Source organism: Solanum stenotomum, chromosome 2 (genome assembly GCF_019186545.1).
Source record: "Solanum stenotomum isolate F172 chromosome 2, ASM1918654v1, whole genome shotgun sequence".
In the NCBI taxonomy this organism is placed as follows: domain Eukaryota; kingdom Viridiplantae; phylum Streptophyta; class Magnoliopsida; order Solanales; family Solanaceae; genus Solanum; species Solanum stenotomum.
The window spans coordinates 25,952,248-26,072,936 of NC_064283.1; the positions used below are offsets into that span (position 1 = coordinate 25,952,248).

General features: G+C 33.0%; 3 protein-coding genes, 1 non-coding gene and 1 pseudogene across 8 annotated transcripts; 3 read left to right on the plus strand and 2 right to left on the minus strand.

The window, feature by feature from the left end:
• Window positions 1–8,440: 8,440 nt before the first annotated feature.
• On the plus strand, window positions 8,441–12,269 carry LOC125855848 (probable serine/threonine-protein kinase PBL7; annotated as a pseudogene).
• A 30,698-nt stretch (window positions 12,270–42,967) lies between these two features.
• On the plus strand, window positions 42,968–70,682 carry LOC125855020 (uncharacterized). 2 transcript variants are annotated; one of them, XM_049534653.1, is made up of 18 exons: window positions 42,968–43,307; window positions 50,098–50,285; window positions 51,008–51,112; window positions 51,196–51,267; window positions 51,501–51,648; window positions 52,096–52,178; window positions 62,295–62,350; window positions 63,889–64,025; window positions 64,233–64,323; window positions 64,656–64,721; window positions 64,822–65,044; window positions 65,156–65,257; window positions 65,553–65,638; window positions 65,727–65,849; window positions 66,363–66,432; window positions 66,533–66,624; window positions 69,832–69,936; window positions 70,021–70,682. In XM_049534653.1, the coding sequence occupies exons 1-18, from the start codon at window positions 43,000–43,002 to the stop codon at window positions 70,132–70,134; spliced, it is 2,169 nt and encodes a 722-aa protein (XP_049390610.1). In that variant the 5' UTR covers window positions 42,968–42,999; the 3' UTR covers window positions 70,135–70,682. The 2 variants fall into 2 exon arrangements, with proteins under 2 accessions (XP_049390610.1, XP_049390611.1); XM_049534654.1 differs by lacking the exons at window positions 69,832–69,936; window positions 70,021–70,682 and adding an exon at window positions 67,149–67,241.
• Window positions 70,683–79,682: 9,000 nt separating this feature from the next.
• Window positions 79,683–79,755, minus strand: TRNAF-GAA (transfer RNA phenylalanine (anticodon GAA)). Its single transcript has one exon. It is a non-coding gene; the product is annotated as a tRNA-Phe (tRNA).
• Window positions 79,756–82,149: 2,394 nt separating this feature from the next.
• LOC125855022 (uncharacterized) lies at window positions 82,150–110,590 on the minus strand. 4 transcript variants are annotated; one of them, XM_049534658.1, is made up of 15 exons: window positions 110,411–110,589; window positions 110,198–110,275; window positions 109,077–109,126; window positions 108,903–108,956; window positions 108,664–108,716; window positions 106,257–106,329; window positions 105,736–105,797; window positions 101,527–101,595; window positions 100,295–100,400; window positions 97,239–97,300; window positions 96,260–96,360; window positions 86,514–86,609; window positions 84,538–84,605; window positions 82,869–82,914; window positions 82,150–82,503 (listed from the first exon to the last, which is right to left on the minus strand). In XM_049534658.1, the coding sequence occupies exons 1-15, from the start codon at window positions 110,546–110,548 to the stop codon at window positions 82,423–82,425; spliced, it is 1,137 nt and encodes a 378-aa protein (XP_049390615.1). In that variant the 5' UTR covers window positions 110,549–110,589; the 3' UTR covers window positions 82,150–82,422. The 4 variants fall into 4 exon arrangements, with proteins under 4 accessions (XP_049390615.1, XP_049390614.1, XP_049390616.1 ...); XM_049534657.1 differs by having other exon boundaries at window positions 97,239–97,303; XM_049534659.1 differs by lacking the exons at window positions 97,239–97,300; window positions 100,295–100,400 and having other exon boundaries at window positions 110,411–110,590.
• A 2,518-nt stretch (window positions 110,591–113,108) lies between these two features.
• Window positions 113,109–113,816, plus strand: LOC125855849 (uncharacterized). The gene has a single exon (XM_049535526.1). The coding sequence runs from the start codon at window positions 113,109–113,111 to the stop codon at window positions 113,814–113,816; it is 708 nt and encodes a 235-aa protein (XP_049391483.1).
• The last annotated feature ends 6,873 nt before the right edge of the window (window positions 113,817–120,689 follow it).

Sequence of the window (120,689 nt, forward strand, 5' to 3'; positions counted from 1 at the left end):
CTTCTCCACTATTTTGCTGTCACAAGGCATTCCCTCTCCAGACTCCAGACCCCATTTGTGAGATTACTTTGTTATATTGTTGTAGTTGTCCAGTTAACTTTCTCAGCATGGCATTTGCAACCCTTGAGTGATGTTGCTCAAGGTTTCTTTTAAGTTTTCTATGCAAGGTGAAATTGGTTGGACCTATCTTATGAAATTGGATAACACTTTGTTGAAATTGGATAACACTTTGTTGAAATGTGTAACCATCTTATCTAAAAAGTTAAGTTATTAGAAATTGTTTGGAGCTATTGTCTCATATGAAATTGGATAACACGTTGTTGAAGTGTGTAATCATCTCTTTAAAAGATTAAAGTTGTTATAGAGAGTACACTTTTATTAGGCAATTGTATTCTCAACACTCTCCCACATGTGCGGGCTTGACTCCTTTTGATGGGCCAAGCATGTGTATTTTTTTTTTCCAATTTGGATGGTGGTGAGATTCGATCTCAGAACATCTGCCTACTCTGACACTATATTGAAGTATTAACAATCTCATTTAAAAGTTTAAATTGGTATAGAGAGAATACTTTTATTAGTTAATTGTATTCTCAATACATATCAAGACTAGGGCCAGTTCTACTAGAATGAAGTGAATCATGTTTCTTAAATACTGTTAACATTGGGATTTTTCAGTTTTGCTTTGCTACATTTGTCAAAATAGTGAGAACTCTAGTACCATTGCATCTGCTATATTTACTTCTTCAAAAGTTCTTATTACTGTCTGCACATGTTGATGGACAACATTCTATTGCTGCTAACACACATTTCACTTTTATGCATGAATGCAAAAGCACCCCACCTCTATTTGGTTTTTTTTTTTTTTTTTTTAAGCTAAACGGGCATTGCCCTTTTATTAAGAATATAAAATTGGACAAAAAGCAAAAGACATGGGCCCAAAAGAAACCCACATCCAATTCTACACACTAAATAAGAAACAAAACTAAATCAACACTAAATAGACAGTAACAGGGGACAATGAATTAAAGGTGATAGAAAAGTTTCAAAATGAAATATAGGTGACTCAAGTCTTAATTAATGAGTAGGGGTGACAACTTTTAAATTAAGGATTAAAGGAATGAATTTTTCACCTCAAGTTTTTTTTTTTACACTTTGGCCCATCTTATATAAAATATTAATAATAAAAAATGGAGGGAAAAAATGACACCAACGACTCACAACTCCTTTTTTCCTTTTACTCTCTCTTACCTACTCTTCCATTGTTGTTGCTCTTCTTCTTCTTCTTCTTCTTTTTTATCATCATTCTTCGTCTTCTTCTTTATGTTCATTATCATCTTTTTCTTCTTCTTCTTGCTCATCTTCTCCTTCTTCTTTCTTGTTCACCATCTTCTTCTTATTTTATTGTTTGTCGTAACATTCACATTGTTGATAATGCAGCTATCAGATTAAATTTCATTCCTATTTCACTAGGCATGACTTCATAAGTGATTTTGATAAGTAAATTAATAATTTTTAATCTAATTTTTCATTTGGGTATTTTGAGTGTTTCTTCAATAATTTACAATCGCGTATCCAATAGATAAGACATCTGTTGCAACAGATGGCTTACCTGTTGGATACATATTAAAGTATCAGGCCAAGCTGAGACAAAATCAAAAGTGTATCCCAACAAATAAGTCATTTATTGCAACAGATGACTCATATGTTGCATTAGATGACTTATCCGTTGGATACATATTACAGTACCAGATCAAGTTGGGATAGAACCAGAAGTTTGTCCCAACAGATTAGTCATTTATTGCAACAGATAAGTCATTTAATGCACCAAATGACTCATCTGTTACAACAAATGGCTTACTTGTTGGATACATGTTATAGTACCAGGCCAAATTAGGACAAAACCAAAAGTTTGACCAAACATGTAAGTTATATATTGCCACATAGGAGTTACTTGTTGCAATAAATGACTCATCTGTCATAACAATTGACTTACATATTGGATAGACTTCTGGTTTTGGACATATATCCAACAAGTGAGTCACCAATTGCAATAAGTGAGTCATCTATTGCAATGGATGACCTACTTGTTGCAACAGATCATTGACTTGTTGGGATAATAATTGTGCATATGATTTTTTAACGGTATATAGTCACTCAACTTTACTATACAATCATTATTAAATAGTTTTAATAAATTCTTTTAGGTACCATTAATGGAAGAATCAATAATAATAGTTGTTGACTGTTATGGTGAATGAATCGAGAAGAACAATCTTGTATCTCATTTTTATAATGCAGTGAAACCGTACAAAGAGTTGAGTTCTATGACCATTTCAATCAAATAAGCGATATGGTACCCAAGACAGCCGACCATCTTGTCTCTTCCTTATGATGACCTAAGCAAACCGGGAAGAAGGTGAACGAAAAGGAGGCGTGGAGTTGGGGAATCATTTCCAACAAGAAAAAATAAGTGTTCAATATGTAAAAATATTGGCCACAAGAGAACTACGTCCCCAGTTCAAAATGATCCATAATTATTGTAACATGAAATAGCTTTATTATTTACTTAGTTATGAATCTGATAATTTTAATTCATTTTTATTGATTATGTATGTTCATATTTATTATATAAAATATATTAATTATGCTCATCCGATCTGTTGCAATAGATAACTAATTTATTGAAAATAATCAAATAAATATGATCATCTGTTGTAATAAATATAGAAATATGTTACAATAAATGTCTAACATGTATTATTTGTTGCAATAGATGATCCATCCGTTGAAAATAATCAAGTATATATTCCTATCTGTTGCAACGGATGATTCATTTGTTGCAGCGGATGATTCATCTGCTGCAGTAGATGAACATTAGTTGCAACATATGAGCATATATGCTTGATCATTTTCAATCGATTTTATATATATTTGATATGAAATACTTCATTAGTCCATGATTAGAGATAAATAAAGCTAATTAATAGATAATTCATTTGTTGAAAATAATCAAATAAATATGATCATATATTGCAACAAATATAGAAATACTTTACAATAAATGTCCAACATGTATTATTTGTTGCAATAGATGATCCATCCGTTGAAAATAATCAAGTATATATGCTTATCTGTTGCAGCGGATGATTCATCTGCTGCAACGGATGATTCATCTGCTGCAACAAATGGTTTATCTGTTGCAGCATATGAGCATATATGTTTGATCATTTTCAATCGATTATATATATATATTTGATATGAAATGCTTCATTAGTCCATGATTAGTGATAAATAAATTTAATTAATTATAATTACATTTGAATTAATAAGTTCAATTACATTTTTAATGCATTATAGAGTAATTATATGATCAACTAATTGTATTTGTCTTAAATAAAGTGATTAATTGATAAATTTGATATGAAATACTTTATTAACCCATAGTTAGTGATAAATAAAGTTATTTAATTATAATTGTCTTTCAATTTATAAGTTCAATTACAATCTCAATGCATTATAGAGTAATTACATGATCAATTAACTGTATTTTTCTTAAATGAAGTGATCAATTGATTAATTTGATATGAAATGCTTCATTAATTCATAATTAGTGATAAATAAAGTTATTTAATTATAATAACTTTCTATTAATAAGTTCAATTACATTTTTAATGCATTATAAAGTAATTACATGATCAACTAACTGTATTTGTCTTAAATAAAGTGATAAATTGATTAATTTGATATAAAATGCTTCATTAATTCATAATTGGTGATAAATAAAGTTTTTTTTAACTATAATTACCTTCCAATTAATAAGTTCAATTACAATCTCAATGCATTATAGAGTAATTACATGATCAACTAATTGTATTTGTCTTAAATAAAGAGATCAATTGATTAATTTGATATGAAATGCTTCATTAATCCATAATTAGTGATAAATAAAGTTATTTAATTATAATTACCTTTCAATTAATAAGTTCAATTACAATCTCAATGCATTATAGAGTAATTACATGATCAACTAATTGTATTTGTCTTAAATAAAGTGATCAATTGATTAATTTGATATGAAATGCTTCATTAATCCATAGTTAGTGATAAATAAAGTTATTTAATTATAATTGTCTTTCAATTAATAAGTTCAATTACAATCTTAATGCATTATAGAGTCATTACATGATCAACTAACTGTATTTGTCTTAAATAAAGAGATCAATTGATTAATTTGATATGAAATACTTCATTAATCCATAATTAGTGATAAATAAAGTTATTTAATTATAATTACCTTTCAATTAATAAGCTCAATTACAATCCTATTGCAATATAAAATAATTACATGATCAACTAACTGTATTAGTCTTAAATAAAGTGATCAATTGATTAATTTGATATGAAAGTGATATTTAAAGTTGTTTAATTATAATTACCTTTCAATTAATAAGTTCAATTACAATCTCAATGCATTATAGAGTAATTAAATGATCAACTAACTGTATTTGTCTTAAATAAAAGTGATCAATTGATTAATTTGATATGAAATGCTTTATTAATCCATAATTAGTGATATATACAGTTATTTAATTATAATTACCTTTTAATTAATAAAATCAATTAAAATCTCAATGCATTATAGAGTAACCACATGATCAACTAACTATAACATATTGCAACAGATTATAACCTGCTGCAACATATGTGTATATTTTCTTGATTATTTCCAACATATGAGTCATTTGTTGCAACATGTTATAATCTATTGTAATAAAATTGATTGTTTTCATATGTCATCTACTGCAACAAGTAACTCATAAACTATTGCAATAGATCATAACTTGTTGCAACAGATGAGCATATACACAATATTGTCATCAACAATTAAATATGATTAACAAAATATGATATGTGTTCATGAATTACAATTCATATCAGATTCTTCAACTTACACAATAAAATTCATGATAAAATAGTTGAACATCTATTAAATATAAAATATTCTCAAAAAAACATATAAAATATGATTAACAAAAAATGATAAATGTTCATGAATTACAATTCATTTCAGATTCTTCAACTTACAAAATAGAATTTATGATAAAATAACTAAAAATCTATCAAATATAAAATAATCTTTTTTTCAATTTTTCTCCTCTTAATCTTCAATGGAGTGAATGGCTCTGGAAGGGGTGAATCCACCATATATACCACCAACATCATCAACATGTTCACCACCACTTTTAGCACCAGCATCACCAATATCTACAACAATATTAACATCAACATCAACACCAACATTTGTTGCAACATCATCAGTACCACCAGTAGGTGCCTCTCTTTTGATGGCTATTGCTCCATGCAATTCTCTTTTTATCAAATCCATCGTAGGGTCTGATTTGTGTCCATGATTCCTAGAGTTAAAAAGAATGGCATTTGCAACTCTTGCTCTACGAGGACAAGTTAGGCATGCACAATTTATATACAAAAGTAATTTATATTTAAACTAATTCATAAATTATAATAGATATAATACTTATTGTAATATTTACATATATATTGTATTACCAACAAATGACCCATCTGTTGCAATAGATGAATCATCTGTTGGAAGAAAGCAAAATAGTAGCAAACGATTAAATTTTTTTTTCAACAAATGACCCATTTATTGCAATAGATAGACCAACAAGAGCAAAACAATACCAAACATTGAATTTTCTTCCAACATATTATCCACTTATTGCAGCAAATGGTCATTTGTTGGAAGTAAGTAAAACAGAAGCAAACAATTATGTTTTGTTCTAACAAATAACAAATGACCTATCTGTTGCAATAGATGGGTCATCTGTTTGAAGAAATCAAAACAATACCAAACATCTAAGTTTTATTCAAATGGATCATCCATCTCTATTGCAATTGATGGGTCAACTGTTGGTCCAAAGCAAAACAATAGCAAACTCTTATGTTCTCTTTTAACAAATGACCCATCTATTGCAACAGATGAGTCATCTATTGCAATAGATGAGTCATCTATTGCAATATATGGGTCATATATTGAAAGAAAATTAAACGAAAATAAAACAGATGATCAGTCAATTTAAGTAAAGATTATTCTATAAAAGATTTACTATATCATAATGAGGATTGAAGAAATCAACAAAATCCATTTTTGTGTTATTCTTAGCAGACAACTACCTAAAAATCCTTGGTTGAGATAAGATATTGCTATAAATGCCCAAGCCTAATGGTGTATACCCAACACATCATCTGTTTATGGAATGACTTGTTCAGCGAGCTCCTCTAATAGTGTTTGTACTTTAGCTATTCTACTTGATTTATCAAAGATGATTCACTTGTTTTTTCTTTTGAAAGTCATTTTATCTACAAATAGAAAAAATGAAAAATGTTAACAATCAATTTGTGCATCATTAGAAAGTTAAATTAGAGGGGAGGAATTGAAAGTGTTTTTTGGTATATTTCGGCAAGCATGCACCTAAAGGCAATCACCACACAATCATTTAGTACGAACAAGTTAACACACGGATTTAGGCATATAGTTATTTATTTATTTAATAAGATCGTGTAAGGATTATGAGCTCTCTTCTTTCACTATCTCAAATACAATGACAATTGGCAAAGGTATTCACCAAAATCATTGCGAGTGTCAATACCTAAAGTCAATAAAAGAACGAACCAACAAGGTTACCTTACTTGTCTATGATTAACTTTAAAAATAAAATCAAGTGAATCTCAATTATTTAAATTTGTATTCCACATGAATCAAAATCAGAGTAAAATATGCACTAAAATAACCACAAAAAATTGGATCAAAACTCCAACAGAAAATTGACCAAAACATACCAAAACAGTTGTAAAAACTGCACCAAAACACCTTTGAATGGACAAGACAATGGAAACTATATTAGAACTGTATTAAAACAGCAAGAACTGAACAAAACTGATATCAAAACAACCACAAAAATTTAACCAAAACTGCATCAAGACAGCAGCAAAAAAATGCACAAATTAGCAGCAAAAACTGCACTAAATCAGCTATCAAAACTAGAAAAAAAATTACAGCAATAGCTATTCTAAACCAACAACCAAAACTTACCAAAACTGCAGCAATATCTAGACTAAACCAACAACCTAATCTGACCAAAATTGCACTAAAGCATCTGCTAAAACTACAACAAGCAGCAAATACTATACAAAAGTGATAATAAAAAGGCCCAAGATAACATTTTGATAAACTAAAAAAAATGAAATCAATAAATAAAACTTAAACTGAAAATCTCTAATTTTTTAACGGAAAACATCTACAACGATTTGTTCATTCCAGTATTTCTTTTTAAAAAATGAACTAAAAACTCCTAATTTTTTTTCAAAAAAATAAAGCTTTACCCGCAAATTGATGTTCCCTTGGCTGGTTAGAATAGATAAATCGGAAGCTGAAAAGTTAGGCGTCGGAAGTTGAAAGTTGTCGGAGAAACTGATTGGAAGAATGGAGCAATTTCAATTTTTTGAGAAGATCTGCCCAGCAGAGAGAGAGGAGAATGTGTTTGAGAGAGAGGGAGTGAAAAATTTATTTATTTAGTGTGTGGATTGTTTTGTATTTATAAAAAAGATTATAAATTTTTGAAAATATTAATTGAGTCCCCAATTAACTTAATCAACTATTTAAGTGTCTTTGACCTCTTTCCTTCAATTTTCTCCAGTAACAGAGGAACCGATGGTCGGAACACCATTAGCGTCGGCAACCCCAAACTCCGGTGGCCTCCCGATAACAATAATTTTTCAACAGCAGAGCTCCTGAGCTTGAGTGACATCCACAAAAGGCGTTTACAAGTCTCACAAACGCCATGAATTCAATCTCTTTGAAGACTTCTTCAGCTCACAACTCGCGTCTTCGATTTTGTCATCAAGGTAAGGCCTCAGATTAATACTAAGCATAGGAAAGAACTAAAGGCCAGAGAATTAACCAACCGTCACTTCGTCTTCTGCAGATTGAGCTCCTAAGAGCTAATACCACTACATGAACACTAAGATCTAGCAGGTATGATTCTCTTTGACCTTTAGGACCCTCTTAATCAACCATATGAATTCGAAGCTAAAGAATCTAAGCATGAATTTAGAATCTGATATTTCAAGCTTCGATGAATTTAGAATCTGATATTTCAAGCTTCCATGAATTTAGAATCTGATATTTCAAGCTTCGATGAATTTGATATTTCACCGTTAACTGTATATTGACTTATGCCTCATAGCTAGCCTCCATTCATGTTGTGAACTCTGTGATTTTGATATTTTTGTATTCTGAGATTAGGAACTTTGCTCTTCTCTAGCCGAATAATAGCCATTGCCTGTTGTGGTAATTCTTGCAAACTATTAAAAATTCTATTTGTACCTCTATTTGTTTTATTTTCGTCTCCTAAAGCTTATGAATGAAGGCATTTCTGTCACCCATGGGATGTTGCTTGGAGTTTACATTGGCCTACCATTAGTGGCGGAGCCAGGATTTAGATTGAGGGGTGTCAAAATATAAAGTAGTATGCACACAAGTTGTCTAAAATGTTAAAAAAAAACGCTGAAAGCCTTTTAAAAAAATAGGCTAGAACTTTGTAGCCCCTGAACCGCTGAACCAACACTTCAACTTGGTTCAGGAGTGTCAATTCTAATATATATAGGTATAAAATCAGAATTTGACTTGCCTATACAACGTAATTTTCCGATGAAGGGGTGTCGCTTGACACCCCTCGGGCAAGGGTAGCTCCACCCCTGCCTACCATACATTCCCAGTTCAGAAAAACTAACAATTTTTTCTTTCATGTTTCAGAAAAATTTAAGGTAAATACTTCACTGGATGAAAAGGACAGCTCCAGAAATGGTGGATCTGGACACATAGCGGCACATACGTTTACAGTTCGTGAATTAGCTGATGCAACCAAATATTTTAGGGCAGATTGTCTCTTGGGAGAGGGAGGCTTTGGTAGAGTATATAAAGGGTGATTAGAGAGAACTAATCAGGTTGGTCTAGCTCATAAATTTAACTCTTAAATTGGAAATAAAATGGTGATTTGCCTTTTATGATCAATGTGTTCAAACACTTTTTGTTCTTATTAGTTAATTTTGAGTTGGCATTCTCTCCATTTCATGCTATACTGTTTCTTGGTTTCTTCCTATCAAAGAGGAAAGTGCAAAGTCTTTTGAAATGGTGAAAGAATTCAGAAGACAGTTATTCATTGATTACTCATTTGAAGCATGTATCTCACTGTATGTACAGTCGGTTTTGATCTTCTGTTTTTAATTTGGGGTGATGATGCAAGGTTTTATCTTTAAAATCTGATTTCAACCGCAGTTTAGCTCAACTATTGTGGAATCAGTCACTCCGACAATCTAAAGATAGCTAATCTCTTTTCAGGTTATTGATTTAGAGCTAGAGCCTTCTAATTTTTCTCATTTATAGGTAGACTACAAAGAAATTTTAGTAAAACAGAAACCAAGACACCCTCATCAAAGCTCTGCAAAAATAGAAGATTTTAATGATCATAATGCAATTCCACCTCAAGGTTTTGCCCGGTCTCTTGTTATCATTTGATTGTCCTTGAGCTTAAGGAGAAGTCATTTCAGTGTAGACCCTTTTGTTCATTAAATAGAAGCAATTTTAAAGAAGAAATAAGAATCAGCTTGGTCACAGCGACAATGAAGAAGACCATAGTATGGACTTGACTCAAAGCAGTGTCCTACTGGCTTTATGCTAACAAACACCATGCTGCTGTGTCTGCTAAAGCCCCTTAACTGCTCCCAGGATTAAGTCTAAAGAGATGATACAGGCCAATATGCTTCCTTTTTTGTCTGCCTTCTGTGCTAACTCCACCAGCCCTCGCCCTTTAAAATCTTGACCAAGTTCAACAATTGACAAATTTCTTATTATTGATTCCACTTTTCAATTGAGCATAGCTATTTTGTGGAGGTGGAAATGAGTATTATTGCTGAAGAGCTTCCTGTTTGCACCAAAAGTCCTTGCAACACCTGATACTGCAAACATCACTGAAATGTAATGGTGAAAGGTGCACTATCCCATTTCCGATGAATTTGAGGACGAGAAACCTTAATGGTTTGCATCTTAATATTTAGCCTCCTGAGGTTTATATCTTTATAGTGTTGTGCCGTAACGCCCCATCTCCATGTTCCTCGGCCGATGGTGCTATGATTGAACAGCTTCATCACCTGCATTGTCGTCTTCTCAATTTATATTCTGCAACATTTTGGCTCTTATGATGCTGTTAGCGAGAATTCTTGTATCCACCGGAGAAGTTGTAGACGCGCAACTTGGGTCTGACATATTAGTTTTGCCACCTTTGAATTTTTCCTCCGTTCATAACTAACTTTTATCTATACTTCTGTACTGTTAGCAGGGATAGATACTAGAGCTACCAGCCTCGAGAGAAAAACAAGGCTCATCCACCTAATGTGTTCCAGGTGCCACGGTGTCATTTACTGTTACTGTGCTCAACAGTAGATTAATTCTGTTTTGTCATTTGAATATTGCTCGTACTCTTCAGATTGCTTATGAGGCATGAAAATGATTTCTTATATAGGTCGTGGCCATCAAGCAACTCGACCAAAATGGATTGCAAGAAAATAGGGAATTTCTTGTTGAGGTCCTGATGTTAAGCTTACTTCACCATCCACACCTTGTCAACTTGATTGGATATTGTGCTGATGGAGATCAGAGATTTCTAGTTTACGAGTTCATGCCGTTAGGATCACTGGAAGACCATCTACATGGTATGTATAAGAGGACTAATTAATGAATGCTATCATATTCTGGATCTTGCTGTTATTAACAAAAAAAGTGTGTTCTTAAGATTAAAATACCATACTGGAGTTCATCCGGAATTTATTTGAAGGAATTTTGGTTAGTTTGTGAAGTACTAAGTAATCCAAGGGATTAATATCAAATCTTGCTGCACCATAAAAAAATATTGCATAGCTTCCTTTCTATACAAATTGGTATCTGATGGGACTTTTTTTTTCAATAAATAGTGGAATTTTATTAAATAAAGGGCAAAGCACAGCTGTTGCCATCTGACAGGAGTTGAAAGCTAATCTTTTGTATTGCTGAGTAATTTGCAGATGCTTGTTGAGCGAATGAAAATTATTACTTGTGATTTCAATTGTGACATAAAATTCCAAATTGGTTGTTTGTTTTTCATCAAATTTTTCATAAAATCTTTCCTTTTCTGTTGCTCCTTACTGGTGTCATTATATCCAAAGTATCTTTGATGTTGCATCTAATTTATCATGTATTTGGTTAAATAATCCAGAGCTTTCACCCGACAAAACACGACTAGACTGGAATACAAGAATGAAAATAGCTGCCGGTGCTACCAAGGGCCTTGAGTACTTGCATGATAAAGCGAATCCCCCTGTTATATACAGAGATTTAGAATGTTCTAATATTTTGCTTGATGAAGACTATAATCCCAAGCTATCTGATTTTGGGTTGACCAAGTTGGGACTTGTAGGCGACAAGACCCATGTTTCCACCAGAGTCATGGGAACCCATGGTTATTGTGCACCAGAATATGCAATGATGGGGCAGCTTACACTTAAATCTGATGTTTATAGTTTTGGAGTAGTTCTTCTAGAAATTATTACTGGTAGAAGTGCAATTGACACATCAAGAGCTGCTGGAGAGCAGAATCTGGTTGCATGGGTAAGAGAAATTGATTTTTCTGTTAATGTGTTAGTTTTATGGTGTCACTTGTTCTAACAGTGTTGTGGAACAACTTAAGCTGTGTAGTTTATGTGTCTTTTCTTTAATCTTCAACTAGTTGGTGCATGCTTATTATGTTGCACGACCAATCTGTTGTGGTTTTTATTAGGTGCAAGGTTTCTCAATTATTTTTCGTGCCTGCTTTCTGAATCAACCACTCAAATGCTCATTGGGACTTGAATATATTTTGTTGTCCTTTGGGTTCTGTGCATTTAATGCTGCTCTCTGCTAGACCTCTAGTTGGTCTTCAATAATTGCAGGCTGGACCATTGTTCAAAGACCGTAGAAAGTTCTCACAAATGGCTGATCCAGAGCTTCAATTCAAGGTCAGTATCCAGTTAGAGGCTTGTATCAAGCTCTTGCAGTTGCTGCAATGTGTGTCCAGGAGCAGCCCAACATGCGCCCTCTCATGGCAGACGGAAGTACGACTCTGGAACTCAGCCAGTCCAAAGGTGTGTCAACTCCGAGAACAAGAAGGGACTTATGATTGTTACAGTGGATGAGAATTTAGCAGACATTGGAATTTGACAACTGCATGGTTGTTCTCAGCAAAATATGCCACTTTGCTTTTAGTTTTCTCTTGGGAATTCTTTTAGATAGGGGTGTACATGGCTGGGTTGGTTCGGGTTTTTCAAATATCAAACCAAATCATTTGTGTCGGATTTTTAAATTTATAAACCAAACCAATAAAACTCGGGTTTTTTCGGGTTGTTTCGGATTTTTCCGGTAAAGTATTCATACAAACATATAATTTACTTGTACTTCAAATATTTCTTTAGTCCTATCAAAATATAACTATCTAAGATGTTTTTTAAAAATAGAACACAATATGATATGAGTAATGACACTAAAATATCCAACAAAAATAATAATAATGAAATCACGTAAAACAAATATTCCAAATTAACAAGTCATAATGAAAATGATCATAATTTAAAAGTACGAAATCATGCTAAAATTAAGTTTAACAAGTATTAGTTACATGACTAAATATTAAAGGAAATTAAAATTAGATTTTATGTATTTTAATTGTCTCAACCAATGTAAAACTAAAGAATAAATATTCAATATTATTGTCATTCTTAGTGTTGAATTGATTTTCTTTTTGCATTAGTATTAATTTGATTTTGATTTAAGCTTTATTATAATTATCAGTGTGGACTATAATCTTTATTGGCTCATTCATAATTCTAAGTTTCAAACTTGAAATAATATATTAAAAGATAAAAACTATGAAAAAGTATAAGAAATATTTAAAAATTATATCAAAGTAAATATTTTTATGTATAAAATAAAATTTTAAAATTATATATATAACGTCGGGTTGGTTTGGTCTCGGGTTGGTTTTTTTTAGTTAAAACCAAACCAACCCAAATATAGCCGGGTTCTTTTTTTCAAAACCAAACCAAGTCAAACCAAACCACTAGTCGAGTTTTTTTTTCGGGTTGACTCAATTTGTGGTTTGATTCGATATTCAGTTCGATTTTATACACCCCTACTTTTAGGTACTTCCTTTTCTCATTTTGCTTTGTTGATTATGTAAATTAGAGAGCCAATGGCAGTTGGACAGTAGTGATGAAAACTTGTTTGTAGTATCCTCTCATATGATAATATTCTTCTTGTATAAAAAAGGAGAAAAAACACTGATATTACTTATTTTAGTGTATTTTGCTAATTTGTACAAGAGGAATATTAAGGATTTGCCAACTCACTACACAACCAAATCGTATGTCACACCATCTTATAATCAATTTCTTACCTTGAGGCATCAACTTACCTTGGCCAACTACAATTGATAAAAGCATTCTACTATTCTAGTCTTTGGCTCAAAATAGAAAAAAAAATTCTTCTACTACGCACATAGGGGATAGGGATGGTAACAAGGCGGGGGTTCTAAGGCCACGTTGGTGAAGTGTGTTTTTTAAAAACTAATGCGGGGGGCGGGTCTGTGTTGTTTAATGCGGATTCAAACTTAATTTTATAGAACATTATTTATCAAGATAATTTCTAAAATCTTCAAGATAGTAATGAAAATGATTAAATCAAACTAATACGATTTCTTACATGCTTCCCAATTAAACTCTAAAAGATAATCTGGTTCCTTTTTCTGAGACCCTATTCCTTCTCAATCATGAGATAGAAAGATTGAGCAAGTATTCTTTTTCACGTCATTTGGTTTGAAGAATACAAAGTAGTAATCATGGTATATAATTTTTGTCAGCTTCTAGCTTTAAGCTTCTATGTGCAATGAAGTGGCATCTTCCTTGACATTACACGGTTCAAGTTAGCTATTTTTCATTCATCTTATTTTATTTTAATTTTTTCAATTTTTTTTACTTTTCTTCTTTGTTTTCTTTTCTTTTCGTTTTTATTTTTATTTTTCTTTTTCTTTAATTGAATGTGTAATATAAATAAAATGAACAATTATCGATGGAGGTACCATGCTAATCCTTTTACACCCTCTGTTTCTTTTTTTCTTATAAGTATATTATATCAAGCAGTATATTGTAGTAGATATTTTTAATACATCACACTTGGTGAAGACACTGAACAATTTTTGTCTATTTATGAATTGGTTAAATACTCTAATTAAGTTATATTGCTACTTCATTTGTTTTTCTTTCTGATTTTTTTTTCCATTGGTCAAACTCAAATACTATTGAAAGCAAATAGTGTAGTATATTTTTTTTTTTGTTATAGTAAATTGTTAAAGGTGCTTCTCATTTTAGTATCATGATGATGAGTCTTTGGCTCAAATTATATTTAAAACTAATAAATAAAATTGGTTCAGATTAGAATGCTTATATTGAAAGGGATAATGGATAAAACAAAATATTACTCTCTTTTCACTTTTTGAGTTCTGATAAACAGGTCTCCAACTTCTCCTGAAATGAAAAGCCTAAAAGGGCTATAAATTCATTTTCCGACTATTATGTTTTTAAGTTTACTAGATGAATATTGTGGACAAATACCCGAATCTATAACATCCTGTTTCGGAGGGCGGGATGGATAGCTTAACCTTAATTGATTAGTCACAGCGATCCTTGGAAAAGAGAGGCAGTGTTGAGTCCATGCAAACTCTAAATTCGCTAGCGCTTCAAACCATATTGGATTTCTAGATATGGAGCGAGTGATCACCCAGGAAGAGAGGACTCTTTTTTTTACTCCTCCCTTTTGTCCAATTTGAACCCGTCCCAACAATTAGCTAAGGCCCCTAAATGACCGTTCAGTGATAAAGGAGCATACATATAAATATTAATGGTAGGCTCGACTCAAAAGGCAAATAATTGTATTTTACTATCGTATTTATATTTGTATTGTGATTTTTTAGTTTAAAAATTTTGAAAAATATTATGCTTTGTTTTCATAAAGCAAGTCTTCGTGCTACTTTAGGAAAAAATATATTTTATTATAGTTAGGATGATAATGTCATTTCTTTATGTATGGATTTTAGAATAAGAATACAAGACTGTTCACCAACTGAAATATGGCATAACATACTGGAATTTGACACAAATCTCATAATGTTAAAGAGTTTATCACATTTTATTTTTACTCTTTTTCAAATTACAAAAATTTCTTAAATTTGGTAAAATTTGGATACATCCCAAAACGTTTTGATTCATCGCATTCTGATTTTGGATACATCCCTCAACGTCTCGATACATTGCATCTCGATTCTCGAATACATCACTCAATGTCTCAATACATCGCATATGTCCCAATACATCACATTACGTGATGTATCAGACCGATACATCGCGTAAAGTGATGTATTCGATCGATACATCGCGTAAAGTAATGTATCCGAGAATAGGAGAGAGTAGAAGTTTTTGTAATTTTTTTAAATGGTAGGGAATTTTAGAAAATATGATAAAATAAGTTAAATATTTAGGTAATCTATCTATATATAAAAGGAGAAGAAAAAATGCCACATGTCAGCGCTTAAAAAAAAGAGAATTTTTAATTATCTTTCCACAACCTCCTTATTTATTGCAAAATAAATAATAATAATAATAATAATAATAATAATAATAATAATAATAATAATAATAATGACAATAATAATAATAATTATCAAATTTTAAAATCCGAAAATAAAAACAAAATATTACAAATATAAAAGGAAAGATAATTGGAGAAAACGTAATACTATTTTTTAAAACATAAAAGTAACCATCCCAACTTTTTTTTTTTTGGAAAAATACTTCTAACTATCTTTCCACAACCTCCTTATTTATAGCAAAACAAATAATAACAACAACAACAACAACAACAACAACAACAACAATAATAATAATAATAATAATAATAATAATAATAATAATAATAATATTATTATTAAATTTATTAAATTAAGTTTAAAATCCGATAAAAAAAATAGAAAAATAACAAAATTTAAAATGAAAAAAAAAACTGAAAAACATGTAGTACTATTTTTAAAAGAAACATGGCAGAGTAGTTAAGTGGTGTTTGTTTTGTCCGTTATCTAGATTTTTATAATAATAATAATGATCTATCTATATATAAAAGGAGAAGAAAAAAGGTCTACGTGTCAGCGATTAAAAAAAAGAAAATTTAATAATTGTTAAATTAATTTAAAATCTAAAAATAAAAAAGAAAAATTACAAACACTACAAAAATAAAGAAAAAATCAACAAGCAGTTTTTACAGCTTTTTTTAAAATTCAAAAATTTAAATTTACCTTAACTTTTTACTGTTTTTTAAAATGATTTAAAAGTAGTTTTTACAACTAAATGATAAACAATTTTAAAACAGTTCGAAAAAATAAGATGCATAATTCTTTTTTTGTGGAATTAATTATATGTACTTTTTTTAGATATATAATCTTTAGAAATAAAATAAAACTACAAAGGGGTTTTAAAATTAATGTGGTATAGTTAGATAAATGTCATCCAATTCAAAAAAAAAAAAATTATCACCCACGTTTGCCAAGTGCAGGAAGACCAAACGTCAAATTAACACATTCTAAAACTTACTTAAATTAACAGTATAAAAGGAGAAAAAAAACATTGTTACTTTGATTATATCTCTAAATTTTTCCAATTAATTTTATTTTTTAAAAAACCGTTGTGCATCAATCATTTTAAATAAATAAATAGTAAAACTGCCCACTAACTAAAAGAAACGGTTATAAAGATATATTTTATTTTTAAAAAATATAACTGATTCTTTAAATTAAGTAACCAACTTACATATTATTAAATTATTATTATTTTAAATGAAAAATTAGTATTTTTTTTGTATTTGAATTTAAAGTGGTTATCTAAAACCGTTCTATCCATTACCTCTTTTTTCTCTATATATACACAATTAAGAAATTTCAAAAAGTCAAATCCATCAATGTTTTCAGAAATATATGCAGATTGATAATTCGGCACAATTGGATGAAGGTACATTTATGGATATTGCTTTTATCCATTTGCTGATTTTATATTTAGTTTGATTTTTGTTTAAGATTTCTTGAGACTTAACATTATTTTTTAGATTTCGAGAATTTATTCGGCGTATGATTCTACAGTGTGATAAATTTCTTTTTCCTTGCACTTTCTCAACATATATTATGTAATCATTGTAATTTTTCATATTAATTTTATTGATTAGTTTGCAAGTTTAAGACATTCATTCATATGATCTGTACCACTAATATATTTTGATGAAATGTTATCACTAATTTAAAATGAGAGTTCACTAGAAGAAGAAACTCATGAGAAGTTTGAAAGTATTATATCCACAAAATATGTTTGAATAGAGTACGAGAAGTTTAAAAATAATTTTAATTATCTATTGTATTTTTATTTTTTACAAAAAATAATTTTTTAAGTTTGCTGATTTCCTTATTCAAATACAAATATATATAATATATTGTTTTGTGGTCTTGCATGATTATTATATACCAGTGATTCAATTTTTTTTTGACAAAATAAGAAGTTAAATATGGGATTGGATATTATCACTAATTAAAAACAAATCCAGAAGAAGAAGATACATAAAAGGATGTTGAACACTATACTTATATGTTGGTAAATCAATTTAAGTAAAGCTTAATCAATGGAATTTTTTGTTTTTTAAAAAATCGTTATATCAATTAAATCATGCATATAAATTTAAAGAAAAAAATAACAAATAACTTGACAATTTCGTGTCGTGTCATATGTGTAGTAAAAGAACTATATTGATTGTGGTTTGTTAGATCGTCATGTAATTTTTGTTCACCATCTTATTTGGAGATTCAAGTTTGAAAAAATCCTAATCTATTTGGAACATATTGGTGTTATGAGACGTATTTTAAACATAGTGTAATGACTTCTTTTGTTTCTTTCTATACTAACATTAAAATTTAAATGTGTGTGATATTTTTTTTGGGAAAATATTTTTAACTATCTTTCCACAACCTCCTTATTTATAGCAAAACAATGATAATATTAATATTAATAATAATAATAATATTTATAATATAATAAAAATAATTATCTTAATTATTAAATTAACTAAATTAATTTAAAACCCGAAAATAAAAAATAAAAATTACAAATATAAAAGGAAAAAAAAAATTGAAAACACGTAAGATTATTTTTTAAACCATAAAAGTAACCAACTCAACTTTTTTTTGAAAAAATATTTTTAATTATCTTTCCACAACCTCCTTATTTATAGCAAAATAAATAATAATAATAATAATAATAATAATAATAATAATAATAATAATAATAATAACAATAATAATTATTATTATCAAATTTTAAAATCCGAAAATAGAAACAAAAATTACAAATATAACAGGAAAAATAATTGGAGAAAACGTAATACTATTTTTTAAAACATAAAAGTAACCAACCCAACTTTTTTTTTTTGGAAAAATACTTCTAAATATCTTTCCACAACCTCCTTATTTATAGCAAAACAAATAATAATAATAATAATAATAATAATAATAATAATAATAATAATAATATTAAATTTATTAAATATAGTTTAAAATCTGATAATAAAAAAAAAGAAAAATAACAAAAATTAAAATGAAAAAAAAATTGAAAAAACATGTAGTACTATTTTTAAAAGAAACATGGCAGAGTAGTTAAGTGGTATCTGTTTTGCCCGTTATCTAGATTTTTATAATAATAATAATGATAATAATATAAACAAATATAAAATGAAAAAAAAAACTGAAAAAAAGTAACAAACCGATCCACGTAATATTATTTTTTTAAAATTACGACAGGATAGTTACTTTTTAAATTTGAATTTAAATTTAAAGTGGTTATCTAAAACTGCTCTATCCATTATCTAGATTTTCAATATATACATAAATAAATTCAACTGAAAAAATTAATGGATCTATTCTTTAAATGTGTAATGTTATTTGTGTTTTAATTCTTCTTTTCTTCATCTTTTACTTTGGGGGCGAATATGTATATTATTTAATGCCAGAAGAAAAATCGAATATATTTGCAAAGGAATAAGTGAAAGTACAAGAAAGAAGAACAACAATATTTATATAAATCTTATAACACTTAATTTGTATAATTTTTTTATAAAGTGATTTATTCATTTAAATCAAGATATAAATATTTTTTTTAAAAAATATTTGATATATATATATATATATATATATATATATATCTATATATAATCACACTTAGCGGTCATCTTTAATTTATATTTTTATTTTTAACTGAATATATATGTGGTAAAATTAAATGATAAATTTTTTAAAATATTTTCAGTTTTGAAAGAAAAAACGGGAATACAATATTATGGGCCAAAATTAAACTAAAAAGATAAAAAATGAAATTACGAGGATAATGATGATGATGATGAAATTAATAAAAACGTGCATATTACCAAAATGATTATACACTACTTAGATTAAATCACGTGATAACGTATTATTTATTATTAGACTCCCTTCAAAAGCAAGGTAATTAATAATATTGATTTTCTATTGTTCCTTTATTTTTAAAGTACGTCTATAATAATAATAAAAAAAATTGAGTCATATCTTTTTATTTAGTTCTTCTATTCTAATATATATATATATATATAACACTACTAAAATATACATTTTGAGACAATCTATCTAATTATTGTATTTTAGCATTTCGTATCCATTACTCATTTAATTCTGTATTAAATAATTTATATAACATTTGATGCTCTTAACAAATTTGTTCATAATTTTCGGGCTACATAGCATTATGGTTGTCAATGAAAAAATTATTTTGTTGTTGTATGGACATGAAAATTACAAATATACCATTCAAGTATTCAATGTGTTAAGAAGTTATGAGAAACTTCCTATGTTAATCGCCATAACAATTATGCAAGAGTAACTCATGAATGAAAATGTGTCACTTATTAAAGAGCGTAGAGATTCGAGTCCTCTTCAAGGCATAATATTGAGAAATACTAATTTAAAATAATTTTTTCATATAGACAAATGTATAATATATGTTCGAGAATAATATACAACATAATTATTTTCTTTTATATTATCTGCGCATCGCACGGGTACGTATACTAGTTTTCTATAACGCATAAAGTGTAGACCCATGCTTATGTTGTGTGGGCTAATGCCATCTAGTAATATATCTATGTGGGCGCACAAACTTTCTTGAACTCATGTTTAAGCCTCTATATATGACTGTTACTTATAAGAAAAAATGTCATAAATAGCCCATTAACTATAAGAGTAATACTATACAATATACATATACTCTATAGTTGTAAAATTAAGATTTAATATTTTCAATATACATTTATGTAAGAAAATTCAGGCACAAAAGTATATACTACTCAAGAAATGAATTTATAAAAAGTAACAACATAGACATTAAAGGAATACATACATCACCAAATAACGATTTTTCTAGCATAATTCAGCGTATAAAACCAAGTCTTTGATGCAACAGAAGACGCTTCAAAATCAAAGGATGAATCAAGAACATCATTATCTTTTGAATTCATAGTAACGCAAAAATATACAAAAAAATACACATTTTATGTCTACAAAATAGACAACACAAAAAAATAATCAAACATACATTTTTGTGATCATATCTTTGCCAATGAATTGGAAGAAAGAGGATTCAATCAAAGGGTCAACAAGCAAGTAATGTAATGTAATACTCAACCTTAATGGTGACCCGCCTTTCACACATTTCACAAAAACAGAGCCTAACTTACTAATTCTAGATCCACCAACAAATGGTGACATTTATGCTGGACCAGGACGCCTATTTCTGAATAATCACGGCCCAACTGGCGTCTTTGCATAATCAAAGATCTCCCACTACTTTAGTGTCTTCGGGTATAAAACACTTAGCAACAACAGAGTCAGACTCAATAAAAATAGTAGCTCGAGAATCAATTTCAGCATCTGTGTTGCCGTGATCAGACACAAATTCTATCATGATCAATGCAGTTCGAGATCCACCAGCTTCATTTTCAGAACAATATATCTATCTACCGCAACATCACCTTTCAAAATCCTACCATGATCAGACACAGGGTCTATCATAATCTCTACAGTTGGAGATGTACTATCAGAACAACAATATCTCCTTTCAAAGTCCCATCAACTTCACACTAGAGTTGTCAATATGGGCTAGCCCACCCCATCCGAGTTAATCCATACAGGCTTTGACATTTTACGGGCCAGGCCAGGCTAGCCCATTTTTTGTGTGGGCCAGAAAACGGTCGGCCCAACCCACAAGTACGTGGGCTACAGGCTTGCCGGGTCAGCCCACTTTTTAAAAAGTTATATATTTCTTTATAATTATTAAATTAAATTATAAATTATAATTTAAAAATATTATCATAAATATCGACAAAACAATATTACATGGTGTTAATGTTACTACTTGTTAATCAAATCCACAAATAAAATTATCTTTATAATATTTATTAAGTTTTTTTTCAAGTAAAAGTATAAATATCTAAATAGAAATATTAACCTAATTGTTTTACAATGATCACAATAAAACACAAAAAATATGACAATATTCCAACCATAAAAAAGTAAAAAATAAACTCCTTAAAAAATCATGAAACTTATGGTGTATCTAACACTTCATGAAACCTATGGCGTATCTAACACTTCATGATCATCTTCATCAAGCATATCTGAATCAACTTGTGGGAAGATTGTCTTAACATCTTCATTTTCATCTGCAATTTATATGTGGTTTCAATTAGTTAAATATTAAAAAATAACTAAATTGAGAATTATAATATTTAAATGTACACAAAAATATATTACCAGTTTGAGAAAAAACATGTAACCAGTTTCGAGTAGCAACAAGTGTTTGAACATTTTCATGGTGGATGCAACTTCTATACATCCTAAAAAACTTTAAATAGATTTTGAGTTTGGATCTCTTTAATTTTAAATTTTAATATTATATTATATTTTTTAATTAATTTTTATTGGCCCACGGGCCGGCCCTACCTATATTTCTCAAGCCTCACAAATCAGCAGACTTATTCAAGCCGGGCTAAAAAGCCCTTTTCTTAAATGGGCTCCAAAATTTTTAGCCCAGCCCTATTAAATCCCGAATTAGGCCAGGCCGGCCCAACAGACCTAGCCCATATTGACGGCTCTACTTCACACTTACCTATGACATGTCCTATCAAAGAAATATCAAATTCATGATCAATATCTTTAACACCAGGCCAGCAGGAACATTCAAATATGCATTAGATTTACTTGTCAGCACGTCAACAACAATTTGTGTAATAGCTGCTAATTGAGTGTCACTAATGGCAAATGACCCGTAAAGTCATTTTTAGAAATTTATACTAAATTACTATTTTACCCCTATCGATAGCTGTTTCCAGTCATTTATGATTAGTCGGTGAAGTTGGTTTGAAAATTTGAACTATTTGATAATTATAGTTACTTAATTGGCTGGTATTTATTAAATAATCTCTTTTAATTTAATTGGTGATTAATGGATCAAATTATAATTTGTTTTTACCCATATATTAAAATATGTTATTAGGGTTTGTTACTTTTAGAACCTGATTTATTCAGAAAATAAAATAAAGTGGAGTAGAAAACTAACATGCGTGCGTGTGGCGTGAACACGGACCAAAGATGGAGGAACTGCTTCACGTAAGGAAAATTCAACCAAAATTTTCAATTTCTCATATGCATATGCTTTCATTAATTGCTCTGCATATATATTTATATAACAATATTATATTAGATTTGAATTGGAAAGTTAAGGTTATTTATTGAAAGCTAATAAGAATGAGATTTGGCTGATTGTTGGCTACATATTTTTGAAATTGGGGTTTGATTCATAGGGAGGTTACATGCGAGGAGTTGGCTCCTTGGCTTATGCGGTTCCACCACTGGTTTCGTAACCAGTGGTTCTCGTATTTATTAATTCTTATTTTACTATCATATTATAATTCAAGTTTTGATATATTAAGGCATATAATTAAAATAAGTAGGTGTATTGCATCATAAGAATATCATTATATACATGATATTTGGAGATATTGGAACTTGACCCGAGCCTTGAAATTTAGGAAATATGAGATTTGACCTATGGTTGGCATCACGATTTAGAAACTTGTTATAGAGTTAGGTGAGTTTTTAGGTCAAGGCTAAACACATAGGAATGCGGGTGTTGTTACTATCAAAATCTTATTGTGGTCATTTATTTGAATAGATTGCATTGATTTGGAAGCCCAGCGGAAGGGGAAGACTCAAGTCACGAGGTGAATTGTTGATTGATTGAGGAAAGTGGATTTCTAAACCCTTGTTAAGTGTATGGAATTCGTGTATATCCTTGTAATATGTGTTTGGGGGTAATGAGATTTGGTGATGGGTTAAATTGTCCACATTGATTAATTCTAATGATGAAAAAGAGGTAATAAAAGGCAATGTGATTAACTAACTTGATTTATTATGTGTGATTGTGTTCTTTATTGAACCAGTATACTTGTGATAGTTGAGGTGATTACATATCATATTGATATTTGATTGAGAGACATATCCCTTTTATTGATATCATATCGTGCACATGCGATTGACTGTGAGTAAAGGTCTAACACGTGGAGATTGTCCGTGTTGAGATCAAGTATGATTATAATTTGGGCACGTGGAGATCGTCCGTGCGAGTGATTAATTTGATTATAAGTTAGGCACGTGGAGATCGTCCGTGCTGGGGATTGTTTGATTTATGATAGTGCGTTGAGATCGTCCGCACAGACACGTGGAGATCGTCCGTATCGGTATATGGACCTCGCGAGTCCCCAATGGGTCATGAACTCTCAATGTATTTTTCGAGGAGTATCATGTATATACGGTTGAGAGAGCACTTGGTATTTTGAGGCATATCATTTCATGGTGTCATATTGCATTGCATCTCATGACATCCTTCATTCTTGATTATGTGTTTTATTTGTGGTTGAAAAGTATTTTGATATTTGATTACCTCTATTTGATGAACTTGATCTTCTGTGTTGCTGATATTTGTGAGTGCCTTTTTTTGTGGAAGTTGTGATTGATGAATATTGAGTTTGTTGTTGAGGATATGTAATTTGTTAAAGTGATTGTTGTTGAGCTGGGTGTTATATAACTGTGAACTGTTAGGTTGGGTTGGTTTTATGCAGGTTGTAATTGTGGAGGTTTGGTTGGTGTGTAAGGAGTACCCGTATTCTATCCCCTTAGCTTGTGTTTAGAAGTTTACTTGCTGAGTACCATGTGGTTTGGTACTCACCCCTTGCTACTACATTTTTTTGTAGGTTACTAGCCCGGACTTTTGTGATATTTTTCTCTTCTCCTCATCTGAGGCTTTTTGTGGAGGTTTGTGAGGTAGCTGCTTTTCATTTTAGCGGACCTTTTTTCTCCTTAATTATGATCCTGTTCTATTCTAGAAACAATGTCATTGAACTTGTATTTTCCTTCAATTTTGTTATAACACATTAGAGGCTTGTACACGTGACAATCATATTTTTGGGGTATTGTTGAGTTGATTAATAAAATTTCCGCATTTTATTGTAAGGGTTGAGTTTTAGGCTGACTTGTCTTGGTGGGATAAGACGAGTGCCATCACGTCCATTTTTGGATCGTGACACAAACAAACTATCAACATAATCTTGATCTTTTGCAGATAAAACATTTGTTTTTTTTCTATAATGTTCCTCTTCAATAGCATCAATAGCAAATACACGCATTGAAAGATACAGAGAACCAACATCGGAATCTTGTTCAACACTTAGCTCACCTTTAAACTTCTTTGATGTCTCATCATCAATACATATATCAACCTTTAATGATTGAATATCATCATGAACTTCTAATACATGTGACTTAGTGACTTGAATGGAGATTCTACAGCATCGTTATCCAAATCTATAGCAACATTATCCCTAAAATTAACATATTCATCCTTTTTTCTCCCCTACATAAATGTCAACCAAAAAGAAACTAAAAATGCATACTAATGATAAAAAATAGACAACATGTAATTTTAAAAACATAAACATTAAAACAAACAATGTAGATAAAAAAAACATTTAAAAAAAGAAGAATCATACAAAACACACAAAAAAAGTTCAAAGTACAGAATATGATACAAATATAGTATATCACTAAAACTTGAAAACTATATTACATTTAACTTGTTCTTCAAGGAACTAAAAGCTTCAAGAATCTCTTAAACTTCTCATCAACATGTGTTTTCAACCCATCAATGTCTTCCTTCAAATCAACACTAATAGGTGATTTCTCATCGCCAACATCAGGCTTTGCTAGTTATATGTAAAAAAACTGATTACTTAAATGCTCACTTTGATCAGCACTAGGATTACTTCTAAAAAAAAAATCACCCAAATCAAGTAAAAAAATTCATTTTCAGTTGGTAGTTATTCACTTAGAAATTTGAAAGGAATAAACAGGTTACAAAAAAGTTCGATGAAAAAATGAGTTATAATTGAGAAATAAAAAAATACAGATACCTCATTATGTGCTAAGCCAAATATGCGCAAATAAACAAAATCATGCGTCAACTATTTGTGCATTGTCTAATTTAAAATTCTAGGCACTTCAAACGGTGTGTGTTCAACAAATAGATCATTCAAAACCAGGGCAACACTTATAAAATCAAATTTGCAAAGCTAAAGAAAATTCTCCGAGTTTATAATATTCTGGCTTTGTCTAAAACTTTTTGAAAGACGTTTCAACAATCACATTGAATACATTAATTTCTCAAGTGTATGAATTATAGTCCCCGTTCTCAACCAAATCAAAGTATGACATTTCAAGAATTTTAGTCTTAATCGTGGAGAATACGAATGTATTGATAAAAGCCAGAACTGCCAGCTTCACTGCATCAGCATCAGACTTGAACTTTTCAGCACGAAACACATGATAAAGATCAAATCATGTCACTGTTAGACGGTCAAAGTAACTTTGAACCAACCGATTTCTGTTTGAGAGAATTTGAATTGTTGTACTACCGTTACATAATAGCTCAGTAACAAGAGCAAATTCAGCAATTTCAAATTGAAGTTGTACCCTATTAACAACAAGATATAAATAAATCAATGTGATACACTCTTCGCATCATCATAACGTTGTGTATAACACGTCCATGAAGCACAATTGGAGGCAGATGTAAAAACACCCCAAAAAGTGTTTTTCTAAACACGAAAAGTTATTTTTTTGCTAACTTTGAAGTTATGTTCGCAATGATAGAAGCATCAAAACTATGGTCAGTCGTTGTTTTATAATCAACATCCATTTAAATTAAAAATTGACCTTCCTGCAAAAAATAACAACATGCAAATACTACACTAGGCAAATAAAAAATAAAATTAAAAATTAAAAAAAGCATAAAAAATATAACATGCATGATACTAGCATAACATCTGATACTGTAATAGTATGATCAAATTGAACAAATACATGATACCCAATTAATATATGATACAATAACATTATCATATAATAAAGTATACAAGGACATAAACAAATATTTGATACCTAAACAACATATGATACTTGAACAATATAATAAAGTAACAAAAACAACAAACACTAAAATGTTCAAATCCACAAAATATCAACAGAAAGAGGATAAGCATACCATGTGCAAAAATAATCAATGACACCATAACAATATCTTCATATAATGTTATGGCATGAAGCAAAAACTGATGCATGACACCAGCATAATATTTCATACCATTATGCATGCATAATGTCAACAAAACATCTGGTACTATAATAGTATGATCAAATTGAACAAACACATGATACCCACTGTAGATACATAATTTTTGACTGAACTTAAGTTTAACACCATTTTTAGAGCTCAGATATTTTATAAAAATCTAAATTAAATATTTTGAATTTTATCTTATTTTAGTAAGTTTTATTTTAAAAGATTTGTAAATAACAAAAAATACATGTTTTAATTTAATTTTAGTTTCATAAATAAGCTAGTATTTCTTAATTATAATTTATTATTAGCTACTCAATTTTTTTTAATTTAAAAAATATTCTTATTATATTAATTATTAAAAAAATAATAATAACTTTAACTCCCTACTCTTTCAACCCACTACCCACTAACCCACAATCCACCTACACTGCACTACACTCCCCTCAACACCTACACGACTACACACCCCCACCACACGTACTACACCTAATCCATCAGCAACACAACACACATACACTACTACACACTATATATATTTATACACCAAAAACACAACCATCAAAAAAAGAAAATCACTACAGAAAATGTACAGAAAAAAGAAAACGTACACACATACACTACTACACACTATACATGCTTATCCTCCCACACATACAACATACGTATTCCTCTTTGTATTACATATATATTTTTTTCTCTTTGCACTCAAAAACAAAGGTTGAATTCGAGGTTTATTTTCACGGTTTCAAGTTCGTGGCTCCTGATTGTTAGTCCTTTCTTCTCGTGAACTAATTTTCACAAGAGGTAACACTTATTTATATTCTATTTTTGTATGATGTTATGCCATGATTGTACAAGAATTGATTTCAATATATTAAAGTTGTTCAGATTTCGTATGTGTTTAATATGTTAATATTCTTTAATGTTATAATATTTAAATATATGTGAACTTGTTATATCCTTAAGTTTAGAATAAAATTTGTATAATATGATAATTATTCATTGTATGCTAAAAAAGGGGTATGATATTTACTTATTTTTATTGGGCGTGTGGATGCTATATTATACTTTTATAAAATAGTTGAGGTTTTGATAAGATACATTTCAAAATTTTGTGTTAATTGTTCTCCTGTACGTATGCTTATTAGTTTGTTTATGTGGATTATTATGGATCATTTTCTGGTATAATAATGATTATTAGGAGGTGGTATAATTGACATCAACTTGTATTAATTGTAGTTTGACTTATGTTATTTTCCTGGGCACAATGATATACTATATTGATTCAATTTGGTTTTGTTTTAATAGTGAATTTGTTCATAAAAAATAATAATCTAAATAGGGTATTAGTGTTTATTGACTTAGTGTTTATTGTATATGTCCAACTCCTTAAGAATAAGGATGTTTCCTACGTAATAAATATTCATAGTATAATTTTATTTCATGATTATATAAGACTTGATTCCAATATTATGAGATTGCTCGAAATTTATGTGTGTTTAATTTTGATATTATAATGTTGAAATATAATTGTTTAAATCTTACACATTATGTGTGTTTAATTTTGATATTATAATGTTGAAATATAATTGTTTAAATCTTACACATCACTAAACAATGAAGATCTTTAGAATGTTGAAACTATTTATTCTAATATTTAAGGAAATATTTTTAACGTAGTATATTGACAACTATTATAAGAATAACTCATTATGTATTAAAAAATATTTATATTTTTAATTTTTGTTAATTCATGTAACAATAATAATTAAATTCCATCTCAATTAAGAATGTGGTTCCACATCTTTTTGAGATATTTAAGAAACTCAAGGATGCGGTTACGTACCTTGGCCAAATTCAAGGATGCGGTTACACACCTTGGCCAAATTCAAGTATGTGGTTACGCACCTTAGATGTAACATCTCGCACCTAGAAACGACTACAAAGAGTTTAAAATATGAAAATATTTATTTTTGCAAAGAATAAGGAAATCTGGAAATTTTGTCTAAGTTAAGAAAGTGAGTTTTGGCCATTTTCAAACGGCTATAACTCCTAGCTCAGGATGAGTTAGGAGCAACTCTTGATATGGTTGGAAATCCTTTGGAGAGATCTTTCCAACACCGCTGAGATTGCACGATTTCGACATCGTATGAGTGAGATATGTCTTTCGAAAGTTGGATTGTTGGATTAAGGAAAGTCCCAATTCGAATTTAGGGAAGGGTAAAGTAGTCTTTTTTCTAATTAATTTCCTAATTCATTTTTAGGAATTTATTGGGGTAAAACAGAACTTAATTCAGGTTTGGAAAATTAGAATACGCTTAGGGCTTAGAGAAAAGAGAAAAGAAGAAAGAAAGGGAGAAAACCCAAGATTTCGCCAAGAACGTCAAGCGTTTGAAGTGGAATTCGTCGGGGGTGATCCCTATTAAGGTATGTGAGATCTTTTCGTGTTGGGTTAGTTCACCCACACACCAACTTGTTTCAATTTAGCGATTTGGAGTTGTTTGAATGTTAAGAAAGAGAAGTTCTTGAAGAACATTGTTGAATTCTTGTTGGTTGAGTTGTTGATGCGTGGGGGTTGAGTTGATTCATGTTTCGGGCTGTTTTTCGAGTTAGATTGGTTGTGTATTGAGGGTACAATTGATCCTAAGTGTTTGGGGAAAGAACTAGGGAAAATTTGAGTGTTTAGAGATGAAAAACAAAGAAGAAAATTTGAGAAAACCTGGGCAACGGGGATGGGGCGCCGTGCTAGCCAGCGCCCCCTAAAGCAGCCTCTGAAGTTTTGGCCTTGGGGCTTCGCGCCAGTCAGTGCGCCCCACAGACCTCTCTGAAGTTTGGGGCCTGGCGCCCCACGCCTCTCAGAGCGCCAAGGACGCCAGTTCACCCCATTCTTCCCCCATCTTTTTGTACTAGTTCCTAAGCGATATACCTATATTTTCTAGTTGATTCCAACACTCTAAGGTACATTTAAACATCATGAAATCATCCATAAACATGAGATCATGAACCTTGAATCCATAATCCAATTCAAGGAAAGTTAAGATCAAAGTCAAAGAAGTTAAGAGTCAAGTCTAGAAGTTACGAAGCAAGTCAAAGCAAAGTTTCTTAAAGTTTCCAGAATCTTTATTAAACGTTTAAACTTCGTTTTAGGGCTCAAGTTTCAAGTAAAGTAAAGAGTTGAATTCATTTCTCAAAAGTTATTAGGGAGCTAAGTACTCCCAAATAAGTTTATAAATGTTTTCACATTTGAGCAAGAAAGGAACTATGATTTCCAAAAGAGCCTTTGAGCTAGTTTTCAGTAAAGGGAACATCGATTCCAATAGAGCCTTTGGCTAAACTTTGAGAAATTATCTCAAACTAAAGAAAGAGGTGTTTAAAACACATATGAGCTAAAGTATATTTCGGGAATAGTGTTGAGCACTGAATTGGGGACGCGAGTTCATATTAACTCAACTCTCCATAAGAACCATGTAGACATCATGGATATTAATGAGTCATACTTTTTAGATGATCACATAATTTAAGCTAGTGGGTCCACTAAGTTAAGTAAGGTCCTATATCACGGCGAGGTATAGGATGATCCTTGGGCAACGTGAGGTAAAATGTTGTACCATCACTAGGGCTCATAGTGGTGATTGTCGGTTAAAGAATCTCCCACAAAAGTTATATTACTTTTTATATAAGTAAAGTTGAGTTTGTTATTGCTTTATCTTTAACGAACTAAGTTGTTTACACTGTTTTACAAGCTTTATATATATATTGCATGTGTCATATTGCTTTATATTGAGTTCAGTTATTCATGAGTTGTATAGAGCCAAGGTAAGTGTTCCTTCTTACTTCATTCAAGCTTAAGTTGTTGTATAGCATTCCAACTCGCATATTTGTACATTCAATGTACTGATGCCAGTTAGCCTGCATCTTATTATGATGCAGATGCAGGTAACCAGGATCAGCATCCAGCGCGCCGTTAATCTAGTCAAGCACTCCAAAGTCAGTGGTGAGCCTCATTGCATTTCGGATGACTCTTTTATTCGCTTTCCTAGTTTTTCTTTATTAGAATGTTGTGGGGTTTGTCCCAACATCCATCTCAATATTATAGATGCTTCATAGACCGTCAGACAGTAATTGAGTCTCTCATCTATGTATTTGCAGATACTTTGTTTTGAGACAAAAGTTGTCAATTTGGCTAAGAGATTATCATTCAAACTATTACATGAGTTTATTTTGTTGAGTTAAGTCTTCTGCTGAGTTAAGTAAGCCAGGACAAGGGTTCGATTGGGGCCAGCAATGGTTTACGAGTGCCTGCTTCGTCCAGGGTGTAGGCTTAGAGAGTGACATTAGCCAAATTATTTTAATAATTAAACTTTCGTTAATTCAAATCAAGAGGTGTAAATAGAAATTATTAGGTGTGAGGTACTCGAGAGAAAAAGGCAATTATGCCTCTAAATGCCAAGACCAAGAATGCGGTTACGCATTTAGGTTGAGACCAAGTAAAAGTTCAACAAATAAAAAATGCGAGCAAATCATGACCTATAAAAATATTTTCAAAAGATAGTTAAAATAAGTATAAGTTAATAAAAGCAACCGTGCTAGAACCACGGGACTCGAGGGATGTCTAATACCTTTACCTCGATCAACAGAATTCCTTACCTGAATTTCTAGTTCGCAGACCATATAAAGAGTCATTTCCTTTTGATTAGGAATTAAACAAAAATGTGACTTGAAACACCATAACTCAATTCCAAGTGACGACTCTGAAAAATAAAATAATTCTTAATCAATAACGTCACTTAAATTGAAAAATCCCTACTTTCGTCGTGCGCAAAAAAGGAGTGTGACATCTCTGGCGACTCCGCTGGGGAATAACCAGAATTCAAGCTTTGTCATAGACTTTACGTAATTTATTATTTTATTTTATTGGATATATTGTGTTTGATGGCCTAATGTGTTACTTGCTGCTCATTTATTGCTTTTTATATTTATATTGTTAAATTATACTAAATTTTTTTCTCTCATGTACACCTTATAAATCTTTGAATACGCTTAACACACGTTCACAAGAATGCAGTTATGCATCCTATTTTACCTTAAGATAAAGTTGGAGTATTTTGACACCCAGTGAAGGATATTTAGTCACATATTTTAGGCGGGGTTGGATTAGTAATGAAGTCGAAATAGCGTGCTACTATCGATAAGTTGTCCCTCCCTAGCTTGAGTTAGCCAGTCTAGACACCTATCTCCTTAAGGTCATGGTTACCACTAGTAGGCTCCACTCATTTGCATAATTTGTATTTGATTTAGTGACTTGATATAAGAATTGAGTCCATCTAGGACAAGTATTCATCTCTTACTTGACCACTTAGATCTTTTTATGAGCTACGTGAAAAATGTATTTGCTTAGAGAGTCTTGAATAATAATGCATTTGTCAAAAAAAAAAGTTTTAATATCTTAAAGTTTTTAACTGTCCAAACTGAACGAACTACGCACACCTGATTCTCACTTCGATGAGATACGTAGGCAACCTTCCTCGGGTTCGGTGATCCTTATTTAAAAATTCAAAAAAAAAATTAATCCTTATTTAAAAATTCAAAAAAAAATTGGTTATTCATTCTAAAAAAAAAGGATTTGTCCTTAAAAAAAATCAAAAGTGTTTTTACTCATATTCCTGAACTACGCACACCTAATTCTCAACTTGATGAGATACATATGCAACCCTCCTCGGGATCGGTGATCCATATTAAAAAATTTAGAGAAAGAAGTATTTTTTATTAAAAATAATGTTGTGTTCATAATCTTTTTTAACTATGATTGACCTGATTCTTGCTTTGACAAGATACGTAGATAGCCTTATTTTGAGGTTCAATCTAACCAAAGAAAAATTTAAAAAGTCCTCGTCACAAAAGTTGGGCAAAAACAAAAGGATTTTTTTTATTTAGAAAAATTTGACTTGGTTGGTACCAACATACTTAGGAGTGTGCATAAAAAAAATAATAAAGTGTTAAACTATTTGGCAAGACTGACCAACTTTGTTGTGACCTATAGACTTCTTTTAGTACCTCTTGATATATTTATGTAATACTTGAGAACTGTTTTGCTTAAAGTTAAGGCTAAAACGAATTTGAACTCATGTTTCATATGCATTGTGTGGTGAGCTTTAGATATAAAATTCAATGACATGACTTTGTTGATCTAAAACTTGACCCGAATGTTGGTTGAGACGAAATTTTGAGCAACATTTAACTTGGGAAAGAATTATAGGCTTTCTTTGATCTGATTGTTCCTTTCAAGCTTACCAAATGACATGTTATCCATGGAATTCCCATTTTGAGCATAACCTTTTTTTATTTGAATAATTATATCTTAGCATATATCCTTTTGAGTGCATAAATGCACTATTCATTGGCCCTACCTCCTTGAGCGTACTATCAATTATTCACAGAGTGTCAAGGACCTAAGTTGGGTATCAAAGTGAAAAGGTCAAATATGTGAAAGTTCAAAAAAAATGACAAAGAAAAACTAGAATAAAAAATGAAAAAATCTCCAACAAAAAAGAGAGAATGAGAAAAAAAAATGAGGACAAACTTTCAAAAAACAAAGGTCAAATGCAAAAATTAAAAATATTGAGAGCATTGTGTAAAATTTAAGGAAGAAATAGTCACTTTATCCCCAATGAATATCCTACCTTTCCCTAAGCCTACATTACAAGCCAATGACAAGTCCTATTTGATCTCATTTTTTGTGTTCTCACATTAGTGGATTCTTACATGAGGGCCAATCATGTGGTATCTCCATCTCATGCATTTGAACAACTTTCTGAGTATGAGTGACCTCGAAAACGTCCTAAGATCAGAACACTTCTATTGTGTGAAGTAGGACTTCATTTGTTGTTAGGGCACATGAAACATGAGGATATGAATGATTTTAACCCCTTAATTTAGGTAAGATGAACTGATATTGTAAATAATTAAGTATGTTTGAGATACAATTTGAAACTATAGGGATTACTCAAAGTTGACCTCATATTTGTCTGAAAATAGCTGAATGGGGTTCATATGCATAATACTAATTGTTGGTACCAACTAAAGTCAAGACATTATCAAAAATGAAACGAGTCTTTTCCCAAAAGATGTCTTTAAAAAAATTAAGAAAAAGAAAAATAATTTTTGGTTTTTATGAACTACATTTGACCTGATTCTTGCTATACAAGATACGTAGGCAGTCTTACAATGGGCTCGGTCTCACAAAATAAAATTGTATATTCTTGAAAGAACGAAATTGGATCATTTCTTTTTAAAAAAAAAATCAAAAAATGATAAATTAAAAAGAGTTTCAAAGTTCCTCAATTTAAAAACTAGGGCCTATTTTTATTTGTTAAAAAAAATCACTCTCATTACTAGGGAACAAACACTCTATTTGCATTTTAACCTTAGGGAATAAACACCCTAGATGCATCATCTTTCATTTCTAGGGAATAAACATCCTAGTTGCATTTTGACCTTAGGGAGCAAACACCCTAGAAATATCATCTTTCATTTCTAGGGAACAACCACCCTAATTGCATCGATGTATTGCATTTTTCTTTTGGTATAAGTATTTCTCAGTTATGCTAATAGCTTAAATGATATTTTTCTGGTGCAAACTGGGGCAAAAAAAAATGTTGTGGTGATTCTATTTGATGATTTAGTTTAGCAGGACCCCCTCATAATGGGATTAGCAGCACCCTCTTCATAATAGGATTAGCAGGACCCTCCTACATAATGGATTAGCAGGATCCTCCTACATAATGAGATTTAAATTAGCAGGACCCTCATACATAATGAGATTTAATTTAGCAGGACCCTCCTACATAATGAGATTTAGATTAGCAGGACCCTCCTACATAATGAGATTTAGATTAGCAGGACCCTCCTACTTAATGAGATTTAGATTAGCATGACCCTCATACATAATGGGATTAGCAGAACCCTCCTACATAATTAGATTTAGATTAGCAGGACCTTCATACATAATGGGATTAGCAAGACCCTCCTACATAATGGGATTTAATTTAGCGGGGCCCACATACATAATGAGACTTAGATTAGCAGGACCCTCCTACATAATGGGATTAACAGGACCCTCCTATATAATGAGATTTAGATTAGCAGGACCCTCCTACATAATGAAATTAGCAGGACCCTCCTACATAATGAGATTTAGTTTAGCAGGACCCTCCTGGACAATGGGAATTAGATTCGCTCCTACATAATGGGATTAGCAGGACCCTCCTGGACAATGAGATTAGCAGGACCCTCCTACATAATGAGATTTAGTTATTTTCTCCTAGGATAAACACTTCCTAGTCTAAGATTATTATTTTTTATTTTCTTCTAGGATAAACATTTCTTAGTCTAAGACCTTTATTTTTATTTTCTCCTAGGATAAACACTTCCTAGTCTGAGTTTGTTTTTCTTTAATTCACATTTGCTAATAACTCACAAAAATTTTCCAGTGAAAACTGGGGCAAATTTTTGTTTATTTCTTTTGTTTGTGATGGTTTTCAGGTTTCTTCAAGAGAAACATGGATTTAAAATTCAGGAACAAAGTTTCAACTATTTTCAGAATGATCAATCCCATGATAGCCAGAATCAGCTTCTTCAATGCATATAGCAGTCTGACTTCCTGACATCTATTTCTATTCAGCTTTTGATCAAGAAGACATGCAGTCATTCAAGAACATATTCAAATTGTCATTTTGAAGAGTGCCAAAAACTCACTCTAAGTGGCAAGTTAAGCATCGAATTCAATTCAAGATCAAGATACTCACCAAAAAAATCAAGGTGATATCTGAAAGTCAAGACTCAAGTGAAGACTCAAGAGAAGCTGCATAGATAGGAGCTTGCACTTTTATTTTCCTTTCGACTATTAGTTTTCATTTTTTTTGTAATTAAGGATAAGAGTCGCGACCTAGAGCCTCGATGGAACCTCACTTAACTTCCAACTCATCACCTCATCTCCTTGAACTACATGTGATCTGATTCCCTTATATTCCGAGATATGTAGGATGTCCAAAACCAAGACTCGGTCGCACATATTTTTTCTTACAAATAAGAGTCCGGTCAAAATTTATCGCATTGTTTACTTCTTTGTCTGAAAACTTTTCGTCTTTCCAGTCAAAGAGGGGTAACTATAGACACGTAATTTTTTACCGAACTTAAGTTTAACATCATTTTTAGAGCTCAGATATTTTATAAAAATCTAAATTAAATATTTTGAATTTTATCTTATTTTAGTAAGTTTTATTTTAAAAGATTTGTAAATAACAAAAAATACATGTTTTAATTTAATTTTGGTTTAATAAATAAGCTAGTATTTCTTAATTATAATTTATTATTAGCTACTCAATATTTGTTAGTTTAAAAAATAATTAAAAAATATTCTTATTATATTAATTATTAAAAAATAATAATAACTTTAACTCCCCAACTCTTTCAACCCCACTACCCACTCACCCACAATCCACCTCACTACACTCCCCTCAACCCCTACACCACTACACACCCCCACCACACGTACTACACCTAATCCATCAGCAACACAACACACACATACACTACTACACACTATACATATTTATACACCAAAAACACAACCATCAAAAAAAGAAAAACACTACAGAAAACGTACAGAAAAAAGAAAGAAAGAAAAAACACACATATAGACGAGCAGGAGAAACCAAAAAAAAAAAAAGAAAAACAACACTACATTTAGCCAAAAAAAAATATACTACAACTCTCCAACACTACAGACACAACACATCACACACTAAAACGTACAAGAAAACAGAAGAAGAAAAATTCAGCAACATACTTATCCTCCCACACATACAACATACGTATTTCTCTTCGTATTACATATATGTTTTTTCCCTTTCCACTCAAAAACAAAGGTTGAATTTGAGGTTTATTTTCACGGTTTCAAGTTCGTGGCTCCTGATTGTTAGTCCTTTCTTCTCGTGAACTAATTTTCACAAGAGGTAACACTTATTTATATTCTATTTTTGTATGATGTTATGCCATGATTGTACAAGAATTGATTTCAATATATTAAAGTTGTTCAGATTTCGTATGTGTTTAATTTGTTAATATTCTTTAATGTTATAATATTTAAATATATGTGAACTTGTTATATCCTTAAGTTTAGAATAAACTTTGTATAATATGATAATTTTTCATTGTATGCTAAAAAAGGGGTATGATATTTACTTATTTTTATTGGGCGTGTGGATGCTATATTATACTTTTATAAAATAGTTGAGGTTTTGATAAGATACATTTCAAAATTTTGTGTTAATTGTTCTCCTGTACGTATGCTTATTAGTTTGTTTATGTGGATTATTATGGATCATTTTCTGGTATAATAATGATTATTAGTAGGTGGTATAATTGACATCAACTTGTATTAATTGTAGTTTGACTTATGTTATTTTCCTGGGCACAATGGTATACTATATTAATTCAATTTGGTTTTGTTTTAATAGTGAATTTGTTCATAAAAAATAATAATCTAAATAGGTACTAGTGTTTATTGACTTAGTGTTTATTGTATATGTCCAACTCCTTAAGAATAAGGATGTTTCCTACGTAATAAATGTTAATAGTATAATTTTATTTCATGATTATATAAGACTTGATTTCAATATTATGAAATTGCTCAAAATTTATGTGTGTGTAATTTTGATATTATAATGTTGAAATATAATTGTTTAAATCTTACACATCACTAAACAATGAAGATCTTTAGAATGTTGAAACTATTTATTCTAATATTTAAGGAAATATTTTTAATGTAGTATATTGACAACTATTATAAGAATAACTCATTATGTATTAGAAAATATTTTTTTGAAATTTTTGTTAGTTCATGTAACAATAATAATTAAATTTCATCTCAATTAAGAATGTGGTTCCACATTTTTTTGAGATATTTAAGAAACTCAAGGATGCGGTTACGCACCTTGGCCAAATTCAAGGATGCGGTTACACACCTTGGCCAAATTTAAGGATGCGGTTACACACCTTAGCCAAATTATTTTAATAATTAAACTTCCATTAATTCAAATCAAGAGGTGTAAATAGGAATTATTAGGTGTGAGGTACTCGAGAGAAAAATGCAGTTATGCCTCTAAATGTGAAGACCAAGAATGTGGTTGCGCTTCTAGGTTGAGACCAAGTAAAAGTTCAACAAATAAAAAATGCGAGCAAATCATGGCCTATAAAAATATATCCAAAAGATAGTTAAAATAAGTATAAGTTAATAAAAGCAACCGTGCTAGAACCACGGGACTCGAGGGATGCCTAATACCTTTACCTCGATCAACAAAATTCCTTACCTGAATTTCTAGTTCGCAGACCATATAAAGAGTCATTTCCTTTTGATTAGGGATTAAACATAAAGGTTACTTAGAACACCATAACTCAATTACAAGTGGCGACTCTGAAAAGTAAAATAATTCTTAATCAATAACGTCACTTAAATTGGAAAAAACCTACATCCATCGTGCGCGAAAAAGGGGTGTGACACCCAAACAATATATGATACAATAATAGTATCATATAATAAAGTATATAAAGACATTAGCAAATACCTGATACCCCAATAGCATATGATATTTGAATAATATAATAAAGTAACAAAAACAACAAACACTAAAATGTTCAAATCCACAAAAGATCGACTAATCAAAAGAGGATAAGCATACCGTGTGCAAAAATAATCAATGATACCATAACAATATCTTCATATAATGTTATGGCATGATACAAAAACTAATGCATGATATAAACATAATATCTGATACCATTGCGCAAGCATGATACCAACATAACATCTGGTACTGTAATAGTATGATCAAATAGAACCAACACATGATACCTAAACAATATATGATACACTAATAATATCAACATCTAACAAGTCAATTTTTCAAATTAATTTATCAAAATAATAACATGATATAAGAATGATACCTTCAAACGAGAATACTGATCAATTTCTTCTTCAAGGGTTCCATCGATATTTTCAGTTTCAGTTTGAGAAAACGACTCGGAAGGATTGTAAGGAGTACCTTGTTTTTATGCAATTGTTCATCACAAACCATGTGTGTCTTTCCTTTCCTCTTCAAATAATCCCCGATTTCATCACCCATAACATCAGAATTTTGATCAAGCCTGTCAACACCCACAATTGAATTGAGGTTAGTTTAAGCATTAACATCTCCATGATCGAATCTGTCATTTAAGCCGACATTATCTTCTCTGTTTTCATCCTCCAAATCAAGAGAAAAACTTGACCCAAACATGCTAGAAACTTTCGAATCTTGGTCACCTATATTATATTATCACTAGCATTGTCAACAAAATTTGCATAATTAGAACGATGATCCCACCAACAACTAGTTACTACATTTTTACGATCCACTGAAAACAATTTGAAAAATCAAGCAAAAAACCACAAAGTAACAAAAATTGATTCAAAATTAAGTTTATTGAAAAACAAAATTAAATATAAATGGAATAAAGGAAAAACTACCACACACAAAGCTGAGTAAATTGGACTGATAATGGCGGAATAGAATCACCAAGATGAAGAAAGAAACTGCAAATGACGGTAGAACTGCTTGTAGTTAAAATCGTCGTATGTTGCTCCACATAGTTTAACGTGGGTACGACGGTTGGATGATAAATCAAATGGGCTTGAATAAGAAAGTGGGTCGAACGGTTGGGTTATAAACTGGGTGGGTTTGAATAAGAAAGTGACCCGAAATGAGGGGGGAGGTATGAATTGTAATTATTTATGAGAGAGTGGGTATATCAGGAATTACTTTGGGTTTGAGTATGAACTTGTAATTAGTTTAGGTTTTATGGCTCATTTATGTAGTTTCCCCAAAAAAAAGGAAAACAAGTACTCCCTCATTCGTCCAATAATAGTTGTCCACTATACTATTTTTAAATATCCAACAATACTTGTCCACTTTATAAAATCAATGGATAATTTTTACACTTAGTCCTTAATTTACCCTTATCATTAATTATAGTCATTTCCCTATTACATTTTTTAAGACATTATATTTATTATATTCAAAGTGTGATATAGTAAAATTACCCTTCTATTTATAGTTTCTTAAACGGTGGACAAATATTGTTGGAGAGAGGGAGATTTCCTTTGTTTCATTTTATTTGATTCTTATATTGAAAATAAATATTTTTATTTTATTTATTCACTAGTAAAAATTACCCGCGCTTCGTGCGAAAATTTAATATTATAGAATTTTAAAATAATACTTAAAATCTATCGGTCAGTAAAACTAAAAAACACTATATTATCTCACATGCAAGATTATATAGTAACAAACATTAATAATGTAAAGAAAAATGAAAATTATTACATCTTATCATTTATCTTTAATAACATAAACATAAATTAATGACTGTTAAAATACATATCAGGATCTGTAATATAAGCAATGGTGTTAGTGAGCCACTCAATAGGAGCTAAGTACACAAATATTTAATTGTGAAGAAGAAGAAGAGGTTCAGAATTTTTGTTGTTCTAAAATGAGAGGAAATCCCTCTATTTATAGAAAACAAAGGGTTGTGTGAACAAATATTTATTGTGCCTTATCGAAAATGTTACAACTATTTGGAAAAGTTGCAACCCTTCGGAAATGTCACAACCTTTCATAAAAGTCACAACTTTTCATAAAAGTCGCAACTCTTCATTAAAGTTGCAACTTTTCATAAAAGTCACAACTTTTCATAAAAGTAACAACTCTTTATAAAAGTCACAACTCTTCATTAAAGTCACAATTTTTCATTAAAGTTGCAACATTTCATAAATGTCACAACTTTTCATTAAAGGGGAAGACTAGTTTTGGAAATAAATAAATCATATTATATATATATATATAAGAGAACCCTAGGCCCGCCTACGTGGCGCCATCACAAATAAGGATTCCTTTTTAATTTATTTATTTCAAAAATTAGCCTTCCCTTTCATGAAAAATTGTGGCTGTTATTAAAAGTTGTGACTGTTATGAAAAATTGTGACTTTTATGAAGAGTTGCGACTTTTATGAAATGTTGACTTTTATTAAAAGTTGTGACTTTTATGAAGAGTTGTGACTTTTATGAAATGTTGACTTTTATTAAAAGTTGTAACTTTTATGAAATGTTGACTTTTATTAAAAGTTGTGACTTTTATGAAAAGTTATGACTTTTATGAAGAGTTATGACTTTTATGAAGAGTTGCGACTTTTATGAAATGTTATAATATTTATGAAAGGTTGTGACCTTTCCGAAGAGTTGTGACTTCTCCAAAGAATTGTGACCTTTCTGGCAAGGCACAATAAAAATTTGTTTACACTACCCTTTGTTATATATAAATAGAGGGGTTCCCTCTCATTTTAAAACAACGAAAATTTTGAACTTCTTCTTATTCTTCTGCACAATTAAATATTTGATTCTGAACTTCTTCTTTTTTTTCTTCTTCTGCACAATTAAATATTATGTACTTTGTTCATATTGAGTGACTCACTGACACTATTGTTTTTGTATCATTACACTGGTGAATAAAATCATTTCATCATACGATGATCTATTTCTTTAAACCTCAGGTACTAGAGGGGAATGATTTCCTTAAGGAAACATTGTGCATTCAATGAGCTCGATTTTTCCTTTTTGTTTCATTCTATTGTTACAGATCCTGATATTTTTTTTACAGTCATTATTTTATGCTTATGATATTAATTGTTGTTTTTGAATACATGTTTTAAACTTTGTTGTTTATGTTTCTGTAAAGTTATTGTTATAAGTATTTGTTAGTACATACTCTATGTAAATCCAATTACTGCAGATTCACAAATAACTTTTTACAGAATACATTTCTTTACAACATTCTTCAAAGATATCCATGCTTCTCCAAAAGATCAAGCCTAGAAATTTATATGATTTTTTGTTGTTGTCATAATAATGTTAATATTAACAGGAGTAAAAAAAATAAATAGAAACTCAAATGATAGAACTAAAACTAGCAATTAATTACAATTGTATGATACGCAATAATGACTATTCTCTCGCACCAAAGTACTCTTTTGAACTTTTTTCCCGTTATCTCTTACTTCTCTTTCACCCTTTTCAAGGATCCTTAATATTTTGTTCGTGAACACCTTCAATTTCCAAACACCATCATAACTATATTATTACATATGAAATTTGGATTTTGGAAGATTGCATTTTAATTTTAAAACACATAATGACTACATATTACTTATTAATATATCATATAATTATAGAACCTTTGCTCTTGATAAACACATTAGTTATATAAATATTTAATTTTGAAAGTAATTTATAGTGTTATACTAACGAAATTTGCAAAGAAGAAAATTGAGAAAAATATTTATTTGACTCTCTAATTAAAGACACTATGTATCCATGCATATAGATGGTAAAACTAAACTAACCATTGTAAAATTTCAAAAGCAAATTAATGAATTTGTAAAATGAAATTATGTAAACTAGAAGAAAATAATGTTATGATTTGTAATTTTCCCTTTTCTTTTAATAAAACAAATGGTAAACTACAATTGAATAACCTCTATACTCTTGAAAATATATTTATATAAAAATGCTATAACATCAAAATACAATAAAAGTTCTATTCTAATAAATTTTAAAGAAAAATAATCTAACTGCGCAAAGTGCGAACCCATTTACTAGTTAAAAGAGAATTTTGATTTGTGATGACGCCACATAGGCGGGCCTAAAGTTCTCTTTTATATAAATATATGATTTAAGCAAATCAAAATTGCCCCTTACAATATCCATAGTATTAAATAACTAAATAAACTAGTAATAGTAATCAAATTGAAAATTCGAAAATAAAGTTAATTTGACAAAATATACCTTTCTTGAAAAATCTGTGAATAGAGGCAAAAGAATAGTCCATGTAGATTCGGGCCTGCTCAAGGGTCAGTGAATGGGTTTTTCAGGCATTGCCACTCTCCCTCGTCACTATGCTTTCTGCTACTCTGTATTAGTATCATCATTCTCATCTTCGCTCATTCACATTACTCCTTCAACAAAGCTACTCACCAGAAAACTCTCTCTTCCCATCAGAATGTCTTCTACAAATCCCAATGTCAAGAAACACATAGCACCCTATGGTTCTTGGAAGTCTCCCATCACCGCTGATATCGTTTCTGGATCCACTAAACGCCTCGGTGGCTTTTCGGTTGATTCACTTGGTCATCTTTTCTGGCTAGAATCTCGACCTACAGAGTCCGGGTACAGTACATATGAAGCCTCAAAACCCCTAATCATTGTCATATCCTTTAGTGGGTTTTATCTAAAAGTTTAAATTATTAATTCTTGTGCATTCATATGAAATCATGTTTACTAACTTCATATTTAAACCCCAAACCCCATAAATATTGTGATGTTTCTTTGTTTGTTTTTTATAATTTGCGTTTTGATATCTTGTGTATTCATAATTTTCCTATGAAAGCTGTGTTTACTGTCTTAGTGTTTAAACCCCAAAGCTCATAATGATTGTGATATTTTTTGAGGATTATGTTTAGTTTGATTTTCTGATTCATATGTGACAAAATCAACAGCATAGGCTGGAAAACATCAGGCTTCCTCCATTGATGGAGATTTGAAGCTCACGAGAAAATATTCAGAGAGAGAGAAAGTGGAAAGATATTATTGAGAATCAAAAACTGAAAATAAACAATACAGGGTATTGTATATATATACACATTGTTCAACTAACCAACTTGATCTGACACAATAACAAACTTAACCAACTGATTTTGTGAACTCAACTAATTCTATGAACTCTAAAGCTAAATGTGATGAATTAAACTAATTACAAACTAATTGAAACTAATTGTAATCTCATCACCCCCCCTCAAGTTGGAGGTGAGCTAAACACAGACAACTTGCCCAAAAGTGTAGCATGCTTAACACCAGTTAAGGCTTTGGTGAAAACATTTGCCAATTGAGAGCCTGTAGGAATGTGTCGAAGTGTGATCAGGCCTTGTTGGAGCTTGGTTCTGACAAAGTGACAGTCGACCTCTATGTGCTTAGTTCTCTCATGAAAAACTGGGTTCTTAGCTATGTGGACTGCTGCCTGACTATCACAGAAAACAGGTATAGACAAGGAACATTGCACTGTCATCTCATCAAGCAACCTTTCAAGCCATACCAATTCACCCACTACTTGTCTCACAGCTTTGTACTCAGCTTCTGCAGAAGATAAAGAGACTGTGGCTTGTTTCTTGGACTTCCAACTAATGGGACTATCACCCATGAGGACCAGGTAACCACTAACTGACTTCCTTGAATCAGGACAAGTAGCCCAATCAGAATCACAAAAAGCATTGACAGTGAGGTCAGGTTTAGTGGAAACAAAAACTCCTAAAGTAGGATCTTGTTTGAGATATCTTAGGACATGGTAAGTAGCCTTCAAATGAGGTTCTCTGGGTGACTGCATGAACTGGCTGAGGTGCTGGACACTATATGCTATATCCATTCTTGTGTTGGAGAGAAAATTGAGCTTGCCGACCAACTTTCGATAGTGAGTAGGATCCAATAATAACGTGCCTTCTGTGGCTTTTAGTTTTTCAACAGGATCAAGTGGTGAAGTAGTGGTCTTGCAGTCAAGTAAATCGAACTCCTTCAGGAGGTCAAGAGTAAACTTTCTTTGTGAAATGAGGACACCATCAGGTCTATATAGTATTTCCAATCCCAGAAAATAATGTAGTTTCCCCAAGTCCTTTATTCTAAACTGATCATACAAGAAAGCCTTCAAAGAGGCAATTTCCTCAAAGTCAGTCCTAGTCAAGATGATATCGTCAACATATACAGCAACAAATACTAGTGAGCACCCTTTCTTCTTATAAAACAGTGAAAAGTCACTGTTTGAATGAGTGTACCCCTTTGAGCAGAGGCTGCTAGCTAATTTGTCATACCACTGCCTGCTAGCTTGTTTCAACCCATACAATGACTTCTTCAATCTGCAGACCATGCCTTTACCATCTATTGCAAGTCCTTGTGGCAATGTCATGAAGACCTCCTCATTCAAGTCACCATGAAGGAAGGCATTATTAACATCTAACTGATACAAGTCCCAACCTTTCTTAACAACTAAGGAAATAAGAGTCCTTACAGTAGTCATTTTCACTACAGGTGAAAAGGTCTCATTGTAGTCTATGCCAACCTGCTGTGTGTACCCTTTCACTACCAATCTTGCCTTGAATCTCTCTATACTTCCATCTGCCTTGTATTTAGTTTTATACACCCATCTGCACCCAATGGCATGCTTGCCTTTAGGCAAAGGGACCAGTTCCCATGTGTCATTTGCATACAAAGCATCAAATTCTTGTGTCATTGCCATTTGCCATGCTGGGTTTAGGATTGCTTCTTCATAAGAGGAAGGTTCACTGTCATGTGAAATGGTATGAACTAGCTGCTGACTCTTGGGACATAGGGAGGTTAAACAGACATAGTCACGATTAGACATAAATGAGGTGAGGGAATGTAGTGGAGGATAGGTATCAGTGTTAGAAGTGGAAGGATGCAGTTTAGGCAAGGTGTAGTTGTATTCTTTTAGGTAGGTGGGGTGTGAATGGACCTGGTTGTCCTTCTAGGTTCTTGTGGAGCAGCACTATGTGAGAGTGTGGGAGCAATTTCAGGCTGTGTACATGGATTCAATGTAGTTTCAGTATCATTATTATTAGTGGACACATGATCATGAGTAACTCTTAGTGATGCATGAGAATTCAACACTTCATCATGAACAAAAGTATTATTTGTACCAGGTACACTGGGCAATTTATCAGAATGATGGACAAGTAAATTTATGACAAAATTAAAACTTGAATTGACAGGAGCAGTAACAAAAGGAAAAATAGTTTCATGAAAAAGAACATCCCTGGATACATGAATTCTTTTGGTAGCCAAGTCTAGGACCTTGTAACCTTTTGTATTGTAGGGATATCCAACAAAAATGTGTGGTGTGGTTCTTGGTTCAAATTTATCCTTGTGGCTTTTCAAGGTGGTTGGAAAACAAAGGCATCCAAAGCTTCTAAGGTGGGAATAGGTTGCCCTTTTTTGATACAGTAACTCATGTGGGGATTTGTTATGTAACAACTTTGTGGGCAGTCTATTGATGAGATATGTAGCAGTGAGGACACATTCTCCCCAATATCTTACAGGTAATTTTGATTGGAACAGGAGTGCCCTTGCTGTTTCAAGAAGATATTTATGTTTCCTTTCTACTACACCATTCTGTTGAAGTGTATAAGGGCAGGATTTTTGGTGTATGATGCCTTTTTCTTGGAAAAAACAAGTTGCTTCTGCATTTGTGAACTCCAAGCCATTATCAGATCTGATGGCTTTAAGTTCAGTTTGGAATTGAGTTTCTATGAGAGTTACAAAGGCTTTTACAGTTTGTAATGCATTGCTTTTACACCTAAGTAATTGTGTCCAAGTAGACCTGCTATGATCATCTACCATAGTGAGGAAGTAATGATAACCATCATAAGTGGGCACATGATATGGTCCCCATAGGTCAATGTGAAGTAGTTCAAATACCTTGGTGGTTGTGGTAGGGCTGTCAGGTAAGGGCATTCTGGTTTGTCTAGCCATAGGGCATATGGCACAAGTAAAAGGCAGTTTGTTTGAAAAATGTATTGGTATGGTAGAGATACCTCTCATCTTTACAAAAGGCACATGTCCTAGTCTAGTATGCCACAAGAATTCACTACCTTGAGCATGAGTATGAACAGAATTAACAGCAAAAGAAGGAAAACTATTAACAAACCTTGAAGGAAAACCAACAGTACAAACTTCTTTATTGGAAACATGAGAACATTTTACATTGGATGGTGCTGAAGTTTGACATTCAGTCCCAGTTAAGACTTGCTTATTTTGAACTGAAGAAGGAACATGCTGGTAATTGGAAAAACAATCAGTAGAACAACAAATGACATGAGATAAACCACCAGAAGTTGGTCCACAACTGTGGCATTTTGGACAGAAAAAGTACAGTCCATTCCTAGCTCTACCAAGTGCCAGATGGCTCTTCAGAGAAGGGCCCTACAATAGATAAGAAAAGCTGTCAAAACTGACTGTTCCTTTGAGCTGGAGTGCCAAACAATGAACTGAAATTAAGTTGAATTTGAAACTAGGATTCAAACTTTGTACAGAGTTAAAGTTGAACTCAAACAAACATCACCAATTTCAGTTACTTTGACTTGTATCCATTTGGTAAGGTGATCAAGGAGGGATAAGGTAGTGTCCTAAGGTTAGTGAGGGCATTTTTGGTGTAAGTCATGTGATGTGATGCTCCTGAATCTATGATCCAAGAATTAGCAGCTAATCTAGCACATTTACATGATAAATTACCTATCTCAGTAATTGAAGAATAACAAGCCAATATACCTGCTAGGTTCACTGCTCCACTAAGCATATCTCCTGAGCCATCAGTCCCATTTCCAGCCTACAGAGATCCTAGGAGGTTGAGTAGCTGCTCATATTGACCTTTGGACAGATTCACTGGCATTTGCTTCCTTGACTCATCAGGTACCTCATTTCGGTTCATGTCTTCCTCAGAACTGTACATATTTGCTGCAGACCCTGAGCTTCTTCCTTTGGAAGGTCTAGAATTGGATGGGTAACCATGAAGTTTGTAGCACCTATCCTTGGTATGTCCAGTACGTTTGCAAAAGTGACAAAATAAATTTGATCTGTTACTAGTGCTAGAGTTGCCTCTGAAAACAGTGTTGGTGTTGGGATTGGAGCTGCTAGCACCTCCTTTTGAGGAGGTGTAGCTGGTCCTAAAACCTTTGGATCCTGCAGCAACATTAGATGAAACAGAGGGATTCCAAAACAGAGTGATTGTGAGGCCTGACTTCCCTTTGTCTTTCCTCTTGTGATAATATGGCAAAAGCTTGTGCCATGCTAGGCAATGTAGACATCATGAGAATGCTTCCTCTCACAACAGTGTACATTTCATTCAAGCCCATCAAAAAATGCACCAGTCTCCTATCCTGTTCAGCTTGGTGCATTTTGGCTTTACCACCACAAACACACACACAGCTACATTGAGAGTGAACATCAAGAGTGCTCATTTCCTCCCATAATTTCTTCATCTTCGTGTAATAACCAGTGACATCCAAGGTCCCTTGTACAAGATCATTGATCTCCTTTTTCAACTGATAGAGTTTACAACCATTAGTCTGGTCATATCTGTCTTCCAGTTCATCCCAGAGTTCCTTGGCATTGTTAACATACTGTAAACTGTCGCGCAGATCAGGTGATAGGGAATTAAGGATCCATGAAGTCACCATATCATCACACCACTCCCACTGCATGAAAGAAGGATCTGTAGAAGCCGGCTTAACAACTTTGCCAGTGATGAAACCAGTCTTACTTTTAACAGATAGGGCCCTGAGAACAGCTCGTCTCCAAGATCTGTACCCAGTTCCGTCAAAAACAGCTGGTAATAATGTTGAACCTGCATTCTCAGAAGGATGCAAGTAGAGTGGACTACCGAAATCCAATTGAGCAGGAACATCAGTTGCATCTCCCATGGATGAAGATTGGAGAGTAATTGGGAACAATCCGAGAAGTGCGAAGTAAGAAGGAAACGAGAAAGAAGAACAAATAGCAGGGGAACAAAAAATCACAAAATCCCTAAATCATAGTCGTGAAATCGAACTGAGAATCGAAGGATACGCAATACTCACGAAACAATGTGGATGCGGAAAGTAGGAATCATCCCCTGTGCTTTGATACCATGACAAAATCAACATCATAGGCTGGAAAACATCAGGCTTCCTCCATTGATGGAGGTTTGAAGCTCACGAGAAAATATTCAGAGAGAGAGAAAGTGGAAAGATATTATTGAGAATCAAAAACTGAAAATAAACAAAACAGGGTATTGTGTATATATATACACATTGTTCAACTAACCAACTTGATCTGACACAATAACAAACTTAACCAACTGATTTTGTGAACTCAACTAATTCTATGAACTCTAAAGCTAAATGTGATGAATTAAACTAATTACAAACTAATTGAAACTAATTGTAATCTCATCAATATGCATTCCTAATTTGCCTATGAACACCACACTATCTCCACCAAGAGGTATGGTGAGATAGAGCCATAGAGGAGATTCCTCCACCCTTAATCAGAGGTCTGGGTCTGGGGTTCGAGCAATTCGAGCCTTGGGAATGGAGTAATCATGGGTGAGGAGTGGCACATGCTTCCCCTTTAATGGACCAATCATGAATACAGATTAATCAGACCAGTGGGTTATGTAAATTGATGGTTAAACCAAAAAAAAATTAGTTTTTGCACCTAAGGGTGTCACCTAGACCTAGTGGTCAATGAAGTGGTTGAGAATCCTGAGGTCTCAGGTTTAGAACTCTACGGAGACAAAAAAACACTAGGTTATTCTTACCTTCTGTCCTAGCCTTGGTGGACAACGTTACCTGGTACCGTTGTTGGTGGGAGGTGACAGGTATCCCATGGAATTAGTTGAGTTGCACGAAAGCTGGCCCGGACACCACGGTCATAAAAAAAAAGTTAGTTTGCCTATGAAACTCGTGATTATGGATTTGTGTTCAAACCAAAAAGATTGTAAAATTTTCTCATGGATTTTACTGTTGTGTTTGAATATTTATTGTTATGCATTCTTGATTTGCATTTGAAACTCATGTTTCCTGTCTTCGCTCTTAAATCCAAAAACACATAGACATTTCGATATTTTCTTGAGGAGGTTTTATGTTGAGTTTGAAAGCTTATTCATATGCCTTCATAAGTTGCATTTGAAACACATGTTTACTGTCGTCATGTGTAAACCCCAAAACCCATAAAGATTGTGATATTCTCCTTCTGGATTTCATGTAAAGTTTGAATTTTTGATTGTTCCACTATCATAGTTTGCATGTAAACTCATGTTTACTGTCTTCGTGTGTATGCCCCAAAACCCATAAAGTTTGTGATATATTTTTGTGGATTCTGTGTGAAGTTTGAGTTTTTTTTATTGTTATGGATTCAGACGAGCGGTTATTGTGAAGGAACCAGGGAAACCAGGGGAAGACCCTATAGATGTAACTCCTAAAGATTTTGCTGTGAGGACGTTGGCTCAGGAGTATGGTGGTGGTGATTTTTGTATACAAGGAGACATTTTGATCTTCTCTAATTACAAGGATCAGAGACTTTATAAACAGTCCATTTCGTCCATAGGTCTTCATTTTCCTTTGTTTTCTATGTCATTGAATGCAGTTGAATATAATTGCTTCCAGTTTTACTATTTTGTAGTATATTTAATATAAGCTTCGATGGAGAGACAATTTTGTTTATGTACATATTTGGGTTTATTAGCAGCCGCTCGTTTACAAATGTGCCATATTTGATCTGTCCGTTTTTATGGTTATTGTTGATTTGAAATAACCAGAAAAGAAAAAAGAAACTGTCTCGCAGGTAGCAAGTTGGTTCATATTAATTTTGGAAGTTTGAAGCTCTTTCATTTTAGCATATAGTTCATCATATACTATTTGCATACCAATAGCATTAGTACTAGTCTCGTAGTTTCTTGTCCTTCGATTTATATTGCAGCCTATTGTTTCTTTGCGTTGGTTATGGCATTATTTTGTTGTTGCTGTTCCTTTATCTGAATGCCATGTGATGATTTCTCTATTATTTTCTATGTCTGCTTTACTTCTGTAAATTTTTCAAAAAACTTTAAACTGCTTTGATATGTGTTACTTGAGCTGAGAGTTCTTTTCGTAAGCAGCCTCCCTACCTTGTAAGGTTGGGGTAAGGTCGCGTACATTCTACCCTCCCCAGACCCCATGGCCCCACCCATGGGATTACACCCGGTATGTTGTTGTTGTTGTTTCATCATATTTATTATCAATATTTTTGAGATGTTTCTTTCCAATTGATCCTTGTTATTTTGGTACTAGATTCTGCTCCGTTGCCCCTCACTCCAGATTATGGCGGACGAAGCGTATGCTATGCTGATGGAGTGTTTGACTCTCGCTTTAACCGTTATGTGACAGTGAGAGAAGGTAAGTTCTCTATATTCATTATCCTTCAAAATTTTAGCTTGATTCTCTGAGAAATTTTATCCTATTCCTTGCTCCTTCTGTAGATCAACGTGAAAGTGGTATAAATGCGATTACCACAATTGTGTCTATCGATCTGAGCAGTAACAGCGATCAAGGTGAGAATCTATCAGTATTGGTTTACCATGATTCAATGTGAATTTTCTTTGGTTTTACATCTGTTTCTCGGTGATGGGCTAGAAAACTGTCAAAAAATGTTTGTACATTATGAAGGGCTATTCAATTGTTTTTGTATTGCCCCTCCCCTTCCTAAGCAATATTTGGTGGACTGTACAATGAGTGAATTTCTGATCTTAATTTTTTTTTTTGCTTGTTTGGCACATAAATGCAGAACCAAGGCTGTTAGTTGGGGGCAATGACTTTTATGCTTCTCCTCGGATTGACCCCAAAGGGGACCGTATGGCATGGATTGAATGGGGTCACCCAAATATGCCATGGGACAGATCAGAGCTTTGGGTTGGTTATATATCAGAAAATGGGTACGGCCATAATAAATCTCTCTCTGTCTCTCTCTCTCTCGCTCTCCCTCTCTTTCTCTCCCTCTCCCTCTCCCTCCCTCCCTCCCCCCCTCCCCCTCCCCCCCTCGCCCTCGCCCTTGCCCTCCCCCTCTCCCTCCCCCTCCCCCTCGCTCTCCCTCTCCCTCTCCCTCTCCCTCTCTCTCTCTCCCTCCCTCTCCCTCCCTCCCTCCCTCCCTCTCTCCCACATGTGCGCACAGTCTCAAACACACAGACATGTGCAACTATAAGACACACTTACGCTCCTACCAACAAGAGGAGGCACATCCACCGAGAGATCACATTTTGTTTAGGCCTGCATAAGTTATCACCACTTTCCAAATAAATAATTAAATTATGAGTCCTGGTATATGAGGAACATAACCATCTACTTGTTGATTTGCTCTTTGCCGTTCTTTGTCTTTCCCCTAGGGATGTGCAAAACCGCATTTGTGTTGCTGGTGGTGATCCTACTCTTGTGGAATCTCCTACTGAACCCCTATGGTCTTCTCAAGGTACTCTTGACTAAATGCCAACATGTGCATCGTATAAACTTTAATTGTTCTTCTCTTTTTCTAGGATTAGTCTCGGTAGAGAAATATTAAAAATTAGTCCTGTGCTTTAGTGAATATTATTGGCTTTTGGTAGCATAAATTGGAATTCAAGATCTTTATATCTGAAAATGGGGTTCGAAAGGTCAGGCCTTTTGTTGTGGAAGATATTACGTGTCAACTCTTGGAACTGAAGCATAACTTCTCATTGCAAAACAAAGAGACAACCATTTGGGAGGTGCCTGTTATGTACACTCTGCAATTTGGACTAAGTTCTTCTTCAGCAAACACTGGACTGGCTGTTGATTTCTTGTACAATCTGGAAATGTTATTTAGCCTGTAACTATCTCTTCGATTTGCCTCATTTCTCTATGAAATGTCGTAGAAGATATGGAGTGTATTCTTGATCCACTTACATTCAGAGCTAGTATTCTATGGTATTTCTAATCTGCCTGCAAAAAGCATTTCAGCAGTTTGATAATTGAGCCACTATTCTTTTTGCTGTAGATGAGCACTTAGAATAAGCTTGTATTTTAGCTTGAGAGAGCAAAGTAAGCCAATGACTGCACTGAGTTGGAACAATTTCTTTTGTTTACTCTGTGAAGTACAGTTATAACAGGGCAACTGGAAACAGAGAAAGGAAGACATTGTCAACCAATTGACAAACTTGGAGGTTATCCAAGAACAAAGTCTCACAAATGATGAGATAATGTAGGAAGTCAAATTCAGCTATGGAGTTTGAAGATGTAGCAAGAAACGAGGAGATAGTATGGAAACAAAAATCAAGGATACAATTGTTGAAACAAGGAGACAAAAATAAAAAAATATTTCCGTAGGATATCTACTGCTCATAAAAGGGCATATTCCATAGATAACCTGAAGGTGTGGGAGGGTGTTGAGGTGACAAATCTTGAGGGGATCAAAGAAGCTATTCAGAATTTGTACAAGAACCTTAACATGGAGACAGAAGAGTGAAGTCCAGAATTAGTGCTACATGAAGTTACAGAGATCTCTGTCAAAGGACAAGAGGGTTTACATGGACAATTTGATGAGGCAAAAATCCTAGGAAGCAATAAATTGTCTGCAATGGAGAAGGCACCTGGGCTTGATGGATTTCATATGTCCTTTTTTCTAGCTCATGAAAGAGGACATTTTGAAGACACTCCAATACATTCATGAAAATCAGAAGTTTGAGAAAAGCTTCAATGCAACCATCATAACTTTGATTCCAGAAAAAGTTAGGAGCTTCAGAATTGAAAATCTGTAGACCTACAAGTTTCATAGGTGGAATGTACAAGATTGTGGCAAAGTTACTAGCTGAAAGACTTAACAAGGTAGTTAACAATTTGGTTAACAAGCATAAGATGACATTTATAAGAGGGAGGCAGATCATGGATGCAACTCTAATTGCCGATGATTTATGGACTCTAAACTTAAAGGTGCAAAAGCAGGTGTCATGTGCAAGCTAGACATAGAAAAAACTTATGATCATGTCAACTTGAAATTCTTGCTGAATATTCTTAGACAAATGGGCTGAGAAATGGTTGAAATGGATAGAATTTTGCATTTAAACTGATAGGTTCTCTTTTCTGGTGAATGGAGAAACTAGAAGCTGTGGGTGTTTTGCTTCTGAAAGGGGCCTTAGGCAAGGTGACCCCTTGTCTCCTTTCCTGTTTATACTAGCAATGGAAGGATTTAATAGCATGATGAGGATAACATTGCAGAATAGGTGGGTTAAAGGTTTTGAGATAGAAGACAGTAGGGTGACAATGGAGGTATGCCATTTACAGTATGCTGATGATATAGTGATATTTTGTGGTCATGCATAAACTGACTCATCAGGTTGACTGAATAGTTTATATTGGTCTAGTGTAGGGGTGTGCACTATTCGGATTAAACCGAATAACCAAACCAAATCAAACCGAATTATTATTTGGATTGGTTTTGGATTAATAAATTACTTTGTTTGGTTTTTTGATTTGGTTTCGGATTTTAAAAAATAAAAACTGAAAAACCGAATTTTATATATATATATATATATATTTAGTTTTAGAATTAAATTGGAGTTAACCACTTTTGTCCCTTTTTGGTTATTGCCTTTCACGATGATTACGTTTATATTTTATGTTTGAATTACATCTATAATAGGTGTACTTATAAGTATTGTGTTTTAAGGTTTACTTATGATTTATATTAGAAAGAATATTTAAGGGATTAAATGTTATTACTTTGGCTATATATGTTCTTAATTATTGACATAACCGAATAACCAAACCAAAAAAAGCTGAACCGAATAGAGGAAAACCAAACCAAATCAAATTTATTTTGGATCGGATTGGGTTACACTTTTACAAAATCAAAAACCGAAAATCCAAACCGAATAGTGTAAAACCAAACCGAAAAACCGAATGCACACCCCTAGTCTAGTGTGTGTGAGCAATAATTCTTCCAATCAATCTCTAATATCTCTCCTTATCAACTTGTTCTCCGACTCCTGTTTGAAACTTGCGATTACTTTCGATGGGCAAATTTGCTGGTTAGCAACCTATCATACCAGTCTCTTGGCAATCTAGAATTTACTTCCTTTTGAGGGATAGAACCCTCTTTTTGACATAGAAACTTCAATTCCCAATAAATGTAATTTTCCTGGATCATTGATTTCCAATTCTTGTGCCAACAACTTTTCGACCGAATTATCTCCTCTTTCTCATCTCCTATTAGGTCATTAACATAAACTATGAGAAGAGTGAGTTTACTCTTTTGTTGTCACGAAGAGGGTATGGTCAACATTGGTTTGTTGGTAGCCAAAAAAGATCGTTGCTTTGCAAGATCTATCAAACCAGCTCTAGGGAATTGCATAAGACCGTATAAAGTTTTCTGCAATCTGTACACCTTACCTTGACTTAGTTCAGTATCAAATCCAATAGGGATCTTTATAATTTTTTTGAGATAAAGGTAATTGTGTATTCACAATAGGCTCATCATCAAACAGAGCATAGGTCACTTACAATCTCATCAGAGCATGTCAAAACTATCCTATGGGAGATCACAAATTTCCTATGAAATCAACAAAAAGTTCTATATTCCCCACCATATTTTGCTTACACCAAAAATACAAAAGGCTAAGGCAATTCATTCTAATCTTCTGGGTGTTCATTTCTCTTATCCTCAAAGCATCTTGCATTTCTTTCTTTCCACAGAGTCCACCAGATGCAAGTTGGGATTAACTCCCACCAATCTTCACCAGAACCTCTTCTTCCTATCTCCTCCCAGCTGTATAATACGTCCTTAGTAGTCCTTGGCATTACCCAATACACACCAAGTACACAGTGAAACTTTCTATAGGGATCTATATATACACCTCTTTTTTTAAGTTTCCATGAAGAAATGCATTTTTCTCTAAATTGTTGCAAGTCCCAATCAAGCTTAGCTACACAGCACAAAAGAATTCTAATGGTGTTCACTTTAGCAACATGGACAAATGTCTCTTGATAATCCACTCCGTAAGTCTGAGTCAATCCCTTTGCCGTCAATCTTGCTTTGAATCTTTCAATCAAACTATCAACTTTGTCTTAACGGTATAAACCTATTCATATCCAACCAACTCATTGTCACGTGGTAAGGTGACATGTTCCCAAGTCTCATTTTTTGACAAGGCCTTAAGTTTTTCAATTATAGCCTGCTTCCATTTAGGATTTCCAAAGCTTCCCTACAATTCTAGAAAATAGACATAAAAGAAATAGAAAATGCCAAGGGATCTATAGGAGGGAGACAGAGAATTATAGGAGAAGATTAGATAAAGGATATTTGGTGCAAGATTTGACTCTTTTTCTATGAGAAATTGGCAAATCTAATTCATTAGGGAATGCAGATAACTCACAAGTGGAAGAGGATTTAACTTCGGCAAATTGCATGATTTCTTTTTCTGCACTGTTTCTCCTTGTGCACGTTATCAAATTAGGTCTACTCAAATGCCCAATAGTCTCCCCTTGAATTCTTTCTCCAATTTCACTTCCCCGGGTATTGGTTTCAATAATGGAAATAAGGAGAACTCTATTGCTCTCCCCCTAAAGAGGTGACAATGTAATACTTGTGAGAAATATAGGAAAAGAATATTATTGAATTATTGTTTAAATTGTTACATTGAGACCCTATTTATAGACAATACATTGAAATCCTTTTCTAACTAGGATTCCTATTCCTATTCTTCTTCCTATTCTAAGTAGGAGTATATGTACATATTTCTATTCTAACACTCCCCCTCAAGCCGGTGCATACAAATCATATGTACCTAGCTTGTTACAGATGTAATTAATACGAGGACTTGTGAGGGACTTGGTGAAGATATCTGCAAGCTGATCATTTGACTTCACAAATTTCGTAACAATATCTCCTGAGAGTATCTTTTCTCTGACAAAGTGATAGTCAATCTCAATGTGCTTAGTCCTTTCATGAAACACTGGATTTGATGCAATATGAAGAGCTGCTTGATTGTCACACACAAGTTCCATCTGATCAACTTCGCCAAATTTTAGTTCTCCCAGCAACTGTTTGATCCAAACTAGCTCACAAGTTGCTACTGCCATTGCTCGATATTCTGATTCTGCACTAGATCGAGCAACCACACTTTGTTTCTTACTCTTCCACGACACCAAATTACCTCCTACTAAAACACAATATCCGGATGTCGAACGTCTATCAGAGGGTGATCCTGCCCAATCAGCATCTGTATATCCAGTGATATGCTCATGGCCTTGATCCTCATAGAGTAGTCCTTTACCAGGAGCTGACTTTATATATCGCAAGATACGAACAACTGCTTCCTAATGACTATTACAAGGGGAAGTCATAAACTGACTTACAACACTCACAGGAAAAGAGATGTCAGGTCTAGTTACTGTGAGATAATTCAATTTTCCAACGAGTCGTCTATACCTTTCAGGATTACTAAGTGGCTCCCCCTGTCCTGGAAGGAGTTTAACATTCGGATCCATAGGAGTGTCAATAGGTCTACATCCCATCATTCCCGTCTCCTCAAGAATGTCTAAGGCATACTTGCGTTGAGAAATAACAATACCTGATCTAGACTGAGCAACCTCAATACCTAGAAAATACTTCAATCTGCCAAGGTCTTTAGTCTGGAAGTGCTTAAAGAGATGTTGCTTCAATTTGATGATACCATCTTGATCATTACCAGTGATAACAATATCATCAACGTACACAACCAAATAGATACACTGATTTGGTGCAGAATGCCGATAAAACACAGAGTGATCAGCTCCACTACGAGTCATGCCAAATTGTTGAATAACTGTGCTGAACTTCCCAAACCAAGCTCTAGGAGACTGCTTCAGACCATAGAGTGACCTACGCAATCGACATACAAGGCTACTAGACTCCCCCTGAGCAACAAAACCAGGTGGTTGCTCCATATAGACTTCCTCCTCAAGATCACCATGCAAAAAAGCATTCTTAATGTCCAACTGATGAAGAGGCCAATGACGAACTGCAGCCATAGATAGAAAAAGACGGACAGATGCTATTTTAGCGACAGGGGCGAAAGTGTCGCTATAATCTAGCCCAAATATCTGAGTATACCCTTTGGCAACAAGGCGAGCCTTAAGCCGATCAACCTGACCGTCTGGACCAATTTTGACTGCATAAACCCAACGACAACCAACAGTAGATTTACCTGCAGGAAGAGAGACAAGCTCCCAAGTACCACTCTTATGCAAAGCGACATCTCATCAACCATAGCCTGCCTCCATCCAGAATGAGAAAGTGCTTCACCTGTAGTCTTAGGAATGGAAATAGAAGACAAAGATGATACAAAGGCATAATGGGGTGATGATAGACGATGATAACTCAAGAAGGTATAATGAGGGTTAGTATTTCGAGGGGATCGTATACCTTTTTGAAGTGCAAGTGGTTGGCTAGGAGGAGGCAAGTCCGCAGTACGAGCAGGGTCTGGCGCAAGACATGAATCATCTGGTACTAGTGCTGGTCGCGGACGACGATGATAAGTTAGGAGTGGTGGCACTACATCTGGAGATGTAGAAGTAATCGCAGATTCCTCAAAAGTTGGTACAGGTAAAACCTGAGGTATGGGTAAGACCATAGAAACATCAGGATGATCAGAAGACGTATAATAAGGCTGAGAATCAAAGAATGTAACATCAGCGGACATAAGGTAACGATGAAGATCATGTGAATAACAACGATACCCTTTTTGAACTCGAGAGTAACCAAGAAAGACACATTTGAGGGCACGAGGGGCTAATTTATCTTTCCCTGGGGCTAAGTTATGAACAAAGCATGTGCTCCCAAAGACACGAGGGGGGATAGGATAGAGATGTGACTCAGGAAACAGTATGGAATGTGGAACCTGATTCTGAAGAGAAGATGAGGGCATTCTATTTATTAAATAACAAGACGTAAGAACTACATCTCCCCAAAAACGCAGCGGAACATGGGATTCAAGGAGAAGAGTACGAGCAGTCTCAATAAGATGCCTATTTTTCCTTTCTGCTACACCGTTTTGTTAAGGGGTGTATGGACAAGTAGTCTGGTGAATAATGCCTTGGTGAGTCATAAACTCCTGAAATTGGGAGGATAAGTATTCTAAGGCATTATCACTACGAAAAGTACGAATAGAAACACCAAATTGATTTTTTATTTCAGCAAAAAAACTTTTAAATATAGAAAATAACTCAGAACGATCTTTCATTAAGAAAATCCAAGTACATCTTGAATAGTCATCAATGAAACTAACAAAATAACGAAATCCTAAGGTGGAATTGACTCTACTAGGACCCCAAATATTTGAATGAACTAATGAAAAAATAGACTCTGAACGACCCTCAGTACTACGTGAAAATGTAGCACGAGTGTGTTTCCCAAGTTGACACGACTCACAATCTAATTTGGATAAACTAGACAAACTAGACACCATCTTTTGCAGTTTGGATAGACTCGGATGTCCCAAACGTTTGTGAATTAGATCTGGGGAATCTGTAACGGAGCATGCTTTCAAGGAATTTGGAGAGGCAAGGTAGTAAAGGCCTTGTGATTCATGTCCTGTTCCAATCGTCTGTCCCGTACTGCGGTCCTGCATGAGAAAAAAGTCATCAAAAAAGGTTATGCTACAATGTAGAGCCTTCGTCAAACGACTAACAGATGCTAGATTAAAAGGAGAACCAGAGACATAAAGAACAGAGTCTAGGGTGACAGAAGATAAGGGTTTGGCTTTTCCAACCCCTTTTGGTTTTGTTTGGATCCCATTAGCTAAAGTAATAGCAGGAAGAGATTGTGAATAAACAATATCGGACAAAAGTGATTTATTACCCGAGATATGATCAGAAGCCCCTGAGTCCATGACCCATGATCCAAGAGTACTAGACTGTGACACACAAGCAAAAGAATTACCCGCAACAGAAACATCAGGTTGTGCAACCGAAACTACTTGTGGAGACGTTTGTTTATTTGCACGATACTGAAGGAACTCATCATATTCTGTCTGAGCAATATGAGCATTATTGGATGGTTGATTAGGTTGAGCACCATATGCTACTGGTGGAGATGTCTGTTTACTTGCACGATTTCGAAGGAACTCATTATATTCCTTAAGAACAATAGGATCATAACTGGGTGGTGGACCATGCAAAATATAACATATATCACGAGTGTGTCCAGGTTTATGACAATGACTACACTTGGATCGAGGTTTTCCCAAACGCCCTCCCCCTCGCCGATTCTCCATAGACTGGTATGTACGCTTTTCTGTGGTTTGAGATGCAAGAATAGAGGAGTCATCCACTTTGTGACTGGAAGGTGCAGCAAGACGAAGCAGACGAGAGAATAATTCATCAATTGAGGGAACTGTAGGACTGGCTAGAATCTGGTCACGCACAGAGTTATGGTCAGTAGAAAGTCCAGCAAGTGTAAGAACTAGAAACAATGTATGCCTTTGCTCTTGTTGCTTTTCCACGTTTGTAGTGATAGGCATCAATGTTTCAAATTCCTCCATGACTGCCTGTACTTGTCCCAAGTAAGTAGACATATCGGATTCTTGTTTCTTTAAGTTGGTCATCCGAGATATCACATCATAGAATCGAGATATGTCATTAGTGTATAAAGCACGTGCCTTTTCCCAAACTAAATAACATGTCTGGGATGGGCGAAACAAGGGCATCAACTTAGATCAATAGAGTGCCAAAGGAGACTACATAATTGGGCATCCACTTTCTCCCATTGTGCTTTGGCTTTTGCACCTTCGTCACTAGACTTTGTCTTTTCATCTTCAACCCAAGCATTGTTTGTTAAGTGATCGTGAATACCTTGACCTTTGCACCACAACGCAACTAAAGAAGCCCAAGCTAAATAGTTTAAACTTCCCATTAATGGTTCTGAAGTGATTGTAAGGCTTGAACTTCCGATCCCCGTATTTTTGGAGCCAAAAACATCACATCCGAAAGACATTTTTCGAAATTTGACTTGAAAAGAGCTGGAAACTGCCGGAATCTACCCACATTGGCCTGAAAAAATCTGATTTCACCGGGAACTCGCCGGAAACTGCCTGAAAATCACCGGAACCCTAATTCCGGTGATCGGATCTAGAGAAAACTGAATGGAATCTGGTCGGAAATACTGGGCGACCTCAACAGAAGAAAACATCTCAAAAAAAGATGACCGGAGCAGCAGTCACGCGCCGGCGCGTGAACAGATCTCGCCGAAAAGTTTCCACCTCCGACCGGCGCGTGGGGGGTTGTTTTTCGGTGGATCTGATTGGGGTCCGGTCGCCTGAGCTTCCCGAGCCTCGTGATGGTGTTGTCTTTCGCACAACACCTTCAGAACGAAAGATGACACAAATCAGTCCCAACCGTCGTTGCCGGAATTTGACACGATGACTTAAAATTTCTCACCAATGCTCTGATACCATGTGAGAAATATTATCAATAGCATGTGTATCTTTTATATATATGTAGGAGAATACCTAGTAAAGACAAACTCAAGGACTCTATTATCAAGTTCCCTAGATCATGGTGTGAACATAGTACACACGGCCAAACACCTCCATAGGAACAATATATTTATTCGCACCCTTTCAAGTTTCTAGAGAAATTTGAAAATTGAGGGTTTTAAGTGGCATTCTATTGATAAGATAACAACTAGAATGACACCCCCAATAGGTTTTTGGTAGATTCATGCTTAACATTAGAGATCTTGCCACTTCTAACAAATGCCTATTTTTCCTTTTCAGCAACCACGTTTTGTGCACTAGTATAGGGACACCTAGGTTGATGGATTATCTCATTGAACTCCAGATAAGCACCAAATCCTTAATCAAGTACTCTATGCCATAATCAGTTCGCCAGATTTTTATCTTAGCCACTAATTAAGTACAAATCATCTTATGAAAGGACTAAAAGCACGAAAAAACCTCAAATTTGGCCTCTAACAAATATACACCTAATTCATCCTAGTGCAACAGTCAATTTAAGTAACAAACCATCAAGTACCAGGCAAAGAAATTGTTTGAGTAGGACTTTATACATCATGTATAGTCGCAAAAGGAGTTGTACTTTTATTATCACTCAAAGGATAAGAGTTTCTAGTAATACCATGTAGTTTTAAGTATGTGTCCTTTGTATGTTTTGGCTTTCCACAATAATCATAGTGAAGGTGGTCATTATTGGAATTGGATGCCCTTGGTTGCTCATGAGACAGTTAGCCCAGACTTCTCGGTTGGTGCCGAATACAGCATGAACCCTCGTTGACTCTCTTATATATGCTTCCCAGTACTAATCCAAGGAAGGAAAACTTTCAAAAAAATCAAATAAGGATTCCCAGCATTTCAGTGCTCTGGTATGCAGGAAAACTTAGATCCGATATTTTGAAAATAGTGGGACCTGGATGGGTAGGCTTGGAATATATGCCTTAGTATTCAACTGTAAGATTCTATATCCTGTGTTGTAATTTGATCATGTTAGATCTTGTTTCATGATTAGCTCTATACTTTCAATATGCCAAGACTGATTTCTCTTGTTCCTTGCATTTATTTGCTATTCTTTTCGGGTGCAGGGGAGCTGTACTTTGTAACTGACAGGAAAAGTGGGTTTTGGAATATCTACAAATGGGTAAGTCCTCATCCGTGTGATGTAATAGTGTCATACTGATTAAATCTCTGCCATCTGTTGTATAATCTTTTATCGTGCCTAATGTCTAAACTTGAACTTCTTATGTCTATCTTCTGTATTGCCTACTGGCTTAACTTGAACTTCTCTTCTAGGGTATGATTGCATCTAGTTGATTAAAAGTTTTCTTAATAACCATCTCATCTTCTTTGAGTTCTAGCCTAAACTTGCGTTCTTTTGCTCTTTACGAATTTGACCCTTGTGTTTTTGACTTGCTTAAGACTTAAAGTTGTGGATACTTGGTAGATGTTGCATTAGCTTAAATTCTATTGCATTACAACTATGGGGAACCTTCAGTCTGGCCCTTTATTAACCACATTCTTGTTATAGAAGATGTGAAGTTGCATTAATAAGAAATGAAGTGGTTAAAACTCTGATATTTTGGAGTCAAGGCTTAAAAATTTCAATTCGCTAGATACTGCAATTATAAGAATATGAAAAAAATTATTGCTATAGTGGCCTCCAACTCTAACTTAGTCGTATTATTTAGTGTTTAACAGACACTACCTTATTAAGCGTTTGACCATTTATTTCAAATATTTTTCACTTTATTTGGAATTTATCAAGTTGAAATTGAAGATGGATTTGGCCCCCAAGGCCTAGCTCAAGTGGCAAAAGGTGGAGGATTTGTGGCTTAGGTCGCAGGTTCAAGCCCCACACCATGCAAAGCGAAGCCTGGTATTTAAGTGGAGAAGGGTAGAGGGGCGGGCCCATTATCCACCGAGTTTAGAAGGCTGTGATTGGTCCAAAGGGCGGGTCACAGACGGATTTCTCGGTTATCAAAAAAATTGAAGATGGATTTGGTTGTACTTTTTGCAAAGAAGGGAAGAGAACATTTTGTTTGGAATTTATAGAGATGGAGTTGGAACTTGGAATATAGGTTTGGAGCACTTTTCCTAATTTAGAATCCAGCTCCAAGTTGGATTTGGAAATTTTATAACTTAACACTGATTTTGAAATAAAGTGAAAAAGTATTCCAGAATAAATGTGAATAATTCTCATGGCCAAACAACTCCTCTGCACATAAGCATTACACTTTCAGTCCTCCGCTGAAACACTATTTGGATGGAAAATGCAAAACATTTAACTTTTACATGAACTTTTGCAAAATAAAAGAGAGAATTTACCTTACCCTTCCCACGCTAACCATATTCCAACTTTATGGATACTATATACCAAAAAGCTAATCTGAAGTTCTGCCACGGCCCCTTCCCCTGACCCAGTAATGAGGTACAGAGGGAAAGTGAAAAAGAAAAACAAGCTTTTGTGCTTATTTCAGTTTCTGCACAAGCAGACTTCCATTTTTCGTGTTATTTATGGTGCTGGATATTGGGCCTGGAATATGCATCAAAGATTCAGCATCTATGTGGAAAAATAATGAAATATCTACCAGTAACACTTGTTATTGTTGCTGGCACTGAACTCATACATTAAGTGAGACAGTGTAAACTTGATTGGCCTGTTTTATTTATTGTTGACAGGTAGAGTCTTCTAACGAGGTGGTACCAGTTTACTCCCTCGATGCTGAGTTTACAAGACCCTTATGGGTATTTGGGATGAAGTCTTATGACTTTCTTAAGAACCATGACCAAGATACTTTAATTGCCTGCAGTTACAGGTCAAGCTGATAAGTAGTTTGCTATTTAATATTTTTGTGTGTATCATGATATTTGAAATCATAGTGCTTTTATTCTGATTGTTTTGGTAACAAAGAAGTTCTTTATCTGGTTTCTCACTTTCCTCTTCCTCTCGCTCAGGGGAAGGGAATCATTCTGGGAGGAAAATTGATGTAGTTCATCTAATCTAAATTGAAAAATATGTGCAGGGAGAATGGGAAGTCATATCTTGGAGTTTTGGATGTTAACCTAGGCAAAATATCAGTACTTGATATTCCTTTCACAGATATAAACAACATAGTAAGTTCTTGGTAGCACAAGCTGTACTTAAGAGCCCGTTTGGATTGGCTGAAAAAAGCAGCTTTCAAAAATTAACTTTTTAAAGTCAAACTTAAATGACTTTTAAGTCAAAATAAAAAGTAGGTAAACTCCTACTTTTGGTTTTTAACTTTTTTAAAGTAATTTTTAACTTATTTTTAGTTATTTTTAACTTTGTCAAACACTCTCAAAAGCTAAAAATGACTTAAAAGTAGATTTGACCAACTTTTAAGCCAATCCAAACAGGCTCTTAGTGTCCTTTATGAGTTTTTATCATTGTGCTGGTCTTGATAAATACCTTATCACCTAAACAGACTTCTGGGGTTCATAGCTTGTATGTTGAAGGAGCATCTTCTGTTCATCCATCGTCAATAGCTAAGGTTCTTTAGACAAACTTTCTAGTTGCTTGAAATTTTGAAAACAGTACTTATAAAACTATTCTAGATCATTCTTTTAGCATTTTTTCTGTTATTTCTGCAGGTTACTTTGGATGATCAGAGAACAAAAGTAATTGATTTCAAGATTATGTGGTCGTCGTCATCTGTTAGTGAGATGTATAACTCCTATTACAGTCGGCCAGAGTTGATAAAGTTCCCAACAGATGTGCCCGGTCAATGTGCATATGCATACTTTTATCCACCAACAAACACCGACTTTCAAGCTAGTCATGGAGAAACACCTCCATTGCTCTTGCGAAGTCATGGTTATTGTTTCCTTCATTAGAACTGCTTCTTCCTGTCTTATTTTCTTAGTTAAAATGCTGGACTAATTGGTTTCTGTATGAGATGTTAATGTATAGTTTATGATGATCCAGGAGGTCCTACAGCTGAAGCACGGGGATGTTTAAATCTTAGCATTCAATATTGGACCAGTCGTGGTTGGGCCTATGTGGATGTGAATTATGGTGGAAGCACTGGTACACACATGGCCTTTTTATTCCTTCCATTGTTGGCTTGTTATTCTTTCTATATTGTTTCTTGATTAGGGGACTATTTTGAGAGTTTAAGTTTTTTGAGGGAACATCATTTCCTGCATTTATTGACTGATTGTCAGAACCTCTGATATTTATAAAAAGGAAATGTACGAAAGTACTTTATATTGGTAGAAAAAGCAGAGGCGATAAAGGAATCAAGATGGCGTATGGCACAGTGGTAGATTAGTTAGCTGCTGTTAAGTTTGTTAACATCATTTTGTTTTTGGCTCATATGAAGGTTATGGCAGAGAATATAGAGAAAGGCTATTGGGAAGTTGGGGAATTGTGGATGTTAACGACTGCTGCAATTGTGCCAAATTTTTGGTAATATCAAAAAATTGAGTTTACTCATATATTCCTTTAATGCTGCTAATAATTTTGTAAGTCATGGTAAATTAGTCTGTTCATCCAGGTTGACAGTGGAAGGGTTGACGGTGAAAGACTTTGTATTACAGGGAGTTCAGCTGGTGGTTATACAACATTAGCTGCACTTGCATTTAAAGATGTTTTCAAGGCTGGAGCTTCCTTGTATGGTGTGAGTGAATCATGAAATTTGTTTGTGATAAGTAATATTGCATTTCCATATCCTACCTGATCTCGCGTGTGCAACCAGAAACTGATCATAAAAATATGGAAAATACACCCAAGGGTGTGACCTAGTGGTCAATGAAGTGGGTTGAGCACCATGAGGTCTCAGGTTCTAGTTTTGACAAAAACACTGGGTGATTTCTTTCCATTTGTTATAGAATTGGTGGACATAGTGATATGGTACCCGTTGTTGGTGAAAGGTGGCAGGTATCCCCTAGAATTAGTCGAGGTGTGCACAAGCTAGGCTAGGCACCACGGTCATCAAAAAAATAATATATGATAGAAAATTTTGTAGTTAAGGCTGGTGCCTATATATATGGGCATTCTGTTATCTTAGATGATCATCTTTAATGTAGAACAGCATCAGTTTGGTTCATAAGTTTACTCAAAGCTTCTTATGTATCATTTATCAACCAATTTTTAGTTTCAATGCTTTATGCCATCTTCTTTCATTGAACAGATTGGTGATCTGCAATTGCTGAGAGCAGAAACTCACAAGTTCGAATCTCACTATACTGACAATCTAGTTGGTAATTATCTAATCAATTAATGTTAACAATCTATTTGCTTTAAGTCTTTCTGCTGATTGATGTTTATCAGTATGTGTTGAGGCCTTTTGAATAATTGCAGGGGACGAGAAGGCATATTTTGAGAGGTCGCCTATCAATTTTGTAGACCACTTTTCCTGCCCCATTATTTTATTTCAAGGATTGGAGGACAAGGCAAGCACAACATGTCCCTTTTAATGTCATAATCTTCGGGTATTTTACATCTGGTTATATAACTATTTCTTGTTTTCACAAAAGTCACTTAACTATCTTTTCTAACACAAGTCATTAAACTTAAAGATACTAACTAAAAAGTCACATAGCCCGAAAATGCTAAACTTTCCAATGCGAACTGCTTTTTACTTTTTAAAAAAAAAATACAAATTGAAATTCAGTTAAAGCTTTGACCTGACTTGACCCAAAATCCAAAAATCAAACCCATATGAAGAAAGTAAAATATCAAAAGAACTAGTAAAATTACGTGCGCCTCGCGCCGGAATTTAATATCACAGAATTTATAAACTAATACTTAAAACCTATCAGTCATTAAAACTAAAACACTATATTATCTTACATACAAGATTACGTAGTAACGAACATTAATAATGTAAAGAAAAATGATAATTATAATATCTTATCATTTATTCTTCAATCAATCATCTTTAATTTGATTTTATAATTTATCCTTTTGCTTCCAGGAACTGTTACTATTTGATATTTTTGGGGAATCAAATGAACATCAACCTAAGATATTAAATTTTCTAATAAATAAATAATCGTTGGTGAAGGGATAAATAGATTTTAAAAGGCTGAAAAAGTGAACAAATATTCTAATTCTAACGTGTAGAAAGTTCAGCCCTACCTTTTGCTTTACATATATCATTTTAAAGTTTCCCATTTAAATGTATCATAAGTAATTATTAAAATGGAAAATGAAAGGGAGAATGTATCATATTGGACAACAATTCAACTTATTATATATACTTGAAAGGGAAAAATATTACACAAAACTATTTAGTTTGTTTGGGTGTTTTTTAAAAATCAACATACAAGAGTGATGAAGTTCAATTTGAAACTACACTTCTATTCCAATCGCAGTGTCGAGAAACACATTTATTACTTCAAGAAAAGTATTTACAATTTGCAATAAACTTGAGAATCTGTCCATACTTCATGAATATGAGCAATTAGTTTATTGTGTAGTTATCTATGTATTTGGAATTAAAAGAGGCTCCAGTCTAGTCATATTCCTCTATAGGTCATCTGGCACATCTTTGAACCCATGTCAAAAGTTTATTAATTCTTGTTTTCTTTTCCTGGTTCACTTTGCACATCAAGGTGCGATAAAGTTTTTAAGGTCTTTATGTCCTTACAATGGCATACCAAATTTGAATTTTGTCTTCAAGAGATGGTAGTATAGATCTTTAAGGATTTTTTTGTACCTTCAACAATTTCAGTAGAGAAAACTTGCAAGAATACTCAATTAACGTGTGTTATTTTAATCTGTACTAACAAATACTTATAACAATAACTTTGCATAAACATAACAACAAAGTTTGAAACATGTCTCAAAAACAACAATTAATATCATAAGCATAAATTAATGACTGTAAAAAAAATACCATGATCTGTAACAATAGAATGAAGCAGAAAGGAAAAAATCGAGCCCACTAAATGCACAATGTCCCCTTAAGAAAATTATTCTCCTCTAGTACCCGAGGTTTAAAAGAATAGATCCTCTCAGGATTTAACAATTCTATTCACCAGTGTATTAATACTAAAACAATTGTGTCAGTGAACCACTCAACAGGAGCAAAGTACACGAAGAAGAAAAAGTTCAAAATTTTCGTTGTTTTAAAATGGAAGGAAATCCCTCTATTTATAGACAACAATGAGTAGTGTCAACAAATGCTTATTGTGCCTTATCGGAAATGTCACAACTCTTTGGAAAAGTTACAATCCTTCGGAAAGGTCACAACCTTTAATAAAAGTCACAACTTTTCATGAAAGGGGAAGGCTAGTTTTGGAAATAAATAAATTAAAAGGGAATCCTGGTTTGTGGTGGTGCCACGTAGGCGGGCCTAGGGTTTTGATTTTTATATATATGTATATATGATAATATGATGTGACGGTCCTTATCCTCATTTTTGCATTCGTCCATAAATCTCTTAAACAAGGCTCATTACTCGCTCTTGTTCCATTCCAAATTTAGTCTTTCAAAGTCTTGGCTTATGTTTTTGTCTGAAATTTTGATACATGTCTAACACAATTCCTATGATCGTCATTAGGGTACATATCCTTCACAACTTCGATCAACCCCCCTCAAAATTTTTTGGTTCTATTCTTTTGGTATTTACTTTCTTCATATGAGTTTGGATTTTGGGTTCATTTTATTTATTAGATTTTTATAAAAGAGTTAGCATTGGAAAGTTTTGCATTTTCTGGCTTTGTGACTTTTTAGTTAGTATCAAAACGTATGATGATTTTTGTGTTGGAAAAAATAGTTAAGTGACTTTTGTAAAAACAGGTGATAGTTATGTGACCATATGTGAGTTTGCCTCATAATCTCGTGCACATGTCATTCTTTTATAGAAGAATTGTCTACATTGATGTTTTCCCTTAACTCTCTTCCCCATAAATATTTGACAACCTCCTTTAGTCTTTGGCAAGCTCACTCTTTCATATTTCCTCTTTCTTTGGATATATTTTTGTATTGGCATAATACATAATCGTGTCCTTAACTTGGCCTCAGTTGGCATCTATGCCCTCAAACTTTGGGTGTGCACAAGTAAACACTTAAACTTGTATAAAGTTGAACATGTAGACACACACGTCTTACATGATAATTTGCGTGAGATACACTCGAGCTGATTTATAGTATGCCATGTAAGGCACGTGTGTCTATTTGTTCAACTTTATACACGTCTAAATGCCTACTTGTGCACACCAAAGTTGGAGGGCAGGTGCCAGATGAGGCCAAGTTAAATGACATGTTTATTTGTTATGCCTTTTGTATTTTATGCAATAGGTTGATCTGCTGAACTTGTCAGAAATAGTAAGTTCTTAAACCTTCTATTCATGTTCATCCTGTGACTAAGTACACCATCTTTCTGGAAAATTGTTTTGATGCAAATACATTCAATTGATAAATGCAGCTTGCACCGAAGTGCATGGTCTTTTTCCTTGCTCATCAATAGTGTTGGATATTTAGCTAGAATAACTTTTGGATCTTTAAAACAGTTAAAGTCAATTTCATATGGTTTGTTATGGCCTCTACCTTAAACAACATGATAATGGAAATGGGAGAAATGAAGCAATCTACCTCTGTTTTTAATTGCTGTTGCTTGTTGGTAGAATTGAGCTTTCCATCCCTTTTTACAGGTAGTTTCACCTGATCAAGCACGCAAAATCTACCAAGCGTTGAAGGAAAAAGGGTTGCCTGTTGCACTCGTTGAATATGAAGGAGAGCAGCATGGTTTCCGTAAGGTATGTATTCCAGACTTTGAGGATAACTTATAACCTGTCAGCCTTGGAGGAAATTAGCTGATTTTTTTTTTTGGCCATATGCAGGCTGAAAACATTAAATTCACCCTTGAACAACAGATGGTGTTCTTTGCGCGTTTGGTGGGACATTTTGAAGTGGCTGATGAAGTTACCCCCGTCAAAATTGATAATTTTGACTGAGGTATACAACCACCGGATGCTCTTCGTCATGATAGAGTTGTTCAATACCTGTTTGCCATAAGTAGGAAAGTTTTGATGATAGGAGAGAAAGAAGCAACAAAATGACCTAATTTTCTGGAGGGATAAATAGGCAATGCTTCTGGGGAATATGTGGAGAAACATATTGTTATAGTATCATCAAGATTTAATGATCTGAGAAAGAACATAGAGTTCATGGAACACATGGAGTTTGTTCTTGGAAGTGTATTACAGATTGCTAAATCAGGAAAATAAGCCTTAAGGGAGAGGAATTTGGAACTCCCTCCCTTGGGTTGTGCAATGCCGGATGTATTTTCTCTCTACTGAGTAATTCTGCTTCTCTTTAGGCTTTGATACCATGTGAAAATGAAGATGAAAGATAAATCTCATTAAATTAGTTAAGAAGATATAATACTAGAAACCTCCTTTTATAAAACTTTAAACTGGAGAAAGTGTGGACAAGTTTCTTAATGATCGAGTTCTTATAATAGCTTGAGTAGCTCAAGAAATTTTTGAAAAAAAAGAAAGAAGTGATACCAGTTAGTCTGAAGCCTTGAGAAAGAAACTGTAGTTTCTACATCTCTAGATTTGTAATGCGGTTGCACTTGAGGCTCACCAACCTTTAGTCATTAGTCCATTACCAACTCCTAGAAATGTTCATTTAGAAAATATTTAATTGATATCTTATAGCTTATTTAGTTGTAACTTTTAATTAATATAAATAATTAGAAATAGTTGCTTTTTGGTTCAGTGATGAAGGTAGTACTAGTAGTACAAAATGGGTCTGTGATATTTGCGCACATAAAAAATACACAAATTATAAATGAGACATAACTTTAGATAAATGAGTTGAAAAGCTATGTCCTGGTGCATATGCATTTACAATAAAAAGAAGAGATCAGGGGTCGGCAAGGGCAAAACTACGACAAACCCAATAACTTTTGCGTACTGTTTTAAAAGGCGGGGTGTGAGGCAGTGCGTTTTACTTAGTATAGGGCGAAGCGTAAGCCCTATGGATCTTAAATTTTTTATTTATAATATTATAATAACACAATTACAAAAATATATCAATAGTTTGAAATAATTATAAACATGATTAAAATAACTTAGAGAAAAAATAAAACTTCTAACATGATTATTCAAGTATAATTAATCTAATATCTTAACTTTCTAATAATAAAAGAAACATTATTTCTAAAAAATAATCAATAAAACTTACTAGTATTATAAGAAAAACATCGAATAAAAATAAAATTTCTTTCAAATAGGTAAATAAAATATGATAATTTTGAGACATATGACAAAACCATAAAGACCTGTGATAAGTGAAAAAGTAAAATTTCGCTAAGTTTTTTGAAAGAAATATTATGTAATATATAATCATTGTCATAGTGTTAATAGTAAAAATGCGATACTACAACTTGTTATTTGAGTTACACTCAATATTCTTATCTCTATAGATTTAAAAATTATTAAGTATCATTCATTTATTCAAAAATTATTAGGGTCAATAAAGTTAACTAAAGATTTTAACCCATAATTTATGTAAGATCTGTTGTGCGAGCCCCGAGCGTTGGGCGTTGGGCGTGCTTGGGGCGTACAGTCGGGTGCCTAGAGAGTAAGTCTTATAGAACTAAGCCTCACACTTGAGTCTCGGGGCGTTTTACTAGAGCCCCACCCCAGGGCGAGCCCAGGGGCGAGTCCTAACAGAGTCTTTTAAAACACTGAATCATATATTTGTATTATCAATAAATATAAATAATAGTGTATATTATTGGCATGTTTGAATGCGATGTTAGTATATTATAAATTCACATTATGCTCTTCACTGTTACCCGAGGCTTATCGATCATTTGTATTTAACATAGCTAAACTAATATTTGAAGTATTTACAAAACTAATATTTGAACTTTGAAGTGTTTACAACTTCATAAGAGAGCTTTGAAAATCTACCACTGTTAATTCATCATAGTATCTTAGAGTTTTTCACTTTTATTCATCTTTGTATTCAAAAGATGGCATATCTAACTTGTAATTCATATCACTTGTTGGGGTATTTTACTCTTTTATGTATTTTATTGTTTTCCATTTTGGGTATGCTCATGATGTATGGTTTGCAGTGTCATCATGACTTAATGAAATTTGAATCCTCCAATTATACACTCACGTAATACCTTTTCTTTCTTCTTCCACCAACCCCTCTACTAAGATCAACAAAGCACTTAACACAAGCTGACTTATTTTATATGACAATAAAATGATAAAAAGAAATAAACTATCTATATCTATATTTATGTATCTATTAAAAACATGAACTCTCTAACTTGAATGTTAAATTACTATAATATCACTATTAAAAAACTGTCAAAAAGCAACGGACAAAAAAGCGACGGATGGCGTCGCTCCAAAAAGCGACGCCAATTGCCACACCGTCCGTCTCTTTTAAATAAAAAAAGATATTTTAAAAATTATTTTACAAAAAGCGACGGACGGCATCTCTTAGTCAGTCACTTTTTTTCGCGGATTTTTGCGCCAAATATATATATATAATCAATAATTAATTATTTTATATAGGTAGCGACGCAGTCCGTCACTTTTTATTTAAAAGAATTATTTATAAATTAAAAACTAACCACGCTGTCCGTCGCTTTTAATTAATTTTAATTGATTAATTATTTTTTTAAAAGAGCGACGGACGGCATCTCTAAGTCCGTCGCTCTTTGGTCAAAATGACTAGTCAAACATTTAAGAAAAGCGACGGACAACGTCTCTTAGTCCGTCGCTTTTTGGTCAAATATTTTTAAAAAAGCGACGGACAAGGAGACACTGTCTGTCGTTTTTTTTAAAATTATGTTGAACCAAAAAGCAGGTTTTCCCTCCATTTTCCCATCTCTCTTTCTCTCTCTTCTCTCTTCTCTCCCTTCTCTCTAAAATCAAACTGTTGTGCCTCCGCCGCTGCCACCCCACGCCGTCGTCGCCCTTCTCTCCTTGAGCATTAGTCCCGTCGGCGCCTTGCCCCGTCGGCACCGCCACCCCGTCGGCACCGCCACCCTGTCGACGCCATCACTTGTCGGCCCCACTGCCTCTTTCCCTTAGCTTGTTAAGGTTAGGATTTAATTTTAGTTTTTTTTTCAATTCTAGTAGTATTTGATTTGTTATAAATTGGTATATTGTTTTAGTTTGATGAATTATGTTATTCAATTGTTAATTTGTATATTTGATTATTGTTAGTTAGGGAGAGGATTGGAGATTTTTGATTTTTGGGTTTTCTTCTAAATTGAGATTTTTTAAAATATGATTGTGAATTGATTATTAGAAGTTAGAACTAACAAATAATTAGAAGTTCGAAGTTATAAAGTTAGAAGTTAGATTAGTTGCATTTTCCAACTTTGAAATTCTTGAATTTAGTATGTTTGATGGTTGAAGTTAGAAAAACATTGAATTGTATATGAAAGTTAGATTACTTTGAAGTTAGAAAATATTGGATAGTATATGAGAGTTGAAATTAGATTAGTTGAATTTTCCAACTTAGAAGTTCTTGAATTTAGTAAGTTTGAAAGTTGAAGTTAGAAAAATTGGGGATTTTAAATATGATTGCAAATTAAGTATTAGAAGTTAGAACTAACAAATAATTAGAAGCTAGAAGTTAGAGATTAGTTGAATTTTTCAATTTGCTATTGTATTTGTGCTTATATGTATTATATTGTTGTTGAAAATTGGGTTACTTGAATTATATTCTTGAACTTAGAAATTCTTGAACTTGGAAATTCTTCAACTTAGAAATTCTAGAAATTAGATATGCCATATGAACTTGAATTTGTATAGGATTTTAGAACTTTAAGTTGTGAACCTTAGATAACTTGATTTTTGTAGAATTTTAGAACTTTAGGTTGTGAAACGTTAGAAATCTTAAATTATTCTAGAATTTTAGAACTTTAAGTTGTGACTTTTAGAGAACTTGAAAATTTGTAGGATTTTAGAACTTTAAGTTGTGAATTTTAGAGAACTTGAAATTTTGTAGGATTTTAGAACTTTAAATTGTGAACTTTAGCTTAATTTTTTGTAGGATTTTAGAACTTTAGGTTGTGAACTTTAGAGAACTTGAATTTTGTAGGGTTAGAACTTTAGGTTGTGAACTTTAGAAATCTTGAATTATTGTAGGATTTTAGAACTTTAGGTTGTGAACTTTAGAAATCTTGAATTATTGTGGGATTTTAGAACTTCAAGTTGTGAACTTTAGAAATCTTGAATTATTGTAGGATTTTAAACTTTAGATTGTGGACTTTAGAAATCTTGAATTATTGTAGGATTTTAGAACTTTATAAGATTGTAAACGTAAAAATCTTGAATTATTGTAGGATTTTAGAACTTTAGGTTGTGAACTTTAGAAATCTTGAATTATTGTAGGATTTTAGAACTTAAAGTTGTGAACTTTAGAGAACTTGATTTTTTGTAGGATTTTAGAACTTTATAAGATTGTGAACGTTAGAAATCTTGAATTATTGTAGGATTTTAGAACTTTAAGTTATGAACTTTAGAGAACTTAATTTTTTGTAGGATTTTAGAACTTTAGGTTGTGAAAGGTTAGAAATCTTGAATTATTGTAGAATTTTTGAACTTTAAGTTATGAATTTTAGAAAACTTGAATTTTTGTAGGATTTTAGAACTTTAAGTTGTGAATTTTAGAGAACTTGAATTTTTGTAGGATTTTAGAACTTTAGGTTGTGAACTTTAGAAATCTTGAATTATTGTGGGATTTTAGAACTTTAAGTTGTGAACTTTAGAGAACTTGAATTTTTGTAAGATTTTAGAACTTTAGGTTGTGAACTTAGAAATTTTGAATTATTGTGGGATTTTAGAACTTTAAGTTGTGAACTTTAGAGAACTTGAATTTTTGTAAGATTTTAGAAGTTTAGGTCGTGAACTTTAGAAATCTTGAATTATTTTAGGATTTTAGAACTTTAGGTTGTGAACTTCAGAAATCTTGAATTATTATGGGATTTTAGAACTTTAAGTTGTGAACTTTAGAGAACTTGAATTTTTGTAGGATTTTAGAACTTTAGAAATCCTGAATTATTTTAGGATTTTAGATTTTATGTTATGAACTTTAGAAATCTTGAATTATTTTAGGATTTTAGAATTTTAGGTTGTAAACTTTAGAAATCTTGAATTATTGTGGGATTTTAGAACTTTAAGTTGTGAACTTTAGAAATCTTGAATTATTGTAGGATTTTAAACTTTAGGTTGTGAACTTTAGAAATCTTGATTCATAGAATTTATGAACTGATTAATAGGTTGAACTTTAGAAATCTTGATAAAATATAGTCTTTATGAACTATTTGTAATTTTGAAACGACTTTTGTGTAATTTTAAAACGAATTTTGAAAGACTTTATAAGTCTTTAAATTGTGATTTAGATATTTTTGAATGTTAATTTAAGTTTGTTGTTTTATATTTTGTGTACCTTCTTTATAATGTTTTGTGTTTGATTGGGGCTGAATTGAATTTACAGGTGGGCAGTAGAAATGACAGTTTCTGCTGTCAAAAAAATTATAGAAAAAGCGACGGACGAGGTGGTTTTGTCCGTCGCTTTTCTGGATTTTATTTTTTAAAAAACACAGAAAAGTGACGGACAAAGTCCTTTAGTCTGTCACTTTTTTTAAAACCCAGAAAAGTGATGGACAGGGTCATTTAGTTCGTCGCTTTTCTGGATTTTTCAAATTTTTATTTCCAAAAAAGCGACGAACGGTGTCTCATTGTCCGTCGCTTTTCAAGATTCTAAAAAAATTAAAAATTAATCAAAGTGACGGACTTCGTCTCTTTTTTAAAATTTAAAAAATTAAAAAAGCGACGGACAACGTCACATTTTTCAAAAAAAATATTTTTTTTAAAAAAATAAAAGCAACGCAGTCCGTCGCTTTTTTTCGTCTCTTTTTGACAGTTTTTTAGTAGTGTACCCCTACTTAAAACACCCATCTATATCTATTTGAATAACATAAGTTCTCTTGAAAGGTTGTAACTTTTTCGATGAGTTGTGACGTTTTCGAAGGGTTGTGACTTTTTCAAAGGGTTGTGACTTTTCTGATGAGTTATGACGTTTTCGATAAGTTGTGACTTTTACAAAAGATTGTGACTTTTTAGATGAGTTGTGACTTTTTCAAAGGATACATTTTCGAAGGGTCATGACTTTTTAGATAAGGCACAATAAGCGAATGTTCATACAACCCATTTGTTGACTATAAATAGAGGGATTTTCTCTCATTTTTAAACCAATTTTTTTTTTTTAATCTTCTACTCTTTTTCTTCTTTTACTTAAAATTTTTCATGTGATTTATTGTAGTTTAGTGAGTTTGAAGATTAGGTGGAATTTGAGGTACTACTATTCTGATGAAGTAAATCATTCTATCCTAAGAGCATATATTCCAGAACCTCGAGTACTCGAAGAAATTTTTTTTGGTGATATAATAATCGTTTTTCTATTTTTGCTTAATATATACAGTAGTATGTAATGTTCCAATATATGAAGGTAACGTGAAGTAGTCTAAATTTATTTGTTTCTCTTAACAATTTCTCATGTGATGCAGGCATATGCTTTTGAATATCTTTTTCAAAAATTGTTGAGCCTCTCATGAGTCAGAAAATTGTCACGAGTTATTTTGTTGATGCTCAAGGCATAAGAATGATTTTACTTACAATGTTATTTATGTGATTGAGATTGTCAAGAAGTTTGTTTCAAAATAGTTGTTACTATTTAAACATTTGCCTTTTGTTTTATTTATTCATTTTTTTAAAGAAAAATATTTATGTATTTTAGTCGAAGGAAAATTCATATGATTTATAATGACGCTTGGTTGAAGGGTGTATTAATTAATTTTTATTTTTCTTTCATTGCTAACTTTTATGAGATAAATATTTTTATTATAAACAAATCTTTATATATAGATATATATTTGGGTTTGTATTTACATTAAAATATTATATATATATATATATATATATATATATCATGAAAGTATCATCAAGCATAGCAAATAGGAAAATATGTGAATCATTTAAAATTTATCATTTGCAAAGTAAATTTTATATTAAGTAATATGGAATAAAGTGCAACACACTTGTTGACTCTTGAACGAATCATGTGTGGTTGAATAAATTAAAAACCATTTACAAAGATATGAACAATATCATTATTGAGTTTAAGGTAAACAAGTGAATATAATATATATATATATATATATATATATATATGATTTCACATATTGAATATATTTTTTATGTTTAATTTTTAGTTTATCAATGGGGGAAAAAGAAATGAAAAGTCAAATAACAATGTTTAATTTATATAAACATTCAATCGAGAAGTCAAATATGAAAACCAAAAACAAGAACATCATCTATTATGTACCTTATTAAATAAAAATCAATGTACGGAAAAATAGCTCTAAAAAATAAAATGTAGTTATTTTCTTCACATGTTCATATGACATATAAATAATTTAGGCTGAACCCATAGGTGACCCCTTAAAGTTGGCACAAATTTTCACTAAGACACTTTAACTAGACTTTGTTCATTTTAGACACCTTATGTCAGGTCCTGTTGTGTCATTTTGACACTTTTTGCTGACATGATATGGTGAGTGTAATACACTTATAAAAAGCGTGTGAAAGGCATCTTTAGCCATTTTTTATTTAATTTTTTCCTTCTTCTTTCCTATTTTTTGGCCACCATTTTCCCTACCTTAAGGTCCTTCAATGGTGAAAAGTGTGGAGAGTGATTTTAGAGTTGAATACACATCTCTATGTGGATTAGATTTGATGATCAAATTGGTGAAGAATTTGATTGTTAAATCATGACAGTTCAAATTATGTGGTTGAAAGTCGTCATTACGACTTCACTAACAATTTTTTCTACTGATATTCTTCTCAGCTTATCACTCTTCATAGCTTCTAAAAAGTGAAGTTGTAGATTTGACCATTGATTGTATGATATTTGGCCTTAATTACTGTCTCAATTCTTCATTAAAATGGCAGTCCTTAGTTTAGAAGTTGAGAAAATGACCATTTTGTTAGTGCATATAATGGAATCCTCCTACTAATAAAACTAAAAAGCTAAAAAGTATTGAGATACGATGGTCGGTGAAAAAGACGAAGGGGGTTGGGTTTAATTTGCTGGAGAAGACGACTAGGGTCGGGGGTGGGTGGGTGGGGGGAGTTCTGCAAAGTAATTTAAAAATGATTTAATCCTCTTTAATAATTATTTGGGGAAAAATGTCAAGTGTCGTTGATTCATTGGCTAATTTTTAGTTTTATTCAAAATTCATTGTTAAAGAATTGTTTTGGTGTCAATGACAAATGTCTTCATTTAATTTGGTACTTTGACACGTCATCGACGAGTGAGTCACACTCCCTTAAAATTTTTTGTTGATTGTGAAAAAAGTGTCAAAATGATACAATACAACATGACATGAGGTGTCTAAAACGAACAAAACTTAGTTGAGGTGTTCAAGTGAAAATTGATGTCAACTTTAGAGGCCACCGATGGGTTAGGCCAATAATTTAATAGAAGTACTTTAACTTTTAAAAATTATACTATTAAGCGTGGAATACACGTGCAACACACGTGTTCGAGAACTAGTATTACATAAAAGAGAATCATAGGCCCACATCCTTAAAATTCAGGAATTTACTTTTATGGTTTTCTTCATACTTCTAGGTTTTTTACTCATATTTTATTTTTACCTTTAAACTGGTTTCTTCAACTCTTGCGTCCTTTCAGATCGTTCTATCCCTTCGGTTGTGCCTCTTCAGAAACTACCTATAAAAACTAGGCAAATCATACTTGTTGTATGTCCTCTTCTTCGTGACAAATTGCATCCCTAATATCTGTAGAACTTCGTCAATTCCTTGGAAGTCTTCTTTGGATCTTCACAAAATAAATAATGAAACAAAACTATAATTTCCTCATAATTTTTTCCTCCATTCACATGTCAAAAGAAAAACTATTTCAACTGCTCAATTCTTGATAACTAATCACAACCATGACAATTTTTTGGTTTCTTCCTACTTTTTGTGGGGTTTTCCCTTCTGGTCATTTTCAAATTTATTTTAATGATAAATTTAGTGAAGTGATTTTATTGATACATATGTGTATGTTGAGTGATTTTATTGATACAAATTCTTAAAGCTGAGTGATCTTTTGAGATACTATATATAAATAGGGGTCAAAAGTTTGAAATCACCCATTTCCAAGGTCATTCGATATATTTTCGCCGATGATCTTGAACTTTTGACTAGCTCACCTATAGAAAAAGTGCAAGTTTAACAAGTTTTGATGTTTGACCACACAATGAATCAACAACATATCAATGTGATCCCATAAATGGAGTTTAGAGAGGGTTGAGTATAAACATATATATTAAATAAGGTAAGAAAAAGAAATACAATAAAGAAAATGTTATGTTAAAAATTGTTAAATCACAAACTATAAAATAAAACCGAATCAAAGGAAAACATAAAATAAAATAAAATAATGCGGTGAACGTGGATCGAACACGTGACCTTCAGATCTTCAGTCTGACGCTCTCCCAACTGAGCTATCCCCGCTTAATATTTATATTTTATCAACTATTTTATATATAATTTATTATCCTTATAAACATTCGACAACTATTTTTTCTCACTACCCATAACTAGGGGTATGCACGGGTCGGTTTGGATCGGTTATTGGTCAAAATCAAAACCAAACCAACTTAATTGGTTTTAAAATTATCAAAATCAAACCAAACCAAATATAATATACATTTATCGGTTTGGTGGTTATCAGTTTCGGTTTGGTTTGGTTCGATTATTAACCATACACAAAAATAAAAGAAACAATTCATTCAAAATGTGAAAAAAGTGACAACAATCCATTTAAAACGAAAAATAGTTGGAATGACTTAAATTATTGAACTTTCGATCACTAAATTTACTATCAATAAAACTTTAAAATTCACTATATTGGCCTAGAAGGAACAACCAATAACATTTTCAGTCCCACAAAGAATTGTCATAGATACTCATATACATGAAATCAATAAGATAACTGTTTTTATCTTGGACATTTTTACTTTTAATAAGTAAATTATAAAGAAATTTTAATAATATATATATATATATATATATATATATAAGATCTTTAAAGTTGTTTATAAAAATAATATATTAAGTATGTATATTAATAATATATATATATAATTCATCGGTTCAATTCGGTTATTTCTTCAATTTTTTCGAATAAAACCATAACCAAACCAAATATTATCGATTTTCAAAATTCTAAAACCAAACCAAACCGAACTCAAATAAAATCAGTTTTATTTTATCGATTTGGTTCGATTATTCGGTTTGAATCGATTTTTATCCAAACCGTGAACACCCCTACCCATAAGTCATAACAAGATTTTATATTTGCATCTCTTGTTTGACTTAATGTCAAAATATAGGAAATATATACTAGTACTATATGAATTGACTTTATGTCTTGGACGTAACAAAATGAAATAACACGACATGCGATTAGGTTAGGATACACGAAAAATATTTAGCTAAATATAACAAACATCCAAACGTAAGAAAAAGGCTACTTAAGAGTTGTCACGCATTTTTCACATATTGCTTCTTAACCTTTTACATTGTTTATTCAAAAAAGTTTAAATATTTCAGTAACTTCTTTTTTATTCTTTGTTTATGGCTAATACAAGAAAAAGTTGGAGAGTCTCAACTATTATAACTACTACTACTTGTAACTTTTCTTTATTCTCCTAATTATTTGTAATTGTTTTTATTTCCTATATTCTTGCCCAACTCGTGCCCTCCAAAATAACAAACATGTGACTTAGTTTCTTCATAATTCTTTAGTTGTTTTTTTTGTCAAAAATAATGTATTTCAAAATATTTTCAGTTTTTTAAATATGATTAATTTTTTTTTTAAAAAAAAACACTTAATGAGATCCTTTAATGGTTTACTAACTCTAGAATAATCAAGAAACACACATTTGAGATTACGAGGACTAACATCTTTCACATGATAAATTTGTTATGACATATTTAGGAATGTTTATGGACAATGACATGGAAGAGCAAGGAAAATTAGATGTTACTGGCTAAAGAATGAATAATAGGCCATCTAATTGAGTATCTTATACTTTGGATGCACATGTACAAAACAATAGAGAAAGTGATAATTGACTAGTCTATGAAAAATCATTCAATATTGAAAAGTGAGTTATATCAAAGAACAAATATTATAATTGAAAATATGTAGAAGATAAAATTCATTGAGTAAGAATTTTACAATCTTTCAAGTTCTTAATATATGTGACAATACCATATTTTTAATATTCGAACATTAAACAATGATCACTCATAATCTAAATTAGGTCATAGATTACTGCACAAAGCGAATATAAGTTATCTAGTAAATAAATAAATAAACTTGAGGGGAAAAGAAAAGGAAGAAAATGCAGTTATCCTGATAGGGGTTGTTTATATTGGTGAAAGCCATTTCTGTTGAGTTTAATACATTTGTTTCTTTATTTCTTGAGAAATCTTCTGTTTACTTTATCAGTGTAATTGTGTTTCTAGATAACACACACATGTACAAACGACAAAAGCTATTCACAAATGAATCAAAAGAGAGATTCTATATAGATCAACTTGAAATTCAGTACTTCAAGTCTTAGTTGTGCGGAATCTTCACTTTTGATGACGCATCCATGTCGGATTCTCCAAAAATACACTACTTTTGGCGAATTCAACATGCACACGTTGACATTTTTGAAGAGACCGAGCAACATAGCTTCGAAGTTGTAGTCACAAATTTCAGTTATCTTAGCTAGGTTGCTAAGCAGGTTGGAGAGAGGACCACCGCTAAACAATGACAAGATCACATCAATGGAAGATGAAACTCCTTAATTGTATTTATACATGGGAATTACAAAATCAACAAAGGACAAATCACATATGGTAATGAGATAAATCAAAATTGGCTTCTTCCAAGTACATGAAGATGTAAGGCATTATTATAATTGTTCAACACTGAAAGCATTATTTACCAAAACCTAATCAAACTAGATTTTGTAAGGACAAGAGCTTGTCTTTATTAGAATGTCCCATTTCATAATATCACTATTGCAATTATAAGTAACTGTTTTTGTACTGTTACGTGTATCCTCAAACAGAGGAATGAAGGAGCTTTTCAAATCTACTGTGGTAACAACTATATCAGCTTTACATCTTGAGGTGGTAATACTTGTCAAGGAGCTTCTCGGTGTATTCTCCAAAAGTAAGCGACTCATTGGATTGAATCAACTGATAAATAGAACAGACATCACAGTTAACCAAGGAAAAAAATCAAATTGCTTATACTTTTTGTAGACCTGCCAACTGTAGCTATATATTCTCTGGCAGGGGGTGGAGGATGAAAGGGGGGGGGGGGGGNGGGGGGGGGGGGGGAGTAGTCTACTGTCTACAAACAATTTCAGCAAAGAATTGAGGACCATGGTCATAGGGCTGGTGGGACATCATCACAACTATTCATGTGAAGAGATGGAAATTCAACAAAAATTCTCACAAGTAATGGCTTCTCTTTTTTATTACTTAAATTAGAATGCGGGTTTCCACTTATCCAAGCAAGATATCTGTTATATATAGTAATATACAAGTCACATGCATACCTCCCGATGAATATGCACCTCCCCTGGAAAATAAAGCTTTTGGTCCCTATAAAGATCATAGAACAAGTCAAGTATCAGTTATATTTACATGCATAATTGGATTAAGCATGCAAAAGAAAATACTTGTAGTGACATAGGTGTTTAAAGTCAAGAGAATCATAAAAATATTGAATAAATATAGTAAATGGTTGTGTTGGCACATAAATTGTTAAAGGGTGTTGTGTAGAATATATGAACTCTATATTACACAATTCAGAAGTCCAAGAATTAAGAGAAACTTTCCTCAATTTATGTAGTTTGGAGTTCATTTAAATGAGTCGTCTATTTTCACTTCTTTATTAACAACGAGTCCTTTATACTCATAAAAAATAAATGAATAAACAAATAACTGGGTCCTCTTTTATGTTATTACTAATAACAGAGTTTTTGAAATTTTTTCTTTTTTTCTTCTTCTTTTTGTCTTGTTTTCTCTAAAGATTTTACTAGAAGAAAGACTTCTTGTATTTGCATATATTTTTACAATCCATGAGAAATGGAATTTATACAAGTTAATCCTAACTAATTAAGGAGAGACCATCATTACGATAAAAGGAAATATTGTATTCCTATATTCATGCTTGATGGTGCAACTACATTGTGCTTCTAACTTCTCCAAGTAATTAGGTTCCCTCCTATGATTGTACAGTAATCGGATGTAGATCTTCTATCGTCTAAAGATCCATTTTAATCCGTATCTGTAAAACCTTCTATCTCGAGGTGACCATGTTTAGAGAAAAGCAAACTTTTACCTAGTGACTTCAAATACCGTAAAAACTGAATGACAGCTTGCATACGAGGATCTCAGGGATCATGCATGACCGACTCACTAAGTTCACTGAAAGGCTATTCCTGGTCTAGTGCTAGAGAGATAAATGAGTCTTCCGAACAACCTTCTATGAATATGAACTGACCCTTCAACCCCCATTTGTAACTTTTGATTGCTTTCAACAGGCGATTCTGCTAGTTTGCAACTTGTCATACCACTTTCTTTCAAGAGATTTGAATATACTTCCTTCGAGAAATAAAGATTCATCTTTTGATCTAGCAACCTCAATCCCCCAAAATAATGCAACTTCCCTAGATCTTTGATCTCAAATTTTTGTGCTAACAAATTCTTCAATCGGGTCATCTCCTCTTTGTTATCTCCAATATTATTATGTCATTGACATACACGATGAGAAAAGTGAATTTTAAGGAAAAAATTATGCCCCATAATTTTAATAGGACTCCAAATTAGAAAATAGAATTTCCTAGAACTCTAAAAGTAAATTATTTTTCAAGCATGCCTCAGAGAAGAACGGTTGAAAGACTTTCAGAAATCAGATTTTTCAAAAGTGCTTATTAAATTTTCTTTTCTATTTAAACTACTTCTCTTTCTCCAGTGACACTTCTCAAAATTGAAATTTAGGTGGACAAATGTCTCTTCTCCATTTTGACTTCATTCTATGGTCTAATGCTAGGGACGGACTAGTGTAAAAATATTCTACCCCAGGAGAAAGAAATAAACTAGGAACGTCCTTTGAACTTGATTAGATTTATGTATAAGTGGCAGGAGATAGAGGGAACCATGGAACACTATGAGCATGAACCAAGACATAGGGTCAGCCATTTTTAATTGAAAATTCCATACCAATCAGGTTGCATGAATAATGCAAATGTTGTGCGATCAACACCAGATGCTGCATCGCCCCTTGGTGCCTGTTAAAAAGTATGAACAGATAGAAGTTACAACACCAAACATTTCAAGAACTGTCTTCTATGGGAAATAAAACCTCTAATTATCAAGAACTGGGAAAGACGAATTACTCTGTCCACCCAAATATAAATACATACAGAACGCACAAGCACTTAACTGGCCTAATTTGAGTGACAGCCTTCCATGTCTAAGCCAAATGAATATTATAGAAAGAAAGCAGCAAGTTAGAAGCTTATATCATGTCTTGAGCAATTGGCCAGATTTCACATTATCTGCAATTTTACTGGTCAATTGCTCTCATTTTTTATTTTTTTTGAAACTGGTAACTTAGTGTATTTCTATCAATAATTAAGTTCATTCAGTACATTGGTTGTACTTGCACCATATTTACATCAAAAGACTCTTAAGAAACTGGAGCTATTCTAGTCTTCTATAGGGAGCTTTATACATCAACAATTTCCGCAGTTTCTACTGAGTGAGACTGTCTACACCAAAAACTGAAGAGCAAAATACAATTCATCTTCATCTGTTGGATAGAGTTGCTTCTATATTCAAAACATCTAGAATTCCTCTCTTTCCCTATTGTCCACCATATACAAGCTGGAGCCATTCTCCATCTTCCTCTATCTCTGACCTCCAAACCTGCTTCTTCCCAACATGCTAGAGTTTCAGAAATCTTTCCAGGCATTATCCATGTGATTCTTCTGAGTGCCAGGAACATCCTCCATACTTGACCAGTTATTTTGCAGTGGAGGAAAAGGTGATTAACTGTTTCTGTAGTTTCCCCACATAGGCAGCATCTGGGACAGATAGTAATCCCTCTTTTCATCAAATTATCTTGAGTAAGAACTGCTTCTCTTGCCAAAAGCCAGACAAAACATGAAACCTTATATGGTATCTTAGCCTTCCAAATGTGCTTCCAAGGCCATCCTACCATTTGATGATTGGTTTGGTTCATATGTTTGTAAGCTGCTTTCACTTTGTAAGCACCACTGTTGTGTCCATTCCACCATAATCTGTCAGCCCCTTCTTGTAAATCTCCAAAAGTTCCCAGCAGATTGAAGAAAGCAATCACCCTACTCACCTCCCAGTCATTAGGCATTCTTCTGAAGGTAATATCCCAACCTTGGTTTGACCACTGTTCTGCCACTGTATTATGTTGATGAAGTACAAGATTGTAGTTGTCAGGGAATTTCTCCTGTAAACTCTCAGTCCTTAGCCATACATCCTTCTCATAATCTGTTAACTACCTGGGTCATCTTCTCATGTTTCTGGTGTCCACCGAGGCCCCATGTCAGAATTATGGGCTCCAAGATCATCTTTCCTAGTCAATATTTGTTGATTCCTAAAGAACGGCACTTGTAATATCTGTTTTCTTTTATTGTAAATGTTTCACTGACAAAAAACCAATTCCTTCACCTATTATTCTATAGTTACACTAAAAGAGAAACTAACAAGCATTCTACAGTTGTAAACCACTTAACGCATAGCTTCCCAACAAAATTACTTGGTTACATGAGGTAGGCAGAAAGGTTATAGATTGGGGAGTTACAGACGCTCTTCAATTCCAAGACAGAATCGTAACAGGACCGATGAATTCCTACTGGAAATTAACATTTATCATTGTCAGGACCCTGATCTTCCATGGGAAATTTTACTTATCATCTTTATCCTTATGGCATTAGGCATTCAATGAAGGAGGTCGTACCACATGCTTCGAGCGAAATACAGCAACTGTAATATTTTAATGAATAAGAAAGGATGTAGTTGGGAAGTGAGTAAAATCATGGATTCTCTATTTCAGTAGCATCTCTCAAAAACCCAGCAATTAATTTTTCATAAAAGCACATATGTAACAAGAATAACAAACAGCTCAATAGAAAAGAACATATTTTTAAAAAAAAATTTACCTGAACACAGTGTGGTGTCGCACAAAGTCGACCACTTGAGAGGATCTCAGTTGTTTCACCTATTTGGTATGCTATTTCATCCACCCCATACTCCACCTAAAATAGGAAATAGTACATGAAGATAGATTGCAAACCTTAAAGAAAAATCATGGCAAACTCCTCATACACCTTCAATATATGAATAATCACAGAAAACTCAAAATGAGACTAAAGTTCTGAAGTCAAGAATGTACATGAGAGACAAGAAATTTAGCATACTTGCAATATAACTCCGCATGCCAAAGTTAATAAAAAATTAAAATGAAAGAGTTGACAAAATGCAACATGAAACAGATTTTTTGCATGTTTAAATGATATTAGATGGTCATTCAATTTTTCTTTGTTAAGTGCATCAGCGTATTAGCAAATGTACTCATTCTTGCAATGCAACTTGAAGTGTTTATCAAGAGGAGATGGGTATTAGCTCCAATTTCTTTTCTAGGAAATTCATAACAGGTGCCCATACTGTGCATGGATAATCACAAGAATCGCACCCAAAATGTGACTTAGGGTCAATGAAGTAGATGAAAGCAATGAAAAATCAAAGTTCAGATTTAAAGAAGCTAGATGATTTATTCCCATTTCCTAAAATTTGGTGGGAATGATACCCAGACTTGTACTGGTGGAATTATTTGTGTGCGCACAAGCTAACCCAAACGCCACCATTACGAAAAAATACTCCCTCCATTTCAATTTGTTTGACTGGTTTTGACTTGGCAAAAAACTTAAGAAAGTAAAGAAGACATTAGAATTTTGTGGTCTTAATTTAAAAGATATGTAGAATGTACCAAAATGTCCTTTAACATTGTGGTCTTGAGCATGTCATGTATAAAGTTGAATTAAAGAGTTGCCAAAAAAGTAAAGAGACATTCGTCTTTAAACGGACTAAAAAGGGAAGTAGGACAGACAAATTGAAACAGAGGAAGTAATATTCATGAGAATCATATTATGCCATTGTCTCTTCAATGACAAAAGAGAAACACTTAGATAGCATCCTAAGCATCCATTATATTTCTTCGATGGATGTTCAACTTATATTTCCAGATGTGTTCCCCCTACATGTCTTCTTTTTGTGCTTCAGGTTAGTGAAACTGCCTTCTCCATCATTTGATGATCAGAGAATAAGAAAATATAAAAGAAGTAACTATGCCCTCAACTTCCTCATGAGTATTTACTCTACGTCCTAATTACCATTAAGTCATACACTAACTTTATGCCTATTCACAAACTCATAAATAAATGAACTCCAATTCATGTGGAGGGAAGAAAAGATGTACCAGGGGAACACAGTTAATGGAAAACATTCAAATGCCATCATAAGTTAAATAACCCAAAACAAACAGGGCACACAGCAATAGCCTCTAACGACACAACTAGGTGAATTCTTGATAGCATCCTAGGAAGATCAACTTTATTCGAGGACAAGAATGAAGCTTTGGAATCTCTTAGAAGGCCATTTTAAAAGAAGTTAAATATAGAAACTTCAAAACAAGCTAATTAGGCTTCAACTGGAAAAAAAGAGAGTCTAATTTTGGAGGAAGAGCTCAAGCCAAGGAGGATCTTTTGCCCAAGTGCTATTACAATTTTAAGGTCTAAAACTTAAGTCCAACATGAGGTAGATTGTTTGGGGGGGGGGGGGGGGNGGGGGGTGTAAAGAATCAACCTTTGAAATAGGTCACAATCAGGCCACATTAGGATGATCAGTAGTCTAAAATGTGCCAAACTTGCACCCCCAAGAAACCCCCACTTGGGTCACATTATTAGCATCATTCTTGAAGTTCTTGAATTAATTCTAAAATTTCTTATTTATCTTTATTTCTTTTACTTTAAACTTTGTTTTTAGATTTTACATATTCTTTTTTATTTATTCAATTCTTATCAAGCTGTATCAACGCGGGTTGGTCAACATTTTGTTCTTGATTATCTTGAGTGTTTCTTAAAAAAATTGTAGCTTAAAAAATTAAGCTAACTGTCAAAAAAAATTCAGTAGCTTAAAAAATAAGCTACCAGTTGATATTCTTGTCCAAGATCAAAATGGAAACCAAGAAGAGGGGTAAATTCAAGAGCTTGAAGGTTAAAGCAACTATTACAAATTCTTGTTGGTAGAGTTTCTTGAAAATTCTTTTTCTTTTCTGGAGTTGATTCTTGTTTCACCAATCCAATTCATCCTAGGACTTGGTAAATTCTTTATTTTCCACATCTTCCTTCTGGGGTTTGTGACATGTAAGGTTTAACGATAAATCCAAAAAGGAACCACCAAAAGTAATAACTTTGAGAGGATGAAGACAAGAGTGTGACATCATTAGAGGCAAAAAAACCGAGATTTATTTTTTTGAGATATACACCTATATATTTTAAATATGTCTTGTATAGGTAGTAAAGAGGAAGCAAGGGCTTTTGTAGAAGCCGAATTAAAAACTAAGGATGGGGCATGCTTAAACTGTTTGGAAGGTCGAATGTACAATTTGAAGAATGGAATGAGGACCAAGGTAATGTTAATAAGTGCCATGAGAATTGACAAAGAGTTTGGCTACAATTTAATTAGTAATTATACTGTTGAGGTTGAACATACCTTTTGCTGAGCATATTTTACCTTACATGTTGAAAAGAGTAAAAGTAAATAAAATTGTGTTATTGTCATTCACTCTTGGAGTTGGAGATATGAGGATGTGATTTGCTGTGACGTAATTTTCATGTATAACTGTCATATCTTGTTGGGCAAACCATGGTATGCTTGTAATGGAGCTTAATACAATATAGAAAAGAATTGATACACTCTCAATATGAATAGGAAGAGACCCTCTCTTGCATCATCGACACCATCACAAGTCTGTGAAGGACAAAAAGCGCATAGAGGGAATATGGAAAAATTTGAGATAGAAAAGATTGAGAGGAGTATAGGAGTGTATGTTGGGTGAAGAGAATGGCATGTCAAGTGAGAAGAAAAAGTGTGTTTGAGAGAAAAGAAAAGAGAGATGGCCATGAGATAATAAAAGAGAAGGATGGTTGTGAGGTAGAGAGAAAGAAAAAAAGGGTTTGAATGAATAAAAAAGTTTTGGTGAGGAAAAACTGACTCAAAAAGACCCTCAGACTTGTCCCTAGTTGTTTCTTTAAATGAAGGTAATGTTGTATTCTTAGGCATTAAGGAGATAATGGCTACCATCAAAAGAGATTTACAGTTGGCCCAAAGCTAAAACAAAAACTTGCAACACAAAAACCTATAAGGATCTTATAAATCTAAAATCTATCCAGCATCCTCTATACCCTCCTCTTTACACCAAAAAAAGAAGTCCTCATACAGTTCCAATTGATTTTCTGAACTGATTCAGCAGTACTCTCAAAACATCTCATGTTTTTTACTCCAAATTGTCCACCATATGCAGGAGGATCATATTCCACCACTTCTTCTAACTTTTACTCCCTCATCTCCTGATCCAGTAGCTCAAAAGATCAGCAGTATGTTCTGGCATGGTCCATCTAGTCTGTGTCATGTCCAAGAATAATGCCCACAACTGGGAAGTGACTTTGCAATGTAAGAACAAATGACTGTTTGCATCATTTGCTTTCCATTACAAAGGGAATACGAAGAGGCTATCTGGAAGCCTCTCTTTTGGAGCTTTTCATGGGTAAGGCAGGCTCTTCTAGCAACCAGTCATGAAAAACATCTTTAACTGGCACTTTGTTCTTCCAGATCTTCCCCCAAGGGCCACTAATTTTCCCTGGTAAAGCATGCACTTTCCTTCTGTATAGCCTGGTTACTGAGAGCTTTCCATCACTGTTATGTCTCTATCTTACTGAGTCAACTTCCATGTTTGTGCCCCTAAAATCATTTAGAACCTGCAACAGAGCAGCTACTCTCCCAATTTCCCAGTCATTCAAGATTCTTCTAAATCCCAGATTCCATCCATGGAGAGACCATACCTCATTAACCATTGCTTCTAGATTGGTACTAAGAATGAACAGATCAGGATAGGAAACCATTAGGAGCTCCTCACCAATCCATAGCACTTTCCAGAACTTAATTTTGGTGCCAGTGCCTAATTTGATAGTAATGTCCCTGACCAACTGGTTCCACAAGCTCCTAATTGTTCTCCAGACTGAAATCCCATAGGTACTGTTGACTGGACTTGAACACCACTGCCCATTTTGACCATATTTGCTGACAATCACTTCCCTCCAAAGAGTTTGCTCATTTCCAGATATCCATACTCATTTGGTTAATAGGCATTTGTTTTGTAACCCCAAGTATCTGATGCCACGACCTCCAACACTTCTGCACAGCTGTGCAACTTGCCACTTTACCAAATGCATACAGTTCCCTCTTTATTACCCAACCATAAGAAGTCTCTTCTTAGCTTGTCTAATCTTTCTTTCACCTTAGCAGGCAAAGGAAAGAGACACGTAACATAGGTAGGCAGGGAATCTAGGACAGAGTTTATCAAAATAGTTCTCCCACCCAAAGATAGGTACTGAGCCTTCCAGTTAGATAGTTTCCTTTCAGTTTTTTCAATGATACCTTCCCAAATCACCTGTTCCTTGTGTTTGTTCCCCAATGGCATGCCAAGATACATAATTGGGCATTTCTCAGTTCTGCAACCCAGAGTATTAGCAGAGGCACTTAAAATGTGACGAATTTGCACCACAAGAAACTCCCACTTAGACCACATTTTTGGCCCTTAAAATGGGTTCACTTGCGGCACAAGAAGGACCAGATAGGTGTGAAAATTGTTAGAAAAGTGGTTGTCAAGTTACTAGCAAGTTGTCTTCAAGATTGCCAAAAAAACGAAGAAATAACCAAACTGAACCGATAAATATACTACCTTAATAAACTACCTAACTTAAATGTTAAATTATTATAATGCCCCCCACCCCCCAAAAAAAAAAAAAACTTAAAACAATTTAGTATATCTTCTATAATATATATTGTATTACTAGTTTCTGGGTACGCGTGTGGCGCATATAGCCAAGTGTACCCATTACGATAACTTATAGTATATGACAATTGTGCTCCACATAAGTCCTTAGACATCTTATTATATGTTTGACTTGTAACTGTTATTTTTTATTTATGCTGCAGTAAAAGTAAAAATTATACATGATGGTGGATATAGGAAGAATTTTTACCAATTAGTGTTACACAGATATTGTTAGAGTAAGAGTGTTTGTTCATTTGAAAATTAAAATAGTAATCTAATTTTATATGGATCATTGATAATGAACTTTATACTTTAAGATCTCTTTATTATTAATTTAAGAGGCAATATACTAATTCATGAGATAATGAACTAATAATAAATGCATTTATAGTCATTCAATATATCTGTCAAATATTTCATATTATCCATGTAAAACACAAATGATCTGGCATATAATAAAATATCTAATCTTTCATTGAGATAATTTTTAATTTCATTTGGAAATAAGAAATATAATATTGTACATGTTCCACGCCAATAATTATATAAAATCTAAATAAGTAATATCTATTTAATTGTAATCTAGACACAAATTTCTTTATATAAGCAGAGAACATATTTAACTAAAAAGGAATAAAAAAAAGAATACATTATAAAGGAACATTTAAAACTAATACAAAATTCACTGACAAATGGTCATCACTATAAGCACTTTACATAAAATAGTACAAATAATTCATTATTTTTTTGTAATTCATACAACATGATTAAAAAAAAGTATTATTTTCTTCCAAACATTTTTTACAATTAATCAATCAATCAATCATAACGTCTTCATTCCAAATACAACAATAATGTTCTTGCCCTTCACAGTTTTACAAAGATCGATGACAACTTTTCTTATGCGGTCTATGACTATGACCAGAAAGGAAATCAAAAAAAAAAGAAAGAAATGATTACCAAAGATAAGAAAATGGATCTTAATTTATAAGAGGGAATTGGCATCAACATACTTTAGTAAGAAGATCAGATAAGAGATTTATAAATTCATTTCCCTTTCTAGGTGACTTTAAATAGGAAAACCTTAGGTGATGGGATATGAAAGGAAAAAGAATTAAAGAGGTCCATCAGTTTCCTACTTAATTATGTCCTTTGGTCTTCACCTGTAATTCATTGAACAATATAATTAGGAGTCTTTTTTGTCTTTTTGATAATAATTACTTATAACAATTTAATATTAATTCACCATACAACATGAATAAATTGTATCCGAAAGAATTTGATAAATTTGATATTGGCTTAATGTGTAACTCTCCCTTGTAGTAGTTAAAATTTACTATTTAATATTTAATTAACGATGTATTAGATGATTAATAGTATTTGTATTTGATATAGGGAAAAAATGGTAATCTAACTTTTGCCTCACATTCTTTTCACTATTAGTATAATATGAGATGATGATGATATGATATATGATTATTAAATTCTTATTATACACATAGATTATACATGATAAGTATTATTAAATTAGATATTTTAATTATGAATTAATCTAAGGAAGTCATTAACATGATAATTAAAATGAAATAATTTAATGTTTAAATTAAATAGTTAAATGCTTTATAACATTTTAATTTATAGTAGGGGTAAAACCATAATTCAACTTTTAACTTTTTTGTTCCCACTTATAGTAATATATAATATAATATTAATTATAATTATTTATTTTTATTATATTGAAAGCAGGCACCTTTTCTCATTGAAGGTTGTGACATTGCCAAAGAGTTATAACTATTCCGATTAGTTGTGACATTTTTGAAGGGTTGTGACTTTTTTGAAGAGTTGTGACTTTTCTGAAGGGTTGTGACTCTTCCAAAAAGTTATGACTTTTCCGATGAGTTGTGACCTTTTTAAGGATTCTGACTTTTTTTAAAGACATAACAAGCATTTTTTCATACACTACCCTTTGTTGCCAACAAAGAGGGGTTTCCTCACATTTTTAAACTACAATTTTTTGAAATTTTCTTTTGTTCTTCTTCTTCTTAAAACACCTAATTGAGTATATCTTCTATATTTTATATTATATTTATTTATATTATAGTATATTAAAAGAAGGCCTCTTCACATTGAATGCTTACGGTTTTTCTAAAGAGTTGAGACTTTTCTGATGAGTTGTGACCTTTCCGAGGGGTTGTGACTTTTCCGATGAGTTGTGACCTTTCCGAGGGGTTGTGACTTTTCATAAGGGTTGTGACTTTTATGATAAGGCACAATAAGCACATGCTCATACTACCCTTTGTTTTGTTAACTTTGAATAGAGGAGTCCCATCACATTTTTAAACTACAATTTTTCATGTTCTCTATTCTTCTCTTCTTAAAAACTCAAGTGTGATTTAGAGACGTTGAGAATCTCAAAGTTCAATGGAGTATGAACACTCTCTAACATGAATGCTAAATTGATATAATACTCAAACTAAAAACATTCAATTTAGTATATCTTCTATATATTATATCAATATTTATTTATATTATATTATATTATATTAAAAGTAAGAACTCAAACAATACAATAATAACTAAGTATTGCACTATAGGAGAGGGAGAAAAAAGTATATTTAAGAGGTGTAACTAAGATATTTTAAGAGTGACTTTTATTTTTACATATTACAATAAGTTTTAAAATGAGAAAAGAAATTAAAAAATGGAAAAAGATAAATTTAATTGGTGGAGGTCATAGAGAAGTGTCAGATCACCTTATCTATATCTAACTTTATATTATAAATAGTTATAGGTGTTTTTCGGATGTTCATTTGACAACTTTCAGTAGTAATCAAAAGAAAGTTTACATCCACTATTCATAGGAACTTATAGTTTATCATTTCATTTATAATTGTTTTTTTTTTTTTAATTTAATGATATTGACATTTTTTTTAAAAATAGTGTAGTACATGGTTTGATATTCACGTGCAACGCACGTGCATCAAAACTAGTTATATATATATATATATTTTTTTTGATTTGCACCGGGTGTCCGAGTCTCTTTGAGCCCCGACTAATCCCGGGGGTGCACAGGCCCTCGGCAAGGAGTTTCCCGAATATATATATTATTATTATACAAGCATAATATATTATTTTATAAACAATTTTAAATATCTTATGCTATATGTTTTCATCAAAATTTACTTATGAAAGCAAAAAGGTCCAAGACGAGAACATTTATCTTATTGGGTTCATATATGAGTGTCTATGATAATTTTTTGTGGGACTAAGAATGTCATTGTCTCTTCCTTCTTGGCCAAATGATGAATTTTTTAAGTTTTATTCACAGTAAATTTAGTGATCGAAAGTTCTGGAATGTTAGTCGTTCTAACTATTTTTCGTTTTGAATGAATTTTTTAAAATTTGTGTATGGTTAATAACCGAATAGTCGAACCAAACCGAACCAAAACCAATAATAATCAAACCGATAAATGTATATTATATTTGGTTGGTTTTGATAATTTAAAAACCGATTAAATTGGTTTGATTTTGATTTTGACCAATAACCGACCCGTGAACACACCTAGTAGTAGTATTTTGCAATCACATAGCCTCCTATTCTTCAAGGTATGTTGTTGGTGGTGATGGATGAATTGACACGACATATTCAAAGGAAAATACTATTAGACCCTCAGGTTGATAGTTCGGATGGCTCGGACTTGGCCAGGGATTTACATGATGGACCTAGCCATGACCCAATAACTTTGGTTAAGATCAAATTTACTTAAGGCAAGACCTTGGCAGTGGAGTGGCTAAGGCATGTAAGGGAAGGTGCCGTCAAGGCATGACAAGGGATGGACAAGCTAAAGAAAAGCAAGACTATGATTGTGGCTAAGACAAGTTTGTGGACTATGAGCGAGGCAAGGCAAATGACTAAGAAGATTGGGCACCAATGGTAAGATGTGTGGGAAAGAACCTGCGCACAACACAGGCATGTGGATAAGGCGCAAAGTTGCATGTTAGGTGGGCTTTTGGCACCAAATTTGAAGGTTGCCTACATGTACTGCGCACATGCGTCACAATTGGGCAGTTACATAGTTTCTAGTTGTTTGTGGCATTGTCAGCACGATTAATAAGACTTGTATTTTGAATTCAAATAGGCCTACCAGTAGGGGGATGTCAACTACATAGGATAAGACATGTGTATGGCATGTGACAAGGTGTTGTCACCTATTTATTGTCACATACCAGATTTGGCTTGTGGATGAATTTTGTAAGGCTGAGTGTTTGTGTGCTTCTTTGTAGCACGAGTTAAATACAAAATTGGGAAGTGATTCCTGTATGTGCCTTGTGTTGTAATTTCTTATGCTAGGCTAATCTAAGTGCTAAACTAGATTGAGGGAAAAAGAAAGTGGGTTGAGTCATAGTAGTGTGACTGTTGCATGGAGTTAAACCAGAGAGAGTTGACCCTATAATTGATACAATTGTATATTATGTACAATTGACATACTATTGATTGACAACACATGACGGAGTTAATGATAGACGGGAGGTTTGAAAACAGACCTAAGAGTCAAAAGGTTTCAGGTTGAGCAGGAGTAAGACTGAGTACATGAAGTACAAGTTCGATGACGCATCATATGAAGCGGATGTGGAAGTGAGGGTTAATGCACGGGTCATCACCACGACAGGAAGCATCAAGTATCTTGGGTCAATAATCAAGGAAATGGAAAGATCGACGATGATGTTACACACCTATATAGTTCTAAACTATCGTTTTGCTTTAGCATGTAATGAGTAGAAAGAATATACCTTGACTATTTGACCAGTTCGTGTTTTTATGTAAAGGCCAGCATCACTATCAGGGCTATGTATCTCTACAGCATCTCTAGTAAACATGCCACAAGTAAGACCTACAAGTTGAAATCAACCAGTAATCAGCTAAAGCAGGAGATAGGGCAATGAACAAGTAAATATCCCAGAAAAGAAAATAAGACTAACATTAAAAATATCCACCCAAGTTACAATGTCATCAAAGATCTTTATATTCATGCAAAATGGTTTGACGATGTAATGGCAATACAAAAACTCGATTGAAGGGTGAAGCTGCATCTGTGCAGGTAAAGAAACCATATATTTTTCAATTAACATTTTCGTTTAGGAAAGAATATGGAGCTAGATCTACAAATAGCAGACCCCTGTTACCTTGGACTTATCTTCCATTCTCCACATAAATCCCTCCATTGACCCCACCAACATACTAAATGACAACATATATACTGGAAAAATGGAGGTTTTATCATCACTACAAACCTGTCTTTTACAGTTACAAGATCACCAACTGATTGGTAATTACCCATATACCTAAAAACACAGAATCAAACAGACAAATACTCAACAAAATCAGATAATACGGCATGATCAACGATACCAATCACTATCCATGGTTCTCTAGGCTAATGTTTCAGAGATGAAGCAGCTTGACACTAACTTATTAAAATCGTTATAGGCTTAACTTTCACTACTAATGACCAGCTAATTGTCTTAGTGTCAAACTAGTACTAATAACAGGCAGATAAAATTTGCAGTTGGAGTTCCTTGAGGAATACCATTTGATTAGATGGTATGTGAAGTGGTGACTGTAAATCATTTACCAAGTTTTAAACATTAATTAAGTTTTTTACATTATTCAGCTTCCTGATTGAGTTGTAATGCAGTTGTAATACCATCTTGCTACATGTACCTACAATTCAAGAAATTTACTAAAAGCGGATTTCAAAAAACTAAGTACCCGTAAGAGAACCGTGATCTGTATGCCATCCACACCATGATGACATGGAAGCATGGGCGGGGCAGCTGCAATAAAGTTGTACACTTCGTTAGCTGAAGACTACAAATATTCTGAATCAATGTATCATCCCTTGATTATTGCATTTATATTATTGGAGTTAACATATTCTAAACCTTTGCAAGAATTAATATAGTTAAAAAAAACTATGTGTGCCAACAGAAGGCCATAAAAATATTATTGTATGAATAAACTAACTCCAGTAGACTACTCAAGCAGCATTGAAGACATAAAGCAAAAATCTAATGTGAATGACAGCCTTGAGCTTTTGCTCGCCTGGGAACTGTCAGTTTGTAACTAGATGTGCACTTGTCTACAGAAAGTCACTGCTGCAATGATCACCTATGTGGCTAGGACTCTTCAAAATCCCTGCCACACCTGTGTTGTCACGACATGGATGTGGGTGTGAGATTCACACCAGATTTGGTCAATTTACTATAGGTGTTTTGACCATGTCTATGATCGAAAAGTATAGATTGATTGGATATTTGGTTTGATATTTGAGTTTATATGTCATATATAAAATATTACAATGCTTTGCTATTTAGCGAGATCTTGTGTGCATAAAATATTAGATGCTTATAAATAAGTAAATTTATTAGTTTTAGTTCAATAACTTTAATCAATCGAGATATATACTATATATGTCGTAATTTACACTTATTGGTTGTATCTCAGGCTCAGCACCCGTATCCCCACAGGAATCCATACCCCCAAATACTAAAGTTTATGTGATGAAGAATCAGACATCTAGATCTGCACCGATATCGGGACCCACACCTGAGTCTAAGAAACATAGATGATAACAGTCTATTTTAATCCGTGAATATGTCTTCTAAATCTAAGGAAATTCAAAGCTTAGTGCCCCTTTACTGGTAGCATTATAGAAGCAGCTATTCTTTCTTCAGAATGCACAGTAAAATTTTACTTGCATCTAATAGCAGTATATCATATGCACAAAATCCAATATATTTTGAAATTTGAAATGAAACACACTTCCTCTTGTCAAGATCAACTTTGCAATGTCATTGTCTCATTGATATTGCCTTCTAATATCGAAGTAAATGAAAGCAACTACTGGAAACAAGAATGATAGGGTGTTCACAATCAGACAGGATTGTATGGGATGTCTTAACTTGATTATTTCCCCTGTATCTTGATATATCTTTGTTTCCTTAGGTTGCTTGTGAGTGTTGTAGACATATGTTCAACAAGATATAGACCATTACATAACAGAATCAGTACCAGTTCTAGATATTAGAAATAATAAGGTTGTAAATTTTGGTATCGGAGGAGTAGGTTTTATTCATCTGAATAGTATGCAAATTTACAAGACAACAAATCCACACGTGTTATTCATCCAAAGAGTACACAATTTATAGTAGAAATAAATCAAATCAAAAAGGAAACTAATCCCTTGTTTTCTAGTAATCCAAGAGTTAAAGGGTTCTACTCTGATCCCTAAGTATCTGAAACTTCTTAACTTATCATATTTGAGTTAACCCATTTTCATGACGGGATACAAATAAACACTCTATGAAGATCGACGATTGAGGCCATGAGCAATCATTGGATAAACAGACGTTGATTGGCAAGATCACCTTTTGATAGACGTTCTACATCCGAAAATTTTGTTTTAGTAGGAGGTAATTTGTTGTCCTATAAACGTAAGATATAGAATGTGGTTGATCAATCTAATGTAGGTGCAAAATATCAAGCAACAATTGTAGCAACCTATGAGCTAGTTTGTATTCAACAGTTTTTGGAGAAATCAATAGATGGAACTTATGTGTGATAACCAAGCGGTCCTTCATATCACATCGGTATTTCATGAGGACTAAGAGCCTATTTGGCCTGGTGGTTAATAGTCCAAAAGCACTTTTTTGAAAAAATTAAAGTGTTTGACCAATAAGTAGAACGGCTTTCAAATAGAAGCAGAAGCAGTTTTTCTAAGGTTGGGAAGAAGCTAAAAGTTTCTGCTTCTTAAAAAAAGCAGAATCAAAAAATTGTTTTTTCAAATCAAAGTACCCCTATTATTTATACTTATATACTAATATATCCCTTGTTAATTAGAGCATATCTCATAAGTTTCCATTTAAGAATTTTATTTTCATTTTTACGCAATAGATTCTTTATTTAATTTTATGTTTTAATTTGTGGAATGATTTTTTAATTTATTTGGTTTGATGTTTTTAATTATATTTAAATCATCATGTTAATATTATATCAATATTTAATATTTTCTTTGATTTATCTATGTACAATATTGGTTGGAAATTTGTAATATGTACTTTTTTTATTAAATAAAGATAAAAATTAATTAATTTTTTATAATAGATAATTAAAATAATTTCTCTCTATAAAATAATCTTAATATTAGAAGTGCATTGAAAATTGTCCATTTTCATAATTTGACTCTCAAAAGTACTCTTAAAAAAGATTAGTAAAACACAATCAGCTTATCAAACAGCACTTTTCAAATGAATTAGTCAAACACAAATTGTTTTTTTCAAAAGCACTTTTATGAAAAGTTACTTTAATAAAAGTGTTCATAAAAATACACAGTTTTTAGTCGCGTGGCCAGCAGGTTCTACGCAAACTGAGATTGACTGCCACTTTGTTAGAGAAAAGATACTTCGCGTAAATATTATTACAATATTTGTGAAATCAAGTAATCAGCTAACAGATATTTTCACCAAGTCTCTCATATTAATTACATATGCAACAAGTCCGATCATATGGCTTGAATGCACCAGTTTGAGGGGGAGCGTTAGAATAGAAATAGGAATAGAATTGGTATATAGTATCAAACGTGGAAAATGATTGTAATGTAGTGTGTATAAATAGGGCTCCATTATGTCTCACATGACTGATATCCATCAACTTGAGGGCGAGTGTTAGAATGACTTGAGGAAATAATCAAGTTGAGCTTTTCACTCAATTCCTCCCTTCTCTTATTTTTCCCAAAAGAATAATCATAGAGAGGGAAAGACCATTACCTATGCTGAGCTGGAAAATAGTAAAGCAGACGACCTTTATGACATCTAGAATGAACAAGTGTTTGTTCAAGGCCTTCACCCTCAAGCATCACCATCTCTCTGGATGCTGCATTATTTGCATTGAGCGACTAAACTGATGTGATTAATACTCATCACCTCAAGCTACAATAATGTTCATACAAAAAGAAAGCATAACAAAAATAAGGAAGCAAAAGCAGTTTCTTTTTTAAAATGAAAAGCGGTTTGACAGTAGAAACATATCAAAATCTAGACCATCAGGGTGACTATTGCAATTCTGTTAACAAAGCTCAATTACAACCATAATGATTTTGTCGAGGTTCCAAATGAGAAACTCAAGAAAACTGTTCCTCATATCTGTTGCAGGAGGAATCAAAGTGAAAATAAAGACTTAAGGACACATTTACAGCATGTCAAGGAAACCAAACATCTTTTACCATTACTTTGTTTAAAGAAGCCAGTACATGAACCAGTACGAAGCAAGACAGAAAGTGAAGAAACTGGTTTTGACATCAATAAAGAAAAAACAATCAAATTTGTACATTATTAAAAAGACGGAAAGAATCCTCCATATTAAGCCAAGTGGTAGCCTCACAATTGGCCACTTAGCATCGCTAAAAGAAAGAGGACATACCTAACTACTTTTGTAATAAAATAAAATTCTGAATTTTGAAATTCTAATTTCTTTTTAATTTATCCCACTGTAAATTTTTGGAATTTAAATAATTTCTCTCGTGATAGAGGCCAGTAGAAATGGCAAAGAACCGCGTCTTTAATTTTTGGGAGTCAAGAACCTAACTGCTGAAACGCGTAATACATCATGTCTTCAACCCAGCTTATATTTCTTATCAATACACAATTCTTTTCCACTGGATTATGGTTTTACAAGGAAGGTCGAATAATTGTTGATGTTGGTCGTTTTGATATAAGTAGTGTCAAGATCCTGTTGCAATTATTTGCAGTCGACTACAGAAAGCAATAGATGAGTTGAGATCTCAAACCAATTCCTTGGAGGCCTCTAGAGTAGTACAACCTACATTGAAATTTTTAAGGTATCTTGAACTTGAATTTTCCATTTAAATTTGGAATTGTTTATCATTAATGGGCTTTGGATTTAAGTTGGCTATGTGACTGTACATAGGAATGCAATTGAATACCCAGATCAGAACCATGGAAATAAAATAGATGGTACAAACATAGCACAAAAGACGCACCATAGCGATCACAGTGATACGCCAAGAGTAATCCCACATCCAGTATCAGCTTTCCAAGAGTTTTAAAGGCTGCAAAGCAAAACATATATGTTGAAAAACTCAGCAATGGTAATATCCTGAACAAAAAAATATTTTTACCATTTCCAACTACCAAATCTTGTTAAAGTTGGTATTATTTAAATATTACTGATGCATCATAGAACGAGAATATTGCAGAGGCACAGAGAATTGTTTCAGCATTCTAAAGCAAGGCAGGCGGCAACATGATATGAATTTGTACTGTCCTTTTTAATATTTGATATCTAGCATCAGGTTATACGAGTATATAAGTTGCTTTTAAAGACAAAACGTTTATGCATTCTTCTTCTTCTCATTCAGTCTTTTGAAATTCCCAAATTCACACACCCCAATTAAACATAACATCCCCATGCCCAAACAAAAAATGAAATAGAAGGGTCAGATCCTGAGATGACCCAAAGTCCACTCTTTTGAAATTCCCAAATTCTCACACCCCAATTAATCATTCAGATTAAGCCTATTAAGTCCATCTGTTTCTTTTTTAAGAAAGCCTCTTAATGGATCTGAAAAGATCTGAACGAATCAGATTTGTAGGAGAGTCTTAATACATCCAGACTTGTTTAATACGCTCTAAAATAATCACACGTCGCTTTTGTTTCTCTTTGTGTGGCTTATTTCTCTCTCACTACAAACTTTCTTCCTCTCTTTTCTCAATCAAACATCATTTTTTTTCCTCTTTGAACTGGTAAGTTTTCATTGTTTTTTTTATATTAACAATTTTTTTGAGGTGTATTGATGTTTATCAAGAACACTTCACATCTACCCTTTCAATATTTGTATACAAAACTTTTTGAAGGTTCTACTGCAACAAGAAGTTGTACCTATCCTTGTCCTGGTGTATGTTTTGTATCTACTACTATAGATATAAATACACCTAATGAAGTTGAAGATGTACTTGGTGACAAAAATGATGGAAGTCTTAGTAATTTGTATCTCAATCTTCAATTTCGACTGAAAGAAAAGTTTTGAGATGAAAAGAAAAAATTTGTTGTCTCAATTGGAAATTGATGAGAAGATGAGTATTGTTTTAGAGTTATTGACTAGAAAAAATAATATACCTAGCTTTGAAGAATGAAAGGAAATATTAGATGGTCTTGGATGGGAAGAACCATTATACAGTACAACTATTAGTATATTTTGTGAAATTATCAGCTACAAAAAGCATGGATGATGCTACAGGTTCACAAGTTAGAGAATTGAATTAAGGTCATCGAAAACAATAGGAATTTTTTAACTTTTCTAATTAGCTAGAATATATGTTAGGCGTTGATAATGTGAAACCTTCTTTATTATTGATTAGTTTGATAATTTATTTTATTAAAAGATGTTTGTTGAATTCTTTTTAAAAAATCATGTTATAATAATTTTTATATTGAAATATAATTGTTATTAGCATATCATATAATTTAATTTTTTTAATCAAATATAAACATTTAAAATATTATTTTTATTAAAAATTAATATTATTTTGACGAAATAAATTTTTTATAATATTTAATTTGATATGCACATTCAAATATCGAAAACAAACCGTCTTAATCATTCAGTGTTCACATCTAGACACCACATCTTAATATTCAGATGTATATTCAGATCTAGTCATGTAGATCTTAATGCACATCTTAATATTCAGATGCTTATTCAGATTCAAACGTCTTAATCTTAACGGAAACAAATGAGGCCTTAAGAGGAAATACATTATCTTAAAAGAAGCAAACTAAAGCTCAAAGCTTTATATAAAAGATTTACTCAAATTCAAGATGTGTACATTAAGGGGTTGCTGGCTATACAACTAGCATAGCTAATACCATGTTTGGTAGCATTAGTTGTTTTGTACAAAATTCAGCATTCCAATTATGATGTTTGATTATCATTTTACAATCCCACAAACATAAAACATGTATAAGTTATAAGTTGATTTATGTATTATTTTATATTGGATAGAAGATGAAATATCTAATACATGGATAAAACAATTAAAATGACAAATTTACCCTCTGTCATGCCATACTTAAGTTTATGGATTTGATTGTAGTGCATCATATGCCAACTATATACCTTACCCTGCCTCATTTTTGAAGATCAGAAAATTTATCATGCATTGTAAACAAATATTTTATTTTAAAAAGTATATAATGTATATAAATTTCTAATACAACAAACCAAACATCCAAAGTAGTAATTCATGCATTGTAATCTTTGCATTACTTATTAACTAATTCTAGCATAACTAATCCTGCATAATTAATCTCTGCATAACTAATCCCTACATAACTCTAATCAGCAACCAGAAGCCTTTGTATAGGCTTACAAAATCTAAGAATAAAAAGTTACCTACCGATGTGGAACTAAAACTTACTACATGATAAGGACAACTATTATTATCTAGATAACATTGACAACTAATATTATCTAGATAAGGTTGACAACTGATATGAAGAGGAGGTGCATCGGTATCCAATGACCAAGTGAAGAGATGTGAGAGGTTGGCTATGGTAGATCTTAGGACAAGTAGAGGTAGGCCAAAAAAGTATTGGAGAGAAGAGACTAGACAGGACATAGCACACCTGCTATATACCAAGGAGAAAACCCTAGATAGGAAGATATAGAGGTCAATGATTAGGGTAGAAGGTTAGTAGCTAGTCGAGAATTGTCTACTTTCCCCTATCAATAGTATTTTTAGATTCCCTACTATCTAATGCTTAGATTTTATTATTACATGTTTCCGTTTTTTGTTATTGTACTACTCCCTCCATGCCATTTTATGTGACACCCTTTCCTTTTTTAGTCCATCCCAAAAAGAATGTCACCTTACTATAATTAGAAACAACTAAACTTTAAGATTTTCCTTTTATCTTTTACCCTTAATGAAATTAGTTACAACCACACAAATATCTAAGGATTATTTTAGATCACTAGTTTTAAGACTTTTCCTTTTATTCTTAAATACCGTGTCAAGTCAAACGGTGACACAAAATGGGACGGGGAGAGTATTGATTTTTGCTACTTATTTCTTTTCTTCATTATTTTTTTAATGACCTTGATGTCCGAGCCAACTTGCACTCACCTCAACTAATTTCGTCTACCAACATGTACTACGTAACTCTATCCACTAAGGCTAGAACAAATGTCTTTTCTCTATTAATTTCACAATTGTATCTATTGTATTTCCTATCCTACTGATTTTATACGCTTTACTTGAGCCAAGGGTCTATCAGAAACAACTTCTGCTTTCACAAGGTAGGGACACACCATCCTTCCCAAACCTCAATTGTGGGATTACACTGGTTATGTTGTTGTAAGGCTGACAACTAATATAAGGTGATAAGTTCGTTTCATCATCATATGGTAAGTGGTTGCATTAGCATGTGATAAGTTGTTGTATTAGCACGTGACAAGCTCCTATGCCAGAAGCTCTCAAATGAATCTTGAAGATCCTGGTAGTGAGTGGTGTTGAGGATGGTGGTGACAGTGGTGGGCTGGCGGCATGTAGAGAGAAGGTATAGGAGAAGGGAAAGTTGTGGTGCCAGTGACATTTGCGGCGGGGAGAGAGAGGAGAAGGGGAGATGGTGGTGCCAATAAGGTGTCAAGGATGGCGGTGCAAATGGTGGTAAGAGATAGAAGGGGAAGAAGTGGAAAAAAAAAGTGTATCACACGCTTAATGTTACAAGCGTAGTGCCACATCAACGAATTATGTCTAATAGACATATTTTGGCTTGGGTTCAGGTACTAAATAGGTACAACCCTTAGTTCAGATGTCTAAATGAAAAATCCAAACAAGTATTAGCGGCTACGTATGTATTCAACCATAAAAAATTGCATGATGACTTATCTTTCATGCTATCCCAAATAATTGCCCTTCCTAAAAGGACAAAATTGCTTACCAAATGTTACATAACCATAACAGTTTGCATAGAATCCACTTCTCCACTTGTACAGTAATATTTTTTCTTCCCTCTAAGTAAAATAAAGATAACTTGTAGCATTCACAAGATTCCCCTGTAATCAGATTTCTCATTGATACCAGGACATTATAGGACAAAATATCTACTTGGTATCTGATCAGAGTTATGAACAAGCTTTAACCCACCAACTAACAAAAAATAAGACAAAAATTGTGTTAGTATCTACCTGTTTCAAGTTCTGGCAGAGCCTTATGTGGCCATATATTTGACCCACAATATGATGGATACCTTCAACACAACTAAAATTTAGCTGCATGAAAATTAAGCATGCATATGCAGTTTATCTCAATTCAAAAGTAAAAGCATAAAAAGTAGTCCCTCCATTCCACTTTATTTGACACTATTTCCTTATTAGTCTATTCCAAAAAGAATGACATACTCCTATATTTTCTTAATGAGAAGCTTTTATAGCCATACAAATGCTATGACATGTATAAAGACTACGAATTTCAAAAGTTCTATAGCCACACGAATGTCATGGCATATTTAAGCACAAGTTTCAAAAGTCTTCATTTCTTTATTAAACTTTACGCCAAGTCAAACTATGACAAATAAAGTGAAACAGAGAGAATAACAACTACATCTCATCTTTCTTTTCCTAAGTAGTGTGACTTAGACTTCACTTCAGCTCTCAATTCTACACTATATTCACTCAGTTCTTTACGAATGAAGCAGTGAAAAATTTACCGTTCAATGAGGGATTGCTCTGTCGTAGGTACATCTAATATTGGATTTGCATAGAAAGATCCTTTCAGCAAATCTGCACAGGCAAATCCATGACACATTTTAAATTCGTCAGAATGATATATTTAAACAATAGCAATTTGCATGTTTGAGGAAAAGTTAAATAAGTGAAACCAAGATATTTGCACACATAATATACAATAAAGAGATATCAATGTTATGGTAGACAAATAGCTTATTAGTAATTGTCACTTCTCCAGCAATTTGCACTCTCTGCATATTTGTTTGAACACAAAGTTAAGAAACTTGAATAAGTAAACTTTTGAGTTTCTTGACTTTGTGTTCAAACAAATATGCAGAGAATGCTCTATTTTACTTTGTGAAGCAATGTCTTTGTAATCAATGAGGGTGGGTAACTTTTTCAAGATGTATCACAACAAATTTGCAGCACCCTAAATGCAACCATTGTGCAGCAATAGTTTATTCAAACTTCTTTGTCCCAATTGACTTGTTAATCCCGTGTTCTTTTAATCGAACTCCAAAATTAACAATTACACTCATATGGCAACTTGAATAAGTAAGACGAATTTATGAGTTCCTTTTTCAGGACCGTGGTGTCTGGGCCAACTTTTGCGCATCTCGACTAATTCCACGAGATACCTACCACCTCCCACCAGCAACAGAAGACGAATTTATGAGTTTCTTAACTTTGTGTTCAAACAAATATGCAGAGAATGCTCCATTTTACTTTGAACACCAAAGGTTACAACTTGCATGAGAACTACGAAAATATAGGGAATAAAGTGCAAAATTGCACTGTTCTCACATTTTCTGACAACTTTCAATCAAACTGCTCATGGAATGGTGACCTGGTAGAATCATACCAAAATTTCTGGCATGTCCACTGTGTTGGAACAACAGTTTGTGATCATTGGTTATGCATTGTCATACCAAATTCTCTAATTGTCTTCCTACACCTCCAGTCTCTTTTTAGTAAGTTACTTGTCACTTGTTAGATGATACTCATTGTTATTAGGGGTTATTCAGTGACATGGGTACTTCTAGTTTGACCATAAAACAACTTAGCAATCCATTTCATCCGGATTTTGAAAGCTAGTATCTGTCTCCTATAGCCCATCGTAGGTGAATGCTTTTCATATGTCCTTTTGAATGATTTGTGAGACCTCCTAGTCGAGGGGAACATAGAACCAGAGGGTTATATAATAACATCATGGAGAGGAGGACATCTACAAGTAGCTTTAGATATTAGTTTTACCAATCATTCCCATTATGGATTCAGTTGATATTATAATTTAAACTGCTGAATTTTGTGGATCTTTTTAAGTTCCAATGTCGTTAAAGGATCACTTGAGGCACACTAAAGTCCAGAAGCTAGGTGCAGTGAAGGTTGGATGCTTCTCCTCGCAAAGGTAGTACTCTAGTTCAAACATCAAAGTATGTGCCTCAATTGCCATTAGTTCCATGTTTTAAGGCCAACACCGAAAAATAAATAAAGTTGGTAAAAGCAACATGGACAATTAAGATTAGCATGTTAGTAATTAGGAATATAATATAAGATTTAGTACAAGCTAATCCAAATAGAAACTTAATATTGTACTAATAACAATTTCAAAATGATTTGAATATCATTAACATGGTAAACTCCATATATTTCACTTAATTTCATCTTTTTCTTTCTTGGTCCATATGATTTTATTTATATCTATGTAATTGTGTTTTCTTCACATGATATTATTTATATTTTTCACCAGCCCCTTTCTTTACTAAAGCATGCTTGAATTGCATATTGCACTTAAAACACCAACCTATACTTGGCGTTTTTCTAGTTATAGGGATCATTTGGTTGAGTGTATTAGAAAAAAAATGCATGCATTAGCTTTGTGTATTATTAGTATCTTGTTTGGTACATAGTTTTAGCCTATGTACACTCTATTGCGTATTGAGGTGTGTGTTACTAATACCATGGATTTTCATGTATTAGTAATACAAAGGGTTTCAACACATGCATTAGATTGATTAATGACATAACTATCCCTCAAATCCCTCTCTGAGACATTTCCCATTTTCCAAAGCTAAAGAGTGTGGGGGGTATTTAGGTAAACAAACATTTTTCATAGAAGTTATGAAAGACTTGTTATTTCTAATGCATCAAACCAAATGATGTTATACGAAATAATGTCCGCATAACTAATACCAACATTACTAATAATCCACCTTATACAACATTATTCTTATAAACTCTACCAAATGACCCCTTTATAGTCTTTGACTAAATGATGAGTTCATCTTCATTAGAAATCACACCTTGTTTGTTTGAGTAATCTAGTGTGCTAAACTATTTGCTGAATGAAACAACAAAACAGTCAAATTTTAGTAGGCAAACTCCTACCTAGCTTTCCGGATTCGAGCTTTTCTTTTCCATGACTCCATCCAAAGTTGTACCTAAACATCATTGCCAAAAGTTGTTGAAGATGTGGATCAAAGAGAATACATGGACGTACATAAGCATAACTGCATAACCATATTTTTTTAAAAAAAAAGATATGGTTGGAGATCTAAATAGATTGCAAAAAGCTGGTGATATTCAAGATCAAAGAAACAAAAATAAAGCATTAGATTATGGCTCACCTGCTATTAGGGTCTTCAAGCTCCCTTTTCACATCTTCAGGAAGGTTGGCTAACCTTTTGAAGAAGAGACACTGATTATATGAACAGTTCACTAATATTTTCCTACACACATACAATTTCATGCGTCTACCTATCTTTGATATACAGATAATATTTGATGTCTGAATTTTGTACCTGGGACCAAGGTGGAGAAGATTCCGTCGCCACAGTGAATAACCAGGAACCTAGAGAATATAATAAAAACAAAAGAGGTATGAAGAAAAGTAAATTCACATTCATGTCGTGAACATGAAACAGATACAATACGCACTTCTATAATCAATACTCTTCAAAAACTCCAAGGCTGGGCTTTTATGAGACTTCAACCAACTTCTACAAGATGTCCAGATATTACGATATTCAGATTTTGAATCTGTCTAGATCTTGAGTTGGTTAGGCTGGATCCCTCTTTACGTGCTAATTATGTTTCTGATATTAACTCTCTTACGTTTACCAACTAGTTAGTTTATCCTTTCCCTTTTGATGCAAAAATAGCACCAGATGCATCATGTTTGACAATATACATATGTTAACAAACCTTTTAAGGGTTTGAGTTTTCAATTTAGGGACCAAACAGCTCCCAAACTAACAAAGAACTTAAAGTATTTGGATAGCCCCTCCCTAGGAATTCTCATCCTTTTTGCTCCATTGGTGACACGAACTCACAACTTTCGGATTGGAAGGTAGGGCTGCTTACCATCCGAGCAACTCCTTCTTGTCAAAATATATATATATATATATATATATATTTGCTGACAACATGTCAAGACAAATGATTTTATCACCGATAAGAATATGTGTGGGTACTGGGCAGGGGCGGAGCCAGCATGTTCTTAGGGGTTCAGAACCCCTTCGGCGGAAAATATTACTATATATACATGATTAAAATTATTTTTTAGGTATATATAATAGATGTCAAACCCCCCCCGGACTAGTTCGTGTGTTCACTTCTTCAGATTTTGAATCCTCTTATCGAAATTCCTGGCTCCACCACTAGTACTAGGTATGTATATAGATATGAATTTAAAAGATACTGAAGGACAAACACATTACTTAATTTCTGTAAACACTTGCACAAAAGAACAAACAGTTGAAATTCAAACCAATGAAGAAATCCATCAAGTATTTTACTATAGTCAAATTCGAATATTTTCGAAGTGAATCAGAAAACTTCACAATAGCAGAAGAAAAGTAAGTTTGAGGCAGTATGTAGAAGAAGTGAATACTAGTAACGTATTGGAACGGTGAAAAGTTACCTCGGATATGGATAGAATTCCTAGACCATTTGGGCCAAAACCTTGTTCTATTTTTGCCGATAAATCAGCATTTTTGTCCTATTTGATCCACAATCAAGTGACAAAAATAAGCATATTTGACAAAATTGAATTGCAAAAACGAAGAACATCAGTATCATATTTTGGTTATAGTTATTGTATTTTGAAAGGAAACGCCATGAATGAAAAGGTCACCTTTAGTTGGGTATATGGTATGGAAACAGTTGAAACTTTAGGGGAGAAGGAACTCATCGTGATGGAAAGGCGAAGAGAGGGAGAATGAGCTTGTGTCTGTGTGTAAGAGGGATTCACTGGGAATATTCGACTCTGCATTGCTATTTGCTCAAAGCCGCCCCCACCACCAAAAGGTCAAATTGTATACTCTTTGACAAACTTATCAAAAGGTCAAATTCATGGAAAAATTATACAAATTCCACATTTTAGTTTACTTATTATCATTATCCTCTATAAGTTTTACAAATCTCCAAAATCTCTCATTTTCGCGCATCAGATTAGTATATCAGCGCTTATATTATTGTATCTCGCGTATCAGATTAATGTATCAGCACTTATATTATTGTATTTCACGCATGTATCAACACTTATATAGCTCTGATACATTAATTTAATGCGCGAGATAGACTAATATAAGCGCTGATACATTAATCTGATGCGCGAGATACAATAATATAAGCGCTGATACACTAATCTGATGCGCAAAAATGAGGGATTTCTGTAATTATAAACTTTTAAGGGATAAATTGTAATTTTGCCTTAAAAGTATGTGATTTCTGTAATTTGTCCAATTAGAATATACTTGTTTTGGTTCTCATATATATATAATAATAATAACAATAATAGTGATACAAATAGTTTTCTTTTTCTCTTTTATCTCACTCAAACTCGCAAGTTGACTCCCACCCTTTTTACTCTCTTCGTAACCTTCGGATTGAAAAGGTTGGAAGTGAGGATTGCTTTATCCGAGTAACTCCCTCTCGTCACTCTTTCTTTCTTTTCATTATTTTCTTTTCGTTTTTTTCTTATTAAAAGGCCTGTGGAGGATTGATTTTACCACGGGCATGTTTGAAAAGTCACACTGTTAATTAGATTTGGTATAATTGGGTGTAATTTCACAAACTGACATATTTAATTGGTCATGTAATTATTTGGTTAGTAGGTAATTAGATGTAGTTGAAAGGGGTCATCGGTTGTGAATTGTTGGTAATTTAAATAGTGTAATCACAAGCTGATTAGTATTTTAATTTTTTTGTTTGTTTTAATTTATTTTTAGTTCTATTAATTTAAATTCTTTTTTATTTTTATTATTCTAAAAATATATTTTATTTTATATTATTTATATCCCATTTCTTTCTCATTCTCAACCTTGACCGACTTGTGAGTTCATACAATTTTTCGTATTATCTATTTTATTTATGTATTCTATGTTTTTTTATTAGCATTATTTTTTAGTATTCTAATTTTAAATCGAAAGAAAATTCATTGTTAAATAAGGTTATAGATTTATGTTTTTCTTTTCTTTTGAATTATATTTATGTATGTTATGTTGAAATTTGACATAAAAGATTACATTACATTTCTTTGCGAATTTAGAACTTATGTTATATTTTCAATTTCATTTGTTTTAGTAGTATTGACTTAATATTCACATTGCATGCCATTTATTTTTTAGTTAGACTTGTTAGATTATCTTTTTAATAAATATTTTCATAATTTATGACATTATATTTATAATATTAATATTGTTTTAAACATGTATTTTATGTTTTTCATAGAAATCTAGTACTTTTAGTTTTTATTATTAATTTAATTTAATTTAATTAATATATACTAATTTGAAAAACATAATTAATTTTTTATAATATTAGTTAAGAATATATGTTTGTTAATGAATATATTTCCAAAAGATTATATATATATATATATATATATATATATATATATCATTTATAAAGTCTCTTACTTGTCTAATATAAGTTTTTAGTTTTAGATAATTAACTTTATTCTAAAATTTTAATATAACCTTATGGTTCTTCATATACATACTAGTAAAAAATAGCTCGTCCGGTCCAATAATATTATGCTATTAATAAAAAGAAAATACATCAAATCAACCTTACTTGGCAACAAGATTTTACTTTAGCATTTTAACTACGTGATGTTTATTTAATCCCTTTAATAATTTTAGCACTTTAACTATATGACGTGACATGGAGAGTGAGCTCACTCTTCTAAAAGCGTGTGAAGGGAAAAAGAAAAATTAAATTATAAGATTGTACATATGTCATTTTTTTATTGGCTAACATATAATAATATTTTTAATTTTTATTATGATATATTAACTTTTATTTTAAAATGTGAATTTTCTTATTTAGAGATAATGAAATTTGTGGATCCCATTCTTTTAATAAAATTTTAATATTTTTTTTCTTTATTTTGTTGTCTTCCCCACCTCCTCCTACCTTTTTTCCGTAGACATGCCCAGTTCTATCCATTACTTTCATTCCACCGGCCCTTTAGCAATTCGCTATTCTATTCCTCATTACTTTATTATTGTTGACATTGATTTCACATAATCCAACACCAATATCATTGTTACAACCATTAATTCCATAACACCCACCACTAATAAAAATAATGACGAAGAAGAATGGAGTGATGAGGAAAACATATTATTAAATAATCTTTTTCTCATCCTTATGGATTGGGAGCATAGTTCACTGTGTTGTTCTATGTGTTAATCTCAACATGGTATCAGAGCCCAGCTCAAATTGATCGATAACTTCGTGATTCATCCACTCACACGCCGTACATTGCGGATACGTTGTTTTTCTTCTCTGTGTGTTTTTTTTTTTTGTTGAATTGCTGATCTATGATGGCGAATGATAATGGTGAGGAATCGAGTGATACTGGTAGAAATCCTAATGGTATTGGGATTGAAAATGCCAACTCTTCCTTGTACATGCATCCCTCTGATAATTCAGGTGCAACATTGGTACCAATTCCTTTTGATGGAACAGGATTTAGGTCGTGGAAGAGAGGTGTTTACAGAGCCCTCTCAGTAAAGAATAAATTCGGTTTTGTTAATAGAGAGTGCAAGAGGCCAGATCTGGAGACGCCTCAATATCATCAATGGGAAAGGTGTGATAACATAGTTACCTCTTGGATTCTGAACTCGCTTGTTAAGGAAATTGCAGATAGTGTGGAGTATGTGAATGATTCGTTCGAATTATGGAGAGAATTGGAAGATCGATATGATCAAACAAATGGAGCAAAACTCTACCAGATCCAAAGGGAGATAAATGATTTGTCTCAAGGAACATTAGATATCACAACGTACTATACTAGGATGAAGAGATTGTGGGAGGAATTAAGCACTCTACATGTTAAAACTCAGTGTAAATGCAACTGCAGTTGTGGAGCAAATGAGAGTGTTTTCAGAGCAGAACAAGAGAGAAGATTAATTCAATTCTTTATAGGACTGAACGAGACTTATACTGCAGTTCGAGGAAACATCCTTATGATGAACCTGCTACCATCACTTGCACAAACCTTTTCACTGTTAGTGCGGGATGAAAAATAGTGAGAAATCAAGAATAACACTCAGCTGTTCATGGAGTCTACTGCTCTTAATGCAGGTAATTCTGGAAAAATGATGATGGAATCGGGCTCATTCAATGCTAGTAGTTCAGGAGGAGCAAGTACCTCTAGACAGCCTCGTCAAAATGCAGCAGGTAACAACAATTTTAGAACCAACTACTCTCAGACAACTACTTATAATGGAAATAGGGGTCGTCTAGTATGTGACTACTGTAGGAAGACAGGCCATACTAGGGACAGATGCTATAAACTTCACGAATACCCACAAGCCAATCCTCAACAATCAAACAACAATCAGAATTCTCAAAATGGATATCGCAGTAACAATCAGAATTTCAGGAATAACAAAGGCAAAGGTTCTATGAATGATGTGCATGGTTTCTCATTCAATGTGATGACGAATGGATGTGAGGAACATGCTGGTACACATGATACACAGAGTCCCAAGCTGACAAAAGAACAATATGAGCAATTTGTGAATCTACTGCAACATTTCCAATCAGAGAGTTGCGGGGATAATGCTTCAAATATGGATCATGTAAATGGCAATGTGAACTTTGCAGGTATGATAGTTTGCACTTCTTCTATTGATTTTGGAAAATTATCTTGCAAATGTTTCAAAAACAAAGTTGATTCTTGGATTCTAGACTCAGGTGCCTCAAACCACATGACTTTTGATATAAAATCCTTAACCGACATTACATACCTTTCCTATCCTTTACTGATCACTTTACCAAATGGCTATAAGGTGAAAGTCACTCAAATTGGGACTGTGATAATTGCATCAAACATTGTATTGCATAAAGTACTGTATGTGCCCTCTTTAAAGTATAATCTTATATCCATTCAGTGTCTTTCCATGACTTTGCCTAAAAGTGTTATATCCTTTACAGAAACTTCATGCATTCTACAGGCCCCTTCAATGAGGAGGCCTCTGGAAATTGGTAAAGTCAAAAATGGATTATATTTTGTGTGAAGAACAACAATCATTCTGATATGAAGTGTGTTGTTCCTGCTGCTGCTTCAAGTGTTCTTACTTACAGTTCAAATTCTTGTAATGCTACTCAATGTAATCATCTTTCCAATATAGATAGCATATCTAGGAAGAATAAGTGTTTACACAAATCCACTATGCAGAATTCTATTTCAAAAGACATGAATCAATCTTATGTTTCAGCTTCTTGTACGTCTCTTACTTGTGATATGAATGTGTTGTGGCATAATAGACTTGGACACGTACCCTTTGTAAAAATGAGGGAAATAAGATCCATACCTAATAACTTCCCCACTAAACAATCTTTTTTATGTAATATTTGTCCAATGGCAAGACAAGCAAGGTTGCCATTTCACCAGAGTACCAATACTTCCACCAAAATATTCCAACTGCTGCATGTTGATCTTTGGGGTCCTTATCATACAGTGACTCATGACAATCATAAATATTTCCTTACCCTAGTTGATGACTACAACAGATGTACTTGGACTCAACTTCTGACCTGTAAGAGTAATACCCTAGGAGTAATCAAGACTTTTATATCCCTGATTGAAAATCAATTTGACACCAAAGTAAAGTCCATAAGAACTGATAATGGACTTGAGTTCATTAACACATAAACATCATCCTTTCTTAAATCCAAAGGGATCATTCTTGAGAGAACATGTCCCTACATACCATAACAAAATGGTGTGGTTGAAAAAAAACATAAATATCTATTAGAAACTGCCAGAGCACTTCTTTTCCAATCCAAGCTACCACTGAAATACTGGGGAGAGTGTGTTCTGTGTGCCACATATATCATCAATAGACTCCCTACTTCCCACATCAAAGGAAAATCTCCTTAGGATTTGTTGTACAATTCCAAACCATCCTACTCCCATGTGAGATCATTTGGATGTTTGTTCTACCCTACTATCCCAAAGTTACAAAGAGATAAACTCCAAGCTAGGACCACACCTCATATCTTCATAGGGTACCCATTTGGATCAAAAGGATACAAGGTTCTCAGTCTGACCACAAGAAAAATACACATTTCTAGAGATGCAGTTTTTAAAGAAAGTATATTTCCTTTTGTTGTTGTCTCTGATGTATCTTCTTTTCCTTATGTTTTAAACTCAGTGCCTTTTATTGATGCTATTAATACTGAAATTGGTTCACATACTGTACCACATGTTGATAATAATGTACTTGATGCAAGAAACATACCAGGTGACACCTTATTACCTCAATCAGTTGACTTACCATCTGTTCCTCTCTCATCTTTCCCTCAGCAACCTTCTATTGTTCCTCATAATAGTGAGTTAACTGTAGTTCCTACTAGATCTCATAGATCACATAGATTACCTGCTTACCTTCATGACTACATTTTGCCCAACACCATAACTAAACCAGCCCATCAATTACCTAATGAAAATATTTCCCTAAATGCTGCTTTCTCAAAACATCATCATATACCACCTGAGATTCTGGAAACTGAGAGTCAAGCTCTTGTTAGAAGCATTAGCAATGATGATGAACCTTCTTCATATGAAGAAGCTGCTATGAATCCTGTCTGGCAGTTAGCCATGACACAGGAATTTGAGGCACTTCATTCAAATCATACTTGGGACTTGGTGAATTTGCCAAGTGGTAAAAGGGCAATAGGTTGCAAGTGGGTGTATAAGGTGAAACACAAGGCTGATGGGACCATTGAAAGGTTCAAAGTAAGACTTGTAGTGAAGGGGTACACTCAACAAGCTGGAATTGATTACACTGAGACTTTTTCACCAGTGATTAAGATGACTACTGTGAGAGCTTTGTTGGCTACAACAGTAAAGAAGGGCTGGAACATTTATCAACTTGATGTAAATAATGCCTTCCTTCATGGAGAGCCACATGAGAAAGTGTATATGGAAATTCCCCCAGGCTTGGCAGTGGACATGTTAGGATTGGTCTGCAAATTGAACAAGTCATTGTATGGGTTAAAGCAATCTAGTCGACAGTGGTATGCTAAGCTAGCTGAGGTCCTATATTCTAGAGGCTACACTCACTCACTGAATGATTATTCACCTTTTCAGAGGAAAACTGCAGATTCCACTGTTTTTGTAGTTGTTTATGTAGATTATGTTATTTTGAATGGAATAGATGTAATTGAAATAAAAGAACTTAAGACCTTTTTGCATGACAAGTTCAAAATTAAAGATTTAGGAAGACTGCACTACTTTCTTGGGATGGAGGTACTTTACAAAGATGATGGTCTCATTATTTCCCAAAGGAAGTTTGTCCTTGATCTATTAAAGAACTACAACATTTCCAGCATGAGCAGTTGTAATTCTCCACTAGATCCTACAATAAAGCTCCAAGCTAAGAAAAGGCCTCTACTTTCAGATCCTGCATTTTACAGAAAGTGTGTTGGAAAGTTGAATTTCCTAACTAACACTAGGATGGATATATCCTATAGTGTACAACATCTTAGTCAATTCATGCAAGACCCTAAGGAGCTTCACGTGAATGCAACATTTCACCTCTTGAGATATCTCAAGACAGATCCTACCTTAGGGATCTTTATGTCACATGATCAATCTTATAATGTCAGAGCTTATTGTGATTCTGATTGGGCTTCTTACCCTGATTCTAGGAAGTCAGTAAGTGGTTACATTGTATTGCTAGGTAACAGTCCTCTGAGTTGGAAATCAAAGAAGCAAGAAACCATATCATTATCTTCAGCTGAGGTAGAGTACAGGGCCTTAAGAAAGGTTGCAGGTGAATTGGTTTGGCTCAACAGATTATTAGAGGAACTCACAATACCATCACCAACTCCTTTTGATGTCTATTGTGATAGTCAATCAACCCTTCACATTGCCAGAAATCCTGTATTTCACGAGAGAACAAAGCATATTGAAGTTGACTGTCACTTTGTGAGAAATCTTCTACAAGAAGGCCTTATTTCATTGCATCATATAGCCTCTGACAATCAACTGGCAGACATCTTGACAAAGACACTAACTGGGATTAAACATTCTGCAGCACTCCACAAGTTGTCAGTGTTCTCCACACCTCCAACTTGAGGGGGGGGTGTTGAGATTTGATTATCTAACTTAATCTTGTTATTAATCATTAGTTGGTTAGTTAGGATTAGTTAGTCATTTCTGTTAGTAACTGAAGATTCTAGAAGCTGAATGCCAGCTGTAAAGTAGTTGTTGATTAGTTACTTCCCATTGTATAAATACACATACTTGTACAGAAGTAAGATGATAAATTTTTTCCCCAAATTACTCAATTCTTCTTTCCTCATCCTTATGGATTGGGAGCATAGTTAACTGTGTTGTTCTATGCGTTAATCTCAACAAATTGATTTCACAATACTTAATAGTCACATCAATTTCACAATACCCAGTGTGAGGACATATTAATAGATCCAAATTTCCAATTAATGTTCTTACAACTTCAATCTCACCAATGGAATGAAGATTAGAAACTCAAAAAATAGTCTTAAAATTCAAGAAAGTTAATATTTATAAAATGTAAGCATCAATATTTTACTTGTGATTTAGGCATAACCCTTATTGATAAAAGATGTGAATTGTGAAGCTTGAGGCTATAGCTAAATACACCATTATTGAAAGAAATTAGCTTCAATTTCAGTTGGCATTGTTGAAAATATTTAGCTTTAATTTTTTACTTCCATTGTTGAAAGAATTTACCTCCAATTTGGGGGCTGATGATGAAGCTCTTTGTTAAATAAATGAGCCCACATAATCTTAGAAATTAATTAATTAGAGTATAAGTCCGAAAAAAATATTTAAAGAAAAAGATAAATTGGTGAATAAGCAGAAAGAAATTAAAAAAAATTAATGACATGGTGCTTACATGACAGATGAGAATGGTATTATAATTTAAAAGTGATATTGAATTCACTTGAAAGATGTTAAAGAGGGTAAATAAACACTCACGTAGTTAAATTACTTAAGTATGTCATGAGATATTCAAATGTTATTCTAGGAAATGGATATCACCTAGGTGTGTTCTTAAAGTTGATTTAAGAAAAGCTTATGACACCTTAGAGTGGAGTTTTCTAAAGAAGCTGCTCATTGACATGAGATTTCCTGTGAAATTTATACAATGGATCATGACTTGTGTTTCTACAGTATCCTACTCCTTGATACTTAATGGGGATTTGACTATGTCCACATACCTCTTTGTTTTGGCTATGGAGTATTTGGGAAGAGAGCTTAACCAACAGAGCATGAATGACAACTTAAATTTTCATCCAAGATGCAGGAAATTGAACAGTGTTCATATATGCTTTGCAGATGATTTATTGATGTATTGTAGGGTAGACCTTATCTCTGTTAAATTGTTGAATGAAGCTTTCCTGTGATCTCTAAGGCTTCAGGTTTGCAGGCAAATTTAGAGAAGAGTTCATTATATATAGCTGGAGTTGCTGACCACACCAAAGAAGAACTGCTAAAAGAACTTGGATATGCTACAGGTGTACTACCCTTTAGATACCTGGGAGTCCCTCTAGCATCCAAAAAACTTAGTGTTAATCAGTTCTTACCCCTGATAGAGAAAATTACTGCATAGGTAACATGTTGGTCTGCAAAGTTACTTTCATATGCTGGGAGGGTGCAATTTATCAAATCAATTTTATTTGGGGTACAAGCCTATTGGTCTCATATTTTCTTAATTCCCAAGAAAGTTATGAAGAGCATAGAGCAAATCTGTACGTAGAACATTTTGTGGACTAGATCTGTAACTGTATCCAAGAAAGCATTAGTGGCTTGGGAGACTATATGTAAGCCTCATGCAGCTGGGGCCTTAATATCATGGACTTGTGCCTTTGGAACAGAGCAGCAATACTGAAACAATTGTGGAACATAGCTAGGAGCAAATAATATTTATAAATCCGGTGGGTACACACTTATTTTATAAGAAGGCAGCACATTGAAATATTCCAAATACCTAAGAGTGCTTCTTGGGTTGTGAGGAAGATCCTAGCAGCTAGAAACTGGCTAAGTCATGGTGCTTTGAACAATGCTTTTGCAATAACCCAAATTGGAGAGAAATATTCGATGTGAGGCTAAAAATACATATTTTAATCATTATTTCCTTACATTTATTATTTATATTTGTCCTTTTTTAGCATCAATTTTATGAATTGTGCTAAGTGGGATAATTTATTTGTAGGATTAAATTGGTGGGAAAATGAAGAAGTTTGGAGCTAAATCGAATTAAAGATGGAAGGTTGAAGAAGGAAATCAAGCAGACAACTTAATGAATAAAATTTAATAAAATAATATATTTATATATATAAGGAAACGGCGGCTGAAATTGAGGAAATTGAAATTTGATGCTTGCTGCTGCCACGTGGCAGCAAGTGAATAACATACAACTTATATTGAGGTGGCAGCAACATAGCTCACGCGGTCGGAGAAAAAGGAATCCAATTCCTTTTGGTTTTGGATTCCTAATTTGTTTGGACTCAATTATTTTATTTAGGGTTTCCTACATCTATAAATAGTGCATAGAAATAATTATTGAAAAAAAAAGCCAAGAACCAAGATACAAGACACAATATAAATTTTCTTCTAGCTTAGGAACTTTGGAAGAGCCGCCGTGGAGGCCGGAGAATTATGGTTTATTCTTTCTTCTCCTTTATTATTTATTTGTATTCGTGATTAATAAAAGATAGTTTAGCTATTATTCTTAACTTTTTATGATTAACACAAGCATATTTATTTTAATAAATTTTGATTGTGTTTTTGAGATAATGAGTAACTAACTTTCATAACTAGGGTTGTGAGAACCATGAGCAATTAACAAAGTATGAATAGTAAATAAGCAATTCTTGACTAGTATTTTGCATGCATTGATAAT

What these genes read in the sequence shown, in the direction of transcription:
- LOC125855022 (XM_049534657.1), bottom strand. Translation starts at nt 110,548, where the DNA reads ATGCAGAGTCGAATATTCCCAGTGAATCCCTCTTACACACAGACACAA. An exon ending in GCTCGAATCCGGAAAGCTAG is followed by an intron (nt 106,330 to 108,663) that starts GTAGGAGTTTGC and finishes TTGCCTGTGCAG; the next exon opens with ATTTGCTGAAAGGATCTTTC. An exon ending in GAACTGGTCAAATAGTCAAG is followed by an intron (nt 86,610 to 96,259) that starts GTATATTCTTTC and finishes TTCCTATTTTAG; the next exon opens with GTGGAGTATGGGGTGGATGA.
- LOC125855849 (XM_049535526.1), top strand. Translation starts at nt 113,109, where the DNA reads ATGGCGAATGATAATGGTGAGGAATCGAGTGATACTGGTAGAAATCCT.
- LOC125855020 (XM_049534653.1), top strand. Translation starts at nt 43,000, where the DNA reads ATGGGTTTTTCAGGCATTGCCACTCTCCCTCGTCACTATGCTTTCTGC. An exon ending in GGTTATATATCAGAAAATGG is followed by an intron (nt 51,649 to 52,095) that starts GTACGGCCATAA and finishes TCTTTCCCCTAG; the next exon opens with GGATGTGCAAAACCGCATTT. An exon ending in CTATACTGACAATCTAGTTG is followed by an intron (nt 66,433 to 66,532) that starts GTAATTATCTAA and finishes GAATAATTGCAG; the next exon opens with GGGACGAGAAGGCATATTTT.